Source organism: Physeter macrocephalus, chromosome 2 (genome assembly GCF_002837175.3).
Source record: "Physeter macrocephalus isolate SW-GA chromosome 2, ASM283717v5, whole genome shotgun sequence".
NCBI classification, from domain to species: Eukaryota; Metazoa; Chordata; class Mammalia; order Artiodactyla; family Physeteridae; genus Physeter; species Physeter macrocephalus.
This window is the reverse complement of record NC_041215.1, coordinates 67,869,846-67,999,134: the sequence shown is the minus strand read 5'-3', so window position 1 is coordinate 67,999,134 and position 129,289 is coordinate 67,869,846. Positions and strand designations below refer to the sequence as shown.

The window sequence follows — 129,289 nt, the reverse complement described above, 5'->3', positions numbered from 1 at the left end:
ATGTGGTACATATATACAGTGGAATATTACTCAGCCATAAAAAGGAAAGAAATTGGGTCATTTGTAGAGACGTGGATGGATCTAGAGACTGTCATACATAGTGAAGTAAGTCAGAAAGGGAAAAACAAATATCGTATATTAACGCATATATGTGGAAACTAGAAAAATGGTACAGATGAACTGGTTTGCAGGGCAGAAATTGAGACACAGATGCAGAGAACAAACGTATGGATGCCAAGCGGGGAAAGCGGCGGGGGGTGGGTGGTGGTGGGATGAATTAGGAGATTGGGATTGACAGGTATACACTGATGCGTATAAAATTGATGACTAATAATAACCTTCTGTATAAAAAATAAATAAAATAAAATTCAAAAAAATAAAGTAAAAGAAAAGAGTAGCTATATTCTGCTGAGTAATTGCCACCTTCATGTTGGAACCAGTGCAACTATAGAGCCTGCATTCTCAATGAGGGCAATATTGCCCCCTAGGGAGTGGTTCTTGGGGGCAAAAAAATTATTTTCTGATGTATAAAGCACAGATTTATATAGAACATATAATACATAAACAGACATACAGTATATCTGTGGTATTTGAGTTGAATGTGGGTGTTGGTTAGGAAAAAAATATCTAACTAGAAGTGAGGGTGGGGGAACGTAGAGAATAAGGAAATAAAACATTTGAGAAACAAGCTGTAGAGCCTAGGTAAATACTTTTACCTAAAACTGTGCTTTTCAGCCAGGGAGTTAAATAGCATTGGACCATCCCTCTTGGACTGCATTTACCTTGTAATATCTGGCTTTTCAAAGTTCTCCCTAGTTGGTTTAGTTTCTGTTTGAAATACTACAACTACTGTCCCTTCTATTAAAGCACAAGGAATATCACCATAATAAAGGTCTCGGTGTACACCCATAGCAAACACTCCCATGTAATATCACTAAAAAGATCCAATTCCCATGTAGTCCTTCTTTTCCATCCTATATCGCCTTTAAGAAGAGAAAATCAAGCCCCAGTAAACAGATGCTAGTCCAAAAAGTATACTATGAGAGTAGTCAAGTTTTACTCCACCATCTTGTCAAGAAAAAGGAGAATCCTACATAAATAATTTTAAGCTGTATGTTTAATCTGCTAAAATTACAATACAAAGTTTGGACTATTCTAAATAAATAAGAAATGACTGTACACTTTAAAATGGTTAAGATATTAATTTCTTTAAATTTATTTATTTATTTATTTATTTTTGGCTGCATTGGGTCTTCGTTGCTGCACTCAGGCTTTCTCTAGTTGTGGTGAGCGGGGGCTATTCTTTGTTGCGGTGCGCGGGCTTCTCATTTTGGTGGCCTCTCTTGTTGCCGAGTGCAGGCTCTAGGCGTGCAGTCTTCAGTAGTTGTGGCACACGGGCTCAGTAGTTGTGGTTTGCAGGTCCTAGAGCGCAGGCTCAGCAGTTGTTGTGCACGGGCTTAGTTGCTCCGAGACATGTGGGATCTTCCCCGACCAGGGCTCGAAACTGTGTTCCCTGCATTGGCAGGTGTATTCTTAACCACTGCGCCACCAGGGAAGTCCCAAGATGGTAAATTTTATAGTATGTATATTTTACCACAGTTTTAGAAAATGACAGCCTTATTTTTCACTCTAGTCCAATGCCAAGCATGAACCTTTTTCCCCCTTATTATTGTTCTTAATAAAACAGCATCCAGTAAATCTGAAGGCCCTTCCACATATAATTTTCTGATTCTGTGATCTACCACTCAAAAGAGAATAGGTCGTCCCCCCCATGGAAAATTAGATCTTTAGTTTAGTTAGAGGTCCCTAGCCTTGTTCTACTGGTCCTTGCTCCTTCTTTCCTTAAATTAGAGTAACCACTGTCCAGCCTCTCCACTCCTCCACTACCCCAACCTCATACACATACACCACAACCATCACATCACCTCACATTTACAGCTTGGAAAACACTAAAAAGGAGATGTCATCATAGCCACAGACATTTTGTGAGAATCTGGCTCCAAGGATCTTAAACACATTTTCTCATAAAGTCATACAATTATTTCTTAAGTCAGGAGCTAATATAAGTAAATCAAGTAAATCACTGAAATTTTAAAAAACCCACAGACTAGCCAAAGGACGCTAATCAAAGAAGAGCACAAAAGTCTCGTCTCTCTTTGGCTAATCTCTGTTCTAATAGGTAGCAAGAGAACTTTATTGGGTATTGAGTGTAAGAAGAACTCTTACTTGGTATTACTGATCACTGGGGCAAGGAAAACACCCCAAACTACAGCTGGAAAACAGTTTTTAGAGATCTGTATGTAAACAAATACAAACCAACATGATTTAAATTCTTCTATGACAAGCTCCACACAGAGAAGCACCTGCCCAATTAATTTTGCAACATCAAGTTGATGATTCTCATACTATTTCTAGTTCGTCCATTTCTCAGCTATCCAGCCTATGCTAGTGCCTGCTTCTTATATCTAAAGTTCAAGTCTGATTGTGTTCCTTTCTCTGGAAAAATTTTTAAGTGGTTCCCTAGTACATACTGAATACTGAATTTAAGACTGAAGAATATGTCCAAGACCAACCCTATTTCCTGGTGAAACTAAGCTAATAGATTTTCCCTAAAGATCTCCAGCTTTGTCACTCAGGCTTCGTGTAGCTATTCCTTTGGTCTGAAATTTCTTCTTTCCATATGTCTAAATCCATAGAATTACCTGTCTGTCATGTGGTAGAAATTAATTTTGTTGTAAATAACACAAGCAGAATAATCTTGCAAACTCTGGTTGGTAGGGAAAGCAGAAAATGGAATGGAAACAGACTGGGTTATTTTTGAAGGTAATCTGAAAGAAGTGACTTTTGATCTGGACTCCAAAGGACATGCTAAAAAAGTCATTTCCACACAGGTGGGCAGATTTCCCTGATTAGGTGGAGAGCAAGGAGGGCGCTGAGCAAAAGAATAAATACCTTTGTACTTCCTTTACTTATCCTGCAGAGCTGAGGGCAAAGAGTAAGATCTGATCAGCTTCCTCCCAACCCCCCAGCCCTGCCATCCTCCCTCTCTCCTTTCTTTCCACACGCGGCGAGATCCCATTTTCCCCTCGCTTCCAGTTCCAGCAGACAAGAATGAAAAGATCTTATGTTATTTTTTCATTTGATTTAATTTTTGCATTTATTCCACCAACACTTATTGACTGCTGATGTGTTCCAGGCATTTTACTAGGCACTAGAGAGAGAAGGATGGAAGAGAAAGATAAAAGAATAAATGGAACATCTCCAATCTATATGAGGAGACAATTTAGCAAATAATTTGTACTCTCATGGTGTTGGGCCGTTTATTTGGTTCTATTTCATTTGGACCCTCTTATCCATCTTTCACCCTTATCTTCCCTGCCCAGTGCCTTAGGAAGCTGACCCCTGCAGGTAACATCCTCTATCATGCAGGCTCCTTTGCCCTCTGCTTTTAGCTGGGTTCCACCAAAGGAAGCCACCAGCAAGATATTGACAAGACTAGGAGGAAGAGAGAAGAGTATTTATTCCACCTGCTTTTTATCTGCTTTGCTCTGCAATCTGAGCAGTGAGAGGCCCGCGTACCACAAAAAAAAAAAAAAAAAAAAAAAAAAAAAAAAAAAAAAATCCCATGAGCAGTGAACTTAAACTCCATGGTGTTTCTCCCATTGTTCGGTGTCTCTCCCTCAACACACACCTATAGCTTCATAAGAGTTCACCACAGCCAGGCAACAGAGGAGGGAAAAGGCAGCCTTATGCAAAATAAGCTGGCACCAGTCAAAAGTGATGGCTGCTACCTTACAGCCCCCCTCAGGGATGTTCTGAAATCTAGTAGAAACAGAAATCATCCTGACACACAGAACTTGGAGTAGTACATCTGTTTTCCATTTTTCATGAAACGAGAGATGGCCTAATATAGGATTTACACTGACTCATAGGTGGCGGTTAATGTGTTGGCCAGCTGGTACCTTAGGGACTTGAAGAAAACAATATTGAAAGACTAGTGACAAAGAGGTCGGGGCGGTGGGGGGTGGATTTAGGAAAGAATCTCTTGAAGTTGGCAGTTGTGTTTTGTGGAATACTTTCCAGAGAACAAGATGATCTGCCCCCATGGATGTCAGCCAACTTCCCCCAGCTTCCTGGGGGCTTGCTGAAAGTATGGTGTCAAGGTGCAGGTATGGAGGTCAAGCATGCACTCAACTGTACTGACTTGCCTCCTGCATTTTGCTGAGTGTACAAACTGGTGAAAGCAGAGACCAACACTGAGCCCCCAATATGGCACCATTCCCTGTTGTCCTTGTCAGACGGCCTCTCTTCCCAGCTCACAGGCTACAGTAACACTATTGACACACCTCCCCAGCAGCTGTAAGAGGGAGGAGGAAATGGATTTGAGAAATACTTGTGAAGGCAGAAATGAGAGGAATTGATAGCCACGTGAATGTAGCAGGAGAGTGGAGAAGAGAAACTGAGACGACTCAAGCCTTTAGTTTTTGTAGCTGGTGAATGGGGTCACTTTTTTTTTTCTGAGCTGTGTTTTTATTTTTATTCTATTATTTTTTTAACATCTTTATTGGAGTATAATTGCTTTACAATGGTGTGCTAGTTTCTGCTTTATAACAAAGTGAATCAGCTATACATATACATACATCCCCATATAATGAAGACAGAGATGATCAGAGAAGGGGTGAGGCTGATGGAAAGGAGAAAGAGTTCAGTTCCAGCCTCTGGAGCTCGGTGTGAATAAGGGTATGTGTCATAAGCAACTAGTAGCCAGAAGGGAAAAGATCCCTGAGCTCAGAAGCAACATCTGGGTTGGAGATAAAGGATGGAAACTGGAATTTATTCATAGTCATGTGTTAATGCTGCATAGGACTTTGCATTTTTAATCTTTTACCTCTAACTTTGGACAGAGAGGTTTTGCAGCTGAGTGAGCAAACTGAAGAGGCCTCCCGGACCAGGGCGCGAACCCGGTTCCCCTGCATCGGCAGGCGGACGCGCAACCACTGCGCCACCAGGGAAGCCCAACTTTTTTTTTTCTTGAGGACCATCCAAAACTGTTTACCATCACCTGGAAGGATCAGCAGTATATTTTTACCATCTTACTTCAGGGCTATGCTCTCTATCATAATGTAATCTCCTGGGACCTTGATCATCTTGAAACCCCATAGAACATCACATGGGGCCATTACATTGGTGATATTATGCTAACTGGACCTCGGGAACAGTAAGTAGCAAGTTCCTTATATACTTTAGCAAGACAAATATGACCCCAGAATAGAGGATAAGTCCCATGAAAGTTTTTGCAAAGTTTCAAGGGATTCAGCAGTCTAGAACATGTCAGGATATCCCCCTTAAAATGAAAGATAAGTCACTACAACTTGTACGCCCACCACAAAGAGGAACAATGTTTACCAGAACTCTTTGGATTTTGGAGATACCACATACCACAACTGGATGTGTTTCTCCAACCTATCTGCTCAGTAGCACCTAAGGATGTGTATTTTTAATGGAACCTGTAGCAAGAGAGGGATCCCTAAGTCTAGGCTATAGTGCAAGCTTCCCTGATATTGAATCTTAATGACCTAGCAGACAATAGTTATTAGAAGTGCCTATGGTAGCCAAAACCTCTGGTGAGCCCCAATAGGAGAATCACAGAGGATCTGCTTAGGCTTTTTAGAACAAAGTCATGCCCTTTGCCAATTTGTCGGTTATCTATTGATGTATAATGAGGTATCCCCAAACTTTGGGACCCATCTTAGATGCAAGCTACAACAGTCAATGACTATTCACTATATGAAAACCAGCTCCTCTCTTTCTATAGGGCCCTGATAGACAAAAGCATGATCATGGAACCCTTAGTATATTAGTATGCTAGGGCCACCATAACAAAGTACTGCAGACAGGATGGTTTAAACAACAGCATTTTATTGTCTGACAGTTGTGGAAGCTAGAAGACCGAAATCAAGGGATCAGCAGGGTTGGTTCCTTCTGAGGCCTCTGAGGGAAGGATCTGTTCCAGGTCTCTCTCCTTGGCTTGTAGATCATTGTTTTCTTCCTGTTTCTCTTCATATCATCTTCTCTGTTTTCCAATTTTCTCTTTTCTCTTTTTATAAGGATACCACTCATATTAGGTTCCACCCTAATGACTTCTTTTTAACCTGATGATTTCTACAAAGACCCTATCTCCAAATAGGTCACTTGCTGAAACACTGGAGATTAGGACTCCAACATATCTTTTTCAGAGGGGACACAAACTCAACTCATAACTATACAATCTGAGCTATGATAATGAACTGGTTGTTACCTGATCTACCAAATGATAAAGTTGGGCATGTTCAGCCATGTCCCATGATTAAGTGAAAATGGTATCTATGAGACACAGCAGATGAGCACAAGTGGTCCAGATGGCATAAGAAAATCACAGACTTAAAGAACAAACTTATGGTTATCAGAGGGGAAGGGTGGGGGGAAGGGATAGTTAGGAAGTTTGGGATTGACATGTACACACTGCTAAAAAAAAAAAAAAAAAAAAAAACAAAAAAAAAAAAATCCCATGAGCAGTGAACTTAAACTCCATGGTGTTTCTCCCATTGTTCGGTGTCTCTCCCTCAACACACACCTATAGCTTCATAAGAGTTCGCCACAGCCAGGCAACAGAGGAGGGAAAAGGCAGCCTTATGCAAAGTAAGCTGGCACCAGTCAAAAGTGATGGCTGCTACCTTACAGCCCCCCTCAGGGATGTTCTGAAATCTAGTAGAAACAGAAATCATCCTGACACACAGAACTTGGAGTAGTACATCTGTTTTCCATTTTTCATGAAACGAGAGATGGCCTAATATAGGATTTACACTGACTCATAGGTGGCGGTTAATGTGTTGGCCAGCTGGTACCTTAGGGACTTGAAGAAAACAATATTGAAAGACTAGTGACAAAGAGGTCGGGGCGGTGGGGGGTGGATTTAGGAAAGAATCTCTTGAAGTTGGCAGTTGTGTTTTGTGGAATACTTTCCAGAGAACAAGATGATCTGCCCCCATGGATGTCAGCCAACTTCCCCCAGCTTCCTGGGGGCTTGCTGAAAGTATGGTGTCAAGGTGCAGGTATGGAGGTCAAGCATGCACTCAACTGTACTGACTTGCCTCCTGCATTTTGCTGAGTGTACAAACTGGTGAAAGCAGAGACCAACACTGAGCCCCCAATATGGCACCATTCCCTGTTGTCCTTGTCAGACGGCCTCTCTTCCCAGCTCACAGGCTACAGTAACACTATTGACACACCTCCCCAGCAGCTGTAAGAGGGAGGAGGAAATGGATTTGAGAAATACTTGTGAAGGCAGAAATGAGAGGAATTGATAGCCACGTGAATGTAGCAGGAGAGTGGAGAAGAGAAACTGAGACGACTCAAGCCTTTAGTTTTTGTAGCTGGTGAATGGGGTCACTTTTTTTTTTCTGAGCTGTGTTTTTATTTTTATTCTATTATTTTTTTAACATCTTTATTGGAGTATAATTGCTTTACAATGGTGTGCTAGTTTCTGCTTTATAACAAAGTGAATCAGCTATACATATACATACATCCCCATATAATGAAGACAGAGATGATCAGAGAAGGGGTGAGGCTGATGGAAAGGAGAAAGAGTTCAGTTCCAGCCTCTGGAGCTCGGTGTGAATAAGGGTATGTGTCATAAGCAACTAGTAGCCAGAAGGGAAAAGATCCCTGAGCTCAGAAGCAACATCTGGGTTGGAGATAAAGGATGGAAACTGGAATTTATTCATAATCATGTGTTAATGCTGCATAGGACTTTGCATTTTTAATCTTTTACCTCTAACTTTGGACAGAGAGGTTTTGCAGCTGAGTGAGCAAACTGAAGAGGCCTTTTAGGGAGTAGGGGTACTTAATCCACAAGAGAGGAAGTAAGCATAGAGGAAGAACCTAACTGCAAAAGTTCACCTGTGTATTTCAGACTGAAAGTGCCAAGTGCACATGTATCATCTATCTTGTCCCACTTCTTTATCTCCAGCATCTAGATGAGACTCTGGCACTTTGCATCCACTCAAATATTTGTGGAATGGGTGAAATAAATAGGAGGATGTGGGGATGAGTGAATGAAGAAAAAAAGGAATGAGTGAAGGAAACTACAGGGCATCCTGGAGGAAGGGAGGAAGAAGCCACACCTGACCTTTTACCTTTTTCCAAATCCTCTTTGCAAGACTGCAAGATGAAAGGTCCTGTGGAGTAGTGGTTAAGAACATGGACTCTGATTTCAGGCTCCACGACTTCCTAGCTGCCTTGACTTGGCCAAGTGACTTAACCTCCTGTGCCTAGGCTTCCTCCCTGTAAAATAAACACATAAAGGCTTAGAGCAGCTCCTGGGAAAAAGTTAGTTCCACCTAAGTGTTTAGTGTTATTATTTTTGGCATCTTGATGAGAAGGTAAGCCTGCAAGACAAGTCAGAAATCCCCTGTGGAGAATGAATCCAGACAGCCTCTAAGTGCCATCCACAAGTGAACAATCACTTTTTCTCTCTCTTGGCCTTCCAGAAGCTTTAAACACCCCAGAACTCCCCAACATACCATTCACTGGCAAAAGACAGAGGCCTGGGTTTTAGCTTCAGCTGCCAGCAGTGAGCTGTGTGTTTGCAGAACCCCGTGCCCTCTCTGGGCTAGGTCCCCTTGCCTGCCCACGCGAGGTTGCGGGAACTGAGCGCAGAGGTCCCTTTGAGTTAAGGCCGACCATGGTCTCCCGCCGGGCTGCAGCCTCAGGGCTCGGCATCGGATGCCAGGCGCTGGTTAGACGCTGCTCGGGCGGTCACACCCCTCCTGCGCGCCCAGCAGACGCCCCGTGCTCAGCGCGCCCGTGGGGAGGTGCCTCTCGGGCGCTCCCCGGCCGGGACGCCACTGCCGGGGCCCGGCGGGACTTCGCTCGCAGTCTGCCCGCGGCCCTTTATACCCAGCCGGACCGGCGCTCACTAATGTTTAACTCGGGGTTGAAACTTGGGAGCGCCGAGTGACTGCGCGCCCGGGGCTGCGGAGCTGCACGCGCGTCCGGGAGGCTCGCCTGACTTCTGCCTGCGCTCCCGCTCCGAAAGCTTAGCTCCGAGGAGACGCCGACCATGAAGGTGAGGGAGTAGCTGGCCTCCCCCGCACCGCCCCCAGAGCCCCAGGGGCGAGTTGTAGGTGCCTTTTCACCAAACTCTCCCCAGATTGCCCCCAAAGCTTGCGGATCGAAACCAGGAGCTCTCATTAGGCGGAAGCTTCAGGGCCACGCTCTGACAGGTGAAGGGACGCCCCAGGGCTCTCGCCTGGCTCTCGGACCCGCGGGCTTTCTGCTAGAACCCAGGCACCGAGCCTTGGAGAACCTGGAGGGCCACCCGCAAAACGCACGCCTGAACCCTCACTTGGCTTCTGAGTTGTAGGCCTAGAGAAGCAAACAATTAAAGTGTTCAGGGGCCAAAAGTTCAAGGGAGACCGCTCTTGCAACCTCCGACTGGTGCGCTCCAAACCCTCCCAGCCCGCGGTGCCTCTCTCCCAGTGCGCGCCCGTCGGCAAACCCCGCCGCCTCGGGTGCAGCCCAGGCCCCGACACTCTTACCCAGCCTGGGGCCAAGCGGCTGGCTCTAACTGGACGTGATCTGCCCGCCTTGCAGACACCGTGGAAGGTGCTCCTGGGACTGCTGGGGATCGCTGCGCTCGTCACCGTCATCACCGTGCCTGTGGTTCTGCTGAACAAAGGCAGTAAGTTTAAAACATTTGAAAAAGATAAGACAGTTGGAGACCGGGATCAGGTTCTATTTTACCACACCAAGGAGACCTAGGGATTTTGCTGGGGACTGGGTGGGATTGGTGTGCCAGGTCGTCGCTGAGGCTTCGCTGGCGTGGTTGCTGCTTCTTGTGTAGCCGCTAGATTCACTTCGTTGGTCTCCAGTGTTTAGGCTTCGAGAGCCTTGCACCTGCCACGTCTTGTGTATGGCAAATACATACTTCCTGAAAATAAGGGGAAGTTTTAAGATTTCTTTATGTTAAATTTGAATTTAGTACCTTTTGAATGTAAATTTTTAAAAAAGCAACTTTCGTGGTTGTGATTTTCAAAGGAAAAGAGGCAGCGTTCAAAGATCCCAGACAGCAGTAAGAATGTCATAAGGGGAGGGAAAAAAATAAGAAAGCAAGTCCCCAAATACAGTTTTGAGAAAAGACAGTGCTTGGGGAGCCCAGGGGGTTTTCCTTCAGGGATGATGGAAATCCATCAGTTGGAGAGTTGGGATGCAGGAAAATAACAATTTGACCACTTATAGAAGTAAGTATTTCAGAGTTAAATCATAAAGCTGTTATCCATGGTAATATTCAGAGGAGGTGGGATCAGTGACGTTTGGTGGATTCTTTCATTTAAATCCACCTTGGTTTCTTTTAGCTTGCCTCACTGTTCCCGTTTAGTCCTAGCTCTTAATATAAAACATTCATATAATGAAATACACACTATTGGATGCAAACAAGTGAGAATAACTAGTTTGGGTCTCCACTGGCCCTACTTTCCTTTTAAATAGTAACTTTCATGTAAGTATCCACATTCTAGTCAGCCAACTGAGGTGTTTTCTCTGATGGTCTAGTCAACCAGGAAATGTGTAAACAGTGCTTATATCCTGAGGGGTCTTATCTAGATTTCAGTTGACCATTCAGAATTACTTTGTAGAACCATCAAAAATCATGTTTGGCCGGCAATTTCAGGGCCAGGGCAAAGGTGCCAAAGGTTAAATAACTGAGTGTGTTGACCTATTGATAATGATTTTCAATTACTTAAGAAAGCCATGGTTACCACCATTTTAGACCATTAAATGGCAGGCATCTGTCCACTTTTTTGACTCTTTGTTGTGAATTGTTAAAATATAACTGCTTTCATAAAGTGGTACTTTGTATATTTAAACAACCACACACACAAAGCCTTCCTGTGGGAAAAGCACGGGTCACCCATACAATCAGTAAATATTCACATGACCTACATTATGTTCTAGGAACTGTGCTAGTTGCTGCAAATCCAAAGATTAAATTTTATAAATAAAAAGATCCCCAACCTCAGGAAGTTTATAATCTAGTGGGAAACAGATATGCAAACAAATCAAAGTAACCTGGATAGTCCATTCATCTCTAATATATTGCTGAGGCACCCAGGCATCCTTGGAAGAATGGGTAAAACTGTAATTATCAGAACTTCCCTTCCGGAAAGTTGAAAGGAACACTAAACTTTGATAAATAAACCACTTAAGACGGCAATGAAATGGCTTAGGGGCCTGAGTCATCTATCTGCCTTCCATGGGGTTTGGTTAAGTTAACTACAGGGATTTTGTTTTGCTGGGGGGCGGGGCATACAGACTGGGGAGGGGCTATCTTACCATTTCCCTTAAACCATACTTAGTCTCTTCTCCAAATAAAATTTGAACAAAGATTTCAAGGACATTTCTCTTGACAGGGACTTCCAGAGAGGTTCAGATGTCTAGGTCCAACTATTATTATGATTCAGTGAGAAAATTTAGGGAGGCTTAAGCAAACTTTCTCAGGGGTTAAAAGGATCACTTCTGGGAAAGTGTGGGAAGACTTCTCACAGAGATTTTTTTTTGTGGGGAGGCCTGAAGAGTTAGTATCAGTTCCTGGAGACAAGTTTTTCCAGAAAACATGAATGACTTGTGAGTCATCATAGAGACACAAGATCACATCCTCTATCTGGGAACATAAGAGGACTCCTAGCAAGAGAGAAGTGTGGGCAGCAGGGCTTTAACCTGTAGATGATGGAGAATTCTAGCATGCCTGAACTGTGGTGCATGACAGTGGGAAGGTGGGCTGACATGGGGCAAGGCTGGAGAGGAAGCAAGGGAAGTATCCCAGGACACTGATGGCGCAGAGCAGAATTTGGAAGCTACAGAGCTACTCAGAAATGTGAATGATTAGACTTTCGTAATTGTAAACAAAGGGAGTAAGGGGGTAGGGTGGCTAAGAATGCCTCTTGGACTACTGGGTGGAGATGTGGTTTCACTGTGTGCTTTATTTAAACTTACACAATAAGTTATTTCTCTTCTTGCATTTCTTAATAGGAATGTATGTATATTTGAGGAGAAAAGGGAAATTATCTTGTTTCAACTCCAGCCTTATCATAAGGAACAAAGATAAAAGCTCAGGAATGCAGTATTTTTGCTAACTCAGGAATACCATTCCTGGGCTGTGCCACAATGAGGGACAGTCTTTTTACAAAGGATCCAGAGTCATCACCCAAGAAGTGTCCTTCATATTGTCAATCTAGATTTTCAAGTCAAACAAAACCAGAAAGGAAGAGAAGAAGGGAGGTGGGAGAGAGGAAATATAAATGGAAAGGAAAGGAAAGGGGAAAAAAAAAAAGAAGAGAAAGAAGGAAGGAGGAAAGGAAGAAAGATTTTGATAGAACAACAAAACAAAGTCCTAGATTATGTGGAAAGCAAAGAAATAAAGAGCCAAGAAAAAAAGAGGAAGAAATGAGCAAACCCAGGTTCATCCCCTGAGAGGTTGGTTTAAAGGTTAAGTGTTTCCATATGAAAAGCTGACTTTAGCAGAACTCTGGACACACCCAGAGCAGAGAGAGAGAGACCGAGACAGAGAGAGAGACCGAGACAGAGAGAGAGATGGAGGTGTAAGCTTAATACTGTTAATGAATTGTTTTAGAATAAAAAATCCTCGAGGTCAGGAATTATGCATTTCACAAAGCAAAATTAAAAGTTCATCTCCTTCTGTATATATAGTAAAGGATTGTATTTTGTTTTAAATCCCTCAAGTATCCTAGTAGAGAAGGATATTGCATATTTGGACATTCAGTTTCTCAGAGAATCAGCAATAAAATGTATAAAAATAATTTACTCACATTGGAATTGTAGAAATCTTCCTGGCCTAGAGGCAATAAAACCTTCTCACTCAGCATTTGTGATCCCTTTAATTCCCTCTTTACATTATATTATAGGCTGAGTTTTTTAAATAACTGTCAAATAGTTTCATTATTGAGTTTTGTCATTTGTCAGAGAGTTTTCTTATTGGGTTTTGTACGGGATAGAGACATTTCTGTTCTTCTTGTGTTCCTTCCACTGCTGTAGCAGTAAATTTCCTCAATACCTTCTTTCAGCGCATAGGAAATTTGACTGCTCAGCCATCCACCAGTAATAAAAGAAAACCCAAATGTGAAGGAGACAGGAATAATCAGAGAAAGAAAAGATAACATCTATGAAATTTGCCTGAGGAAGTCCAGGATCTATTCCAGGTTTAAAAGCACAGAAATGAGCCTGAATGAAAGCTTTGTATATTTCAGAGGACAGGTTCTAAACAGAGAGCCCTGTAAAAGCTCGAGTTGACTCCAGCTCACTCAGTTATCAAGCTTTGTCAAGTGCTCCTGAGGTCAGTGGGTTGGTCTTTTTCAGGCCAGCTATTTTGGCTTTTGGTGCCCCAGCTATAGCATATGCCTTAAATTTCTCTATCATAGACATCTTGCCGCTCATCTTAAAAGGGATCAGAGAGAAAAAGGGAAGACTATTTGCCCAACTGATGCTTAGAGAAAAATGACATCAAGAGACTGGCTAGAGCTGGATCAGTGTACTTGAAATTTTAAAACTTAACAAAGTGCTGAGCCTAAGGAATGTAACTGTAAGTACCTGCAGGACCCCTTTCCTTGTGGAAGAGAAGGCACAAAGATGTAATAATAACCAACATGGATTCACTCTGTGCCAGGTATTGGGCTGAGGGCTTTCAATACACTTCTCATTTGATCCTTATAACAACCCTTTGAGATAGGTTATTATCTCCACTTTTACAGATGATTTACAGAAACCTTGAGAGGGTGCTTTAGTTATTTATTACTGCATAATGAATTGTTCTCAAACTTAAAACAACAAATATTTGTTATCTCACAGTCTCTATGGGTCAGGAATTTGTCAGAGGCTTAGCTGGCTGTTTCTGGCTGAAGGTCCCTCATGCTGCTGCAGTCAAGATATCTTCTGAAGGCTTGACTAGGGCTGGGGGATCCCCTTCCAAGCTCTCTCACGTGGCTGTTAGCCAGAGGCCTCAGTTCCCCATAAAGGATGGGTTTTTCCAAAGGGTGCCAGGGCAGCTGTCTTCCCTTAGAATGAAGGATATAAGAGAGCAACTGAGTAGGAAGCCTCAGAGCTTTTTTGACCTAGCCTCAGAGGTGATGTGCCATCACTTCTGTTGTATTCTATTAGTCACACAAAACAACCCTGATACAAAGTGAGAGGGCATTACACAAGGGCATGAATATTGGGGTGGAGATCATTGGGGCCATCTTGGAGGCTGGCTACCAAAGTTAAAGAACTTGCTCGAAGTTCCACAGAGTTGGCGTTCACGCTCAGGCACCGTGCATTTAGAGCTGGTACTTTGTGATCAAGTATAAAGTTAATGTGGCCATATTAGCATAAATGTTACAACTTCCTATTTATATGACTGTATTTAATTTCATGACTGCTAATCCCTGGATGCCAGTGTTCTGGGGAAAAGTGCCTGCTGCTGTCTCTGTTCCTACACAGAGCTGTAGAGGAGCAACAACTTCCAGCCCAGGACTGACATCTCACTCTTTTGACTGGTCTTATTAAGTGTTTTCAGTGGTAGTAGTAGGTCCAGATTTAGTACTTGCACTGGATTACACTTGTTTTGTTTCCAATGTATGCTGTGTTATTTCATCTGATCTTCACAAAACAATCCACATCAGAGGAGGTATTCATTTCCTGACTTGTTACACTTAAGAAACTGAGGTATAAAAGTTTAGTGCTTTGTGAGGAAGTACTAGAACTTGGGAATTCAAATCTTGTAACTTCTAGCCTTCCCTGAGTCTGCTGGTTTCCATGAATAACTGTTTTAGAGAAATGCTTTGGTGGAAACTTTTGTAACTTAAAGATTAATCACTGCTTTATGGCTTGATGCTAACCCTTGCATTATTGTAAATCAATTATCTTGTAAATATTTTCACCTTTAGTCTTCACAGGTCCATTATGACTTCCCAAAGAGGGCGTGTCTCTCAGAGAGCAAACTGAAACCACAAAATTAGCACTTCTGTGTTAGCTGTTTTATTTTTGCAGTTTTGTATGGTACTTCAAAATTATAACTTCCTAGGAAATTTCTTCAAACTTTATGATAAACCATTTGCTTTCATTAACTGTGCACATTAATGAGCACATTTCTTCATTGTTTGGTCCACTGGGGAAGCAAGTAGACCCATGAGCTTAGGTCACTTGTTTCAGCATCTAAGGCCCAGGAAGCCGAGGTAATTTAAGGCAGAGCCAAAGCCAGCAGGGACTTTGTTCCTGGCAACCGGAGGGCCAAGGTGGCTTAGGATGTGCAACAGAGAAAGAAGGGCAAGGGGGGTGAATATTAAGTGGGTAACACCACCCACCCCTTCCCTGACTTAACTGTGGGTCCCCCCAAACTGGTTGGGTGGCCCCTGCATCCTTAACATCATCTCTGTGGGGCTGGGATGGCTCCCATTTCCCTATTATTTTCATTTATTCTTTTATTCCAGGCAGAAAACTTGTTGTATGAGATTTAAAACCTCTGAAGGGCTAAGGTCCTATATTGGCCAGAGGCGATATTTGTGAACTCTCCTGTGTGCACTGAATGCTTACTGCATGGCAGCTGTTGTTGCGGGTACAAGGGATGATTCTCTAAACAGTAGAGGCAAAGAGCCTGCACCCATGGGCCTTTAGGGTTATGGGGCAGGCAGATAGTAGGCAAGCTGAGTACTGTCTGAGTACTTTCAGACAGTGATACAGGCTAGGACAAAAATAAAGTGTGGTCAAGAGGATGGAGGGACACAAGAAGGAGTTTCTCTTTTTCAAGCATGAGTGTGGCATGATCTTGTTTCTCTTTCTAAAATGCCTCTGACTCTGGTATAGATAATGGTGGATGGTGGGAAGTGGATTATCCAGGTGAGAGATGATGCCAGCTTGGACAGGGTGGTAGCACCGGAAGGAGGAGAGACAAGGATGAATCCTTGAACAGTCACTGGCTAACCCAAGTGGAGACCTTTTTTCTTGCCCTCATGGCTCTATCCTTCCCAGAAGAGCTAATCTGCATTGGTCCCTCCAGTTTCCTCATCCTACTGGATACACTTCCTCTTTCCAAGGCAGGTCTCGGGAGGGCCTTCTACATAACGCACCCAGCATGTCAGCAGAAGGTAATTCTCTAATTCAGCAAATATTTTTTGAACATTTTCTACGTTAGGCACTTTGTTGGTCCCTGGAAATATAAAAATAATAGACAAGGCCCTTGCCCTCAAATAATTCTTAATCTTAAAGGAAACATAAACATTAACTATAATAAAAAGGGCTAAGTGTCCTCCTAGTAAATGATCAAAGTGCTGTGGAAGCTCTAAAGAGTTGAACATGGTAAATGCTGCCCAGGGAAGTTCCTATATGGAAATCAACCAGGCTTAAAGGGTTAATAATTAACGGGCCTGAATACAACCTTTTCGATCTTGGAGCCATCAGACTGGCTCCCAGGCATGCAGTTCACCTACGTGTTTATCCCTCAACAGTTTACAGCCCCGACCCCCGATTCTGTATGCAGTTTATGTCAGAGAGAACACTATTGGCTGCACGTAACAGAATACCTGGCCCAAAGTTGTTTAAACTATAGACTCTTATTGTTAGCATCTTTCGTAACTGGAAGTGCAGAGGTAGGGCAGTTCTAGAGTTTGTTAACGCAGTGGTCCCACAGCTTCCTCCAGGGCCCAGGGTCTCTACGTCTTTCAGCTCTGCTGGTCTCGCACTCTTACTTTCGTTCTCAAGCTTGTCCTCTCAGGTCGAGCATGGCTGCTGCTGCAATGCGTCATTTGTCACACAGCCATTTCACAAGGTAGGGAGGATGCTCTTCCTCATTCATAGTCTGTTCTATCAGGGAGGAAAACTACTTCCACAAGTTCCCTGGCCCAAGGCGGACTTTCCCTCATGTCTCCTTGGCCATATTTGTGTCATTTATCCATTCTAAACCCATCTCTGGCAAGGGGAAAGGATTCCCAAGCTTGGACTAGATTAACCAGGACTCACCTTTCTGGGACCAGGAGGGAGCTCCTTCCTCAGCCCTTGGAAGGGGAAACGGAATTACCTAAGTTGAACTGGGGATTCTAAAAGGAAGAAATGGGAGGTCTATGTAAGTGCATCAGATATTTTATGATTGCTTATTTTTCATTACACTGGAAAAATTTAATTTACTAGCAAAAGAAAATAGATGTCAAGCCAGCTCTGATCTCCAAAGAATCCAATCATACAACTCTCTCCCTCTCTTCTCACTTTCCTTCCTAACCAAACGAGTTTATTGTAAAGCAGGGTGTTTTGATGCTGCCTTTTTGATCCTGAAGGCATTTTTGAGCCCAGCACTTGCTTTCTGTTGTTATCCAAAATGATTGAGAATAGGGAAGAATTGAGTTTGCAACATTTAAGATACAAATCTGAGAAAATGGAGCAGGTCAGAAACATCTGAGGGAAACTACTCTCAATTTTCTCATAAAAAGCACATATAAACTGTTGTATTTTATCCAATTCATAATGGGGAAATGTGGCAGAAACAGTTAACATAAAACAAAACAGTCAACATAAAGAAGTTTCAAAATACATGGTAAAAGTTAGACCTGTAAAAGTTGACCCAGAAAAGTAGCATTTGAAATAATCTACATGGTAATGATTTCATTAAGATGAAAATGGTTTGACTGGGCTGAAAAGAAAATCCAGAACTCCAAAAAAATCAAGCAGCCCCTTCGTACTAGCTGGAGATCCCCACACCCCGACCCCTACCCCGTGCTCCCCCGCTGCTCCCTCGCCTACTCACGTGTCTCTGCTCCCCAGGCCTCCAGCACCTCCCCACGGTCATTCTCAGCTGACAGCCAACCTTGCTTTCTATTTTAAGGAGAAAACTAAGGCTATTAGAAGAGAAGGTCCTCAATTCCCACCAGCCCCCTCTCAGCACCTGCCCAAGGCCAAACCCTTCTTTGTACACTGACCTCATCCCCTTTCACTTACTAAGAGATGTGGCTGCAGCTAGTTCCTCTGCCCACTGCACTGTCATTTTCCCCTCTCTATATAAATGTGCTGTAAATCTCTCACATCCTGAAAGAAAGGGGGGGGGAAGGAGGGAGGGAGGAAGGGAGGGAGGGAGGGAAGGAGGGAACGAGGGAGGGAGGGGGGAAGGAGGGAGGGAGGGAAGGAGGGAGGGAGGAAGGGAGGGAGGGGGGAAGGAGGGAGGGAGGGAAGGAGGGAGGGAGGGAGAGAGGAAGATCCTTTCTGTACCCCACATCCCTGCCCCCCTCCCAGTCCCTTTCCCTGCTCCCTTTACCAAAAAACTCCTGGAAGAGTTTTCTATTTTCTTTGTCTGCTGTTCCTCTCCCGCTCCCTCTGGAACTCACTGGCATGAGGCTTATCCTCACCCGTCACTAGAATGTTTGGCTCTGCTCGCGTCAAAATCCCTAACTTCTGTGTTGCTGAGTCCAGGGCTCAGTTCTCCCTCTGAATCTCCCATTCCCTGTCAGTTGATCATGCTTCTTCTCCCCCTTCTCTGGGTTTCCACTCTCTCTTAGTTTTCCTCCTGCACTTGCACATGCTCCCTCCCATTCTCCTTAGGGGCTCCTCCTCCTGTCTGACTTTTCTTTTTAACATCTTTATTAGGGTAAAATTACTTTACAATGGTGTGTTAGTTTCTGCTGTATAACCAAGTGAATCAGCTATATGTATACAAATATGCTCATACTGTATAACAAAGTGAATCAGCTATACATATACATATATCCCCATATCTCCTCCCTCTTGAGTATCCCTCCCACCCTCCCTATCTCACCCCTCTAGGTGGACACAAAGCACGGAGCTGATCTTCCTGTGCTATGCGGCTGCTTCCCACTAGCTATCTATTTTACATTTGGTAGTGTATATAAGTCCATGCCATTCTCTCACTTCATCCCAGCTTACCCTTCCCCCTCCCAGTGTCATGTCTGACTTCTAACCTTGGACTCCAAGGCTTCATCCTGGAACCTCTTCCTTCTTTCCCCCAGGTGATCTCATCTACTCCCATGGCCTTAAACACCATCTATAACCTGACAACAACACGCAAATTTATATCTCCAGACCAGACCTCTTTCCTGAACTCTACATGCATATGTGTGCATCTATTAAGTGGACATCTCCATTTTGATGCTATTAGCATCTCAAAGTAACATCTCCCTAAACTTTTTAATCCCCTCAAACTTATTCCTCCCTTAATACATCTGGTCTCAGCAAATAGCAATTCATCTGTTTTTCAGTTACTGAGGCCAAAATTCATGCAGTTCTCAACTCCTCTCCCTTGTTCACACTCAACATCCTATCGGTCAGCAAATCCTTTCACTTCTGCCTTCATGTTCTTTCAGAATTTGGCCGTATCTCAGCACCTCCACTACTACCACCCTAGTCCAAAACACCATCACCTTTCACCTGAAATATGCAAAAATCCCCCTATTTCTCTTCTTACTCCCTGCAGTGTATTCTCAACACAGCTGGCAAGATGACTCTGATAGGCAGAATTCTAAACTGATTCCCCAGATTTCCTCCCTGCCCCGTGTGCTAATCTCTGCCTAATCTCTGAGATTGTGAATATAATGGATTTTATCTTGGTGGTTAGGTGATGTTATATGATGGCATAATCAGCTTTAAGAAAGGGAGATGACCTGGGTGAGCCTGATCTAATCACATGAGCCCTTAAAAAGCAGAGATTCTCTAGCACTTAACTGTGACACTTAACCTCCTAACATAAGGCATTATTTATTTACTGTTTGCTCCTATGTCTCCCCCCATTAGAATGTAAGCTTCATGAGGGCAAGAATTTTTTATGTTTTGTTCACTCATATCTCTAGTGCTCAGAACATTGAAGAACAGAGTGGGTGCTTTCCTAGGGCTGTTGTAACAAATACCATACAGTGAGTGGCTTAAAACAGCAAACATTTATTCTTCCACAGTTATGAAGCCCAGAAGTCCAAAATCAAGGTGTCGTCAGGGCCACGCTCCCTCTGAAGGCTCCAGGGAAGAATGCTTCTTTGCCTCTTCCAGCTTCTGGTGGTTACTGGCAACCACCTTGACTTGTAGCTGTATGACTCCAAATTCTCCTTTCGTTGTCACATGGCCTTCTTCCCTTTCTGTCTCCACATGGTCCTCTTCATTTTCCAAGTCAGCAAAAGCATGTCTTTGCATGGCCTTCTTATAAGGCCACTCCCTAATCCCGTATGACCTCATCTTAACTAATTACATCTACAAAACCCCTATTTGCAAATAAGGTCACTTTCTGAGGTTCCCAGTGGACATGAATTTTGGGGGGTGAGGAAACTATTCAACCCAGTACAACTTGACAAACATTTGGTGAATTAAAGAAATTATCTTAGAGCTCATGTAAAAACATATTTTTGATGAACATTTTTTAATGTTACTTTAATTCTGATTAAAATTCTTATATTCCTAAATATGGGGTCAAGTCATCCACTACTAGATCACACATACCTATTCGTATAGTGCCAGCAGCTGCTTGATAAAATAAATTCATCCTTTCAGCTTACTTATAGACCAGTGAAGACATGACTGTTCAGATTAAATATTTAACTAATGATAGAAGATTACTTGATTAATTGGCAAACTATATGTTATAGAAAATAAACATTGAAGAAGATGATGTTGTAGCAAAGTGTAGTGTACGGAGTGAGGGGTAGTTCCAGAGGCATGAGGAGGGACCATGAAAAACTGAAGGCCACAGATGCGGATTGTTTATTTGAGAAGTAGGCTGATAAATACAAGAAGAGAGATAGGAAGAAGGCTGCCAGAGCCCACAGGGTCAGTAAGTATTTGTTTGATATGGGTACACCCTGTGCATGCTTATGGAGAGGGCAGAAGTAAGCAGTGAAAACAGAATGAAGATACTGAGGGACAAGAGATGAAACAGAGCCCCTAAGAAATCAAGAGGACCAGGATCTGAGGCCCGGGGCAGGTCCACTTCTGCCTCTGAGTGCTGAGGAAAGGGTTAAAGAGTGGAGGAAGGGACAGACAGAAGTGGAAAGCAGAGTAACAAACAAGCCCCTGTGGTGGCTCTAAAGGAGGAATCACTGAATGTTTTCAATGGACAAGTTCCCACTCTTTTGAAAATGTGTACTGCAGGGCCTGAGTTATTCAAGATTTGTTATGTTTAAGATCTAGGAAACATGAAAAAAAAAGGGTGGGGGGGAGAATAGAAACCTATTATAAAGCTTGCATGGCTACTTTTTATGAGTGTAGGGAAAAGATGATGAGAGTTACCAGTTGTACCATGGAAGAGAGGAGGGTAGTACAACCTTCTTTCCAGAAGTCACAGAGTTGCCATCCTTAATAACACTCCAGAGAGAAAATTCTAGGGTTTTCAGAAAGAATTGATGCCCCTCTGACTTCGGAGCACTAGAACAAATTATGTTCTAATGTAACCTACCAACTGTCCCAGGTCCAAATGATACTACCAAGCTGCCTGTTTAGATTATTTGCAAAGCTTGAATCCAGACACTTCCATAAAGTCTAATCCATCTATGCTAACTACAAAAACTGCCAACAAGTATTTACCATGTACCTCACTCTGCTGCATACTTAGGTTGTTTAGAGCAGTGGTTATAACCACAGCCTTCAGAACCCTATTGCCTAGGGCTTACTAGTCATGAGACTTGAGTCTAGTTACTATCTGCACCTCAGTTTCCTTATCTGTAAAATTGGGATGAAAATAAGTTAATAAGTGTACAATGCCTAGAATAGCCCAGCACATTGGAAGGTCTCTATAAGTATCTGTAATGATTACTCTTTATATATTTTTAACTTAAAAAATTTTTTTAACAGTCCCAGAGACAGGCATTATGATAATACTTGTCTCACACTCCTGAAAGTTTTGCTGGGTGAATGCTGGAGAGGGCAATTTCTATGGTAGTTTTGTTTTCCAGTGATCATTTTCCTCACCTCCTGGCAGACAAACAGTTGTCACAGAGAGTAGCCTTGTTGATCATGCCTGTAAATCTTTCTGGAAAGTTCTTCAGTGACTTGGTATTAGAGCTTTCAGCTTCCCCAAATGCTGATGTTCTCTAATCAGTTTTCTTTCCAAACTAATCATTTCTAGCTTGCACTGTGACCTCCCAGTGATGTCTCACTACAACTACTACTGCTAAAAACCAGCCCTTTGCTAAAATAGTTGCTTGTTTCACGGGCCTGTGGGTCATTTATTTATACAGTTAAGACGTTTCCACATTTCAGCTGTTTCTCATCCCCTTGGATTACACTGGCTTAATGTCAGTCGACATAGTGGGGTGTAAAAAGCCTTGTCAATATTAATTATGGCCACAGTTATCCAGTCCTGATTATTCCCAGAAGAGTCCTAACAAGGGGTGAGGGAATAACTATAATCAGAATTAAAAAATTCCATTTCAAAAAGGAATAAAGCCATCCTAATGCCCTGTTTAGTGCTGGCTTCCTGTGTGTGCTGAACCTCCTGGCTCTTCACTGGGACGAGGGCAGGGTGAACTGGGCAGGGTAAACTGGATTTAGTTCAGGCAGTCCCTTTGGCCTTGCATTTCTTCACCAGTGGCTATAGACATCATCTTGACCTGAAGTTTGAGACGTGAATATTCTGCCCACTTTCACTTCTCTGCCGTATGTATTGGAATCTTATGTTGATATTCATATTGTTTCAAGGCAGTTAGAATTTCAGTCTCAGCATCTGTCTTTCAAACTGTTTTTTTTTTTTTTTCGTGTTGCTGACCATTCTGAGGAATGTCTAGATAGGGTCGTCAAGCTACAGTCAGGGCTGGCTGCTTAATTTTGTAAATTAAGTTTTATTCGGAATACAGCCTTTTCTATTCATTTAGATGTTGTCTGTGGCTGTTTTCAGGCTACAGTGGCCGACTTGAGGAGTTGCAAAGCCTAAAATATTTACCATCTGGCCCTATAAGAAAAAGTTTGCCAACCCCAGGTCTAGATATTGTAATCTTACAGCCAGAAGAGACCTTCTTATTTTATAGGTAAGTTGTGTAAATCCGCACAGAGATGTGATGAACACTGAAATCGCACTAGATGTTTCAGCAGAGAAATTTGATATAAAAATTGGTTACACAAATTAAAGAGCAAAAGAAAAAATTGTGAGGTGAGTGAGAGACAGAAGCTGTAGGAAGAAGCTCTCTCTAGGGCTTGGGAAAAAGAAGAAGAGGGACATAGAAGTTCTGGGCTCTTAGTTCCAGGGTGTGTGAGGCGTGCAGCTGAGAGGCAGGATGCGACAGGTTCAGGTATAAAAAGAGAAGCAGGAGGCTGGGACAGGTGCTCCTTCGGGGCACCTGCTGACAGGACCAGCAAGATAAAGGGAGTCTCTCCTGCTCTCCTACTGACTCCACTCCTTCTCTGTGTTTCCCTAATGGCAGGACCTAACAGGAAGCCTACCGATGAAGGGGTCTGGGAAACACAGCTGTAGACCCCCTTTGAGCAAAGGATAGAAGTGTGTGTTTGAGCTGATAGACAATAGGTAAATGACGGTCACAGGCTTAGAGAAGTGAGAATGCCTGGTGACAGCGAGTGGAAGGCTGGAGCCTGAGGCTCCTGTCCTCGCTCTATTTAGACCCAGCTGGCCCAGTGCACTGCTTTCCTACTTACCAGTCTCTTGGAGTTCACGATGCTCATATTTAGAGCTGTGTTCCTGTGTTTGTGCTCTCCTGTTTATGTTGTCTGGCTTTTATCTTTTCATTTGACAAATATTTATGAAGTGCCTTCTACGGCCAGGCATCATCTAGGCCGTGCTGAGATAACTAGCAAACAAAACGTAACAAAACACAATCAGTGCCCTCCTGGAGCCCACAGACAGTCAAGAGAGGCAGACGATAAACAAGTAAAAACTAGAGTACGTTAGATGGCATCACTGCCGAGGAAAAAAAATTCAAGCCAGGAAGGGCGATACAAAGAGAATTTCTTAACCATGGGGTTGTAAATGTTAGTCCAGGAAAGGAAGGTGACATTTAAATAAAGACCTAAAGGAGGTAGGGAACAAGCTTTGGGCACATCTGAGGGGAAGAATATTCCAGGCAGAGGGTGTAGCAAATTCAAAGTCTCTGAGGCAGAAGTGGGCCCAGTGTGTCTGAGAAAGAGTGGGGAGGCCAGAGCAGATGGGAAAAGAGGAGAAGGAGGGCGGAGACCAGAGTCACGACACGGACAGCCCCTCATTGTCTCCTTTTTTTCCAAATTTTTGCTATTCTGAAAAATGTGCATGGTACCAGTTGGTTGGCCTTTCAGAGTAGACCTTTGAAAATGCAGCGATTACATCCCTAACAAAAGTTTGCTCATCTGACACTCTGATCTTAGAGTAAATGCTTAGAGTACACAGCCCAAGGTTCAAGGGCTCCAGCTCAATGGCAATGCATTTATCAGATGCACTTGATGTCCCTGGGATGTTTCTCTTATTGAGAAGGGAAATCCGGTGATAGTGATTATATTTTAATGCCTCCTGTGTATAGTAATCAGAGAAGTATCACTTTTCACAATTCCTCTAATTCCTCTCGAGTCCAACATTTTCCCTCCATGTGAACGCTGTGGATGGTATTAAACTTGTCAAAGGAGGAAGTGATGCTCATCAGTACTTAGCAAATGATTCAATTGTACTTATCCTAGATGCTTTCTCAACGTGATGCTCTTATGCTTTCTTGTCAGGATCGTTTGGGATTTGAACACAGTGCAAGTTAATTAGCTATATTTTATTGCAGTGAATTTCCTAATCTCAGCAGCACTGCTAGGTACTCCAAGGGAGAGACTCTTTCATCTTTGTATCCTGATTGCTTAGCACATGCTTGGAACAGAATAATAATAAATAGTGTAACCTATCTGGAGGGCTTCCTAAATTTTAAATCCTGAGCTAAGAACTTTGCATACATTATCTCATTTCATCATGGCAGATCCCTAGGGCCTAGATAGTGCTATTATTATCATTTTATAGATTACAAAGTTGAGGTTTTGAAAGATTCAGTAACTTTCCTAAGGCTCCTTTGTAAGAATTAGGCCTGGGTTCAAATTCAGGTCCTCTGATTTCAAAGCCACCAGGGACCCAACCCCTTATTGGTATTTGTTGAATCATTGGTAATGGGTGGCAGCCCACGTGTACTGCTGGAGAATAAAGGATGTGAGCAACTTTCCAGTCAATTTCTTCTTCTGCCTTCTTGATTTTTCTTCCTCTGTCCCAATGTCAAGGCTGCTATTTTGCTAGAGCAAATTCTGAAGTAACACTCATTTTATTTCCTTAACATCAATATAAAATGTTAACTGATTACCATATGGAACACAAGAACTCTATGATCAGATATCTATTCCCCATGTTTAACAACTTTATGAGTTTATGAGCTGTAAAGAGCACTTTTCCTTTTAAAATGGCATTTCATTAGCCATTTATTTACCAAAACAGTTTATCTTTCTGAGGTAGAAATATTTTATATCACAGTTTCATACAGACCGGAAAAGGTTATTATTAATGAATATAAAAAAATTCAAAATATCCTGTAATCATAAAATAACCATTGGTTAAAGCAAGACTATTCTGTGGAACGACACCACTCTCTTACTTAGATCTCACCATTCTGGAACTCCTTTTATTCGGAAATGATTTTGATCCTACAACCAGTACTCATTAAGATACCATACACTTTGATGAGAAATTATTATTAAGTTGAACCATTTTAAAAGCTGTTATTCTGCCATTTATGGCTGATAAAAATGGCATTTTCGTATGGTTCAACCTAATAGTTGGTCTCACCAAAACAGTAAAGTATAAAGTTGTTAACCGTTTTTTGATTTTTAAATTCAAGGAGACATGAATCTAGGAGTTTCTGTGTAAACTGATGGGTAACATACGATTAACTGCTCTGCTTGGCTAGCATAATGCTTTAAACTGATAAGTCAAATAAACGATATGTCCCAGGCCCACCAGGAAGACCACACTAGCAGCCAGAGACCTTCATCTGTTGTTGCACGGGTGCCCTGTCAGGGAGCAACCAGACAAGGAAAGAGAAATGTGGGCGTGTCCTCTGGTGTTTGACAGAATAGGTTGTAACTTGGCAGCAAACTATGAACTTGCTAAAGGTCAAAACTTGGACTTGGCGTTCATGTCTCACAGAACTTGCTTATCTAGATGTTTCGAAAGAGTCTTCCAGTTTGCACTGCTTATCAAATGGCAAGGCAAAAAACAAGGAACATTTGTTGCTCTGCTTGTTCCAGTTTTGCAGTGGTGTTTGGGGTCTGGGGAGCCAGGATAGGGAACCCGGCTTGAAGGTTGTTGTAAAGGAGCTGAGAGAGGGTCACACAAGCCAAGGGTGGCCCGGGCCTTGCACCCATGTCCTGGGCCGTAGCAAGAACGCGGCCTGGCATCAGTATTGCTATCTGAACATCAGCAGTTGGATTGAAATCACGATGAGCCCATCATAAGTGGAAGGGAGTCTGAATCTGGCAGAGATGATGGGTTTAGAAAAGCTGAGGCCTGATGAGAGGACGAGCCCAGGGACATCTGAGGCGAAGCGGCAGGAGAGGTAAGTGCCCAGCAAGGAAGAGCAGCATGCAGGGCAGCAGGTGACATCACAGGGGATTTTTGTCTCAGTTATTTTATTATTCCAGATTGAAGTGTGTTGTCCTATAAAACCTGGGCAAATACCCCCATGTGAGATAACACTGTATCTGATCTATATTGTAGGTATTCAGTTCATTCTCACAAAATCAAGAGTCAGTGATAGACGCTTTATGTTGATATGTCTGTCTTATTATAGATATGTATGTCTTAGTATGTGTGGACTGCTGTTATAAAGATAGCAGAGATTGGGTGACTTAAACAACAAACGTTTATTTCTCACAGTTCTGGAAGCTAGGAAGTCCAAGATCAAGATGCCAGCAGGTTCGGTGTTTAGTGTCTGGTGAGGACCCGTTTCCTGTGTCCTCACATAGCAGAAGGGGTGGGAGAGCTTTCTGGAGTCACTTTCTAAAGGGAACTAATCCCATTCATGAGGATTAGTACTCATGATCTAATTACCTACCAAGGGCTCCCCCTCCTAATACCATCATATGGCGGTTACGATTTCAACATGTGAATTTTGAGGGGATACAGACATTCAGTTGGTTGTAATATGCGTGTGTGTGTGTGTATAAATTGATCTACTTCTATTTACAGATCTATCTAAACATCTACATCAGCAGATAATATTAGGATTGTGAATGTCTCTTACCACTGATACCTTGATTTGTACTAATTTGGGGATGTGTTTTATGTTCATTTTAGACTAATAGCTCTTGATAGCAGGGTATTTATCCTCAACAATAATACTCACTTTATAACTATTTTTATGTAATAGGATGATTGGATGAATACAAACAATTGAGAGTGTTTAATGAACAAATCCAGATTTGTAATTTTGTAGTCCAACATGAGTTTCAAATATTATTTTCTGTAGCACAAGGCTTTACTTCTTATTTAAAGGTTAAACTCAAGGACTGGCTTTACTCACTCGCTCTATTTTTGCTAACAAACACAAATATCTTATTAACTTTCAGGGGAGAAATGCAGGATTGAATTGAAAAACAAAAGTTTTTAAAAGAATATTTTACTTAACAAACTAGGCTTAAACAAAATCAATAAAATAATAAACTAAAGGGTAGCGATTTTATCTATCGAAGCTGAAGGTTTTATAGGCAGAAACAAGACTATGTTATCAGATCAAATCCAAAGAAATAAAATCTTAAGAACATTTTTTGAAAGAGCATTTCCTGTACGAGATCTACTTCTCCACAGGCTGTAAAAAATTAACACGAGAAGATACTGCTGGCTTTGAAATCCCCTAAAAGAACTGCAGTTATAGGAATGTTATGGTAGTGGCTGATTTTGTGAGTGTATGTTTACACGTACGTGGAAAATGTAGAGAGTTTGGAAAAAGACTTGAGGGTATTTGTCATCAGTGGAGGCTCCGGGATTGAGGAAGAGGAATCACACTGGCTTGACTGTGCTTATAGGATGATACCCTACTCCAATCAACAAAAACTTTTTTTGTGTGTCTCTTTTATGCCATACAACTGTGCTAGATGCTAAGGTTGATGAAAAACAAAAACGAAAACCCCAAACCAACGAACAAAAACCCAAAGCCCTGTCTTCAAAAGAATACATGGTCTAGCTGAGTAGATCACACAGGCAGGCATGGAAAAATAGTTATCAACACAAGTTAGTAAGTGACAGGAGCCCAATGAGTAGCATGGGGGCAAAAGTCAGAGGCCGAATTGAAGTCTTCATGACACAGGTGGGAAATGGAGGAGGGAGGCTTGTGACAGATGAGGAAGCAGTTGAGGACATGCCAGGAAGTGGCTTAGGACAAGGAGTAGAGTCAGACAAGCCTAAGAAGATTTGCTGGGTTCAGTAGGCAGATCAGTGTGACTAGGTTAGAAGGTTCTTGCAGGGAGAGAGTGAAAGTAAGCCTGGAAAGAGTCTCACATCAGACTGTGGAGGCTGCAATTGCCAGGCTAAGCAGTCTGAATCTCCCTGTAGACAGTAGGGACTCATTGGAAGCTTTTGAGGAAGAGATCACCAGAATGAAAGTGGCATTTTAGAAAGATCATTCCAGTGATAGTGCAGGGCAGGAATTGGATTGGGAGAACCTGATGGCAGGGATACCTGGAGAAGAGATTTCGCAGGAAGAGTCAATAGGGTTGATTGGTTGTAGGAGATGGTAAAAAAGAGGGAGACATCAAAATGATCTTCAGCCTTTGAATTGGCATCTTCAGTAACAGAATAGAAAACCACACAAATTTCCTATGGAAATCTAGTTTTGGAAGGAAGACAATTATTTTAGACAGGGTATGTAAAGGGTTAGAGTGGGGCAAGTCAACTAAGAAGGCTGAACACAGCACTGGAAATGTAAGCGTGGGTGCGGTAGGCTAAGGTAGTGAGAGCAGATATTGTCATTCGTCTAAATGGTGAGTATGCCTGAAGCCCAGGAACTCACGTACTCTGGAGTTCCCTGGAAGGAAAACTGTAGAGAGAGAGGAACAGAAAGCTGAAGACTAATAGCAAAGCATTTCTGCCTTACAGGTCAGTGGAGAAAAATAGAGTCAAAGTAGGAGGTGGAAAAATAATGGTCAGAGAGTTAGGAGAAGGACTGAGGCTGTCACAGAATCCAAGGGAAAGGTTTCATGTAAACTTTAATCAAATTCAAGGAAAAGTGATGATAGAAACGAAGATCTCTGAACTGGGTGATCAGCATATCTTAAAGGTCTTTGCGGAGCAAGAGGGCTTAGAAGTGGACCTCAGGGCCTCACGAAACGATAATCTAGCCTTGTGCCATCCACGGCATGACTGCATTGACTGGGAAGGTGCCCATTCAAATTGAGGTATACTGTAATCATCAATTACATATCAGATTTTAAAGACAGTTGGAAAAGAAGTAATGTGAAAGATCTATTAATAACATATAAAAACTGACAACACACTGAAATGATAAAATATTTGATATACTGGCTAAATAAAATATGCAATTAGAATTAATTTCACCTTAAAAAATTTTAAATATGGCTACTAGAAAGTGTACTCACACTGTTTCCCTTGGACATTGTTGATCTAGACCTTCGAAATGAAGCTCACTAATATAGCACCGTGAAAAACACTCTCGCATCCACATTAACAGCTAAATGCATTTTTACCCTTTTTCTCAGTCCGAACTCTTTCAAAATGTGTTTTGCATTTTGTCAGTGTATTTCTGTATTTTGTGACGAGAGTATGTTGTAGATATCCTTTTTTTTTTTTTTTAATGAGAAAAAGGTTATCCCGTCTTACTGAACATTTGGCTCTTTTTTCCAACCAGCAGATGATGCTACAGCTGATAGTCGCAGAACCTACACTCTAACCGATTATTTAAAAAATACTTTTAGAGTGAAGTTCTACAACTTGCGATGGGTTTCAGGTAAGGATTTTTGGTGGAGAGGGGCTGAGTTTTATGGTTATTTTCATTCTGGTTAGGTTGTGGGGCACTTTTATGGCACTGAGAAAATATTCTTATTTTTTTTTAACCGTATGGGGAAGTATTTTTTTTCTACTTAAGGGTGGAAAGGGAGATAAGACAGAAAGAAACTTGAGTATTTCTTTGATATGTACTATAAAAAGTTAAATGTGAATTGAACCCTTTACAATAATGATGGAAAAATGAAGGCATACTAGTGTAATTTTCATCAGTTCATGTTTTTCCAACTTAGAAATGCCTTTTTAATACTTGTGTGAATTTGTCTTAAATTTTTATTGCATGGTTTTTTAGCTTATGAAGATGTTTAAAAGCAACTTGAAATACTGATCTGGTCGTTTTCTCTCTTTAGATCATGAATATCTCTACAAACAAGAGAATAATATCTTGCTATTCAATGCTGAATATGGAAACAGCTCCATGTTCTTGGAGAACAGTACATGTGTATGTTTAATCACATAATTAATTCATGCTTTAAGGGAATTCTGGGGATTTTCTTTTTCATAACCTTTCAAATCATGAGTACTATCATTTCTCATCCTGTTGGACTCTCTCTGCAGCATATGGCACAGTGGATCTTTCTCTTCTTCTTGGAACGCTCCCTGCCTTGGCTACTTTTTAGTCTCCTTTGACGATTCCTCCTCCTCTGTTCATACTCTTACGTGTAAGTGTTCCGCAGGGCCGTGTCTTCACTGCTACCCTCCCTCCTCACTTTGCATGCTCTCCTTCAGCGAATTCCATGCACTTGCACAGCACAGGTGCTTCTCAAATACATGCCTGTAACACTAACCTCCTCCCAAGATCTAGACCTCTGTTTCCAGCAGCTTGCTGGTTCTGGCACATGGATGGCCTGCAATCATTTTAAACTCAGTGTCCCAAGCTAGACTAGTTATTTCCCCTTCCCTCTCCTAGCAAACGGAAGGCATACTAGTCCTCTTCCTGAGTTCCCAATCTTGGCAAATAGCTCCCTCTTCAAAGTCACTTAAGCTAGAAACCTCAGAATCCTTGATTCCTCTGTCATTCCCCTTATTTAGCTACTCAGCAAACCCTATCAGTCCTCCCTTGCAACGTCAAGTGTCTCTCAGATTTCCATTTCCACGGTATCGTCCTGGTTTGAAGCCTTGATTAATCTTGTGAGAGTATTCTAACGAGTGTCCCTCTCTCCATTCTGTAAATCAGACCACGGCATTGCCCAAGTCCAGGGCTAATGTAACCCCTCCCCTCTCGTCTCATCTCAGCCACTGGGTCACCAGAGCATCTTTGTAAAAGCCAGAGAAGATTCTATCACATCCATGTGCAAAAAGTAGTTCATAGGTCCACTTCTTATAGCTAGGCCTTGGCTATTTTTCTAATTTGATGTCTTCTCCTTGTCTGACACACCCTATACTGTATTCAGGTTACAGCTAACCTTTAGGCAGTCTCTAAATATGCATGCCCTTTCTGCGTCTGGGTTTTTACTCCTGCTGTTTCCCCTACTGAGGAAGTTGTCTCTCTGTTCCTGATCCCCACCCACATAGCCATCTTTCCTTCATTAAAATAAATCCTTCCCTCCCTGATTCTCTAACCCTGATCACCACCCACCTTGCCTCATGGTCATTTGTGTGTGAGGGAGTGTGCCCCCTCTTCTAGACCGGAACCTCTCAAGCTACCAGCCAGAAGTCTAGAACCGTACCCTCTACACAGTAAGTGCTCAATAACGGCAGTTAAATGGAATCGTTCAATTGTTCTTTTTTCTACTTGATTGACAGGATGAATTTGGATATTCTATAAATGATTATTCAGTATCTCCCGATAGACAGTATATTCTCCTCGAATACAACTATGCGAAGGTAAAAGAAACGCTTTTTTACTGTGACGTTTAAAGAATCCTATGAGTATGTTATTTTATAACTGATTTCAAGTCTGTGACTATTTAGGATTGATACCTAAGTAAAACAGTAGGAGCTAAAAACTCATTAATTCGGTATCAAAAGGAGAAATGGTCATTCTCATTCATAAAAGATAAGTCTAACGAATGTTTTAAAAGAAATTCATTTTCAGGGTTTTCAAATACTAAAAAGCTAAAGTAATATTATACATAGATACTAAAAACATAAGTTCATAAAATAGAACTTATAATTTAAAAGTATGTGTACATGTCTGACTTGTACATCCAGTAATAGAACCCTTTATTTCCTTTGTCTCAGTTCGACATATATTAAAACTCTCAAGTATTTGCTTTAAAAATAGTTAAACTTCTCATACTCTAGAAGAGACTCTGCACGGTGACTCAGACCACCTCCCAGCCCCCAGGTCCCACCATATACAAACCGTTCCAAAGGGGCAGCCTCAGCACCGGTCATCAGTGCCCTGCAGGGAGCACTCCGCTTCCTCCAGTTGCCCAGCCCAACATCAAATTCTCACACATTGAGGAAAGATTACAGCCTAATCACACATCCTTCTCATGTTTAGGGTGGCTGCCGATCGCCAGTGACTTTAACTGCAGCTTTTTGATTATTCATGGATTTGACAACGGTTGTTGAGTATAGGAAGTTTTGAGACATACAGGAAAGATTAAAAACCTGTAGAGAGATTCTGCTTGAAAACAAAATACAAAGCTGGGGATCCCTACCTCTGCCTTTTTTCTCTAGAATAAATAGTAAATACTGAGTGACCTTATCCCACACACCAGCGCTGCTGTATTCAGGCCATGCCGACCATCCCGTACTCCGTTTCCCATTTTGGGATGGTGACTCCTGCTCATAATATTTGCCCTGATTCATTGTGCTGGGCTCCATTTCCTGGACATGAAGCCTTGCTGACTACGTTTTGCTAAACCAATCCACCAGGAAGGAATCAGAAGCCTAAGCCAACTTTAACACATCTGTTCCCAATTAATGAATTAGTGTTTGTTTAATTCAGTGGTTCTTATTGCTGTCTACAGATTAAAATCACTTAAGGAGCTTTTAAAAATTCCTAGTGACCAGGTCCAATCCCCAGATCAATAAATTGAAGTCTCTGGGGTGAAGCTGTCATCAGTTTTTTTTTTTTTTTTTTTTTTTTTAACATGTAGAGTATTTTAATGAGCAGCCAGGGTTGAGAACCACAGATTAACAATTTCCCATGTTAAATACAAACATATAAAGACTATGAGGTTAAGGTAGAAACAGCAAGGTAAATACCGGCTCAATTGACTATGTAGCCAAGTTCAACAAGTGCCATATGATGTGTACTAACGGATGTATTTCACTGGTAGACCTTAGCTGGACAACCATCATTGGTAATTTGTATTTGTTGTATCACTGGAGTTTCCATGTGCATTTAACTGCTTCTGCTGTTTTCATTCTGTCCCCTTCATCCTGCCATTCTGCCCTTCTGAACCCACCTCCCACCTCCCTCTCTGCACTCACCATGCGTAGCTAGTGCTGCCCATCCCTGCCTCCTCCTTAGGATCAATCACCTGGGGAAGTTTTTTTAAAATACAGATGCCTACTGCTCACCAACTAACTCAGCACAGCTATGGATGGGGCCCAGGAGTGGGTAGTTTTAAGGACTCCCAAGTGATTCAGTGACCCAAAGTTAAGAACCTTTAAGTGCAAAGCTCTTCATTTTTCTCAAGCATCACTTTCATTCCCATCTAAGGGCCAAAGCATTTGCTATTGCTTCATCCTGGCACCTTCTTCCCCTGCTCATCATATACTCTCCGTTTTTAGTAATTCAGGTCCAGGCTTTGTTGATGCTACTCTGTTCCCCCACCATTCACTCTCTATCACGTTAGCTTGCTTTCTTCATACATTTTATTGCCGAGCATTAAATCAAAAGATTACTGAAATAGAGAACTCTATATTCTATTTTACTTCCCGGAGTATCCAGTAGAATTTTCTATACAGCGTAAATGTGTTGACTAATCAACTCTCAAGAAACACATCAAGAACAAAGAAAAGTCTACTTCTATTCCATTTCCCTGGAGGTCTACTTCCAGTGTTCTTTAGATCCTACTGCATGGTTTCTCCATGACTGAGCTAGTGCATTCAGAAAGATCAATTCTTAATTTTAAGATATAGCTACAAAAAAAGGTGAGTCAGTGAACAAAAACATAAATAATTTCTAAAAAATTAATTAATTTAAAAAAAGAAAACATAAATAAGTAAGTACCATACAGCCTAGTATGGATGTTCTCATAGCATCTCGCCTCATTGCTTAATGCTGTACAGATAATAATAGTTGCATCGTCTGTGACTTGTTGACAATGTCCAGGAGTCCTGCTAAATACTTCACATTCATTCTCACGCTCCTGAGATTGCTTCTGTCACTATCCTCACTTTCCTAAAGAGAAAATTGAAGTCTAGAAAGAAACTTGCCTGATATTACATATTGGAGACTTGCCTTCGTCCATTTGGGTTCCTATAAACATCACGGACTGGGTGGCTTAACAACAGAAATTTATTTCTCAGAGTTCTGGAGGCTGAGAAGTCCAAGATCAAGGTGCCAGCAGATTCAGTGTCTGTCGAGGTCTCACTTCTTGGATCATAGTTGGCCATCTTCTCCGTGTGTCCTCACATGGTAGAAGGGTCAAGGGATTTCTCTGGAGTCTCATTTATAAGGAAACTAATCCCATTCATGAGAGATTTCCCCCTCGTGACTTAGTCACCCCCCCAGGGATCCCATCTCCAGAATACCATCACGTTGGGGGTTAGGATTTCAACCTATGAATTGAGGGTAAGGGGGGAATACAAATATTCAGTCTATAGCAAGACTTGAATCCAGGTTTGAAGACTCCAAAGTTTGTGCTCTTAAACATGATCTTGCCTATCTTCGTGCTTGAACCTCTTTCTGCTATGATGCTTTTTTGCCCTTCTCTGTGTGGCAGTCCTCTGCCACTGAGACTCAGTCCAAGAATCACCTTTTCCATAAGCCTCTCTCCCTCCCCAATTCCTAATTTATGACTCCTGCCTTTCCCCACCCACCTCCATTGCATGCTCTGCGATTCTATTCTTGTAGTTTATGTCTCCATATCCCCCATTCAACTATGAGCTCCTCAAAAAGAGGGAGCCTGTCTTATCCAGTAATGCCTAATCAAGAGGATAGGTGCCAATGTTTATAGCCTAAATAGACTGATGAGTCTGTTTCAGAAGACGAAGTGAATATACAAACATCTTGGATTTCCCTTTACAACCCATGATAGATCTGTCACCCTGAAATGATCTCAAAACTTCTTAAATCTCTTAATATTTTTAGCCTGTACCACAACTTTTGGCTCTAGCGAGTATTATACTCAGAGGTTTTCCAGAAACAAGCATGGAGTGTGTCAGAATAATCCAGGATTCAAAAAAGAATGTATGACTTGCAAAAAAGAGGAGACAATAAATATTTGTTGACATGAGAGGACAGGAGGGTGATAAATGATAAGTGGGAAATACTTTTCAAGATTAGGGACCTGACGTGTCTCAGCTCTGCTAATACAGCTGGGGGGCTTGGGCTACCTATTTCATCCATTTCAGCCTCATAGGTAAACTTTGATTATTTTAGTTTGGTCTGTTTCTTGAATACATACTATGTGGCTTGTGCTAGACCAGACTCCGGGTATTTAAAGATGAATAAGATACAATTTCTTACCTCTAGGAGTATGATAGGGAAGACAGACATACAGACAAGTAATTTTGAAAAAAAAATCTTTAATTTATATATGTATCCACATATAAACATAATATTTCATAAATGCACATCTGTGATCATATATTTTAAAAATCTTCAGTCTTATTTCTTTACCATTTTTTCTTGACTCCCTACTCCTCACCCCTCTGCCTTTTCCCCAGGTATCCCATGTTGAGAATCTATTGTATACCCCTCCATATTTTATATTTGTTTCTTTATTCATATAATTCTAGGAAGATAGAGATTCTTTTTAGTTACTGTTTATTTTATAAAAATAGAATCCTATTTTCCATACTTTTCTGTAAATTGCATTTCTCACTCAGTGGTACCATGTGGAACTTCTTCCAAGTCATCTGCTATGGCTCTAGCTCATTTATTTTTGAATTAATAGACTTTATTTTTTAGAGCAGCTTTAGGTTTACAGAAAATGAGTGGAAAGTACAGGGGGTTCCCATATACTTCCTCACCACCCCCCCACCTCACATCCACCCCTGTTATTTTCCCTATTATTAACATTTTGCATTAGTGTAGTACATTTGTTACAATTGATGAGCCAATATTGACACATTATTATAACTAAAGTTCATAGTTTACATTAGGGTTCACTCTCTGTGTTGTACATTTTATGGGTTTTGACAAATGTAGAGTGTATAATGACTTTTATCTGTCATCATAGTATCATACAGAATATTTTCACTTTTCCTAAAAATCCCCTGTGCTCCACCTAGTCATGCGTCCTTTCACCCGAACCCCTAGCAACAACTGATCTTTATTCTGTCTGTAATTTTGTCTTATCCGGAATGTCATGTAGTTGGAATCATACAGTATGTAGCCTTTTCAGATTGGCTTCTCTCACTTAGCAATATGCATTTAAGTTTCCTCTATTTGTTTTCATGGCTTGGTAGGTCATTTCTTTTTATCACTGAATAATATTCCATAGTCTGCCTGGACCATGGTTTGTTTATACATTCACCTGTTGAAGGACATCTTGGTTATGTCCAAGTTTTGGCAAACATGAATGAAGCTGCTGTAAACATTTGTGTGTAGGTTCTTTGTGTGGGTATAAGTTTTCAGCTCATTTGGATAAATGACAAGGAGTTTGCTGGTAAAATTATTTGAGCTGGGAGTTTTCTTTGTACAGAGGTTATTTATGGATTCAGTTGTTTATTAGATGTAAAACTATTCAGATTCACTCTTTCGTCTCACGTTTGATAACTTGCTTTTCAAGGAATTTGTCCGTTTTTCTAACTTTTAAAATTTATAGGTAAAAAACATTTAAAATAAGGTCTTATAATCTCTTAGTGTCTGTAGTGCCCATTGTGGTATCCCATTTTTCATTTCTGATATTATTCATTCATACTCTTTTTCTTACTCTGTGTTAGTAATTTTATTAGTCTTTTCAAAGAACCAGTTTTTAGCTTTGTTGGATTTTTCTCTGTTGTATTTTTTCTATTTGATTACTGCTTTTACCTTTATTACTTCTTTTCTTCTAATTTCTTTGGATTTGGTTTGCTTTTCATTTTTTAGATTCTTGAGATGGTTGTTTAAAATATTGATGGTATATGTATTTCAATTTTAAAACATATTGCCAGGTGGCTTTCAAAAACTCTGTAACACTTTATATTTTCATGATCAATGTAGGAAAGTAAACATCTCTCCCCATCACTACCAGCAATAGAATTAGAGATCTTTAAGGTATTTTGCCAATAAGATGGTTGAAAAGGGAAAATTTGCATTTTCTTAAACAGGTGAACTTAACATTACTGTGGTAAGTGCTAGGAATAATGTTTGCCACAGGAAGTGGCACCTCAGCCCACTGTGGTCCTGGGAAGTCTCCTTTGCAGAGGTGAGGCCAGGGAAAAGTCCAGAGGAGTTTGTACTAGATGATTTCTGAGATATTTTCTAATTCCAAAATTTTAAGAATCTAGATAGGGAATTATAAGATATAAAATTTGAGAATTATACAATGTTATACGGCTTTATCTCTCAGCTGGGGTCCTATAGCAAGTGGTCAAACTACCAAGATTCACAGAAGCCTGAAATGTTTGGTTTTTTTGCAGCAATGGAGGCATTCCTACACAGCTTCGTATGACATTTATGACTTAAATAAAAGGTCAGTGACTTCCTCCCAAAATCTGTTATGCTTTTCTAGTATAATAATAATTTAAAAAGAAAAGAAATTCCACTGTGATTTATTCACTTGGAAATGTTTCTCTTTATCTTTTTCCAGGCAGCTAATTACAGAAGAGAGAATCCCAAACAACACACAGTGCATCACATGGTCACCAGTGGGTCATAAATTGGTTAGTGAGTCTCTCCCCTTGTCAGAAAAATAATGGCTCAAATCTCTCATATGCAGAAGTTGCTAACCATGATACAGAGCAGATACTTAGGAAGCCAGTACATCACTATCAAATAGAGTTTTATTGCCTAAAATAATAATTTATTAGTCTAACAGAGTAAATACAATTCCTGAAAGTTTCTGAACTACTGTTAGGGAATTGTTTATTTACTGGGAAAATGTTCATTAAACTCTTAAATTCTAATTCTGTTGCACTTTGGGTTTTGTTTTGTTTTTTTTGAGGCATTCCTGCTTTCTGATAGTTCTGTGACTTTCTCTATGTCACTATAGATATACCTTCATGTGCTATAGTCTTAGGAGAGAGAATGTCAGAAGTCCAGCAGAATCTAAACAGGAAGACAGACTGTTTATCTGTAGTTGACTTCACCCTCTGGGCATGCAGCTGCCCTACATCTACTCACCTTCCCTGGAGAGAAATGCATAGCACACATCATGCTATAGAAGTGGTCAGTCTTCCCAGGCTTCGCATACACTTTAGTATCCAAATTGTGTGGTTGTGAGTTGCTTCTTGGGCTTCTATATCTATACTTATAATTTAAGAATGTGAGGGGAAGGAGTAAATGACTCTTCCTCCTGCTCAATGGAATAAGCTTAGGTAATCATTACACGTGCATAACAATATTTTTTGAGGATAAAATAATTGATAAGGAGGGGTGGGATAGGGAGGGTGGGAGGGAGGGAGACGCAAGAGGGAGGAGATATGGGAACATATGTATATGTATAACTGATTCACTTTGTTGTAAAGCAGAAACTAACACACCATTGTAAAGCAATTATACTCCAATAAAGATGTTAAAAAAATAATTGATAAGTTTTTTAAGTTCCAGGATAAAATATATTATGTATCAATCTTTTTTTCCAATCTTTCTAGGCGTACGTTTGGAAAAATGATATTTATGTCAAAAATGAACCAAATTTGCCAAGTCAGAGGATCACATGGACTGGGAAGGAAGATGTAATCTATAATGGAATAACTGACTGGGTTTATGAAGGTAGAGACATTAAAGCTTTTTCAAATCAGAAAATCTGTACGTTTTCAAAAACAGGTAAAATGGGGGGAAATTCAATGGCATTCAAAATAAGTTGCATTTTAAAAATGTCATCAGGGCTTCCCTGGTGGCGCGGTGGTTGAGAGTCCGCCTGCCGATGCAGGGGACACGGGTTCGTGCCCCGGTCCGGGAAGATCCCACATGCCGCGGAGCGGCTGGGCCCCTGAGCCATGGCCGCTGAGCCTGCGCGTCTGGAGCCTGCGCTCCGCAACGGGAGGGGCCACAGCAGTGAGAGGCCCGCGTACGGCACAAAAAAAAAAAAAAATGTCATCAAATCTCCTTTAGCACTCATAACACTAGGTATCTCATAGACCAAGAATCTCTTCACAGTGGCTACTGCTGCTACATCCTCACTGTCTCTTCAATGCTCCTATTGTCTTTGCTCTACTGCTACAAAAGGGCCTTTCTGTGTAGGTAGCTTTTCTGCTTTACTGGGGCATAAAAGCCTCCAGATTGATATCACATGTTTCTCGAACCGGGCCTACCTAACCCAGAAGTTACTAAAGAAAACGAAATACTCCCAGAACATTCCAAAAGATGACAAAATATTGTCTGGAGATTGGGGAGTCAAGGGTAAGAAAATGCCTTTTTTTATAGAGGATATGCGTTCATTGGAACTTGAACAAATTAGCATTTCCTGTTTCTAAAGGAGAAAAAAATAATTAGAAAGACTTAGGAAAATATGGGTTCAAAAACCAGAACTGAAAAAGTTTAAAAGAATGATTCTCTCTTTAAGGATAAAGAGTTTTAGAAAATATTAGGAAAACATTATTCATGTCTATAGTTGCCAAGGTAGAAAGCATTTCGAGGCTATTCCAAACCCTTCATAAGATTGCCTCATGCTTATTAAAGACTCATCCTTATTTTATCCTGTTATTTCTTCATACTTAAAAAAAAAAGTTTTTCTTCATGACTTAATTTTGGTTCTTACTAGTTCAAATCGAGTTCAGTTAAGTGGATAACATTATAAGAACAACAGGAAACACTTTAAAAGAAAGATAAATTCCCGTGGCCCAGAAACAAGTGTTGATTAAAACTTACAAAGAAATTTACTATCACCTGTCACTTAGATATTGAAAAACATCTTTAACACTTGTTGGACAGCACAACACAACCTCCAGGACCCCCAACGTGAGCTGGATAAAGCCTCTTCCCAAAGCTGTGACTGACCCTTCCTTGGAACAGCTGGACAGCCCTAAGATAAAAACACTCCGACACTAAGGTTCTTTCTAAGGTAGATAATAGCTGGAGTGATCTCATTTTGCCTGTTCATGACTAAGCCATTCACAAGCAGAAGAATGGCTTCACAGTTCCAATGTGGGCCTGTCTCTAAAAACGGGACTTTAGTCCCTACAGGGAAATTCCTACAATTGGTTTTGTACATTTACAAATGCTCCATACTTAGAAAAGGGCACACCTGCTTCTCCATATATCCAATCACCTTCCTTTTGGAGCCACCCTCTCCACTGTAGCAATGAAGACCTGTTGGGATCAAAAGAGAGTACATTTTGAGAATCTGTAGGTTCATAAGTAAATGGACAAACAAAGCTGCAAGGTCTAAACAGGGCTATGTGCCACACTGGGGAGGGACACTCACAGAGGAGCCTATATTCTGGGACTTGGGCCGCCACCCCACCGTGGGTGCCCAAATAGCTTTCTCTCTCAATTTCTCTGTTTTCACTTTATTTTATGATTTTCTAATTGGTTATTATTTTACTTTAGTTAATAAGTGTTTTCTTTTTCAAAAAAAAAAGGCTAATACTTTATCTCCTAGGATGAAGTTAATTACGTTACAGTCACTTTTGAGTATGAATGTAGTTTACCTAACCCAGAGCTGAAAATGAGAATTTTAGTGAGATGAGAGGGGATAGAGAAGGAAATAATTTAGGGAGATGGAGCACTCCTTACTCCCCTGAGGCAGTAATGTTGACAGTGGTGGGGGGGTTGTGATTAATTCAGTGCAATTCACATTGAGTTCAACCACCTACAAGGTGCTGTGCCAGGTGCTGGGGACACAGAGACAAATGCTACCCAACTGTTGCTCTCAGGGAATTCAGCCCAGAGAGGCACAAAGAAGCCAACAGAAACTGTCATGGAGTGAATTAAGTATCCTATTAGAGGGAGGAAACTAGGTCCCAGGGGTACCTAAGGAAATTCAGAGTGAGTGGCAGGATGGGAGTTATCACAGGATGGTGGTGGGAGTGCCATAGACAGCCGTCGTGCTCATAGCCAACTTCAGGAAGGGCTGGATGTCTTTTCCTTCTTTCTTTGTTCTTCTTTCTCCTTACCCATGATCCCTTCATTCTTAGGACTTTGAATTTGACCAGAGTAGTTTTATAATAATGGTTTTGACACATCATTGTTATGGAAAAATGTGTTCAGTATTCTAGTAAGGCAGAAAGAGAAAGACAAATACCATATGCTATCACTTATATGTGAAATCTAAAATATGACACAAAGGAACTTAGCTACGAAACATAAACAGACTCACAGACACAGAGAACAGACTTGTGGTCACCAAGGTTGGGGGGTGGGGGAGGGATGGATTGGGAGTTTGGGGTTAGCAGATACAAACTATTATAAATAGAATGGATAAACAACAAGGTCTTACTGTATAGCACAGGGAATTATATTCAATATCTTATGATAAACCATAATGGAAATGAAAATTAAATAAATAGATAGGTAGATAGATAAAGTGTTCAGTATTCTAAATAACTACTAATCCAAAACATAGACTCCTACCTGCCACCTGTACTTAAAAGTGATTTTACAAATCCTTACCTTGCTGTCATTGTATTCATTTTATGTAATTGCATCTTGATCTTAGATTAGAACCAATGGGTAGAAGCTATAAGGAATAAGACATGAACTCAGTATATGACGAAGTTCTTAGTGAGAAACCCCCTTGGCTTAGAATCACAAGGCCTGCCTTCTTGTCTCTGTCAATTCACTCTATCTCTCTAAACCTTCATTATCCTCTCTGTAAAACAGCCTATGAATAGACTCACCCAGGGTTCAATTAGATAAGTGTTTTGTAAATTCTAAATTGCTGCATAAATGTAACTCAGTGATATAAGTATAAAGCAGTCAAAGGGGGAGCAGGCTGCCTGATCAAGTAGGAGGTTTTCTGTTACTTGAAGTGCTGAAATAGGCAGGAAGGAACAGTAGAAGATGGACTCCAACCAGACAAATCTGGATTCATTCTTGATTTTAGCAACTATTGGTCATGTGCTCCTGAGTAAATTTCTTACTCTCTTTAAGCCTGCCTGCCCCTTTGCTCATCTGCACAAGGAGTTATTGTGAGGATTAACCGAGGTAATAGATGTCAGTTACTTATTAGTGTGTGGTCAGCAGGCATTAAATGGCAGCTGCTCATCATTATAATTATTATATTTTATTATTATTGTTATTTTTATTACTGTTACTCCTACTACCATTACCATTGTCATAATTGAAAACAAGCATTTGGAAGAAACTTGTCAAGAAGCCATAAGAATCAGAAAAGTGATTGGGATAAATGATTTCCTAACTCTAATATTCAAGTTTTTATGCTTTTGCTTTTACCTTTCCTCTTGCAGCACAACATGAAATGTGTGGATTAACTCTGTAAAGGACTAGGAGGCTCCATCAAGTCTACTTGAATCCTCTATTCCCAGTTGGTAAAAGAGGTTTTGGCATTTTAAGAGGCAGAGATTGGAAGTCCCCTGAGTAGACTCCATAATAAACATAGGAAGGAGCTACCTTTGCCAGAAATTGAGAACAAGTGCAACATTGTTCAAGAAAGGAAAACCTTTCCTTTCATTTTGCTTCCATCTTACCGTCTTCCCTCACCCATCAGCTGATAGACCAGAGGAGGGTGTTAATCCAAGGGAGTCTTCAGTTTCTAGACTAGGCAAAGGAGGTGCTTCTTGGTAGGGGTCTCATGGAGCTCCCTTCCATTCTAAATCCATCATTCTCACGCCTTTTGTGCCAAGAGTAGTAAACTCTGGGCACCATATTGGTTTGATAGCCTGGAGCCACACACCACCCACCAGTACCCTGCGGGCTCAGTACAAACTGAGCCCACTTGGGGAGCGTATGCTGGCATGTTGACTGTTTGAAAATTAGAAAGGAGAATCAGACCCTTGTGTGAAATTTACTTTTAGTATGTTTTGCGGCATAAATTTAGAGGATTATAAGATAAAGAAAAAAATGTAGAGTTTATATTAAATATTGTGTGCTAAAATATTCAAAAATGGTCCAACGGGTTACTTATTTTTACAATCCAGCTCTATCCTTGAAGATTTTATTTTTATTCGTTTGTATTACTCTGATTTTGGAAGCCCAGCAAATGCAAAGTGGTTCATTAGTTGAACTCTACTGTAATTACTAAAGCTAATGAGAACAATATTTTGAATGCCAAAGCCAATTTATCAGCTACTTCTTGTAACAGAACAATTTCTGTCTTTTTTCAGAGGAAGTCTTCAGTACTTACTCCGCTCTGTGGTGGTCTCCAAACGGCACTTTTTTAGCATATGCCCAATTTAACGACACACAAGTCCCCCTGATTGAATACTCCTTCTACTCTGATGAGTCACTGCAGTACCCAAAGACCATGCAGATTCCTTATCCAAAGGTCTGTGCTCCGTTCATATAGTGGTTCCGTGATTTGATGGGAAGAGAATGGTTTCATTTAATCCTTCCCTGCTAATGAAAATATTGTCAGTCTCTCTTCAACAGCTTGTGTGATTACTCTTGCTGAAGTCAACAGCATGTGGCAATTTTAAAGTATTTTTATTATCCCAGGAAAGAGTGTGATTTAAGGTTTTGTAATTTCTCCAAAAACTTTGAAGAATGACAAGCCGAAAAAGATGGGGAAAATGCTTTTGAAAGAAGTAGGGGGAATGAAAATGTTTGAAAGGAGGAAAAGAGAGGCTGTGATTGAATCACAAGCTCATCTCATTTGTAGAAGTTGGATTGTGCCCTAGATAAAGTTGAAGAGCGGGGTTATATATCAGGTTGTATTACTAACAAACAGATACATGACGAGTTTTAGTAGTTCTATTATAGATTTGGCACTAATGTAAATTTCACCCGTCCTACATTTGGAATAATAGTGTCATGTCTTGGTTTTCAAGACTGTTTCCCCCTCTGGTGTGCATGTTTATGAAAACTGAAGAGCCTTATTAAGCAGTATAAGCCAAGGAAGAGGGAAGTTTAGGAAGGAACCAGGATTCTTCACTTCACTAGTGTCATAATAACAATGGCCACAGTATCATCTATAGGAAAATCTAATAGGAAAGTGTTTTTGCTGTAAGCAATCTGGGAAAAGAGATTTTTATTTTTACCGACTCCCTCAATTTGCTTTATGAAGAGCTGCCATTTTAGGGAGACAGAGGAAGTTAAAAGAAAAAAAAATCAGAGACTAAATATGGAGATGTATTTTCAGTGGAATGTTATTTTTTGAAGAGTGCAACTGGCAAAGAAATACCATAGAGTGTTCTCACTAAAAATATCATATTATTTCTAACTAATTTGTCAATTGAAAATCTATGTGTATATATAAAACGATTTTATAGATTTCTGTCATAATATTGATTGTAAAACTCCAAAGTACTGAACCTGAATTTGGAGTGGAAGTGATGGCTTCCTAATTAGCATTTTGGCTCTAGGCTCAGGTAAACTAATTTTCCTGGGGGATTGTGTCTTTGGCTGAACCCAGGGTATTCTTCCTAGTGGTCAGCCATCAGTCTTCTTGTCTTCGGGAGTCAGGGTATATTTACAAATTAAAAGAATTGATTTTAAAAAGTTTATCCTTTTTTGCTCAAAGTGCATAAATTATGAGCATTCATTACTTAAACGGGAGTCATATATGTATTTCTGTCTGAACATGAGAAGGTTGCATTTCATGACTCTCCCTTATGTTCATTTTGTCTGTATTAAATTGTTTGAAAGTGTCTGATTGTTTATCATTTTATGGCCATAATGCAGACATTTTTGTACAGTTTTAAACTTGTGTGATGATGTTATGTATATATCTTTTGTCAATACCAATTCTGTGATTGCTTTTTCCTAGGCAGGAGCTGTGAACCCAACTGTAAATTTCTTTGTTGTAAATACCACCACTCTCAGCCCAGACATCAATGCAACTTCCCAACAAATCGTTCCTCCTGCTTCTGTGTTAATAGGGTAAGACTCTTGACCCAAATGCTTGTGTTGTAAACAGTTCCACAGCTCCCAGGGAGAACACTTTCAAAATGAATGGCAGAATCAATGGCAGTATCTCATGGTGTCACCTGGCCCGGCCCGTCATTCATTCTTCCATTCAACCACTCTATTGGGCTGCAGTTGCCCAACTTTAAGACCAAAGAAGGAACACAGAGTAAGCAACAAAGACATCAGTGGTTTAATGGGTGCGGGAGCTTACACATCTGAAGCAAGGTCCTGGAGCGACACCGCACAGCGTGCTGCTGTGGACAGTGGGTAGGACATGGCAGCAGGCTTCGCTCCCAGGGGGAAGAGGAGATTGCCAGTTACAGGGAGGATTACATCAGGTTGGCTCATTATTTACCAAGGAAACCTGCGGAGAGGCACGCCCCTCACCTCCCCTTTGTTAAGAATAGTCACTGGCTGGAGCCTGGGGCGAGTTTGTAGGAGGGTTACTCAGGGAAGTAGGTGTTAGGTGGAGCAGGCACTGGTCGAGCAGGCGATGTACAGAGAGCAAGAGAACAGCCATCTTGGGTGGCCTGACCATACACACTCTTTGCTGAGTTCCAACTTCATGCCTTCATGCCAGGCGTGCTTCCAGGGGTGAGGTTGCAGAATGAATAGAGCAGCCAGAGCCTCTGGTGTCATGGAGCCTCCACTCAAGTAGGGGAGGTGGACAACAAACAGGTAAACATATAAAGTTATGTGAAATGTTGTGAAGACAATCAAAGGAGGGCAGCCGTGATGCTGATGGTTGGGGGGAGGCCAGGGAAGGTCTCTCTAATAAGAGGCCTGTGAGCAGTGATGTGAAGGAAGAGGGGGAGATCTAGCCACATGGAGAGCTGGGGGAGCAGTATCCGGGCAGAGGAAGAGCAGGTGCAAAGCCCCTGCAGAGGGAGAGTGCTTGGTGCAGTAGAGGCCCTGCAAGGAGGCCACTGAGTCTGGAGCATCTGAGTGGAGAGGGGAGTGATGGGAGGAAGGTCAGATCACACGGGGGTTTGCAGGGCCTGGTAAGACCTAGAGTAATTCAGGGAAACCGTGGATTAATTTTAGGCACCCCCGCGACACCGATGTGCCTCCAAATGTCATTTGCTTGAATGATCCTTGGTGGTTTGAAACTCTCAGCCTCTCCTTTATTTTCCTGTAAACACCAAACTGCATGAAACTTTTGGCCATCAGGTTGCTCTCTCTTGTTTTCCATTACTTATGTTGGTTTTATCATTGCTTCTAAATAATGACTAGCATCTATTGAGCACTCTCTGTGTGCCAGACACAGGGCATCACATGCTTTATCTTATTAGTCTTTAAGTAACTCTTTCCAGCAACTATTATTATATGACTCTTTTACAGATAAGAAAATGAGGCCTAGAGGTTAAGAAAATGACCCAGTAGGGGGCTGTATTCAAATCTTTCTGACTTGAAAGAAGGAGCTTGTAAGCACTCTTCTTCGAGGTACCTCTCTCTCCCTCTGTGTGAATTCAGCTGGTGCCCTCAGATGCCTGAAGTTATCATCAGAGCCATATGGAAGCATTTTCCTTCTCAGGGTTGCATTTACTACATCAGGCATGCTGGAGGCTTTGCTCTGTGGTTATTAATTCATTTACTTGCTTAGACATATCTATATTAACCTGTTTATTCTGAGGGAAAATTAATTCTCAGTCAACTAAAAAGTATTTTTTTAGGTTCTAAAATCTGCTCTTTGGTCCCGTCCAGCCATCTCTTCCATCAGCATTGATTAAGCACCCACTATTTATACTCACAGATGTCCTGTAGGGCTGAGTCTGCCTTCTGGCACTTAGGATGGGGTGGAGGATATAAAACATGTCAATAAATGACTCCCAAAGTGCCTATGACAGAGGCATAAACAAAAGGCTGGAGGCATTCTGAGGAGGGGGAGATGGGTTTTCCGTGACCCCGGGGATCAGAGAAAGCATCCTGGAGAACGAGTGAATTGGACAGGGCACGGTGGGGAGGAGAAGGACTGGAGTGGATCACCGAGCGTGCACAAGCTCGGGGCTGCCCAGGAAAGAGCAACAGACCCTGCGTGCCCTCTTGGTCTACGCCCAACATCTGTCTGAAGGGAGGATGAGCCGTGAGCTCCCACGCTGAAAGATTTTAGATCTGGAAGGGGCTTTGGACCTTACAAATGTTTTTAAGGAGCGAGAAACCTTTGTGCAAGTGAGATACAACAGAGGTGGGGTGCCAGCAAGCAAACGGCAGGTGGCTGCTCAGGTTATAGGCCCAGCCCCTGTGCCTTCTCCTTCCTCCAGGAGTCTCAGAATCGACAGAACCTACCGGGGTTCCAGAACACACTCAGAACACCTCTGTGAGACACAGATGAGAGATCTGAGGCTCAGAGAGGTAGACCCATTTGCTTAAGATCACACAGCAACTTAGCATGGGAGCTTGGGAATAGGACAGAGGCCCACACTTGCTGGGCCAGAGTAATAGAAGAGTCGAATTAAAATGTATTGGGTGCTTCCTATGTTGGGGACTGTGTCTGGTGCTCTGCTCACGTTGTCTCATTTATTACCCACATGCTGCCTATGGTGTCATTTTCACGGCCATTTCACAGATGAAGAAATGGCATATTTCCCACTTAGAAATCACTTTCCAAGGCACAGTTGTGAATTTCGGAGCTCAGGAAACTTAAGCAGTTTAAGGACTTATTTTTCACCCTATATGAATGAATCCTTAAGTCTTTGTTCTTTGCAGTTCTTTACGCCACACTCACAGTGAGGGTTGCCTTACTCACTGTGGGTATTTTCTGGGGAACGTATTTCACCAAGGAAGCATTTCTGGAAATGCTACAGGAATGTGCTGTGTATGAAACTGCAAAAACCAGGCTTGAGGGCCCCTCTGGAGAAAAATGTTCTAGTACACGGTGGTGCTTCGTTTTCTAGCCTCATGCAGAGATCAGCAGGGCCAAGTTAACGCGGGCAAGTTATGCCTCTTCGGCTGCCCAGCACCTTCTGCTCTGTCTTGTAGTAATTCACTCGCTCCTGGAGCCAGGCCCTCCTCTGCCCGCGCACCCATCACTAATTTTCTCCTTAGGCCTCATCCTTTCATCACAGAGCATCCAGCAGCTGAAATCCTACAGGAAGATGAGCCTCTCCCCACACATGCACACGTTTTCCAAGGGTTGTTTTATGAAAGTGAACTCCAAATAGCCTCCTTCTTTTCTAAAGTGGCCTAGTGGAAAGGGGCAGGTGAGGTGGGAAGAAAGCCCTTTAACATGATTAGTGGGTCTCCTGGTACTAAATAACTTTATCTACTAAAAGCCAAAAATTATGCTTCAGGTTCAGCAATCAGCCATTTAAAAGCAACTTTTCCCCATTTGAAAACATTGAGCGATGGAATTTGGGAAGTCTGCCAGGAAACTCACATGCATCTGGCATCTTCCCTGCCCATTTCTAGATCAAAGGTTCATGAACCTGTATCCTCCACTACCTTTGTCACTCTCCGCAGCCCAAGGTGTACTCTGCACCCTGTGAGGGCTCCATAAAGGTGGTTCACCAGTGGAGCAGGGTGTAAATTTTGAATTCTTATATAAACACGCTTCTCTTCAATCAGTTTCTCTTTAGGATTTGGAATTGAGGGGAGACAGAATGAGAGTGCATAACCCAGCCTGGAGCTGCGATCACACCAGGCCAGGATGTCAGTGAGTCATGAAAAAGATATAAGGAAACCAAGGGCTTAATTGTAGTTTTTACTGGAAGTTTTAAGTCCCCACTTAAGACCAGAAAAATCCAACAAGCAGGAGCATCAAGTATACTTTCCACAACATGCCAATTTTATTCTGTAAAAACAGAGCCGCACATACTGAATAGACTGGTTAGAGTGGTTGGGGGAGGGGTGGAAGAGGAACCAGGGACCGTACGGGCAGCCTGGCCTTCCCTTGAGCCACTGACTGCCTTTCCCAGGTTACACACAGTGATTCAACAAGATCTTCTAACTTCTGGAACAGGATTAGTCCAAGAGGAATACGATTAATTTTAACACTAAAGCAATGAAGTAATTCCTGTACATAAGGAGAGCTCACACCCACGTGGAGTCTGCTCTGGGCCAGGAACTCATCTAAGGGCCGACATAAAGCTCATGACCCCCTTGTGCTGGAGGAATGTTAGAGTTCATGTTTTGCAGACAAGTAAACAGAGGTGTAGAGAGGTTAGGTCACTCGTTCAAGGTCACACACTGGACAGGGTTGGAATCAGGATTCAAAATAAGCAGTTGGCTTCAGATTTCCTGCTCCCTGTCGTTCCCTCTGTAGAACCTCCACCCGTCCCTCTGGTAAACATTGCTGGTTAGCTTCAACCTCTTAATTCTTTTCAGGATAAAACTCCTCCCTCTCTGAAATCTATTTATTCCTCGAGAGTGTATGTAGACGGAATAACTGAATTTTATAAAGCAAATCATATTTGAATGCACTGGGAGAGACTTGTGCTTGAGAGTCATACGACACAGGGTATCCTGTGTCGTATGACACAGGATAGGCAAAGGGTAGGCATGTAATAAAGGTCTGTTGTGTGATATTAATTCCCCTAATTTGTGTAAATGTTTCTTTGGGTATATTAAAGATACTTAAAATAAGGTACCTATTACTACCTGGAAAGAAAACCACTACTAAGAGCAACTGCATACGGTGGAGTGATTAATTCAATGAATCACCCAGGGAAGAGGGCATCCTGCCAACGCTGGCCACAGACTCCATGCTACCCTTTTTTCCCCTAGAGACAGGTACATAAAACAATAAGAACTACTGGGATAGAACAGGGCTTAGCACCCCTGGGCCTGCCGGCCAAATCCTGCCCCCACCCGTTTTTAGATGGTCCCCCAGGTAAGAACGGTTTTTACTTTTGTGAATGGTTGGGGAGAAAAATCATTAGAAGAATAATGCTGCATGACAGGTGAAATTTACATGAACTTCAGATCTCAGCATCTCGTTGGCACGCAGCCATACTCATACATTACGCACCGTCTCTGGCTGCTTTGGTGCTGCCAAGGCAGAGTCAAGTAGCTGTGACAGAGAGAATGTAGTCCACAAAGCTGGAACTATTTACTGGCGGGCCCTTTTCTGAAAAATTGTTCTAACCCCAGGTCTAGAGAGTTCATTTCAAAAACTTTTGTTTTCTATGTTGCGTTTCATTCTTCCATTCCCTTTGCAAGTATTTATCCCCTACCCTCCCGGAAGACTGGTTTGCCTTTCCATTTTCTCACTTAACGCCTCTGCCCCGGGCTCAGTACCGGGCAGTTAGACTAGATGAGGCGCCCTTGCTCCTGGGCCGGTGAAGCAGCATTCACCCTCTCAGACTCCGCAGCCTGGCGGTTCGTGATAAGCGCCATGAGACCCGTGATAGCGGTGTAGAAGCAGGGGGTCTTCAAGAAAGCCTCACGGGTGGGGGATATTTGAGTAAATCCTGAAGAAGTTAAAGCATGACAGTCATTTCAGACCGAAGGGCAGGCTGACAAAGGGAGGCATGTGGCAGACCTCATAGGGTGTTCAGGGGACACCAGTCGTACAGACTGGACAGTGTACAGTTCTTAATAAGCAAGAGGAAGGACTGAAATGGAGAGGAGTCCCTGTTTGTGTGAAGGTGGTGCTTTGCTGCTCGGTGAGGGGTTCTGGTCTTCTTTCAGTGCCTGCCACCTGCAGCGGAGACAGCCCGGAGGCCCGGGTACCCCTGGGCGTATTAACACAGTGACTGTCCTGCCCCACAAAGGGAGATGGTGAAGTGGTGAGGGGCTTAAAGTGCTTTTTATCCAGCACCTGATCCATCCTAAGCGCTCAACAAATATTTGTTGTTTGATTTAGTGTCTGTGAAGGGAGTGGGAACAGGAAGGGATCTGTGAATTCTGAGGAAGGACAGAGCTACTTAGGTCACGAAGATGGGACAGGACTTCCCCCTCTGTTCAGTGCTGCATTCCACAGAATTTTCGTGAGCACCTGCTTTGTGCCAGGTAGTCTGCTAGGCCCTGGAGATACCCTGTGAACCAGACAGCTGTGGCCCAGCCTCAGAGAGTTTGCAGTCAAGCAAGGAGAGCCTTGACAAGAGGAGGGGTGGGCACAGCCCGTGAAGGAAAGAGCAAAGGAGCATGTTAGTGTGAACGGATATGGCCATAGGGTCAGATGGGAAGGGGTGGAACGAAAAATTTCCTTTGGAATTCTTCTGACCAAAGGGAGCAAGGTTTTGATCACACACTGGACAGGAATGATTTAAGAAGAGTCATACAAAAATTGCACGAGGGTGTGGGGAGCAAATAAAATAAAATAAATTATCCAGAGCAAATATTTAGGGAGGCTAGCAGAAAGGTAAATTAGGAATTCCATGCATCTCACTTATCTCTCAAAGTGTAGTTCCAAACACTGTTAAAGGTTTTTGTTGGAGGAGGCTGTACTGCTCAAGATATCTCTATTTATATAAATTTATGTTAAAATACCAAAAGTTTCCTTAATTTCTTCACACGATTTATATTTTGACACTTGAGAAAAGATTTGTAGGATATAATTATTTGGTTTTCAAACTTTGCAGAGATGAGTCCATTTTTTTCCCCTTTGAAAATGAAGTTGAGAAAAGGGTCAACTGTAGTTTCTCCCTAGTAGGAAGAATGTTTTAGAGAAACCTATCAAATTACCAGAAAAGAATAAAATCTCAACCAGTGTCCCTGGGTTCCCTGTAATGGTCCCTCCAGACAGCAGAAAAGAGATGGGAAAATATCACCCTTGACACCCTGGCACCACCAAAGGCCAGTTGTGGACTTGCAAAGTCCTGAGCCATGGTGTGAGGCATGTATGTTACACCTCTGTGGGATGTTAGCTCTTCCTGTCAGATATATTTGCATTTCCATTCAAAATTAAATTACACTTTAAGCTTTAAGAAAGGGTAAAATTTAACACTAGGGTGTTAAATGGCTTCAACAACTATTTAAAATTGTATTCCTATTAAGACTGATTTCATTGAGCAGAATGTCTATTTGTACCAAGGTCTGGAAATAGTTATTTTCCTTCTCCCCTCCCTCCCTTCTCTCCTTCCCTCCCCTCCCTCCATCCCTCCATCCTTCCTTCCCTCCCTCCTTTCAGGGATTACTACTTGTGTGATGTGACATGGGTAACCGAAGAAAGGATTTCTTTGCAGTGGATCCGGAGGATTCAGAACTATTCAATCATGGATATCTGTGACTACGATGAGTCCACCGGAAGATGGATTTCCTCAGTGGTAAAGTTGAATCAGGATGTTCTGCTTCCAAAGCTACATGTGATCTGAGGGCTCTACGAAAACAGGGAGAGTGTTATCAGGAAATACAGCTTGAGTTTCTGTTCTTTCTCTGTGTCTGACCCTGAGGCAGTGAGTAAGTCTTGACTGACTTTTAGATAATTTGATATTACCCGGTGGTACTTCTATAGCTCAGCTGCTCTCACTAGTCATACTGTTTTAGTTACGGAGACTATCACTTGGGAAAAGGGTGGTGGTGATTGGAAAGCCAGAAAATAGAATTTGATGTCAAAATTCACAAAGTCCAAGAAAGCCAGGGGCTGCAAGGTCAAGGAAGCATGTTTCAGGAGATGGGAGTATACGTGAAGCAAAACAAATATCAAAAGGCCACAAATCTATTACCACACTGTGACTATCTTTCAGCAGTAAACAGCTTTAGAAAGTAAAGAGATAACTTCCATGCTGAGAGGGTGGTAACATTAAGGCAAAGCCAAGTGTTGATCCAACCTTGAAGTTCTGGGGGCGTTTCCAGCCCAGAGATCTCAAGGTATAGGCCACGGATCAAAATTAAAGCCCCATTGGGACCAACAACCTCAGGAGGGGTAGAGCCTGGGGGAGGCTTGCTGGCATAAGTCAAGGACAGCTCTACAAGCCCTTTTCCGGTAATGGGCTCTGTGCCCACACACCTCTTCTCCCTGCTCCACCCTGGTTGGGCACATGGCAGAATCTTGCCTCAGAAATCCTGCCCCCCACCGCCTGCCCCTGTATCTTGATGCACTCATTCATTACTTATATAGCAATCATCGAATACCTATTTTGTTCCAAGTTCTGTGCATAGCTCTGGAGGGAAAAAAAAAAATTAGGCAGCATGCCTGTCCCTAAAATGTTTATTTTCTAGTAGGGAAGACTGTTATGAAAATCAATAATAATAGTTACCATTTCTTGAACACTCACAGTAGCCTGACACTGTGGAGATAGGCTCAGTAAGGTTAAGGAGCTTGCTTAGGTCACAATGACAGCCAGAATCCAAACTAAAAAACCAAGCTCTTTGCTTCCTGCCAATTAAATCATCTCAATATCAGAGTAATGTGCTCTAAAAGTGTATAATCAAGGTACAAAGGAAATGTAGGGCAAAAGAAGATAATCAACCTGCCTGGGGGTAGGCAGAAGGGGATGGGAGATGACATGAAGGAGACTAGAGCAGCCTGGGGTAAGTTGTCATATTCGGGGCAGCATGAAGGCATGTGGACCTTATGAGCAGAGGCTGTGCAAAGGCATCTGGGGTGAAGAGCTTGGAGCCTGCAGGGTCTGGGGGTACACAGGACTAGGGGTTGAGGCAGAGGCACGATGATGAGATCTGAGGTTTGAGATATATGCTAAGGCTCAGGCACCATTCTGAGGAGTTTGACCTTACCTTGTAAGACACTCAGAGCTATTTCAAGGTTTTAAGTAGGAAAGAATTATAATGAGATAGAACTATCTGTTGCCTGATGAGGTCAGCTGTGGGTTGAGCAGGGTGGAGGGCAGACTGGAAGGAGAGCAGAGCAGCGTGGTCTCCAACAAGGAGGTCAGGGCATTGGACCTGGGAAAGCCGACAGGACACAGACTAAGGCAATAATGGCGGAGAAGAACAAGAGAAGTCAAAGAACTAGAAGACAGGGTCTGAGGGGGTTACTGTGAGAAGAGCAGGAGTGTGGAGTGATTCCCAGGTCTCTGGCTTGGGTGAATGGTGCCACTAACCCAGAGAAGAACAAAGGAGTAAGAACAAGCTGGTGGGGATAAGGGAAAGATACTTCTGTACTTGCTGAATTGAAAATGTGGAGGAGCTTGCAGGATGGCTTACGAGTTACACGTCCAGGACAGAGCTCTAGGCAAGAGAGGTAAATGTTCTAATGTAGCTAGGTAAAAGGTACTATCATAAATACAAATATGTGAATGGGGATAGCTTTCCTTTATTTTATTACAAGTACAATCTTGCGTATATTGCCACAAATTGCAGCTAAAGAGTAGAATTCATATCTCACTTCTCTCTGTATTTTTCCCTCCCTAGGGACGGCAACACATTGAAATGAGTACCACTGGTTGGGTTGGAAGAGTAAGTTGTAAGAGTTATGGGGTTTTCTGTCGTATGGATCAGATACTCAGAGCTATTTAATATGCAGATATACCAAACGAGGCCTCTATGTTATTTGCTATTAATAGAGACAGCAGTTGACCTTTTTTCATGTAATATTTTAATGCCCCCTGTAGAGATGTCTTTTTATAGAGAATATACAACGTGCTTGGTTGGAAAAAGTAAAAGGACAAGTGAAAATTCAAGAGAAGAGCAGATAAAACAAAAGACATATTCTAGGCAAATTCTAGCTCCTGGAAAGTTAAAAAGCAACCGTTGCCGAAAGGCAGCCAAGATACCAATTGTCCTCCTTGACCTCACGTTCGAAGTTAGGCGCTTCGGCGGCAGAAAACATGGTTTCCGCCCTCAGCCTCTGCACAAACGCAGGGGACAGGACTACCCCCCCCCCGCAGGGACGCAGTGGCACTCACACCACACCCGCTGTGCACCTCTCTTTGGAGGACTCATACACACGTGGGTTCACACTTTACTATACCCTGGATGCAGAACTTTCTCCAAGGAAGCACGTGACCCTCCGTGACTTCCCATGCCTCACGCTACACCTTGTGCAGACTTATACCAGCCACGTTGCTGCAAGCCCGTGGAGCGAAGCAAACCGACGAATGGCACTGCAGCCATCATGGCACCTCGTGTGAAAGAGGAAGAATGAATCACCCCTAATTTGTATGACCACTTCTATTAAGCCCCTTTAATAGGGAAACAAAGTGACATAAAAAACGTAAGGATTTCTCATCTCCCAGAACACAGAGGTGCAGCCCCCTGGTCCAGAAATGTGACCCCTTCCAGCTGGGCTCAGAGCCCCCTAGCATTCACACGTCCTTTTTGTTCAGGCATTCATTGGGCAGAGGGGAGAGGTTTGCCAACATGAAAAGTGGTTTCCTCCATGGCAAGAGACATGCTACACTTCCTCACGACTCTTTGAAAAAAATATGTTTTTTCCTCTCTGTATTTAACCAGACAGATGCCACTTTTCACACATTTCTACTAGGCACAACTCCATCCAGGGGAAACAGGGAAATGTATTAAAAAGATAAGGCTGTGAACACAGGTCTAGAGAGGGGAATGTGTTTCCGAGCTCTGTAATGAGAACACCAAGTGTACTGCACGCCTCGGCTTGCTCCATAAATGCATTCGTTTTGAATCACTAAATAGAAGAGGGAAGCATTTTTCTTCCTTCCCAAAATGGGAGCTGATGAGCGAGGAAACAGCGAGAGTGAAGTGAACCAACAGTTTTAAAAGACCATCTCCTACCTGCTCTCAAATGTAGTAAGGAAATCGAAGTCGTAAAGAGATATATTCCTTTCAGGCTGGGATAGATCCTCTTCTGCTTAAACGACATTATGTTCTGAGAACTATCTTTTATCGAACTGTAAAAAATGGAAATTTTGTTCTATATTTCCATACAACTATTTTTTTTGGGTAAATTGTTGATCCTATTTAGCAAAATGGAAAGGCTTATAATAGAGATGATAACTATATGAATGTTTCCGTATGAAATATACGACAGACATTCCTTATGGTATCTAGTCCAGAAATGATTAAAGAGTTTCTAAGTCTGACTTTCAAAAAAATTATGTATAAGAAACAGGGGGGAGGGGGAAATCCCTCAAATTACAAACCACCTCCAACTAGAAACAGTCGAAAATAATATTAGTCTGTTTCAAGAAAGCACACTGTGACATCGAGGAAATTGACTTCTTAGAACTGAAAGGCTAATGCTAATTTTCTCACACATATCAAGACACCATAGCGTTATCCTCCATAGACAGAAGATGCCTAAGGGTAACAATAACCACTGCTATGTGTTGAGTGTCGTGTGTAAGCCTCTTCATGTTTATTCTTTCATTTACTCCCCACCAAAAATTCCCTAGGAGTTAGATCTTTTGTCTGCATTTTCTAGGAAGAGAATTTTCTGTTGAGACCCTCTGATTGCAATTGGCAAGTAAATGAAATATGGGTTTTGAGCATAGGTATTGGGAGGACTTTCTGAAGGTAAAATTGTACTGAGATGAGGCTAATGTACTTTAACATGTTTCGTGTTTCCTATTATTTTCTAGTTTAGGCCTGCAGAACCTCATTTTACCTCTGACGGGAATAACTTCTACAAGATCATCAGCAACGAAGAGGGCTACAAACACATTTGTCACTTCCAAACAGATGAGAGAGTGAGTATTTTTAAATAATTTATTTCGGGTTGATCTCCTGTTTTTGAAACTAACTTGAAGTGGAAATCATTTGGTAAAGTCGATCACTATGTACCAATAATCAGACTAATTCAAATACCCCAGTGGTATCTGAAGTAAGGTAGGATGGGGAAAAGAACCGAGATTATCCCAATTCCTGATGTAAATGATTTAATCCTCCCCTTAACTTTGATCAGAGAGAGAGTCTAATAAACCTCTTTTTTTAAAAAAATCCCATCAGAATTGCACATTTATTACAAAAGGAGCCTGGGAGGTCATTGGGATAGAAGCTCTTACCAGTGATTACCTGTAAGTATTCTAATAATCAGTAGTATATCAATATATTTGTCATAATCATGCCTTTCGTTGCCCAGAAATAAGGAAAAATCTTCTACAAATAAAGAGTAGTCTATTTGGAATGTGTTCAGGACTTTTTTCTTTTTAACATACGGAAGCCTTAATGATTTTCACATATGCTCGGCAGACTTGATACCATGCCACCAAGCAGCTCTACCTCTTGCTCTTACCTGCTTTGCATTAGAAGAGCTGGAGCCTCTTTTTCTTAAACGTCTTGGAACACTGAACTAGCGTTCAGGGGCATTTTGTTAAATTTCAACTGATACTGGATTTTTGGAAGGCTTGGAGAGGCTATTGTATTTGTCCGTGTCTCGGCCTTACTCTTCCGCGAATGGAAAGCTTTTCAGAGGCTGTCAACTCCCACGCATGAATTGATGGGATAGGGAGTGTTGTTTTTCATTAGAATCTTAGGCACTTTTTAGAATTCTTTATTGGTTTCACCACGGAGGAGTTTCACCATTGCTCAAAGCAGTTTTGTTTTGTTTTTTTTTGTTTTGCATCGGCAGGCGGACGCGCAACCACTGCGCCACCAGGGAAGCCCTTCAAAGCAGTTTTTGAAGGTCCTTTTTAGAAGTGGCTCTGCCACTCTTAGGAGGATGGGGCTCCTGCCGCCGAGTGGTTTGTGTTATGAAACAGAAAATATGGAAAACAGTGTAGATAAAGGGGGTGTCAACTTTAGACTAGTTGTACAGTCATATTATTCTGAAAGAAGACTTTCTTTGAGTTTTTCCTTGTCACTCTAATTAAGGGAGTAGTCCCCATATTCAGATATTTTAGTCTGTTAAGAAAAGAATCCCCTATTTAGAGATGATGGGGGATAAATGGTTTCTGAGGATGAGGGGGCAGGAAAGAATGATAAAAGAAGGGCAAGCACTAATGCACATGCACTTGTGTGAACACTAGTGCTTGGTGTTGAGTTAAATGGAGTGTACTTGACTTTTTCTTAAAAACAGAATTAATATATTTCATTTGTTTTCTTCCCAGATACTACATTAGTAATGAACATAAAGGAATGCCAGGTGGAAGAAATCTTTATAAGTAAGAGTTTTATCGAGTTCTTGACTTGACCTTTTAGCTAATGAGCAATTTCTGGCTCTTGTGTTTTTTTATTTTTATTTTTTGCCTAGTCCTAATATATTAAATTGGAACTACTATCAAATGCTTTTATTCCTCGATAAACCAACCTACATGTCAACAAAAGAGCATGACTTTATTAGATGCTTTGTGATATTTCCAGACAACGGGAGGTTTGAGGTTATTATGAATGAATTCATGCATTTTTTTTCACATTTTAAAAGTTTCTGAGTATTGCTTTGGCATTCTGATATCTTTGAAACTAGAATACGGCATTATTCAATTCCTTCTTTCATTTTTCCTTTCATCAAGTACTTAACTTCCACCATTGGTTTTACAGAATCCAACTTAATTACCACACAAAAGTGACGTGCCTTAGTTGTGAGCTGAATCCAGAAAGGTGTCAGTACTACTCTGTATCATTTAGTAAAGAGGCGAAGTACTATCAGCTGAGATGTTCTGGTAAGTATGAACGAAGGACAGGGAGGGAGAGCAGGGGGTACCCCCAAAATCCCTCTCGAGTAGCTCCCTGCATCCCCTACCCTCTCTGGACAACCTTCTTACCACCCTCCTGGTTCAGTGTCTCCATCCCTGAAGCCTTCCTTTCAGTGCCCAGTTTCTGCCCTGCTCAGTTCTCTCCTATTGAATCTGAGTTCTTGAGATCATATAAGTCCTGTTCCCTTCACTCATGTATAAGTAAGTGGTGAGCTAACCATCTCTCCTTCCCCTTCTAACCAAGAGGCTTGCTTTAGACTGAAAGCACATCCCAGAGCTTATGTATGACAGAGGCACTTCATCCTTATACACATACATGTTGTGCATTTTTAAACACAAATTATAATTTTATGCACTTGCCCCTTGAAATGAGAAAAATGTATGTAGGTGGTGCCTGTGACTCAACTTGCTCACAGCTTCATCTTCTGTTGCTATTGTTATGATTGTTTTCTTTATTATAAGTGAAGAAATCTGGACAAGGAGAGACAATGTGATTTCACAGCTCACACAGCTAATAAGAGGCCCAATGGGATTCAAACACAGGCCTCTGCTATTAACACTAAGCTAGATTACTTCTCAAAATGAGAGAAAAAGTCTGGATATTCTGAAAAAGAACCGTGAATCGCCAAAAAGAGGTCTCCAAACCATTTATCTGAACCTTTTTTTTTACTGGCACATTTTCTTTAATATCATATTTTCTTTGTATTTCTTTACTATGGCTGTTTCCAGTCACCATTTCTTGGGCACCTGTTTTATATATACTAGGCACTGTGCTCAAGTTTTATATTCATGATCTTGTTGATCCTTGAAAAAGAAAACTCTATAATGCAGATATTATTATCCTCATTTTACATGTGAGGAGATTGAAGCATAGATATGCTGTCTTACGTCACAAAGCAGGAAAGCCAGGAATTCAAACCCACGTCCCTATAATGCCTCCACTGTGGTTCTGATCAAATGTAAAAATTAATATCATGATCCAAATGTATCAAAATTAAATAGCTCACGAGATAGCTTTTTCTATACATTACCTTCCACTCTGCAACTACCACAGTTGGGATAAATAGTGAAGATCTGAGTGTGTGAGAAAAAACACTTTTTGCATGCCAGGAAGGAACTGCTTATCCAAGTCAGGCACAGTGCAGATGTGCCGCCTGGGCCAGGACTCCGCAGTGGGGGCAGCAGTGGAGGGAAATCTGCCCTTTGGGGGCCGGGGAACCTGGCTCTGGAGCTCCACCCTAAGGGGGCGGGGCCTGAGAGAGGTTGTGGTACTCGCTGGACCTCGGTGTTAGAGTTGGGAAGGATAGCGGCTCTCGTTGGTCTGGATGGCTTAGCCCACAGATGAGGAAATTGGACTCAGGCATAGTAATGTGCGCAAGGCGCCCAGCAGGGTCAGAGGTGCATTTTCTGTTTCATTCTCCAGAGCCCTGTGCCTCTCCGGTAATACTTCTTACACTCAAATTGCGTTCATTTTAAGGAAAAGGAAAATCAGCTAACACTTAGTAAGCTTCTTATCCACTGTGATATTCATTCTATCAAAGCTAAATGGTGTCAAAATTATATCAAAGTTAAATGGTAACAAACGCTATTTTTGAAAAGTATGTTATCTTCTTTAAAAAAAAAACAAAACTCTAAAATATATTTTTCCCTGATTATGTTAACAGGCCCTGGTCTGCCCCTCTATACTCTGCATAGCAACAGCAATGATAAAGGTACTTTCTCATATTTCACCCTCGTTTGCTTTTCAGGAAAGTGTGTGTGAATAGAAGCAACATGTACTTAGCACAATGGGATTTTCTTTGGCTTTAGAGTGTCTTAATAATGACTTGAACACTAGGTTTATAACCTGAAGTACGTGTAGTCCCATCAGTGAATCGCCCACTTGTTTGTTATTGCTTTGCACAATCCAGATTCTTCACGTTGTAACAAATGACTGCTGTCTCAATTATTTGTTTAGAACTGAGAGTCCTGGAAGACAATTCAGCTTTGGATAAAATGCTGCAGGATGTCCAGATGCCCTCAAAAAAACTGGACTTCATTTATTTGCACAAAACAAGTAAGTTAAATTTCTGTTGGAACATAACTTTTCATGGAAACACCTGTAAAAATATAACTAAATATAAGTTTATCTGACAATATGTATTTTATACGTAAATCTAACGTAAGGTTATTTTTCCATGAAATGTTCTGTCACAAGAACCACTAATTTTACTTTTTTTTAAATTAAAAAATACAGTACCATTCGATGTAACATATATTATTTTAAGAGGAAAATATTTGGAGAAAATGCATTATTGCTAGTTCAGTCTCATTCCATTAGTAACTCTATTCTACTATTAAGTATTAATTGTGTTTTTAACTTAATGATATCCTAATATATTTTACCTTTAACCCAAACAGATTTAAAATAACTTGTATAAAAAAAATAGGGTTGGCTATAAAATGTTGAAACTTCAGTCTCAGGACAGAAGTCTTGAATTTTTCCTAACCTCCTCCCGGTGATAGGCCCTGGCCTGGTGGCCTGATCATGGATTATGTTCAAGGACGACTAAGAATAAGGGGCTTCTTTGAGTAGGAAATCTTGTAATTTTGTTGTTGTCATTTTTATTTGTTTGCTTGTCTTTTCTCTTAAGGGCTAACAACTCATAGGGGAGGGGGAATCCATCAAGACTGATTTATTTGAGATTCTTTTTAAAATATAGGATAATAATGGAAGAAACTCAGGTCATCCAATTTTAAATGGCAGGAAAAGTACGGAGAGTAGAGGGTACTTTGGAAGAAGAGCTTAGAGCAGTGCTACTGAAACTGCAGGTGCTTATGGATCACCTGGGACCTAATTAACATGCATGTTTGGAGCCAGCAAGTCAGGGTAGGCCCAGGATTCTAAGTTTGTAATAAGCTCCTATGTGATGCCAGTGCTGCTGGACCTTGAATCTGGCTTGACTGGCAAGCGCTTAGAGTTCTGGAGGGAGTCCTGGAGAGCTATCTGGTACAGAAGGTGTTGAATATTAAGATGTGACATTTTAAATATTAGGATGTGACACCCCCCACCAAAGGAGAGACTCTGCATCTTCCAAAAGATAGGAAGTAAAATACTTCCAATCAACTAGTGCTGATTCAAACAAAGGGGAGATCAAGTGTTGACTTTGGCATATTTATTAAAAACATCATTATCAACTGATTGACATTCTACTCAAATATAATAAAGATTAAAACTTTTGTTCTCATAAGCACATTTAATTAGAAGGCATAAAATAACCAGAAAAATACAAATTGAAGAAAAATCTATCTACATAAAGATTTTACTCTTAAACTTTTATTTTTTCCTCAACTAAAATAATTATAATAAACAAAAAACAAAAGAAAGATAAACATAAGGAAGAACAGCTCTAGAGATAAGGATTTTTTTCCGTACAGGTTAAATCTACTGAAGGTGGAAATAATCTTATTAAAATATGAAACAACTCTCTCTCTTTCTCTACCTCTCGCTCTATTATTTTTTTTTTTAAAGATTAGTCTAACTAATTAGCCTGAATTTGGGAGCAAAGGTAACCGATTTATTATTTAGGAACAAATTTTATTAAATTGATGTTAAATCAAGCACAGAGAATTAAACAGACCTGCACAAGATCGTACAGAACAGTTTGCCCCACATAAACCTGATTTCATTCTGTGAAACACAGAGCTGAAAATGGGAACTCAGCTTTACGGTCTGGGATGGCAATAAGAATAACAAAAATGTTATTAAATCAGAATTTTAAGATAGAGTTAAGGCCAACTAAAAATCCTAAACATCTTCAAAGAAATTCAAGAAGAGGAAAACATTTTGGAGGAAAACTTAGAACATAAGCCATAAACAAACTAGATAAGTAGATCAGATGCCAAAGAACAGAATCATAAAAACAAAACATCAGCAATTCTAAGATGCCCTTTTATTTTACAAGGCACCAATGTATTTAATAGATCCATTAGAAACAACTTTATTGTTTTAACCTTAAACTAGTATTTTAACCTGAAAGAGAATATTTTTATATCTGAAAAAACATGCTGAATCAAATTGGTTTTCTTTTTCTATTCTAATTTAACAAACTGCTAAACTCTACATGCTACTTATCACTGACAAAGATAAGGAACCGAAATCATGTGCTAATAAGTGTTCTTAATTCACTAATTAACCTTTCTGTTTGTTTAGAATTCTGGTATCAGATGATCTTGCCTCCTCATTTTGATAAATCCAAGAAATATCCTCTGCTAATAGATGTGTAAGTATTCAAGATAAGGGAATAATTTAGAAGTTAACCATTGTACATCTTTTGCCCGGTGAAGCTTACTGAAAAATACAGCCAAATGCATCCTTTCTCTCTTCCTGAATCATTGTAGAGCAGTTTTAATATTTCTTCTTCCATTCTGCAATTGCAAATCCAAACCTGTGTTTTCTACCATCTTTCTAATGGAGAAGGTAGACACTCTTCTTCTATCATAATGGCATACGGAGTTTGTTTTGATTTTTTCCCCCCCTGAACTCCAAGGGGATTCCAAAGAGATTCTCAAGTCCCCATGTTCATCCTTACCTCACGGACATTTTAACAAGCAATAGATGGGTATTAACAGTCTTCACAGTTTCCTTATCTCCAAATTTGCCCAAACATCTCCCATTGCTAGCCTTTAATTCATTCCAATGTCAGGTTTCTCTTTCTTTAGTTCCTGAAAATATGCCTGGTATTTTCCATTCCCTTTTTTGGTGAAGAGAAGATGTGATACAGGAAAGTATTCATTGTAATTCACACTTCTCCAAGTCCTAGAGAAGGTTCTGAAATCACAAGTCTTTGAGCAGTAAATAAGAGCTCATGTGAGGTCTAAATATGGCATCTTTGTAAAATATTTTTGATAATTACGAGGAACATATTTTACTTCAATCTTTCCAAAATTGCCCTGACCTCACACATAATGCCACAGTGCCACTCTTCCTGTCCCAACTTGCCTCATTTCCTTTATTCAAAACAAAACAATCCAATAAAAGTGCTGGGTGCCTGCTGCATGCCAGGTAATTTGCCTTATTTTGTCCACACAGCAAGCCGATGTGGTAAGTTCTGTTGGGCCCATTATACAGAAAGGAAAACTGAAAACTCAGGGATACTTTCCTGTTGCTACTAGCAAAAAAAAAAAAAAAAAAGAAGGGATACAGATACTAGCATCAGACACGGCCTTGTTCCGCTGTGTTTACAGTTCCATGTAAACCAAACATAAAAGCTCAAAAAAAGAGAAAGAGGTATTTTAAACTTCCAGATATGCTATTTGATTCTCATTACACCTAATTTAGTCAAATATTGACTACAGTAGCACTCACTTGCTTTGGGCGGGACCCCGGCAGTGGCGGGCTGCATGAGCTCCCGGGAGGGGCGGTGTGGAGAGTGACCTGTGCTCGCACACAGGTCTCTTGGTGGCGGCAGCAGCAACCCTAGTGTCCCACGCCCGTCTCTGCTGTCCGCGCCGACAGCCGCGGCTCGCGCCCGTTTCTGGAGCTCCTTTACGTGGTGCCCTTAATCCCCTCTCCTCGCGCACCAGGAAGCAAAGAGGGAAGAAAAGGTCTCTTGCCTCTTTGGCAGCTCCAGACTTCTCCCGGACTCCCTCCCGGCTAGCCGTGGCGCCCTAGCCCCTTCAGGCTGTTTTCACTCTGCCAACTCCAGACCTTTCCCTGGGATCCAACTGAAGCCCGAGGCTCAGCTCCCAGCCCCCGCCCGCCCCGGCGGGTGAGCCGACAAGCCTCTCGGGCTGGTGAGTGCTGGTCGGCACGGATCCTCTGTGCGGGAATCTCTCCGCTTTGCCCTCCGCACCCCGCTGCTGCGCTCTCCTCCGAGGCTCCGGAGCTTCCCCCTCCGCCACCCACAGTCTCCGCCCGCGAAGGGGCTTCTAGGGTGTGGGAACCTTTCCTCCTTCACGGCTCCCTCCCACTGGTGCAGGTCCCGTCCCTATTCTTTGTCTCTGTTTATTCTTTTTTCTTTTGCCTACCCAGGTACGTGGGGGGTTTCTTGCCTTTTGTGAGGTCTGAGGTCTTCTGCCAGCGTTCGGTGGGTGTTCTATAGGAGAAGTTCCACGTGTAGCTGTATTTCTGATGTATCTGTGAGGAGGAAGGTGATCTCCGCGTCTTACTCTTCCGCCATCTTGCCTGCTCTCCTGTTTTTTTTTTTTTTTGTTGTTGTTGTTTTTTTGTGATATGCGGGCCTCCCTCTGTTGTGGCCTCTCCCGTTGCGGAGCACAGGCTCCGGACGCGCAGGCTCAGCGGCCATGGCTCACGGGCCCAGCCGCTCCGCGGCATGCGGGATCCTCCCAGACCGGGGCGCGAAACCGATTCTCCTGCATCGGCAGGCGGACGCGCAACCACTGCGCCACCAGGGAAGCCCTTCAAAGCAGTTTTTGAAGGTCCTTTTTAGAAGTGGCTCTGCCACTCTTAGGAGGATGGGGCTCCTGCCGCCGAGTGGTTTGTGTTATGAAACAGAAAATATGGAAAACAGTGTAGATAAAGGGGGTGTCAACTTTAGACTAGTTGTACAGTCATATTATTCTGAAAGAAGACTTTCTTTGAGTTTTTCCTTGTCACTCTAATTAAGGGAGTAGTCCCCATATTCAGATATTTTAGTCTGTTAAGAAAAGAATCCCCTATTTAGAGATGATGGGGGATAAATGGTTTCTGAGGATGAGGGGGCAGGAAAGAATGATAAAAGAAGGGCAAGCACTAATGCACATGCACTTGTGTGAACACTAGTGCTTGGTGTTGAGTTAAATGGAGTGTACTTGACTTTTTCTTAAAAACAGAATTAATATATTTCATTTGTTTTCTTCCCAGATACTACATTAGTAATGAACATAAAGGAATGCCAGGTGGAAGAAATCTTTATAAGTAAGAGTTTTATCGAGTTCTTGACTTGACCTTTTAGCTAATGAGCAATTTCTGGCTCTTGTGTTTTTTTATTTTTATTTTTTGCCTAGTCCTAATATATTAAATTGGAACTACTATCGAATGCTTTTATTCCTCGATAAACCAACCTACATGTCAACAAAAGAGCATGACTTTATTAGATGCTTTGTGATATTTCCAGACAACGGGAGGTTTGAGGTTATTATGAATGAATTCATGCATTTTTTTTCACATTTTAAAAGTTTCTGAGTATTGCTTTGGCATTCTGATATCTTTGAAACTAGAATACGGCATTATTCAATTCCTTCTTTCATTTTTCCTTTCATCAAGTACTTAACTTCCACCATTGGTTTTACAGAATCCAACTTAATTACCACACAAAAGTGACGTGCCTTAGTTGTGAGCTGAATCCAGAAAGGTGTCAGTACTACTCTGTATCATTTAGTAAAGAGGCGAAGTACTATCAGCTGAGATGTTCTGGTAAGTATGAACGAAGGACAGGGAGGGAGAGCAGGGGGTACCCCCAAAATCCCTCTCGAGTAGCTCCCTGCATCCCCTACCCTCTCTGGACAACCTTCTTACCACCCTCCTGGTTCAGTGTCTCCATCCCTGAAGCCTTCCTTTCAGTGCCCAGTTTCTGCCCTGCTCAGTTCTCTCCTATTGAATCTGAGTTCTTGAGATCATATAAGTCCTGTTCCCTTCACTCATGTATAAGTGGTGAGCTAACCATCTCTCCTTCCCCTTCTAACCAAGAGGCTTGCTTTAGACTGAAAGCACATCCCAGAGCTTATGTATGACAGAGGCACTTCATCCTTATACACATACATGTTGTGCATTTTTAAACACAAATTATAATTTTATGCACTTGCCCCTTGAAATGAGAAAAATGTATGTAGGTGGTGCCTGTGACTCAACTTGCTCACAGCTTCATCTTCTGTTGCTATTGTTATGATTGTTTTCTTTATTATAAGTGAAGAAATCTGGACAAGGAGAGACAATGTGATTTCACAGCTCACACAGCTAATAAGAGGCCCAATGGGATTCAAACACAGGCCTCTGCTATTAACACTAAGCTAGATTACTTCTCAAAATGAGAGAAAAAGTCTGGATATTCTGAAAAAGAACCGTGAATCGCCAAAAAGAGGTCTCCAAACCATTTATCTGAACCTTTTTTTTTACTGGCACATTTTCTTTAATATCATATTTTCTTTGTATTTCTTTACTATGGCTGTTTCCAGTCACCATTTCTTGGGCACCTGTTTTATATATACTAGGCACTGTGCTCAAGTTTTATATTCATGATCTTGTTGATCCTTGAAAAAGAAAACTCTATAATGCAGATATTATTATCCTCATTTTACATGTGAGGAGATTGAAGCATAGATATGCTGTCTTACGTCACAAAGCAGGAAAGCCAGGAATTCAAACCCACGTCCCTATAATGCCTCCACTGTGGTTCTGATCAAATGTAAAAATTAATATCATGATCCAAATGTATCAAAATTAAATAGCTCACGAGATAGCTTTTTCTATACATTACCTTCCACTCTGCAACTACCACAGTTGGGATAAATAGTGAAGATCTGAGTGTGTGAGAAAAAACACTTTTTGCATGCCAGGAAGGAACTGCTTATCCAAGTCAGGCACAGTGCAGATGTGCCGCCTGGGCCAGGACTCCGCAGTGGGGGCAGCAGTGGAGGGAAATCTGCCCTTTGGGGGCCGGGGAACCTGGCTCTGGAGCTCCACCCTAAGGGGGCGGGGCCTGAGAGAGGTTGTGGTACTCGCTGGACCTCGGTGTTAGAGTTGGGAAGGATAGCGGCTCTCGTTGGTCTGGATGGCTTAGCCCACAGATGAGGAAATTGGACTCAGGCATAGTAATGTGCGCAAGGCGCCCAGCAGGGTCAGAGGTGCATTTTCTGTTTCATTCTCCAGAGCCCTGTGCCTCTCCGGTAATACTTCTTACACTCAAATTGCGTTCATTTTAAGGAAAAGGAAAATCAGCTAACACTTAGTAAGCTTCTTATCCACTGTGATATTCATTCTATCAAAGCTAAATGGTGTCAAAATTATATCAAAGTTAAATGGTAACAAACGCTATTTTTGAAAAGTATGTTATCTTCTTTAAAAAAAAAACAAAACTCTAAAATATATTTTTCCCTGATTATGTTAACAGGCCCTGGTCTGCCCCTCTATACTCTGCATAGCAACAGCAATGATAAAGGTACTTTCTCATATTTCACCCTCGTTTGCTTTTCAGGAAAGTGTGTGTGAATAGAAGCAACATGTACTTAGCACAATGGGATTTTCTTTGGCTTTAGAGTGTCTTAATAATGACTTGAACACTAGGTTTATAACCTGAAGTACGTGTAGTCCCATCAGTGAATCGCCCACTTGTTTGTTATTGCTTTGCACAATCCAGATTCTTCACGTTGTAACAAATGACTGCTGTCTCAATTATTTGTTTAGAACTGAGAGTCCTGGAAGACAATTCAGCTTTGGATAAAATGCTGCAGGATGTCCAGATGCCCTCAAAAAAACTGGACTTCATTTATTTGCACAAAACAAGTAAGTTAAATTTCTGTTGGAACATAACTTTTCATGGAAACACCTGTAAAAATATAACTAAATATAAGTTTATCTGACAATATGTATTTTATACGTAAGTCTAACATAAGGTTATTTTTCCATGAAATGTTCTGTCACAAGAACCACTAATTTTACTTTTTTTTAAATTAAAAAATACAGTACCATTCGATGTAACATATATTATTTTAAGAGGAAAATATTTGGAGAAAATGCATTATTGCTAGTTCAGTCTCATTCCATTAGTAACTCTATTCTACTATTAAGTATTAATTGTGTTTTTAACTTAATGATATCCTAATATATTTTACCTTTAACCCAAACAGATTTAAAATAACTTGTATAAAAAAAATAGGGTTGGCTATAAAATGTTGAAACTTCAGTCTCAGGACAGAAGTCTTGAATTTTTCCTAACCTCCTCCCCGTGATAGGCCCTGGCCTGGTGGCCTGATCATGGATTATGTTCAAGGACGACTAAGAATAAGGGGCTTCTTTGAGTAGGAAATCTTGTAATTTTGTTGTTGTCATTTTTATTTGTTTGCTTGTCTTTTCTCTTAAGGGCTAACAACTCATAGGGGAGGGGGAATCCATCAAGACTGATTTATTTGAGATTCTTTTTAAAATATAGGATAATAATGGAAGAAACTCAGGTCATCCAATTTTAAATGGCAGGAAAAGTACGGAGAGTAGAGGGTACTTTGGAAGAAGAGCTTAGAGCAGTGCTACTGAAACTGCAGGTGCTTATGGATCACCTGGGACCTAATTAACATGCATGTTTGGAGCCAGCAAGTCAGGGTAGGCCCAGGATTCTAAGTTTGTAATAAGCTCCTATGTGATGCCAGTGCTGCTGGACCTTGAATCTGGCTTGACTGGCAAGCGCTTAGAGTTCTGGAGGGAGTCCTGGAGAGCTATCTGGTACAGAAGGTGTTGAATATTAAGATGTGACATTTTAAATATTAGGATGTGACACCCCCCACCAAAGGAGAGACTCTGCATCTTCCAAAAGATAGGAAGTAAAATACTTCCAATCAACTAGTGCTGATTCAAACAAAGGGGAGATCAAGTGTTGACTTTGGCATATTTATTAAAAACATCATTATCAACTGATTGACATTCTACTCAAATATAATAAAGATTAAAACTTTTGTTCTCATAAGCACATTTAATTAGAAGGCATAAAATAACCAGAAAAATACAAATTGAAGAAAAATCTATCTACATAAAGATTTTACTCTTAAACTTTTATTTTTTCCTCAACTAAAATAATTATAATAAACAAAAAACAAAAGAAAGATAAACATAAGGAAGAACAGCTCTAGAGATAAGGATTTTTTTCCGTACAGGTTAAATCTACTGAAGGTGGAAATAATCTTATTAAAATATGAAACAACTCTCTCTCTTTCTCTACCTCTCGCTCTATTATTTTTTTTTTTAAAGATTAGTCTAACTAATTAGCCTGAATTTGGGAGCAAAGGTAACCGATTTATTATTTAGGAACAAATTTTATTAAATTGATGTTAAATCAAGCACAGAGAATTAAACAGACCTGCACAAGATCGTACAGAACAGTTTGCCCCACATAAACCTGATTTCATTCTGTGAAACACAGAGCTGAAAATGGGAACTCAGCTTTACGGTCTGGGATGGCAATAAGAATAACAAAAATGTTATTAAATCAGAATTTTAAGATAGAGTTAAGGCCAACTAAAAATCCTAAACATCTTCAAAGAAATTCAAGAAGAGGAAAACATTTTGGAGGAAAACTTAGAACATAAGCCATAAACAAACTAGATAAGTAGATCAGATGCCAAAGAACAGAATCATAAAAACAAAACATCAGCAATTCTAAGATGCCCTTTTATTTTACAAGGCACCAATGTATTTAATAGATCCATTAGAAACAACTTTATTGTTTTAACCTTAAACTAGTATTTTAACCTGAAAGAGAATATTTTTATATCTGAAAAAACATGCTGAATCAAATTGGTTTTCTTTTTCTATTCTAATTTAACAAACTGCTACACTCTACATGCTACTTATCACTGACAAAGATAAGGAACCGAAATCATGTGCTAATAAGTGTTCTTAATTCACTAATTAACCTTTCTGTTTGTTTAGAATTCTGGTATCAGATGATCTTGCCTCCTCATTTTGATAAATCCAAGAAATATCCTCTGCTAATAGATGTGTAAGTATTCAAGATAAGGGAATAATTTAGAAGTTAACCATTGTACATCTTTTGCCCGGTGAAGCTTACTGAAAAATACAGCCAAATGCATCCTTTCTCTCTTCCTGAATCATTGTAGAGCAGTTTTAATATTTCTTCTTCCATTCTGCAATTGCAAATCCAAACCTGTGTTTTCTACCATCTTTCTAATGGAGAAGGTAGACACTCTTCTTCTATCATAATGGCATACGGAGTTTGTTTTGATTTTTTCCCCCCCTGAACTCCAAGGGGATTCCAAAGAGATTCTCAAGTCCCCATGTTCATCCTTACCTCACGGACATTTTAACAAGCAATAGATGGGTATTAACAGTCTTCACAGTTTCCTTATCTCCAAATTTGCCCAAACATCTCCCATTGCTAGCCTTTAATTCATTCCAATGTCAGGTTTCTCTTTCTTTAGTTCCTGAAAATATGCCTGGTATTTTCCATTCCCTTTTTTGGTGAAGAGAAGATGTGATACAGGAAAGTATTCATTGTAATTCACACTTCTCCAAGTCCTAGAGAAGGTTCTGAAATCACAAGTCTTTGAGCAGTAAATAAGAGCTCATGTGAGGTCTAAATATGGCATCTTTGTAAAATATTTTTGATAATTACGAGGAACATATTTTACTTCAATCTTTCCAAAATTGCCCTGACCTCACACATAATGCCACAGTGCCACTCTTCCTGTCCCAACTTGCCTCATTTCCTTTATTCAAAACAAAACAATCCAATAAAAGTGCTGGGTGCCTGCTGCATGCCAGGTAATTTGCCTTATTTTGTCCACACAGCAAGCCGATGTGGTAAGTTCTGTTGGGCCCATTATACAGAAAGGAAAACTGAAAACTCAGGGATACTTTCCTGTTGCTACTAGCAAAAAAAAAAAAAAAAAAAAGAAGGGATACAGATACTAGCATCAGACACGGCCTTGTTCCGCTGTGTTTACGGTTCCATGTAAACCAAACATAAAAGCTCAAAAAAAGAGAAAGAGGTATTTTAAACTTCCAGATATGCTATTTGATTCTCATTACACCTAATTTAGTCAAATATTGACTACAGTAGCACTCACTTGCTTTGGGCCTTAGCCCCAATACTAAACAACAAGGATCCTTTACCTTTAAAAAAGAGTGATATTTTGACACAAGCGTTTGTTAAAAAAAAAAAGTGATATTTTTATATTTTGGGCTCCCCAGTAAGTAATGACTAGATCTCCCCTTCATTAGCAAACTTAAAAAAATATGGTAAATTTGGTGCCCATTCTTTTCAGTGACTTTCCTCTTCATTTTCATGTATGTCTAAATCTTTGTTTTCTGTTTTTATAAATGACGTTGTTTAATCTTACAGGGTTAGGTAACTTGATACATAGTTAATATTAAGGGAAGCTATTAGTCTACCAAATATAAGACCATTGAAAGGACCAAGGCATTTCGCATGCTAAAAAATGTTTACTTGCCCAAGAAATTCCTGAATGCCTTCTTCTTTTTAAAGTTAGAGTGTTGCAAAATCTAGTGTAAAATTAAAGTCATATAATATTTTGTTTAAAACTAAAGTTCTTTTGACTGCCATCCCTAAGGAAAGGGAGGAAAATGTTATTAGCAAAGTGGTCCAAGCAGGACTTGTCCAGTCCTGTGGAGGGGAGAGTGAGTGGATGAATAGGAGAGACGGGCTGGGGAGGGAAGACTTATTGGAGAAGATCTGGGTCCAGGAGTCCTGTCGATGGTGCAAAGAAGACGTATTCACATGAGATCCAATGAGCTGTAGGGAGTGTCTCTTGATTAACACATGGAAATGAGAGGGCTTGATGGAGATTGTACACACAGCTGTGTATGGATAAATTATAGCCTATATGAAGAAGGCAGCTACGAGGGATTTAAACTTGTTAATAAATAGAATGCCAAACAGTATACCCATCTTGCAATATAGTCTATTTCTTTCTCCTCTGAAGTTTGAAGGAATGGTGTTCATTCTTACTTTGGCCCATTCCACAGTGCCTTGTGGAGCCTTAGTGAGCAGCACTGGTGCTGGGCACTGAGGCGCATGCAGTGCATACCCGACAGCAGTCAAAGTCCTTAAGGAAGTTCCAACCAAGGAAACTTGTAGTCTAGGAATGTTTGTAAGCTCAGTCAGAAAGCTATATTCAAAGCTGTATTTATTGTCATCCTCATTGTTTTCTCATAACACAACTCCCCTACCCCAATTATTAGAATATTTACTTCTTTGATCTCCAAGATATATACGACTTAGAAACGGTTGGCCTGTGAAGTCTGTGTTTGATAACAGTTTTCAAAGATAAAACTGATGGGCCTCTTTGGAGGAAACACACAGCCATTATAGTCATGTTGCCAAGTTTTAGAGGACCCATTGTGGACAGCCCCGGTGGCTGGCACGATTTCAGGCTCATGAACAGGAAGACGTACACTTCCTGTCCACAGGGGATAGAAATGCAAACACTCCTCATTTGATTCAGGAAAACCACAAAGGCTAACAGTTTGGGATTTTTCACAGATATGCAGGCCCCTGTAGTCAAAAAGCAGATGCTGTCTTCAGACTCAACTGGGCCACTTACCTTGCGAGCACAGAAAACATTATAGTAGCTAGCTTTGATGGCAGAGGAAGTGGTTACCAAGGAGATAAGATCATGCACGCAGTCCACAGAAGACTGGGAACATTTGAAGTTGAAGATCAAATTGAAGCAACCAGGTGAGTGACTAGGAGATGAATTCAAAGGTCATTTGATTTCTTTCTCCCTCCATTTATATTTTAAAGTTGTGAAGTGTGAAGAATTTAAAGTGTCCTGGGATGAATCTTTCATTCTTGGGCTGGATTTTTAGTGAAGATATTATGTTTAGACTTCGAAAGAGAGTTGACATATGTGCTACCACCTTCTAGGAATTGGGACTCAGAATTCATCAAACACATGGACAAACTGAGGGATAAATATACCCCTGAGTAAACATCTAACTAAACAAGCAAGCCAACCCTGTAGTCAAGGATAAGTAGAGGAGTTCGGTGTACATTTACCTTGGAGGAGGGTGACAGCTATGAAGTCCTAGGAGTGGCTTCTACATTCTGCTGAGTGAGGGTTACCCCCTCAATTTGGGAAAATTGTGGAACACGACCATTGTCACTCACAATTATAAGGGCTTCATTAAGGATGAATGACATCAGTTATGAGACTATAAATAGATGTGATATGGCTTAAGAAAGATTTTAGTCATGAATGATGGTTACCCTGGAATGCACATGTAACATGCAGTGTTTTACTTGCATTCTCATTGAAGCTGCACAGCAACCCTGAGAGGTGGGTGTTCATACCTTACACTTCAGGTAAAGAAATGGAGGCTCTTAGGTTAGGTAATTTGCCAAGACCGGTCAGGATTTGAAACTAGGTCTCCCTCCAACTTACATTCAATTGCGTTCAACTGGTAAATGGGAAATGTAGTCTTTGAGTTTCTATAACCAACTGCATAGATGTCTGGAAAGCAAAGTAAGTTAGTGATTTTAAATAACGTTGTGAAACCATAAACTAGAAAGTGGAGAAAAATTGTGAATGATTAAATGGACGGAGGAAAATGCCTTTAAAAAAAGGAACAACCAAAGAGGAGAGAAGATGACAATTTATTAAGTATCCCTAAGTCTGTTACATCAAAGTTAATGATTAGCTATTATCCTTGAAAGTAAAATAAAAATGGTTAGATAAGAGAGAGGATAAATTGGTTCAGGAGTGAGGCTTGGATATTTTACAAACACATTTTTATTTATCCAGATTGGTCCTCTGTGAGAGAGGGCAAGTCTAAAATGATAGAATTGTGTTATCCACAATCTACAACTCCATTTAAAAAGTAATGAGTAGCTGCTTTTCAGCAACTAAAAGGAACTATACACAACAACACAGATGAATCTCGCAGACTGTTGAGTGAAAGAAGCCAGGAACAAAAGTGTATATCCTGCATGACCCAATTTATATTGGTACAAATTCAGGTGAAATTTTTATGGAATCCAATAAAAGGAAGACATTTCTTTTTTTCTTTTTTCAAAGAGAGAAATGACACAGAGGCTTCTGGGTGATAGTAATGCCCTATATTTTGGTTCAAGGTATGCTCACTCTGTAAAGGTTTACCAGCTTGTACAGGCATGATTTGGTGCACATTTCTGTACATATGTGTTCTAAGTTTAAAAAGTTTGCGTGGAGAGGATAATGAGTTGAAAACTATTTACATTAAATTTTTTCTAATATTGCTTAACTCAGGGCAGTCTAAGACATATATCATCAATTGAAAACAAAGATTTTTAATGTCACATATAAGTCAATGCAAGGGTCCCCTTCCTCCCTGGACACTACAAAGTTAAGGGCCCCATTTGCTAGATTTTTTTTTAAAGTAAACAAATTGCCTTTAGATGTAAGGCTAAGATTAAGAAATAGACGCAAAGAACCTTTTTCTCCTTTCTTTACCTGGATTCCAATCCTGAACACAATTTAGTGACAAAAAGACTTCTTAATCCATCAAGGAAAAATTGCTTCTTATTTAATAGTGCTGAGCTAACTAATCAACACCCATCATAAGAGGGGATATATTTAGAGAATGGTGTTTAAGATCTCAGGTAGGGGGCCTAGAGACATTTCTAAGCCCTACCCAGATGTTCTACACACCTCTATACTTCTCCATTGCAGGGCCAGCCTCTCTCAAACTGTAAAACATCTGGAGAGATTTAAATTCAATTATGTAAAGAAAAGTGCATCTGGGCTGCAAATTTTTATATAAAGCTGTGAAAAAAAACAGCCAGGATTTGTTTTCTGTGAAACACACACACACACACACACACACACATTTTTTTATGGACTCCAACACAAGTAAATCTTGTTCATCTGGCTCTTAAGTTAAAAATGATAGACATCGATCTCAGGTGTTTATTTGATTGCTGGCAGCAATTAATCTTTGTTTCTAATAGAATGAAATAGAGAACAAATGGCAGCGTTTCTCACATTTGTGCAGTTATCTTAGTTTTCTATACACAGTGTGATACTAATTCGTGGACTTGTTCCATGTATTTTAGACAATTTTCAAAAATGGGATTTGTGGATGACAAACGGATTGCAATTTGGGGCTGGGTGAGTAGTTTGGCTGATGACTCTGTATGCCTTCCTTAGTGAATATAACCCAGAGCAGGATAATTTACTTTTGTTTGTACATATTTGGAGGTGAAAATCATGTCAATCATTTCAATCTAAGAAGGTCCAATGTCTTAGATTTCTGGGCGATGAGTCCCCCCAGACTTACACTTTTGTTTATTACAATGGGATTGGGAGGTGAGGAAGGGAGAAAAAGAGGAAAGAAGAGAAAGAGGGATAAAGGGAAAGAAGGATAGAAGGAGAGAGGGAAGGAGGGAGACTTTTTCTCATGGGTCCAAGTCAGTAAAGATTTAGTGTTTATTGCTTTTTTGGTTTTGGGCGGGTTTTTTTTTGGTTTTGGTTTTGGTTTGCTTTTTGTCTTCAATTAGTACTACCCAGCAAATTTTCAATACTTTCCCCCTTACACCTACCAAGAAGAGGGACCAAGGCTCTGAAGGTGTAATCTTTAGATACTACCCAACTAAGGCCAATTTAAACCTTCTCTACCATGCTTTCTATCTCAAAAGAGGCGCAGTATATAAAGATGTGAGAAATGTGGAAACTGCGACTTGCTTACCATATGTCCTTAATTCCTTTACCTCCATAAAAATAACTGTTTCCATTTCTTAGTCATATGGAGGGTATGTAACCTCAATGGTCCTGGGAGCAGGAAGTGGCGTGTTCAAGTGTGGAATAGCCGTGGCGCCCGTGTCAAAGTGGGAGTACTATGGTAAGTGATCACTCCCAGGTACAGAGTTACTGAGTGTGAACCTTCACATTCCAATGACAAAACCATTCCTTTCTGAGTTTCAGTGTTTCTACAGTGAATAAACTGATTCATCTTAGAAGTACTTTATGGATACCTGTAATGAAACAGTCTCACTTATTCTGCCATTGTGAAATGTTAGATGGTAGTAAATGCTATCTACACGTTTAGTTACCAACCAATTCTGTTTTCTAAATGTCTTATCAACAAATTTAGTTTTCCACATTTTAAAACATCCCCAGTGCTACAATTCTTTAGATAAACCCTTCCTTCTTTTTCTTCTAACTTGAGTTTGAAGCTTCACATATTAGAACAATAAGAGAAGTATGTATCTCCTTCCCTTCAGATAAAAGTCAAATATAAGTAGTACTTTGGGTGGAAAGAAGAGACTAGGGCAGGGGAATTCCTGGGGGTTTTGTTTCCACTGTCTCTGAGTAGGTGAAAGCCACTCTAGAACATCCTGTTCACTGCTGAGAAAGTATTGTTCTATCATACGCATGTAAGGTATAATTCCCAAGTGGGAGTGGGTAAGCAGTGAAACACTAGGTAGGGGGGAAGAGCCAGAGGTGGTGAGAAGATGAATTATTTTCCTGTATCTCTTCCTACCCCATCTCAAGTCCTTTATTCAGTATAAGGATAGAATCATTCATAATGAATATGCTCATTAAATATTTAATGTCCTAATATATCGTAGTACCAGTCCTGTGGAAAACTCTTCTTTAAAGCCTCTCCAAGTTAAGAGAAGCCAATGTGTAAAAGAGACAACACTGTCTTTTAGTTTCAAAAAAATTGGAGAACATAGTTAGGATTGATCCTCACACAATAGATTTGCTTTCATGTAATACTTTCCTGCTTAATATTAATTGTTCTATTGGAAGGCTTGTTTTTGGAGACCTCTGGTGGTCAATAAAATAGAAACAATCTTTGTGAGTTTGGAACTACATAATGGTAAGAAGAGAACTTTATTAAACGTATATGGACCAACCTAACACTTGGGAAATTTCTAGAATTCTTATATATGTGCAAATTTGAACAATATTACTCGAAAATCAAATTGAAGGAGTACATTAGTGGTATTGCAAGACGTACTTCTAAAAGTTTACAACCACAACACTAAGCATTTTTTAAATAGTATTTTTAAAATTTGAGACCTTCTTACACATGTAAACCTGGTTAGCATAATAAGAAAGGGGTATTATGTTCTAGGACAAGAGGAATTGTAGCTGTTTGGGGAAATTTTTATTTTGCCCTTAAAAGCTATTCCCTCCCACCCCCCTCCATTAAATGTATAACCTAAGTTATTCATATTTAAATGTTAAAAGATGAGCATTTTAGGAAAATCTTATATTTTAAAAGTGTACTTTAAGATATATATTTTATATATTAGTGTCCTCTAGATATGTAAAATTGCTTGTAGTCTGTATTTACTTTAATCAAAATGATAAAATATTGCTGTTACTCATTTTGGAGGAAAATATTTTGACTTCCATAGGAAAAGTATGAGCAGTACACATGGAACAACTAACATTAGTTTATCAATGTAGTTTTTAATCTCCAATGCCAGTCATTCACAAAGGGTTAGGATGTTGTTTAAGCTTGTTATTTTGATGATATATTCTTCTAAATAATTAATTAAATCAATATTGAAATACCGGTACAATTATAGTGAAATTCAAGCCATTAACCTATATAGCACAATGGAAACATATTATACTTATTTATTTACTGTAACCTGGTCATGTTTCAAAAACAGTTATTTCAGATTTTTAAAGTTATATTGGAATTCAGCCACAGTAAATTTTCTCACTGATATTTTAGGAAATACATATATACATATATATATATATATACACACACATACATTTGATAGATGATTTAATTTTTTTTAATTAGGTCAAAAATATGTTTAAATATCCAAAATAACCAAACCAACAATGCATATGTTTTTCTGCCATATCTATAGATAAAACAGCTTATGTCACTTCAGCACAGATACTAAAGTAATCTGTTCCTCAATACTCAATAGTTATAACATCAGAATTGAGGAATCTCCACAAAATGAGAGAAAACAGATGTTTAATTTGCATTATGATGGAGTAGCTGAGCCGTTATAGGGTTTTACAGCAAATAAATGATAACTGAATTCTTTCCTTTCGATCTGTCTCCCCCCACCAGAAAAAATATATGATTTAAGTAAGCAACTAGTAATTGAAAATTATGAGGAGTTTCCAGTAGGAAAGAGAGTATCCTAAAGTAGAGCATATAGTGACTGATATCAGGACCAAGAAATTCACGTCAATTGAGACATTATGTGACTTGCTAATCAAGATCTTTGAGAGGGTCAGAAGATAATATAGAGTCCTTATCACTTGCCATTTGACTTTTCTGCAGGCGGATTGTTGATTGGGTTTTAGATCACCTGGTTTGATATCCCTCTGCTTTCACAGGAAGGGCTAAAGGGAATGGGCTATAGGGCTGAGTACGGAAAGGCAGGAGTCTGGCTGCTTTCAAAAGCCAAGTAGAGATGATCTGGAGGAGATACTTCTGAGGGTAACACTATAGACCTTTGCATAAGTAAAGACTATGAAAGCATATAAAGTAACCCCCAAAAAAGGGAAAAAAGATTTTATTGTATGAATTAAGTTTTTTTCTTTTCTCCATCACAGATTCAGTGTACACAGAACGTTACATGGGTCTTCCAACTCCAGAAGACAACCTTGACCATTACAGGGTAAGAGATGGTGAACTAGATCCATTTTATAACCTATTTATAAGTGGTATAAGAACATTTTTAAGTGTATCTATTCCAGAAAATATATATTTTTTATTTCCAGTGAAATTCTTGTTAAAAAGAAATAACACAGGTGGTTTAGAGATACTCCAATAGCTTCCCGTACTATATTCTGCATAATTACAGCCTTTATTGTATGCTATATAGGTCACAATATGCGTTCATTTGGAAATACAAAGCAACACCAGATAATTACTTTAATTATAAAAATTTCATTTCAGAAAACATGTCAAATTCAACGTATTCCTTTAGAGCCCAGAAGACTCTCTAAACCTTTAACTACATATTAAAATTTCTTATGGTATTATCATAATTAAGTTGTATGTACAAGCCTATAATTTTCTTATTCATAGCCAAACATGTACAGTTTTTTTCACACAAGATTTGAGTAAAGCAGGTGAGGTGTAGGTACAGGAGGGTAATACTCTGAAAAGCCCTTGAAGCCACATTACTGAATAGCATCCACAGGCTGGTTGCCTGATGGAAGAGCCAGTGGGCAGGTTGCTGTGCAGGTGGGCTATAGCATCTGAAATATGGTCTGGGAGTAGCCATCATTGGCAGCCCCCTTGTGCTAGTGTGGGTGCCACAGCAAAGCCAGGGCCCTCTCTTTGGTGGCAGCCCGCTGCAGCTGGAAGTGTCAGCCAAAGTACTAGGGACCCTTCCAGCACATTGCCCCCCAACCAGAAAAAAAAACAACTTTCCTGATTCTTTCATGTAAATTGAAAACCCTGAAACTTACAGATGACAAGGTCAATCATCTGATGTTTACATTCTCCGGAGGATATTCAAAACTCCTCCCAGGATAAAAAGAAAACAATAACCCATACCATTTAAGACCACAATTTCTCCTCATCTGTGCCCACAGCTCTCAATGCTTGGGCTTCCTATTCTTACATCGCTCTGAGCCATATTTGTACATTTTTGTAAGATGTCATCATTATTATGGGTTCTGAAGCCATTTGATCAAAGCACAAGAAAATGCAAATAAAATTTCTAATTTTGCAAGATATGTACAGTTTAGTTTTACCTCTTCCTTTCAGTTTTATTTAGCAAGGCTTGTGGGGGAGGGGCGGGGAGGTGTATGCGTGTGTTTGTGCCTGTGTGTGTGTTTTCATCTCTGTTTTTCAGTCAAGATAGAAAAGTAACAACCTGTAAAGTGTGATGTACCAATCATCTTCCACTACAAAGCAGTCCTGTAATCAGGTTGTCCTTATTTCTGCTGAGTGTCCCACATGATACTTTGGACTCAGTTTTTCCCATTCTTTCTCCTCCATATCCAATAAGCTGCTTTAGACATCCTTTCCCTGCTCCATAACCACATTGCTGCTGTCACATGACTACCTCCTTTTACAACAGTAACCCCATGGGTCCCCCCTTAGCTTATCTTTCTGCACTCCAGCCTGTACCACACAGAGGTGTGAGGTTAACCCTCACCCATAACACTTTCATGGACTTTTCCTGTGCACTCAACTAGTCCAGCCCTCATTCTTTAACCAGGTGTTCAACACCTTTCTTAGAATGGCCCAGTCTACCTGGAATGTTCACTGTTCTCTGAATATTTCTGGGCCTTTCCCTTTTGTGCCTTTGTCCTCTGTTCCTCGACCTGGATGTCATTCCCCCTCTGTCTTCATCCACTAGGAAACTTGTCCTGCTCGCCCAGAGGACAGCATTCTCTCTTGACTCCCATGACATTTTCCATGCATATCTTTAATCCTCAATTTATCCATCTTGGACCCATAGTTAGTTTGTACTCCTTTTTCCCCTCTGCAGTATTATTAGTCATTCAAGGCTTTGCTCAACATTGTATTCTTTGGATCACCCAGTATGAAATAGAAACCTTAAAACCTTTTTTGATTTAATTTTAAAACTTTTTGAAGGGAAACATTGTTATAAAAATTATATGTCTCCATCATTTCTCTCATTTTACAGCTGGAATTTTCTTGCTAGTGACCCAACCAGGATCCCTCCTGTGGTGTGCCATCTTTGGGGCATGGCTAAAGGGTGTTCTCAAATATCCTAAAGTACTAAAAACTCCCAAAACATCAGAGGTGTACTGCCTGGGACCCTCATCCTGACTCTAGAACCTGGTGGACGATGAGTCAAAAGTTCATTTTAAAAATCCCATTTTGGGGCTTCCCTGGTGGCGCAGTGGTTGAGAGTCCGCCTGCCGATGCAGGGGACACGGGTTCGTGCCCCGGTCCGGGAAGATCCCACATGCCGCGGAGCGGCTGGGCCCGTGAGCCATGGCCGCTGAGCCTGCGCGTCCGGAGCCTGTGCTCCGCAACGGGAGAGGCCACAACAGTGAGAGGGCCGCGTACCGCAAAAATAAATAAATAAATAAATAAATAAATAAATAAATCCCATTTTGAAAGTCTTTGAACCTAGAAACACAGGGTCAAGTCTAAACCTTGACATCCGAGGAAGTCCCTGGCACCTACCCTACTGCACTTCAAGAACATCAGCCAACAGGGTGTTTCCTCTTCAACCAGCCCTCCCCCTAGAGGATAATTAGTTTTAATCTGCCATGTCAACCTGTATCTTTCTCCAGGTTCTCCCATAGGCTCCTCCTTCCCACACCCATCCCCCTCTTCTCCAACTCTACCCCCCACTGAGGTGGCCATTTTCATCTCTCCCCTTAGATGTTCTCTGCATGAGGTAGTCATGTAAATAGAAGTCACTTCCTCCTACCGATGGCAATACACGAACACTGGGAGCACAAAGTCACTGTCTCACTTCACTGCACAGATGGCACCCGAGGACTGTTTAATCCTTCCACGCCAGGAGTCGGGTTTTCTTGGCACAAAATTCATTGCTGGCAATGGACACATTAAAACTGCCAGTACCAGAGAGCTAAAGGTTCCCAATGTGTTACTCAGAGGAATTATTTGGGTGGGCGACAGTTAAGGTGGGTAGGAGAAAGTGAGGCAAATGCATTCACTGTATTGTTTCCGCCCTGTAAGTTGCATCCTCAGAAAGTGGAGAACTGAATCTAAGTACCTATATTTGGTGCACAGCAGGCTTTAGAATAAAGCTGCCTTCCTTTGTTTTTTAAATGAGCCTGTGCTTTTGTCTCTGGCAAGAATACATTCAAAGATTCTATTTTCCTCCAAGGCCCCAGCTGCCCCTCTGGACCCCTGTCTTCTTTTACTTCTCTTTCCCAGGTTGCTTTTATTTCCTCCCTTTCTCTCTCCTTCTCTCCCTCCCTCCTTCTGCTCTCTTGGAAAAGACAAAAGAGACAATTCCTTACTGGCTTTCGCTGCTCTGTGCAGTTCCGTAGGTCAGGAGGAAATAGTTTGAAAATGAGTCCCAGGTAGTCTAGACTATTGACTTTCTTTAGCACATCCAGGATAGGAATGATCGAAGTGTGTAATAAGCAAGGTCCTGTGATCGTTGTACACCTTTTCAGCTATAGAATCATTATCAGTAGTCAGAATTACAGCCTTTGCAAGAGAATGTAATGTTTAATAAAATTCAAATGAGGAGAGGATTCATTTTTAAGTCATTGATGACCCAGATTTGAAAGAATTTAGACAAGCACACCAAGAGAAGCACATTTTGTGAAATAAAGGTCCTACTTACTATTTAGGAAAGGAAGTTGAAGGGAACCATTTATATATGCAAATGGAACAGGCAGGGATGTCATGTATAGTTGTTCAGCTTGTACACTGTTGGAATCTAGTCTATGCTTCATTCTCTAAGGCGTGCACCTCTGGGGCTGGATCCAACCGGAGGGAGTACCTTTTCTTATTCTCACAAAGCTGCCATATAAATTAGGAGACCCTGGGACTAAGGCTTGGACCCAATGCAATGACACAAATGGTGAGTCCATAAGACTCCTTTTGTAGATAGTCACCTACCCACTGCCGAGTGGCAGGGCAGGAGCACGTTTAAAGGCTACCAGGGACTCAAAGAGGAAGGAAGCTGTTCATCTCCCTGAAACTCCAAGAAGCTGGTCCCAGAAGCTCTAAGTAGGCAGGCAGAGTGGAGGGATGACAGTGTAGCTAATAAGCAGTATAAGCAGACTCACTGCCGTGAGTCTCAGTCCGAGTCTCAGTCCACAGCCGACAGAAATGGTGACAGATTTGAGCAAAAGAATCAGATAGACAATGAGACAACCCTCACCCCCAATAGCGATAAGCAGATAGCAACCGTGGTCCCACCTTGAGGAGTGGGTTCCTGACTAACATTGATGAATGGTCTCTCTATGGTCAATCACAGGTCTTTTAGTCAAACCTGTAAAAAAAAATATTCACACCTGGTAGACTTTCATTCACCCATTCAAGGTGCCTGGTGTTTTAGTTGTTCAGAAGTTGATTACCTTGTTGGTGAGACAAAACATACAGGCAAAATTTTTGAAGAGAAATAAAAGAGAGTAGTAATAGGGTTTCCCTGGTGGCGCAGTGGTTGAGAATCTGCCTGCCAATGCAGGGGACACGGATTCGAGCCCTGGTCTGGGAAGATCCCACATGCCGTGGAGCAACTAGGCCCGTGAGCCACGGCCGCTGAGCATGCGCGTCCGGAGCCTGTGCTCCGCAACAAGAGAGGCTGCGATAGTGAGAGGCCCGTGCACCGCGATGAAGAGTGGCCCCCTCTCGCCACAACTAGAGAAAGCCCTCGCACAGAAACGAAGACCCAACACAGCCAAAAAAAGTAAATAATAAATAAATTTTTTAAAAAAAGAGAGTAGTAATAAAGCATGAACTTGAACGTGACAAAGTGCCCAGTATGTATGGAAAACACTAGTAGTTCCAAATTGTGACTCTGGAGCCCCAGGAATTCTGTGCCTTCTGAGCATGTAGGGAGGGAAGGGAAGTGGCTGAGAAGTTAGGGTTTCACCTCCCCCAACTCCTCTCAACCGAGGGGGGGGGGCGTCTGGTTTCATTTATTTCATTCATTTTTAAAATTCACTTAATAAGTGCTTGCTTCTATGGCCAGACACTGTTCTAAGCTCTTTCCATGGGTTATTAGGTTCAGTTCTCCCTCAGATTCTCTGAGATAAGTGCTCTAATTATCTCCATTTTATTGACCTAGAAACGGAAGCACAAAAAGTTATATAAGATGTAGCTACTGAGGGGTAAGAAAGGGAGAGGGCACTTATCTGGAGCCAGTTAAGGAAGACTTCTGGGAGATGCAGCGGAATAGCGTAGGTGCTCTCCACAGGCTGCCAGAGGGGCCGACAAGGCAGAGGAGCACAGTAGACCCACGAGTGGCAGCAAGCAGAGCTGGTTTTCTGGGGATCTGTGAAGCAGGTTGGATGAACTGAGGGATAACACAGAGCAGGGATGTGGGAGGAGCAGGCCAAATGGTGGCTAATAAGGCAGGATGGGAGACCAGGGAGGGAATGGACTTACAGAGAGCAGCATCAGATCAAGGGCAAGAGAAACGGGGCCCAAGTCCTGAGCCTTGTTGCCAAGAGAAGAGGGCAGCCTGGAACACACAGAAGGGACTGATTTAACTTGTAGAGGAGATTTATTTTGCATTTTGCTCAGAATTTGATAGGCTTTTGGCAAGTGTACGAAACAGTCATAGATTTGGCAGTCTTCTGCTAGCAGATTTGAAATGTTCAATCCTTAAGAACTGCTGCATCGTTAGGTTATGCAAAACAGGGTGCAATTTTGTAAATATGCCATCTTGTACTGATTTGACATTTGTTCTATTATCCTAGAATATGCCAAAGGGAGAGAGACCTTCAGATTTAAGCCAAACCTTAACTTGTTTGTTGAGTGCTGATAAAATGTTGACTGCTGTGTGATCTTTAAAGAAGCCAGTGTTGCTGGGTGAGGCCTGAGGTAGGGCCCCCTGTAGGCGGATGGGAGCTCTTTCCTTGGCATCTCACCGGTACAGTTGTTTGATGGATATGGACAAGTAAAACATCTGATGTGGTGGGTTGAATTAATTTTCCCTTAAAAATGTTCTGTGGCCTCTGTTGTGGCATTAATGGTGCTTCCCCAAACAGCCTCACCTAATATTATTTATGAGGCTTTGGTCACAAGTGGGAGAATGCACAGAGCAAAGTCAGTACACTCGGGGTACTGTCTCACTGAAGTAATAGGGTGTCCATGACACCTGTGGCTGTTTGCTTTTTCTACCAGAGCTTGGAAATGACAATGCGGTGTTTGGCTGTGAAGTGAAGGGACACTAGAATTTGATGTCAAGAGGCATGGGCTTTTGAGTCTGACCTGTGCTAAAACTCTGTTTCCACCACCTATTAGCTAGGAGAGGTTACTAAACCTCTCTGAACCTCCGTTTCCTCATCTGAATAATGGGGAGAATCAGAGCTACCTCATGGGGTTATTGAAAGGATTAAACGAGACACCTATGCCTGCCATGAAATAAGCTTACAAAAACATGGAGGCTGCCACCATTATTCTCAGGAAGCAAATTGTCCGTATGGTTCCTGGATGGTGCAAGGGGTAGCTTAAAAATTGTCAGACCTTCTGTTTCTCACAGTACTTCCCCACTCTTACCAGCTCTCTCTTTTATTTCAAAAATACAAAGATTTATTTGCTGGAAGGTAACTGAGGAACCAGCATGATCCAACGAGCAGCTACAGATGGTTCTTCTTGGGGCTTGAAGGAAAAGCTCCTCGCAGAGATGCTGTGGATCATCACTGCCACTGGACCAATCCTTCCCACTTCACTTTGCCAGGCTGTTGCTGGCAGCGGGGCTCTCCGGAAGTTTCTAGCCTCGGGAGGGTGCCAACTGCACCACCATTGCATCCTTGCCCATTTATCACTCTAAACTTCCTTTTTAGGAGCTGGTGACAGACTATTCGGCTTCTAACTTAGTCATCCATTTCCTTTTTTATTTCTGTTTCCATCGATAGGCAAATGGGGATTATCCTGTTTTGGTGGGTTGAAATAGCACAATTGAATTATTTCTGGTCATTAATTCTCCCTTAACTTAGTGCGTGCATTTCTTTCACTGACTTTGGCTGCCTTTCACGGGTTAAAGTGTGCCATACAGCGGACTGTCAAGAGTCTCTCTCGATTGAGAAGCCAGGATGCTCAGTCTAGTAGGGAATGATTGGTGGTTCCAGAGGCAAGGTGACACAGCTGCATCTTTCCAGGAGGGCATAATGTTCTCAGGAGCCTGGGAGCCTTGAAATGGGTGTGTGCCTGAGGCTGCCTGGCTCCCGTGCACTGAGAGGTCCCTCCTGACGCAACTCCCAGCGAGCAGGGGGCATGTGCATTGGAAATGACACGCTTATCTTGTGGTTGCAGGGGAAGCTTTTGTTTTATTTTTCCCTTGCTGCATTAAAGTATTTGTCTTTCTTTCTTTGTAGTGTAATATTGTTAATGTAAAACAATTTGCATCATGACACTTTTATCACAGTTTTCGTCTTTTTCTCAGTATGTTGCATTTCTCACCATGTCTAGTTCATCACAGCTACAGTGTGTACATCACAACATTTATCTTAGGCTCAGGGTTTTACTTGTTTATAAAAATTGTCTTCTTTCAGCCTGTATTCACTCCATTTAAGAAAAAAAAGGCAGCCAGAAACTGTTTTGGTCCAAACTCCAGTAGTTATCACATTCCTTGCTAACTGTCCTGCGTATTTATATGTCTCCTAACTATTACTCTATGTTTCGGTGACATTTCTCAGTCTCGTGGCTCAGGGAGGTTGTGGAGCAGCTTTTGCTGTGCACTCTGCCACGCAAGGAAGGCCCGAGAGGCTTTTGGAGGGGAGGGGAGGTGACACACCTGGATATTTGGGCCACGTCTAGGTGCTAAAGTTGACTACCTTTGGCAAGCGAAGAGCTGGGTTTCTTGTGGGGAGAAACAAGGTGGAGGAGACAGCCGTGTAGCCGCAGAAAGGATGGTGCAGGAGGACTCGGATGAGGGCGCCGGGTCTGGGGCTCAGCCTGGCAGTGTTCACTGTTGGTGGGCCAGCCCCAGTCTCTGCTGTCGCCAGCTTTGAATCCTACACTGGCCTTTTGGGAGATTGATTTTGACCCTTTCCTCTCTCCAGGGCAGGACATCGCTCAGGGTTCTGTTGCTTCATTAGGCTCTGCGTCAACCACACAGTCCAAAACGCCTCACAAGTCTCGAAGGTCTGTGCGAGCCAGCTCTCTTCCAATGAATTCACTCTAAGAAGGCATGAGAACGCAGGGGGCAAAGAACACCCAGTGTGTTTGTGTACTGCAAATCCCAGAACAGTTCAGTAACAATTTCTTTCTCCCTGTATCTTTGCTGGAAGACCACATCATGAGCAGCTTGGAATTTTAGTGGAGACTCAGTGCAGCATAGGAGGTAAAAGAGGTTCTGCCATCAGACTTTGTGTCCAGCTCCGACTTCTCCCTGAAGTAACCTGGCGTACTTTATTGTCTCCGTGTAGAAGTGGGATTGCTATAGACCCATCTTGCAGGAATGTCATGAGGATTAAATAGAACAGTGCTTTTATAAATCCTTTAAGATGCTTAGCAGAGTGACTGGCACAGAGTACACAATAAGTATCAGCGCTTATTACTAATGGCATGGTGTATGGATTGAAAGTGGGCAAAACATATCTTGGTAAATTTCAGAGTGAGAATATTTTATTCCACCTCCCCTAGCTGTTCCCACTTGCCTCTGCAAAACTAGGACCGAATATAGTGAAGAGTACAATATAAGTGCCTACATTTCTTTTGTTTATTCCTTTAATTGATATTTAGCTTTCTATTAAATGCTCAGGATAGAGTAATGAACAATATAAATTCCTCTTCTCATGGATCTTATTGTTTAGTTGGTCATATGACAAATAAATATTGATCGACTTGAAAAAATGAATGGATGGAAGAATGAATGGAGTATAATGTTGGGATGGATGGATGGATGGATGGATGGATGGATGGATGGATTCATCTGGGACATCTCACCAGATGACACGTTTCTTAAAGTAAAATAGAAGTGCGACTTTTAGTGAGTCCTAGGTGTTTATTCTGAAAGTTCGTGGGTAAATTCTCAATTTGGGTCAGAAATGCCATATGGTCAGGACAAGTGGGACCCAGCCTGCACAGGAGTGGGAGGGCCTTTGCTCTAAGCTTTCCAGGAGAAGATCACCTTGATAGCCTCAGTCAACACAAATATGTTGGGTGACTTTGTCCTGAAAGTTGTAGACAGAATGTCTTTTTTCCAGAAACACTGTGTCACACCATCCTCACATCGCCATAATTTTTTTTTTGACAGCCTCACCCGTTTTCTCTATCGCCATAATTTAACCTTAAAAAAAGCCATGTCTCTTGATTTCTATTTCAGTGAGAGCAAGAGGAGTTAATCTTCCTCCCATTTCAAAGAAAACAACACTCAGAAGCATGTCTCTAGGTGCACAGCTCTCTGATATTGAAGCTGGGGCTAGAATGCAAACATTTGGACCTTAGCCCCATCCCCTTCCAGCCAGACCTTCAGGATTCCCATCAAAATATTAAGCTGATGTTAGCTACAAAGATGTCTGTCAAACACAAACCTTGCCTCTCATAAAGTTGACTTTGATTCACCAAGATGCTGCAGGATGAGCTGGCTGATTTTAAACCCATAGGGAGGCTATTGGCCCTTCCTCTGCCCAACAATAGAAGCAGAGTCCGGCTCACCCCTTCCCAAAGTTGCTACAATGTCTGTGACATTCTTACCTTCATCCCAACTCTGCAAACATCTCCAAATTAAGATCAGATGACTAGTTCTATACTTTCAAAGCTTTTCCACCAAAGACTCCACCCTCATTCTAGAAGTCCTACCTGTCCAAGGTCATGAAACAGCCTTCAGAAAGCTGACCTCCCAGTTTTTTCTCCTAATTCCCTGGCTTGATCCAAAAGCAGCACTTTCCCCAGTGCAGAATGAGGCAGACAACAAACACCCACTGATTTTCTAAGGCCATACTTGATCTTTTTCACCCCTTTCCCCTCCCATATGTTACACTTGCCTAGGTTTTAAACATCTGTTCCAAAAAAGGTAATACTTGCTTCTCATTCAGAGCCTAGCAATGTGGACCAAAGTTCATATGACATATTGCAGAGTATGTTTAGTTGCAAATGCTATGTACAGGCTCTTTGAAATGTAGCATGTATGGCACCATGTGACACATGGTTGCCATGGCAATACACTTTTTGGCTGAACTACAGCATAAGCCCATGGAACATACATTGCTAATATGAGACTCTGCCCTGTGCTAATGCATAGGACACAGCCAATCTGGGATCTGGGACTCAAGGGGTTTCACATGCAGCCTGGGGGGCAGATGCCCTCTTCTGCATGTGCAGGGAAGATGTGGCATCCTTCCTTTCCGGTCCTGTCTCACAGGGACAGGGCATGCTGTACATTCTGCCATGCATGGAGACAGCATTTGCTTGAATATCGGTTTGCTATATTTTGTATCAAAGGGGGCCCCAGCTGAAAACATTTTATTTTGTAAACTGAAGTGAAAAATCAGTTTATGGCAGATCTTTTTTTGAATAATGACATTCTTTTTCCCAATTCCAGAATTCAACAGTCATGAGCAGAGCTGAAAATTTTAAACAAGTTGAGTACCTCCTTATTCATGGAACAGCAGATGGTGAGTTTCAGTTAATTAGACTTTTTAGTATCACAGACAGGTTTGCAATTTCACTACTGACAAAACAAAAGCATGAGGGGCAAGACTGTTACATTTACTTCAATAAAACAGTGTTGCTTTCCACAACTCACTTGTCTTGGCCTAAATGGGATGCTGAATCCTAGAACTTCAAACCGTCCCTTTCTTCTTGTGCCTTTCCCACCCTTCCTACCAGAAAAGTGGAGCAGGCTTTTAGTTACTTTATGTTTCCTTTCTCTCCCTGCAGATAACGTTCACTTTCAGCAGTCAGCTCAGATCTCCAAAGCCCTGGTGGATGCTGGAGTGGATTTCCAATCAATGGTATAGCAAAACTTCCTGCAAGGGGAGGGAACTTCCTGGTGGGGTCTGGTTCCCTGCTTGGAACTACGTCTCCGGGGACAGAAGCAAAAAGAGTCTTATTTTTCCAATGAGAAGTTGAAGAAGTGATATCCTTGAGTCATAAAGAGAGTCATGTTCAATATCATACAGTTGGGGGTTGAGAAGCACAATATTGCATATCCTGAGAGGGTCAAAACCCTAGTCCTGTGATTGTCCCGTCTCTCCCTATTTTGATTAAAAAGTAATCACTTACCCAGTGAACGTGTGGCAGAGTAATTCTAAAGTGAAATCAGCATGATAATAGCTCAGGTCAAATATGCAAATCCATCTCTAGTATGTGTTACTAGCCCTTCTAACAACAGTGGGGTATCGGTAATCAGTGCGCTTCAGTTTTTGCAACTTCCATGTTATCTTTTGTTGAACACCACAGGTTATAAACAATTAGGCTGGTTTTATAAAGTCGGAAATGGCTAGAGCTGTTGTTGCCTGTTCAGAGGATGTTTCTAGGTATTAAGTCAAATTCATTTTACGCACTAGACCTTTTCAGATTGAGAAGAAAAAAAGATTATATATATGTGTGTGTGTGTTGCACTAAATATTTTTGTGTTAAGTCCTTTCTTTTCTGTATTAGTTTAAAAAGCCTGCTTTCCCTCACTCTCTTTTAACGTACACACTTTGCTCCGTGCTCAGTTCAAACAGAGCCTACTGTATAAAAGTGGGACAGTCATTTGATACCACAAAACCTGGCATATATTTTGGGGGTTAGATTCTTATGAGGTTGAGGTGTATCCTTCCACTGTTGGAAGAAAAGACATGATACTTTAAGCCATTTTTGAAAATTAATTTATGTCTCCATAATATATGTTTGCCTGGCAGTGACTTCCCACTTGTTTCATGTAGTGGGATGAGTTGATAAATTTTTGCCTCAGGTCATCAACTCATCCTACATAAATGTCAGACATGCAGATAAGAGATTCCAGTGAAATTCCAGTGAAAAAGTGTTTGCAAATAATACATTTGACGTTTGACTTCATATGTTATGCTAAACATATGTATGGAATATCGAAATAGATTTTTTTCTAGTGCCTTAGTGATATATATTAGGAAAAATTGCTTTCTAAAAACTCATTTATTTTAATAGTTTATCTTACTGCAGTGTAGGAGAAATTTAACAGTTGATAACACTTAATTAAAGTGGGCTTTACAGGATAAACATTCCCTCCTATGCATGATGTGTTTCTAAGTGTCCTTCGAGTCAAATTTGAAAATGGACTTGGATATTTTAATTATACATATCCTTAAAGCACTATGCAGTGAAGTCAAATTCACAGTGAGTTGTCTCAGCACCTGCAAAGGACGATCAGAGACTCCTGCAGGACAGAACTACATGCCCTGGAAAAGCTCTGGGAGGAAATGAGAAACCCTCTTTGATCACATTTCAGTTTATAAACTGATTGAAGAATTAAAACATCCTGTGTTATTCCATGTTTGCTCATGAGAACTCACTTGGGTTAAAAAAAAAAAAAAAAGACAACTGACTTCCTAATTCTGTCCTTTCTTTTTCTCTCCAGTGGTATACAGATGAAGACCATGGGATCGCCAGCAGCACAGCACACCAACACATATACACCCACATGAGCCACTTCCTAAAGCAATGCTTCTCTCTACCTTAGCACCTTAGAACAGCATGCCATTTAAAGCTTCTGAAAAGCCACTTTTGCTCTCATTATCTCAAAACTGCACCATCAAGATGATGCTGTTAAAAAAGTACACTCAAATCAAGAAACGTAAGGTTACCTTTGTTCCCAAATTTCATATCTATAACCCGAAGTAGGGACTTCTGTCTTTGCAACAGATTATTACCTTACGGAAGTTTGAATTATTCAGTTTGGTTTTGTTTATTATTTAAAATCACTTCCATATCAGTTAGTGAAACAACAAATAAGAATTGTTTTTATGGGAGCTTTGCAGAGGTTCCCTGGGCAGCATTTTTTTCTAACTGGACTAGACTTGTTCTCTTCTTGGAAGGAATGGCAGGATGTGGGCCGTGATATCACTGAGGCAGGGGTAAGAAAAGAGGGGGTAGGGAGAGAAGCTGGCAGGGCGAGGCTGTGAACCCCAGTCCAAGCCTGCTGACCCGACCAGGCTGCTATCGGCTCCTCGAAGAGCTGTTCACAGCCAGACTGGCACAGTTTTCTGAGAAAGACTATTCAAACAGTCTCAGGAAATCATATATGCAAAAGCACTGACTTCTGAATAAAACCACAGCAGTTGAATAGACTCCAAAGAAATGAGAGAGAAACTGCCAACAATGCAGGGCCCCCAGGTGCCAGTTATGGCTATAGGTGCTACAAAAACACAGCAAGGGTGATGGGAAAGCATTGTAAATGTGCTTTAAAAATACTGATGTTTCCTAGTGAGAGAGGCAGCTTGGAACGGAGATGTGAACACATCAGCTTGCCCTGTTAAGAGATGAAAATATTTGTATTGCAAATCCTAACTTGAAGGAGTCTTTGCATCAGTTTTTCTAATTTCATTTCTTTGAGCATCTAATTAAAAGAATATTTTAACTTCCTTGGACTTGTTTTTAAAAATTGAAAATTAGCTACAAATGTGTGTAATATGATTCCCACTCTACATATGGTGGAATTTCTCCTGGTCAGTAATAAATGTGCCTTCATTTTTTCAGAGGTAATGAGTTCTGTGTCTTGAATCAGACCTAAACTGCATTGGCATATGGACACGCTTACTCAGAAAGGCTCTTGTTTATTTTGCTTGTTATCCCAAACTGCCTCGTAAACATGGAGAGGGTTCAGTTTTTGTAAGAAATAGATACATAGAAATGTGTTAAATTAAGCAATTCATAGCGATTTTATCTAATACATATACAATTACTGTTATCATACATATATATAAGCTTTTGAAAAATCAACTCAAAATAGTTTTGGTTATTTATATAATACATACTATATCATTTTATTCCGGGGAACTACGATGAGTCTCATAATATCAGATAATCTCGACAGTATCATCTTGGTAGCCCATATGGCTCAGTAGAAGTTAAAAAAAAAAAAAAGTCAACAACTTAAGTGTTTCATTATTTTTGGTTGACATAACTATATTAATGAAACCATGCATTTAAGATGCTGAGATAACTGAGGACACATAATATTTTTGTTCAATTATTTGCAAAATGGCCTTAGTTTTAAAAATTGATTTTATGAACTCAAACATAGTTTCAAACGTAGCTGGAAAAAGTTGTCCCAGACAGAATGAGTTACAGCATAAAAATCTAAAAATGGAAGAATTGGAAAAAATCTATCAATTCAACATGAGACTGGTGAGTCATGCATAGGAATGAACAGAAGATTGTGAAATTGTTTCAACTGTATTTTCAGCGCATGGCATTGAGTAATTAAGTCTCAAAATATCATTCATTCATTGGAACCATAAGCCTTAATTAAGCCTCAAATAGCATTCATTCATTGGAACCATAAGCCAACCTTCAAACCCTATAGGGCTCTTGTCATAATTCTAATAATAGAGTGCAATCATTGTAAGTAGCTGGACCAATCTTTGCGGAGTTCTATATCCAGAAACACTAATCATAGGTCATATGTTCACATCCTGGATTGAATTAGTAATCATAAAGCAAATTAAGTAAAAATTCTCCTTTTATCTTAATTGAAACCAGACATTGTGCAATATCAGGTATTGTTCAGATATTAATAAGACAATTTTACAACAGTAGATGTACAATATCAGATACTATACAGATATTAAGAGGTTATATAATATCTGATATTGTACAACTATTGTACAATGTCAAAACTGTATGAATTTATTGTTTCTTTAGTTTCAAAACGTGCCCAATGTTTTCTCTGAGCCCAGAGGTAATAAAAAAACCCCAGCACGTATTTTTCACATAATGAGGGTTGCAAATGGTGATGATGTGACTGAAGTTAAAGTAAATTTCATCTGACCCTCATAGGACAAGTTTTACTCTCCAGTAAGAGTTTTAAATTAGTTTATTGAGGAAGGAAGTTAAATTGACAAATAAATTCGAGATAGACTTAGTCTGAGGGTAGGTTTGAAACACACAGGAACTAGTCATACCAGTAAGATGTGCAGACTTGCCTGCCTTTGACTGTCACAGCCTCACCAGGCACCTGGATGCTAAGATCCTTTCGTAAACAACCTGTTAGAGTGCACGGGTGCCCAGGAACACACGTGGCAAAGGAAGGGAGAAATTGTCACTTCCCTTCTATGGATACAGTGTTTCTTTTTAAAGTTTTGATCAAGATTTTTAGAAAATCACTTTATAGATTATTTTCGAACTTTTTAAAATTGGAAATCTTGCCAGAAATGATTACATACCTCCATGCTTTCTTAAATAACCGGCATAGACCATAATTCAATGCATCGTGATGACTCAAGGCCACCACAATGAAGATCAATGAACACATCAGGCTGTATGTCATTCTGAGTGTTTTATATTCACAGGTGGTCACTGAGGCTAGTAGTTTCACCACTTGGCATTTGTTGCTTTTGCTCTAAGTTGATGTGAGAATTCCAATGTATAAAACTATTAGATTTGTACAATATTTAAGATTCAATAAGCTCTAAATGAAAAACAATACCAAAACAGAAGAATGGGTTTTTTTCAGAGTAAAGTAAGAGAATTTTGTTCTTCCAACTTTGTGACAGCAGTGTCCGAGAACAGTATTACATACGTCCTGAGAGATCTGGAGTGTGTATTCAAGATGTCTGAGGGACACGGATGGTTGAGAATGAGAGATGAATGTGGGTAATAAAGCATAACGTCACTACCCTTAAGAAAAGCTCAGAGCATGGGATTAATAAGACCAATGTCATGCTCAGTAGAAATGTATCATCTCTCTGAATGTCACCTTTCTGTGACATATTAACATTTAAACTCAAGGCTTTGAATTAATAAAAAGAAAGATAATTTTCTTACTGCCAAATTGAGAAGGGTGTCTTTTCTGGAATTGAACTCCAGCAAACTCAGTCAAAATTCTTATTCTAAATAATCTTTCATCTGAGCAGTCACCCCAAGTTTGTCAGATTATTTAAAATGCATGTATGGTGAAAAGTGTGACCCATCAAACAACGAAAACTCTAATTGTTCCAATTAGTTTCTCCTATCCAAAGTCATGATATTTGTGACTTGTGAGCAAAAATAGTATTTCATTGAGTAGGTTTGGTTTCTAGTGTTAATCACAGAAGGATGAGTGACAAAGAAAATGTAACAAACTGAGAAGAAATATTACTCAACCCAATTCTGGTTGCATGAGCCAGAATGACTGCCTGGTTAAGAAGGAAGGCGGCCACATCTTGCCTCCTGCTGGACAGTAAGTGCACTCCAGCCGAGGCTAGGCGGACGTGAGTTAGAATCTCAGCATCGACACTCACAGTGAGGAACATTTTAAAAAACATTGCTTAGCCTCTTTGAACCCCAGTTACTTAATTGGAAAGAGATACCAAAATACCTACCTCCCATACCTGTTGCATTGCTGTGGAGGTTTATACACCATGCCTGGTTTGATGATTCCATGGGTCGCACCAGTTCTCCCCCTGGGCGTCTTGTGTCCGCAGGTTTGGGGCATATGAAGGTGCTCTGTAAGCTTTTGCTTTTGTTCCAATGCTGCCGTGTCAGTGAGAATCCTTTCTGGATCCTTAATGATTCTTAATAAACTGAGAGGTCACATCTTCGATATATTTTACTTACGATTCTGTCTACAGCCTTTGCTGGCTGAATAAACAGCAAAGCACAGAAAGAACTGGGCTCCGGAGAGTTACAAAGAAGGGATGAAACACTATTCTTACCTTTAAGGAGCTTATAAACAAATGGAAGAAATCTGTGACTCTACACACGCTTGAAGGTAAAAGTACCTGGATCTAAAGCTAAGTCTATGGATGGATGACATAAGTGGTATGAAGAGGTGAGCAGGCGGAGGGTGGTTTCTGGACTCATATGAGCCAGCCATTGGCTGAATTTTGTACTACGCTTAGATTTCTTTAATTGTCTCAGGATTACTGCTGATACCATGTTTTTCTGAACATTTTTGAAAAATACAACCCAAAACATTATATAAAGGAATGCTCTATGTGAAAGGATTTATCATAAAGTTCTTGTGCCTGTAGTTACTTATTAAGTACCTACAGAATATGCTTGAGCCTGTTTTGTTTCAATCATAATAAAAGTTTATAGACCACTCAATGAGAGTTTGGTTTGAGTCTCTGAGAGTCATCCTGAGTACAGGATCCCTAAGGAAATAATTTCACTTTTCCCCCACTATGTTTTCTACCGTGCTGCCAGACTAATCTTTCCCAAAATGCATGCCTCTCCATTACTCAAAACTCTTAGTGGATAAAGTTGAACTATCCTAACATAAAATTTAACATCATTTATAATGTCTCCAACTTGTATTCCTACCTTTTCATACAGGTCCTGACCACACTCCTAACACCCCACCATATTGGGCTGTCTGCTGGATTTCAAATATGTCATACATCACATATGTCAGGCTCCTGTTATACCACATATATTTACTTTCTATTTTATTTTCCCAATACTGACATGTTTGAGATCTTTGCAGTTCTTGGAGTAGGTTTCCTTCCCCACATCCATCCTAATTCATACGCTACCTCTTATATAACATTTTCTTCAAACTTAGCCCTACTCAAAATTCCATCCTTGAGTTATTCACTTTCATCATACAACCAACTCAGTACACATCACTTTATGTTACAGGTATGTGTCTACCCTGCCCTTAGAAGCGAGGCTCACAGTCCTATTTTCAAAGTTCCAGCACAAAAAGTAGTGGCCATTACACCAATAGAAACTGTAATGAAGTGACAGCTGTGTCCGTGAGCTACAGTTTTCTAAGGAAAACACCGAAAGAGCTCTCTAAAAGTATTACAAGTAATCCTTGCATATTGGGCTTCTCCAAGGGGACTGATTACAAGCAGACTTTCAAAGTAGATAGAGAATCATCATATTACCCAGATTACTCTCATAAAAATTTCAAATGGTTGTAATCTCATTTCATTGTATGAATATACAAGAGAGATATATTGGAAAATTTGGAGAGCAATATTGCAATGATAGTAAAATAGTCCCACACCTAGAAGCAAAGAGGCTGAAGTTCAATAGAAACAGAGATAGATCAGTGTAGGTTAAAAAAATAATGAGTCACACTTTTAACAGCCCAGAAAAATCCTAAAAGATTTAGGGATTGTATTGAAATACAAGTTGGTAGTGAATCACCTGTGGAGAGTTTCTATAAGGCTAAACTACACCAAGGAGATACTCAAATTATATTTAGGAGAAACTTCCCAATATTGAAGGCTGTTAAGTGAAAGCAATTACAAAGTAAACTCATGAGCCAAGAGAAAAATACTAACCAGTACATTACAGTTCTGAATGCAGTTACCTCCATAACATATTGCTACATGGCTACAAAAGAATATTGGTCCCATCTGATCTACTGTAACAAACAGAGAGGAGACAAATTTTAGAAAATGCTTTTCCCAAGAGGGGTAAAAACTGAAGCCTAAGGAGTTCTAATAATGGGAAATCCTACTAAGGATCTTAGAAGCTTTTACTAGTCATGGGTACAATGTCATTTGTATCTAAGTCACTGCTCTCCAGGAAAATGAAGAGGTACATCCTAATATAGCTCTCATCATAGTTTGTTCATAAAGTTCAAATTGTTTGAATACCCTTGAAACGTCGACATCACCAAGTTTGCTTAACATCAGGGGTGTGTCTAAATTTAAATATTACGTTCAATCAAAATGTTCTACATTGATAAGGAAAGAAAGACAAAACGCTTTGCATCACAATTTAAAATTTGCAAGGAAATTAGTTAGGATAAATATTTATTTCCACATAACATTTCTTAGTTGTGAAAAACACAATATCCTAGTCACATTTACACATTACTTAAACTTTGCAATAAATTACATTCAAGATATTCAGTAATTTTGACCAGGAATCTGAAATTAGGAGGAAATATATAACACTACATTTTTCTTATATTTTATATGATTTCAAAATATTAAGATTAACATAGGGATAGCATTAAAATTCACACAAGAACAAAATGACTATAAAAATACTCAGAAATACAGAATTTCATTGGATATGAGTGCTTATTCAAATAGGTGATCATGTGAAGGTTTTAATTCACTGTGATCATTTTAAACAGAACAATTATTAATATATTAAAACACTAGGAGGCTGCTTTTGGGACTGACTGGCATGTACAGCTAGTCTAAATCATAAAACAATGGGAATGGTTACATGTAGCATCTGTATTATAAAATACACAAAGGCAATGCATTTGGAATGTAAAGTTTCTGTATTTTTCCTTGGCATTTATAAACACAGACTTTATTAACTACAAACTCTTCTTATATTTTTTAGGCTTATGTTCCATAAACGAAATGGCTCCTTGAAAGACTGTGAGGGGAATTTTACAGAAGGCATCAAAATGTTGAACCCAGAGGAGGCTTTGTTGTTTATTTCCTTCAGAAGCTTAATCACAAGAGGATTTTTTTTTCCACTTTTCATGTACCCTTATACTCAGAATATTAATTCATAGTTTGGAAAAGCCATAGGGCTCTGAATTATTGTAAAACTGGACACTGAAGATTAAAAGGTTGATGATCATTGGTAATTCTTAGGAAACAAGAGCACTATGAGATTTCGTCTTTATTAATTCACATTCATTTGAAGTGAAATAAAATACTGTATTTTTAGAATGCTCAAAAATTCTTAACTTTCCTTCCTCTTGTATAAACTTAGTAAAGATGGATTATTTCATATAGACTGAAATATCTACAGAAGCTTCTCAAACAGAATCTGAAATTTTCATTTAAAAGATTATTTTTCTACAGCATGCATTTAATTAAAACGTGGGAAAGAGCTCTGCAGAAGAAAAAATGACAATGGGAGACCTATCAGTCTAACATTAGAACATGATTCAGAAGCAGCATTAAGCAGTCCACGACCTTTAGCAGTGGAATAACTGTACAGGAGTGGAATTTCATGTACAATAACTCACCATGTGGCATTCCACAAGTATGTATATAATAGGTTTATTTGGAAAACACTTGTTGTCAATGGGAGGTAAATTTAACAGCATATTTCTGATAAAGATTTATACTGAAAATCTCACAAAACCTACAAAGTTTTTCTAAAGCATTTCATACAAGCCTAGTATTTGATCATGTAATCACAACCTGAATATTAAGCAAATACTACTTGACTCTTTGCATTAGTATCTGATTCGTTTAAACAAGTTGTGAATAGGTTTCCATACATATTTTTCAAAATGACTTTAAGTTTTAGTTACATATAAATTCTTAAGTATTAAATGTATCATATTAAATCAAGGAAATGCATAAATACAATTATTAAAAAATGCTCTCAAACTAAGTTTTCGATTTGGGTCTTTTGAAATAAGTCACTAATGCTAAGCTATAAAAAATAAAAAGAAGTAAGACTACCTTTCAAAATTCTTCTAAATGAAATTATCAGGTATCTTCAGGTCCCTAAGTAGGAAAATACAAACTAGGTAATATGACTTATCTCTTTAAGAAAGCTATTGCTCTCGTAAAACTGACTATGAGAATCTAGTGTTTACAAATGTCTAAAATACAGCAAGGAACACAGAGATTCTTGCATTAGCTATTGTATATGCTCACAAGGGTGTCTCACTGTTCAGAAGTTTAAACACAGAAATGAAACGAGTATTGCACTACTTACAGTATGAAGGTGGATTTGGGATGAAAGACAGAATTTATAATACATGATCAAAGCAGTTTTATGAATAACTGTGGCACTCCTCTCATATATATGTAAAAAATAAATTGAAGATCAAGTCATAGACAAGTCTCCCTGTCAACACCTTTCCCTGAGTCAGCTTTCTTCTCTTTTCGGCTTTCAGTGCTACAGGGGAAAAAGGAGAAATGTATTATTTCAATCCAGCATGGCTACTGGGAGGTCTGCTGGTTCAGACACAAAACCCATCAACCCCAAAGCACCACAAGGGCCCTTAGGCATTGCTCTTTCATGCTGCGAAGCATAGATAGATAGCAACAATTAAAATCCTCTGCACTCAGTGAGACAGAAACCAAGAACTGCAGAAAAAGGGAAATTCAAAAAACAAACACTAAAAAACAAAAACCAGACATTTTAAAAACAGTACCCAAAGCATGCAAGATTAATACCATGGTCCTCATTTGTGCATATGAATCACTGATGATTGTTGAAAATGCCAGTCATGCCCCTGTCTTAAGATAGCACTGACACTATGAATGACATAAACCAGATGTCACAGTAGGTATTTCTGGGCCCTGCTGCAAGTGGTGCATCCTTTGTGCACAGACTGGATTCTGATCTTTGGTGAGAAGTGCGTTGTCGTCCAGAGGACAGACACGCCTCTGCTGGTCGGGAGGACCCGGTCACCCCGCACACTGCCCTCCAAACACCTGTGCTGTCTCTTCACAGACAAACCCTCCTCCTGTCCATCAGAGGAAGCATGTTTCACCTCACTCCTTCCAGAATAAACTCATTCCCAAGTGGTTTCTGTTTAAACTGTTCTCCAATTAACTTTATCAATGGGTGAACTGGTAATGTGACTCAATCATTTTTTAAAAAATATTTTTCCTATGTTCACTTTTCCTACTCGCAAGTTGACAATTTTCACGCGAAATTCAAATAATGCACTGACACGCATGAAGCTCACACCAAGAGTACATGCATGCTCCCGAGGGGCAGCTCTGCTCCCTCCCGGCCACGTCTGGCACAGGCCAAGCCGAACGCTGAGGCCCCTCCCGGGCCCCTCCTGCTGCTGACTCGGGGGCGATCCACACCCGGCCGCTGGGGCCCTGAGCTGCAAGAACCCACACATTTTTACTGTTAACTTTGGCTCTTAATATAACTATGAAATAGTTGATGGTGGGGAAACCCTTGGTTTTATATAACTCTTCTCCAAATAAGAAAGGGACAGTTAAAGCCCCCTTTTTCCTACTGGGCCTCCGGTGCAGCTTTCGTAGTGGTCAATAACTTAGACACATTCTAAGAGTGTGTTTTTTAAATTGTTTTTCCTCCAATTCAAGCTAGAAACAGCCCTTCTCAGTTGTCACCACCACCCGGCGCCATCAGGTAAGAAGTGCCGGAGCTTCTGCCATCTCTGGCGCGCCGCCAGCGCTGAGAGCTGGTGTGAGCGGGTGTCGACGGCACCCGGGTTTGTGCCTGCCACACTTCTCAGCACACAGTACTTACGGGTCAGAGCAAAGCGACTTTTCCTCTTTTCTGTTCTCCTTCCATGAGAAGAGATGACAGTGTGCACATGATGTGTTGAGAGGCTTAATTGTATTTTTAACTCCTCTATCTGCATGACTCACTTTCTTCTACTTTAAGTTCCTTTCAGATGACAAGTGCCTGCTACGCTACTTTCCAAATTAACTTTTCCCTGGGTGCTACCTGGCTCCCAGTGTCTTCTGCCCAACAAAGCCAATGAGAAAAGGCAGCGGGGGCAGGTGGAGGAAGCCCTGCGCTTGGAGTCGGAAGATGACATTCAGTTTCAGGAAGCTAAGAGTGAGCTGTGTGACACTGGACTAGTTGTTTAATTTCTCTGGGACTTGGTTTCCTCATCTGTACATTAGTGTTGGACTAAATGGCCTCTAAATTTTCTTGTAGCTTGAATGCCAGAATTCTGAGGCCGGTAGTCTCAATTCCAATGAGCTCTAACTTTTGAAAGATAGAAAAGCGCATTCTATCTGTAGGAAACTGTGGGGACGGAGACATACTGGTCTCTACACATTCACAGTTCCTGTGTGCACAATGCTCCATAACCTTTCGATAAGTGAGCAAATTCCCAGTGGCACTATTAGCCGCCAGGCAGTGAAAAAAAAGCGATTCAGAAAGTCAATATCATTCACAGACATGCTTCCTCCCGATGTTCTGCTTTGGTCATACTGGTTGTTTGGTTACAAAACAATAACCAATTAAATGATTGGGCTTTTTTCCCCCCTCTTTAAAACCAGTGGTTCTGGTATCAGATCAGATTGCAGCAATGAAGCAGAAATTTTATAACCAGCTCAAGACTTCTATGAAAAAATATTATTGACTTGAATCTTCTTAGTGCATGGCTATTACTCACTTTATTCCCTGATACATTCATTTTCAGGATGCCAATCAATTCTCAACTTCCATTGTAATCAATAAATTATATCAATATATATTTATTAAATGTATATCATATCTATTACATGCTACTACAATCAACACATATTGTATATCTAATATATACCAGGTACTTTGTAAGGACCAAGGGACACAAGATGGATGAGACAAAACATAAGGAAGTAATATTTCAAGAGAGGGCAAAATGTGACCCACTACCTTCATGCTGCCAGGCACTCTATGAAACTTATTTGTCAATGACACCATAGTAGTTGATATACACAACATTTACCAAGCAGTCATGAGAGGGCTGAGGCCTAGGAAATTAGAGCAAAGAAGCATCCAGCATGGAAGGGGGCGGGGGTGTGGGGACAGGAGAGCAGGGGCAGTGTCCCTAGACCCTAGCCTCTGCCACCAAGGCAAAGCCAAGTGCTGCCAGGTTACCTGCCCAAGAAATGCTGGTCTTGGGTGTCAGCGTATCACAGCAGTTGCTTGCCTATTCTGATGCGATGTGGTTTTTAATGTGACCTATTTCTGTCAATGCATTTAAATAAGCTGTGGAGGAGCTTGTCCCATGCATGTATAGTGCTGTTGAACTAGGATCAAATTAGACATCCTGCAGATGTGGTAGAACCTGCAGTCAGTTCTTAGATCCTTCTTTCAGTTAAGCTGGGTAAATTTTTTTGGACAACATAAAGCGAATGAAATAATGGAGAAAATATAACTGCTATTCCAAATTCCACTCAGAAAAGGTATCTAGGCTTCTCTGATAGGCATTAGGGCCTATAGTGGGGGACAGAATGAAAACACCTAGGGGTGGGGTGTCAGAGACTTCTGGGAAGCCAGCTGAGGTCTCGAGAGAGAGACCCTGAGAACCTGGTCTTTAGGGCGTTTTTTGCCAATGGACACGCTAGCAGGTATAGCATTTTTACAGTTCCTGGTCATCACACTTCAATGCCTTCAACAGATACCAAGAGAAAGTGGTGGCTTGGGGAGAGTATTGCTGTTGTTAGTATTGGTGGTTTTAGGATTTCTGGAAGCCACACTCTTTCTGCCAGTTTCCTCTGTTATGAAGAAGAAAGACATTAATAACTAACCGAGAGATATTTTTCACGTGGAAAGCTACAGATTTTATCACATTTAAAAGTAAAGAAAACTGGGTAAACTTTCATTCCACAATAGTTTTGAATCTCATGTTAGTGGGAACATAGGTTCAAAGAATAAGAAAAAAGTGGTTATTTGAAAATATAAAGGGTGATCTATTTAAAATTGAATCTGCTTTTAGGCACACTACATTGTTCACTAGAATTAGTCTACTGTGAGAAGTAATCTGACACATATTTTAAACAATTGAGTTTTTCTGGTGAAAAGCATCACTTGACTTATTTACTTTAAGGAGTACCTAAAATATCATGACATAAAACTGTTGCTTGAACCAAAGAAAAATAGAGAAAGAGTTTTCACTATGGATCTGTAGAGTACAGGAAGAAAAGCAATCTCTAAGTCTGATTGTCTCAAATTCTTCACATATTCCCATGGCTGGCATTTTGTTTTGAGCTCGTAAACCTGGAGTTCACATTTTTAAAAATCAGAGAAATGCCATATTTTTAATGAGAAAGGGTCCACAAGCATATATTTCAATAGGTTTGAGAAACTGCCCTTCTCATGACTGATTTTCTTCCAAGACGTCTAGCAAATCAGAACTACTGTGAGGATGACTCTATCAGACTGTGGCAGGGATATTTGGGAAAAGAAGATAAAGCATGTTTTAGAATAAAATATTACTTCTGCTTGAGCCAAGCAAAGAAATACATGAAGATTTTAAAGCCTTGTTAAAAGACAGAAAATATCAACCAAAAGTCTTTGAGAGAGCCTGTTGAGTAACTTACATTAACCTCCTTTTGGAGCAAGTGGTGGAGGTATTCAAAGGAGAGAAAGAGAGGGAGAGGGGGAGAAGGGGGAGAAGGAGAGAAAGAGAGCGAGAACATGAAGTAATCCCCCAGCTTTATGGGGTGAAGACTCCTAGACTCTGCATATCCAATGCTGGTGTTGTTTATGCTGTTTAAGATAGATATGACACTGAAGCAGCATGCCATTTTGGGGTGACAAAAACCATCAATAAGAGATATCCTCTAAGTCTAATGTCACCTCTTTTTCTAACCCATGTTTCCAGATAGTTCTCATGAAGATAAAGCTTGCAGTTTTGGAAGCATGGTGGTGCGTAAATGGAAGTTCCCAGCTTTGCAATTCCTTAATTCAAGGGATAAATTTTCTTTTTCAAATATAGAAATTTGATGTTATTATTAAATACAGTTCTAAGAGCTTTGTTGATTTATATATGATGCATCGGTATAAGTCATGTGGGGAAAAAAGTTTACTCAAGTTTCAAACCCTCTTAAAGAGCTGAGTGGTTATAGGAACACCGTAAACACTCAATGTGACACTGGATCTAAACCCAAGACTCTCCACGCCTTTTGCCTCCCCAAAACTCACACAAAGAACATAGGCTGACCAGGTTTCTAGAAGACACCATTTAACAAAAGGAAATGCAACCAAGGAATAGGTTTGAGGGAAAGGGTCTTACCTTTGGGGAATCAGCTTCTAGAGTGATTAGGAAGGGGAGCTTATGACAAAAATGTAATATAAAAATTAAGTAGAAAAAGTTAATTTAAGGTCATGAAAATAAAGGAAATTAATAATTAAACACCGTCCCAAATCCCTCAATCACTCTTTAATAAGAAGAAATATTAGCATAATACAGAGATTTTTCTTCAGATCAACATCTAAGAAGACTGGATGGTTTGAACTCTTATTTATAAATTCTGGAAAATGCAGTTGGAAATCCTGTGATGACTCTTGATATTTAAGGACACACTCTTCCCACCTCATGCATTTAAAACTATCATCACAACTGCAGGAGTTGTTTGTAATGTTTGCATACAGAGAAGTAAAAATGGATAAAACTTTCTGGAACTGAAAGTTTTGGGCTAAAAAGGTTAGGGAAGGTTTTTCAGGGAGTTGGAATAAGGGACTGGAAATAATCTAAATACAAAATTACCATTGCATGTGCCATATGGGTTTTAAAAAGGACAACAGGAGAATGAAAAACGTGGTCAGACATCTAAGGGGGTCCTGAGAAGTGGGTGATGAGGGAATACACTAAAATCCTACTGCAAAAGAGTAGGCCAAAATGAATGTCCAAAAATGTCCTGCATTGGGACTCATTTATAGCACCATTTCTCCCCACTGTCATAGTTTTGGAGTGAGCTTTTAATTTGAAAGGGAGATGTTGAAAACATACCAACAAATGTGATAATTGCGATTTCTATCCACTTTTTAAAAGAATTTTCTGAAAGATTTTAGATCTAAGTTCAATGGAAACCAATGCTATCCTTTTAACGGATTCATGTCATTAAATGACTGGGATCATTATAAATTCACATTATTTTAGAATTCAAACCTTTTAGAAGGAAAGCTTGACTCCTTATCTTTTGAGTTATCGGCAGTAATCAGAAGGTTCCTCCACAAGGCAGTCTTTGACATTTCATCAGAAATATTGATCACAGATGGATCATCTCTAGATAGGAGTTTATCCAAAATGAAATAATAAACATTAAATAAGAAACTGCAGTTATCTAGCGATAGACACTAAATATAGGACAGTCTTATGCCTCTGTACAGTATTTTTGATAATTAAAAATTAAGTATTAAATAGTTCTCTCCCAAAAAACTATGAAGAATAAAAATCTAAATGAAAGATTCTAGTTATATAGAAACCGGTCTGGGGTACAGTTTTCCTAATCCATTTCAAATGACAGAGTTTAGGTTCTGTATGTTCATTGCTGGGCCTCTTGCCTCTACATTCATAGCCCCGCAGAGCTCTTCACCCCTCCGCTCAGACTCGACAGTGGCTCCCACCAACTCAAAGTAAAAGCCCAGTGGATGGGCTGTAAGGCCCTGTCCCTACCCTTACCCTCTAACTTCACCTTCTGCTATTACACCCCTGGCTCCTTCCTCTCCAGCCACAATGCAATGGCCTCCTGACTGTCCTGGGACACTACAGGCTTTCTGCTCCCTCAGGGCCTTGTACATGCTCTTCTCTCTGCCTATAACATTCCTTTACATGGTATAACCCTTTCCTTCCTTAGTTCAAACGTCACCTGCTCAGATAGGCCTTTGCTGACTGCTCCATTTAAAATGTCTGTTTCTATCGCCTCATAGCAACCTCATCCCTCTTTTTTGCTTTATGCTTTTGTTGCACTTTTCACCGTTTAAAATACTGTACTACATGACTTGTTCATTTGTTTATTTCCTGTCTCCCCCCACCTCTACTCTACTTGAATATAAGCTTCATGAGAACAAGGATTCTTGCCCATTGGTCCACTGCTGTTCCCCCACGACCTCGACAGAGCCTGGCACTTGGTATCCACTCAATAAATATTCATTGAATAAATGAAGGCTGCCTGTGTACTTGACAGAGGTTTTTCCAAATGACTGGGGGAGCCTGTAATATCAGGGCCTGTACTATGCTGCATGCATTTTTTACATTTTAAAACTGCACCAATTATAGGTGCCATTTAGAACTCTCTAAAACATTCTCAGGGCTAGAAAGGCAACCAAATATCAACAGAGATAAAACACAGGCCAAGTCAAAGAAAGTTTCATTGGGTGAGAAATCAGCGCTCTTCTTACCACACGTAAAAAAGATTCTCTGCTGTGGAAAAAGTCATGTTCTACAGAAATTCTAAGCTGACCTCACATGCCCCTCATTGTGGACATTCACAAGAGGGCAACAAATTCAATTTTTAAGAGGAACACTGAGAGTCTGGAGCAAAACAGGTCTCACAGGCTCCTTCCTTGCCCCGTCTGGACATGTGTTCTTTAAGACCTCTAATTCATCCAGCTCTTGGTAACTCAAAGCATGAGATCAACTAGTTTCCAAAAGACCGTCATGTAGAATATAAGTTTTTCATGATATTACGTGAAAAAGAGTCTTGTGAGCAAAAGAGTTTAGAAAATGCTGGATGCAACAAAGTTAAACTTTTTTTTTTTTAATGCCAGTACTAGAGTCTTTAATATGCCAATGTGCATTGTGAATCTCTAAATTAAAATGTGGTATGGAACATTTTTCAGAATAATTAAACCACAAAATCCTTTTAAGAGGGGTACCGCAAGAGACTAGGTAGATTTCTATAGAATACAGTTGGGAATACGTTGATTCAACTAAACAAACAACAGGATTTTAAAATTTAAATATTGTAAAAAAAAAAAAAAAAACCAAAAAAAGAGACTAGGTAGATTTCTATAGAATACAGTTGGGAATACGTTGATTCAACTAAACAAACAACAGGATTTTAAAATTTAAATATTGTAAAAAAAAAAAAAAAACCAAGAAAGAGAGAGAGAGAAAGGAAAAATGCCTTCTAGACTTGTGCTCACTCTTAAGTGGTAGATGCTAATTATATTTTTTAAATCTAGGGAATATGGTCTTACAGTCAGACCCTGAAGATCCACTCCTATTTTTTTAACACTATGAAAAATCTCCTCCTCAGACAAACGTCTTCTATGCTTTTTTACTGGTATGGCCCTATATTATCCTTAAGCACTTTGAGATCATATATATAATTTTTTGCCAAATACTTTCAAAAGTTGTATTATAACTTAGAGGAGTCTGCTTTTTTTCTTTTTTTGCTCTGTCTTTGTGCATAAAGAAGATTAGCACAATCTTCTTTATGGAGAGTTACATAAATATTTCCTAAAACGACTGGTATAACTGAATCCTTCAATTCAGGAAATGGCTTATTTCTTTGGAAGTGTCTTTTTGAAGGGGTAAATGCTGTTTTTCCCAGAGTTCAAACATTTGCATGTGATGAATTTAGTAAATACCTAGCTCATTTATCCCAGAATTGAACCTTGACCTGTCTTGAGAGAGCTTTCATATTCATTATAAAATAGGAGAAGACTTCAGACAACAGCTCCCTGCTTCGCTTCATTTTAAGCAACTTGGCTATAGTCAGCATCTAGTGGCAGATCTTAGTACTGGGACAGGGTAATCTAACACCTAGTTTCAGTTCTTTCTACTCTAACACAACGTCAACAAACCTCTATAGTAATCCACACATACGAAATTCTTAAGTAGAGTGTATAACAACACATTCCATTACTCATATTGGTGTGTTTTTACATTTATATCTTACCTATAGTGCCCTTCCAATGGGAGTTGTACTGTGCCCTCATCTTCCATAGCTAGCATACTTTGTTCTTCCTGGCAAGATAAATGTAAAATATACAAAGTGAACCTGATGAGTCTCCACTTTACATTAAAGAAGAAACAAAGATGAATGTTTCACTATCTCATTAACCTCAGAACCTTCCACTTTGTTTGCATTTATTAATGTTGGCACAGGTCTTTTCAATAAAGCATCAGCTACCAAGAACATAAGTAATTAACGAGTCTTATACCACAAAGTAATTTAAATGCTAACAATAACCTCCTTCATGTCACTCAATGTAAAACATGGTTATTTTCCAGGAAGATTTTTTTTTAAATAATCTAAATTTTACGAGGACAAACATATGGGTAATGTAATCATTTTCACTGTTGAAATTACATTCCTAGAATGCTCTGCTAGAAAGGAATGAGAGATGTATTTAGGGCAATGGTTTTCAAACTTTAGTTTACATCAGAATCACCCGGAGGAGTTATTAGAAATACAGATTACTGGGCTGCACCTCCAGAGTCTGATTCAGCCGGTTTGGAGCAGGGCCCAAGTAACACATCTAACAAGTTTCCAGGTGATGCTGATTATGCTGGTCTGAAGACAATACTTTGAGACTTGGAAATAGACAGTAGAAGATATCTTCCTCTATGGACCAAAACACAGGAGTGCTTTCCACTTAGACCAATCATAAGCTTTTGTTTTAGGCCTCAGATTGCTTCTTACAATGACAATATTCCACCCTCCCCCAAAGGATGGTAATGCTTCATACATTCATTTCTTCATATATAATGTTTTAAAAGTATATCTTTGGGATGAAGATAATCTTATGTAGCACTGAAATGTCCTGGTTTAGTTTTCAATAATGTTATAATTAACCTTTTTCCATGTACCAAAAAATAAACATAGTTATCTCCAGATTATAGCTCCTATTTAATGCATTTATTTTCAAGTGGGTCAATTAGGAATGTTCAAGTTTAAAGAACTATTTGAGACCGTTTAAAAATGTTAGAATTATTGGCTCTAATTCCAGAACTGGAATTTTAAGTTGTGTAGAGATGAAGAGCTAGGTGACTTTCCTGACCAAATGGGAACTGAAGACAGAAAACAGGGAAGGCCCTGGAGCCTCATTGCTTTCCCTCTTTCAGTAGCTTAGCAGTAGCTTGGCTGGTCTAAATCAGGTTCCAGAAACACATGGCCTTTGGCTGATGTCATTATTCCTGGCATGCAAGACTGTTCCTAGGGTCCTCAACTTGCATGCTGCCTAGTCTAAAGAACGATTGCCATATTTCTTGTTACTTAAAGAAACAGTGTTTTCTACAGTCTCTTCAGCTAACCTATGAATATATAACGTAATGTGTGGGCAGGTCTCGTTTTTACTCTTGAAGTGCTCTCCCTACACATCCGACCTGTGAGTAAGGCAGGCTCCCCTCTGCTGGGACCTTAGCCATGCTGCATACAGAATATCTATGCTCAGCCTATGCTGTGAATAATGGAGAGGCCAGGGGACTGTATGAGATCTGCTACTTCTCTGCTTATAAACTACACCCCCCCGCCCAAACACAATGTTATAGTTATACTCTGCGGTACTACGGGCATGTGTCTGTTACCCCTTTGCATTACAGGAATTCATTCTATTCTCTTTCCCTGTTACTTTTCAAGGAAAATTTTTCTTTTAAGACCTCTCAGATGTACATTATTTCTTATGTATTATGCCTATCCCCCATGTTATTTGGAGATACCATTAGTACTAATTCATGGTGAGTAGACAGTATCATTGGTTTGAAATTACACATTTAAGCATTTGAGCAGAGCTAATCTGTAGTCTAAAATGATGCATCCCTTGCAAATGGGTTAGTCTCTATATATGGAAATAATACATGTGCCATATTAATTTATATGCACATCATTGAGGCCACGGGCAGAACATATGTATCCTTTCAGGAAGAAAAGGTTATCTTAATGCACATGGAGGAACATAAAGAGAAAATATTCAGCAACCCCAAACGCTATTTAAGTAAAACCAAATACAAACAAAATGTAATTCTTTCCTTGGTTGTCCACTGAAAGGTAAGCTTGGTATGTAGTATCTTTTCTGACCAACTTGGAATAAAATGTCAAGAAGTCAGGTAGAAAAGGTTTAATAAAGAGTAAAATTCAAAAAAAGCTGAAGAGAAGAACGGTGCCATCAGTGCTTAGGTTACCTGGCAGCAGAAAACTAAGGCTCAAGATTCAATCTAACAGCAAAAAATTGGACCAAAGCTTTGGGAACAATTTTGGTTTTTTCCTCAGATGATTTTCCACTTTTCTCTCAAATTGCTTTCAATAATTATTTTGCACTCTGTGGCTTGTTAGCATGTGTGGGCTTTATACTAGTCATAATTCTATCCAAACAAAAACTCATCACCTCTAAAGATAGCATTTCCAAGCCATGCTTATCTGAAGAGAAGGGTGGCAGAGCAGCCGCTGCCTTCAGTGCCAGAAGGAAGCTGGGTGGGCCCCAGAGCTCGGGGATAGAGGGCCGGCTGCATCCTAGGCAGCACTGTGAGGAAGCCAAAAATTGAGACTTTCTGGGGAGGAGCAGTCAAACCAGGCACCAGCCGTCATGACAATCACAACCTAGTTTATCTCAATCATACAGGAAAAGAGAGAGAAAGCAAAAAGCTTACTGGGTATCCTTCACTTTATAAGTCTGAAGTATCCTAAAATGAGTTCCATTCAGCATTTCATTTACACAGTGTCCATCAAAAAATATGCTGAGCTCTACAACATGGAGTTTTTTTTTTTTGTTTTTTTTTTTTTTTTTGTGGTACGCGGGCCTCTCACTGCCGTGGCCTCTCCCGTTGAGGAGCACAGGCTCCGGACGCGCAGGCTCAGCGGCCATGGCTCATGGGCCCAGCCGCTCCGCGGCATGTGGGATCTTCCCGGACCGGGGCACGAACCCGTGTCCCCTGCATCGGCAGGCGGACTCTCAACCACCGCGCCACCAGGGAAGCCCCAACATGGAGATTTTACAAAGGATGATGATCAAAGTTTACCCAAGAGCACCTGAGGGGTTTTGCCAATTTGACTAGAGGAATGTTCATATTCTGATTTGAACACCATCTTTTAATTAAGATAGCCAAAGCATTGTTCAGATACTAAATAAGTGAAGGGCAGTTAATGCTATATCCAGTAAAAGGCAGAAAAATAGAGGCTTAAAAACAAATCTATTCAATAGCACTCAAATATTTACTGAGTATGTATTATGTGCTAGGCACACAGTGAACAAAAAGAATAATCCAGGAGCTATTCATGAATCCATTTAGCAAATACGTATTAAGCATGATTTTCAAGACAGGTAATCTGCTAGGTACTGGGTATACAACAATGAAAAGAAAGCCATGAACCCTACTCTCAGAGGATGAGAAGGATCACTGTAAAAAGTATAGGACCAGAGGCAGTGGTATCTGGGCCAGTCTTATCTGATCAGTTTGGTAATAGAAAGGAAGAAATTTAGGTGGGAAGAAACAATATGGGTCAAGGATAAAAGGTAGGAATAGATAGGACATGTTTGCACGACAATGAACAACTAGCCTGGCTGGGGCCAAAGGCCTGTGCTGAGTAAAAAGGAAAATAAAATCAGGGTTAAATCGTGGTGTGTTTTGATGAATAAGATCTAATATATAAAATTACATCATGAATCTGAATTATAGTTTGTGATACTGTAAAAAATATAATTCATATATTATGATACCTAACAAATGCTCTACCTGGTGAAATAGGTAACATCTGTTACTGTATCCATTTCTCATGTAAAGTCTGTATCTATGTAGGAGCCCTCAAATAGCTCAAAGTACAAACAACAGCAGCACAGAGCCAATGTTCATAAAGATGTCTATCGTATTAGAGAGAGAAAACATTCAGCAGTTTTAGAATTCATAGATCTTAAAAAATGGAAGGGACTTCAGAAATCAAGTTTAACCCCTTTATTTTACCCAAGAAGACAACAGGGCCTACAGAACCTAAGTAGTGTTTGATCATTTCCTTCCCCAGTTACTAATAGAATAGATAATGCTACAAGAATCACACACACACACACACACACACACACACACACACACACACACACACATACACACATATACATACACACTTATAATAATTTGTAAACCATAAAATGTTATATTTATAAGAGGTATTCCTTAAAATTTCTAATATGTAGAAGAGCCAATACATACAACAACTCACTTTAACAATGAAAACTGAAAAGAAAAAATGGGGAGGAGGAGTAGTCTATACAGAATTCATATAGATGGATGCAACATGTTTTTTCATCAGAATATTTGATTCAGTTTCTCTAATTGACTTATCTACATTATTATAAAATACAATAATTCTTGGATTTAGAAGACTATATTCTGGTGATGTAAAGTCTGTGGGTTTAGGAAAGGTCTTGCCTTAAATTTTAGCACACATCAGAATCACCTGGAGGTCTGTTAACAGAATCTGGCCCTATCTCCAGAGTTTTGACTCAGTAGGTTTAGAATTGATTGTAACAAGTTGACAGGTGTTGGCTGATACAGCAGAGGTCATGGGACTACACTTTGAAAACCACTGCTTGAGGAAGAAGAATATGCTTGCCTTGCTCTAAGATTCAATTAGAAATAATATTTGCCTGTGCAATAATTAGGACATGCTTCCCAAATCCACAACCAATTCTGATCTTTCTGAGCAGCAAGACATGCTCTCTAATTTGTTTAATTGCACTCGTTTTTAGATTGCTTTTCCATCTTCTTGGCCTTGCTCATGAGACTGCTTCATACAGATCACAAGTCCCACTTGCCCCCCCTCCTTTTTTCCCTATAGCATATATGTTAGAGTGAACCTCCCACAAACCAAGAGGTGTCAATATCATGATCACTGCACAGAGTTGAATTTCCAGGATTTATCTAACGTTAACCTCCTTCTCCCTCACCGAGGAGCAAACATTCTGCTGGGGCTCACTGCTTTAACAGCAGCCCTTTTGTCAAGTGTGTACAATGTCCTAGAGAATACTGAAGTAGGAAGGAAAGCATGTTGGTACTCTGAGCACATTTGGACATCCAGAATTTGATTCTGCAGTCTTCCCTTTACACAGAGCAATGTGCAAAATGTCAGGGTTCCAATATTCATTTCTATCCTGATTATAATCCTTTCTTTCTAAAAACCGAAGCATATGCATATGCATATGCATGAAGTACATGAAAATTTGGAACAGAAGCTCTGCGACCTTGGACTGGCCTGTGTAGCTATTTATTCTGCTTAACTCATTATTGAATTTTAAGGTCAAACTAATGTTTTCTCAGTGCCATAAGACCAGAAGTGGGCTACTGATAGTAAAACCTTGGATGATAAAGGTACAAGCTTGTAACTATCATCAAAAGGACAAGAGGTGAGCCTATTTTAAATTCAAGTCTCAGGGAGCTGAGACATTTCTGCTCTTTACCATCTTTCCAGATCACAATCAAAGTTACGCAATTAATTTGAGTAATTGCAGAAATGCAACATTTTTTGGAGAACTTATTCATTTACCACGTTAATGTACAATCTCTTGGAAGACTGGGCCTTGGTATAAGATGCCAAGTAAGAAGATCACATGCTTCAGTGAAGTCCATAGCCTCAAGCAAATGGAATACCGAGATCTGGGTGACCAAGTAGAAATTCAACCAGAATTCAAGTTTTAGTGTAATCCTTCTTAAATCTTCCTATTCTCTATACTGATCATATTCTTTTAATACTAATTCCAAGTTAGAAAGTTAACATCTTTAACTTCTCTCTCTCCACTTGTCAGATGGAGAATTATCTTTCTTTGCACTGGTCAGAACTATATTTTAATGTTCAATTATGGATTATTTCTTGACTGTATTATTTGTTTACTTGTTTCTTTCCATGTACTGAGGATCACATTAAAGTATCATCGTATTAATCTATTTGAGAATTTAAAGGTCTGTAAACCTGCCTGATTAATGTATTACAAGGCATTTTCCCTTACTTTTTCTCATACTCCGAACCGAAGGATACAGCTGTAACTTTGCCTCAATAAATCTTTAATCTCTTTTTGAATCCTTTTAGAAAACTTGAGTTCTAGGAATTTTAGTAATATTTAATTACTTCTAAAATCTTTATATAATCAGAAAACAGTCAACACCCCATTGGCATACAATGGGTTTATAATATAAAAAGGTTAGAAACTCATTACATAGCATCTCTGCCTATCTGAAGTTAATAAATTCCAAAATGGACATATGGCACACAAACATATAAGTACCATACATATGTAGCTATGTGAATGGTTCTGGGCAATGGAAACGGCAGATTCTAATACATTTATGATTACTGTCAAATTTGTTCTCTCCTATTTCACAGACATATAAAGGAAGAATCTGAAATTTTCTTTGAATGAAAAAAGGGAAGAATATTAAGCATAATATATTATATATACATATTATTTTTCTTTTTACAAAGTTTTAGAAGGGCAAGAATGTTCCATGGTACAGATATGGCCTAAGGAGAATGCTGTAAAAGGAATGATTGTATGCCTGGAGCTGTTGCTAGCTTATTCCTACAGAAGTAGTCGAGACATTTGACAGGAAGCCAAAGCAGGAAAATAAAGCAAAATTACATTTGTAAGTTACTGCATCAGAATACTTAACATTCTCATTATCAGAAAGACTAAGCAGAAGCTTGTGGTCAATGAGTTTTGTATTCAAAGTTGTCTTCCTTGGAATTTAAACCTTCTTAGAAATTGTTTTCAACCTGAATAAATTTTAATTATGTCAAGCACGGATACTTTAAGGCTTTAGTGTTTCTATATTCTTGTGTCTATTTATTTACATTTATTTTATACCAAATTCTGTCATATTCTTCTTGAACAGTACCTGAGGATGAGAGCAAACATTTACTAAAGCCCTAAAAACAAACAAATTATCCAAATATCCTAGTTAAAACACTATTAAAAAAAACCTCTCATACTTAAATGAGAATATATCAACTTGGAAAAATAGTTAAAGCACTATTTTTAAAAAATTCTCATACTTAAGAATATATCAAACTTACAAAAATAAAGAAATATGATAATTTTATAATGACATTTTTAACATTATATAAGTATTGCTAGAAGTATGATACTAAGTATGACTTCTACAACATTTGGGAAAATTGAAATAGTCATATAGAATTAAGATACATCATTACAATCAATCTCTAAATGTGGAATCTGTCGTCAGTAATAGGACAACATGGAAAAGTGAAGAAATGCCAGACAGTCACATATTATGTAGACTTATCTGTAATCTATTAGACTCTGTGGCCTAATCTGGACTCATCTAATGGCTAAGTAAAACCTAAGACCATTGAAATGTTTGCAAACAAATTCCCCAAAAGAAAGAGGAATATACCTATGGTTTGAGAAAATACACCACAGGTAGGAAACTGAATACATGTACTGACTGCCGTATAGGAGAAGAAAAAATGGAAAGAATAATGCGTAAGTCTCACCAAGTATTTTCTTTCATATTCATTTCCAGTTACATGAAAATTTTATTCTTATATTTTACAATCTATGGACCCGATCATTCTGCTAAATGATGAACTTCTCATTTTTTTCATTTTTACTCTTTGTAGTTTTTACATACTTTAAAAATATTATGATTACTAGCCTTCAAAATAGACCCAGGCTTATACACGAATTTAAATAAGTCATAAAACTTAAAACCAATTGTTTTAACATATGAAACAGAATAGGATAAATCAGCAGTCTGTGAAAGTAATTAAATACCCAAAGTTTCTCTAACAACATTTACTCAAACTTAAGGCACTTTGAAAGCAAATCAGACCAATGTGTTTTCCTCTTAAGCATTTCATCTATTTCAAGAATAACTAATTTTATCTTTTAATTAGAATTAGAATCTTTTTATTAAAATTTTGTTCCCTTGGAAAATACCAACAGTAATAATGTCTTTTTTTTTTCTTCTCACATATTCAACCCAAAAGCAATCATTGCATGACTATAATTTGGAAACATTTAAGCATCAGTAAGTTTCTGAAATCCTGAAGGGAGGAATCAGAAAAATAAACTTTGCAGTATAAGGATAGTGAAGGACAAAGTATTTGCATATTTCATTGGTTTACTCATGTAAGATATGTTCTCTCTCTGTTCAAGTTCCAGCTTCATGATTTTAAACATCAATCTTCCAAAATAGTCCACCTGTGTTTGTTAGTAGTCACTATCTAAAGCTAAACACAAAAATTTAGCTTTGCAAAGAGCTATTACTGTGCAAGTGTTCCTTTTTCTTTTCTTTATAAGATACTGACTTTGCTCTGACTTACTTCTTTTTCAGCATCTTCTAGTTTCTTTTTCTTACTCTCAGGCATTAAATCATCCAACCAGCTGAGTTCCCGTTTGGTAAACAGAAAGTCCATCAACTTTCTTACAAATACCAGAGCTAACACCTGAAGTAAATAATAAAACAGTTTAAAACAGGGAAAAAATATAAATGGGAGGTTTAGATTTGTTTGTTTTTTGGTACAAACAAGTCAACTTCAATTAGGGCTGACATTAAAGTGAAATCTGAAGATATGTGCATATAAAAGATATTGAGTGTACTTTTGCTTCCTTCACTTCCTTTTCTTACCACATCTCCAGAATAATGGCTATTATTTTACCCATTATACGAGTCAGTTAAAGAAGCAATGAAAAAAACTATATATTTGTTTCCTTAAATACACATAGTTAATAGTTTACATTATTTTAAATGAACATTAAACCATTATTACCTATGCTGAGGATATTTTAAATTACTTATAGTAATTCAAATTCACTTTATTTTTGAAGTATTTGAAACTGGTTTAAAATAGTTAATAAAATTTGATTTTATATACTCCAATAAAGATGTTAAAAAATTTAATTTAAAAAATCCCCTTACATTTTCAAATTTGCTAGTATATCTTTAAAGTTAAATTTTGAAAGTCTACGTTTTCCACCCAACTTCAATTAATTCAAACTACTGCTAATATTCAGAATGACAGAGATGAAGCTAGTATGAATCACTGAAATTCATATATAATCTGAAACCCAATCTTAGTTACTAGTTTTAGTGGCCACAGTTTATACCAAGATTTCCAAAAATTGTTCAAAATTATTCTATTGATCCAGTTCATGGATTTTCAATGAGAGCAGAAAATCAGAGGAGGAGAAAAAGAGTTGAGTTAGAAGTTTCATACCATCATGGGAAAGACAATAGCAGCTCTTGAAACTTTTATTATCCACAAAAGGCCAAGGCAACTCATCTGAATAACTGTGAAGAGATGGACTTTTCGAAGTGGTACATGCCTTAGATATATAAAATCTGGTTGATGTTTTGCAGGCATCCAGAAGAGCTTTATTCTATCGAAGAACTAGAAGATAAACAGACTAAATTGCTTTTTACAGACAGCAATAGAAGTAGGACAAGTAAATGTATAATATGGCCCAATATATGGCAGATCACACTTAAGTTGACATCAGGACAATACTATTGTTAAGCGTACACTCTGAAATAATACAATTTCAGTTTTATAATATCCCACATTTTCTTGAATATGGACACAGGTTATAATTTAAAAGAGTTTAATAACATTAAAGCCAATGCTAAATGTTGCTCCCTCAGAGAGTATAGCCTTGAAAGAAAACATTATCATCATCTTCTTCATCATCACATCACAATTTCTTCTTTTATCTGCCCCTCAAGCACTAGGGTTTCCTGGACTCTTCTTTCCTGAATAGCTCATCCGTTCCCATTGTTTCAACTTTCACATACTTGCTAAAGACTCTCAGACCTCAGCTCTACTTCACATCTGTCTGTCTTGAGCTCTAGACCCATACCCAGCTGCTGAGTAGGATGTTTTGACTTCCTTAGTTTGACTCTGCTGTTTTGACCTTGCCACTTTGATATCCAACAAGGTTTTGGTGCTGTTTCTAAAAATACAAACATCTTGGCCATAAAGATTTAACCTAGATGAATTATTGTAAATAAAGTATTTTTCAGAGCAAATATTAACTGTTTAATTTCTTGATCAAATGTGATCTTCAATCACATTTTACTTATTAACAAACTGTACCACATGTTAGCTTTATTTTATGTGGATCATTTTGTTTAATTTTTCTCAGGCCAAATTTTGCAGTTTTCAATATTTCCAACAAGAAGCGATGATTTAGAAAATGACAGTTTCAATCACTGTCAGTTCTATATCATACTATTTCTACAGGAATATCTCCTATGCATTTTAAGAGTAATATTAGATTTAGTCCTTAGCTACTTTATATAAGAAAATTGTAAGCAATTCTCATCAAATATTCCAAAATTACTCTCATATGCTAAGGAACAAACGCCCATGAAGTCAAGTAAGTGTTAGTGGCAAAACATCATGTTTGTCCAATAAAGATGTTTAAAAAAAAAAAATCATGTTTTACCAAAGCCTCCTCATATCCCAAATTCAACATAAACCCATCTTTCCTTCTGTGTGCCCTGTCTTACAGTGCAGCATGACCTTCCCTCAGGCATCTAAACCAGAATCATACATAGTTTAGCCCATCCACTGTTCATTTATTTTTTCATACTCATTTATACATTCCAAAAAATTTGTTGAAAACCTTCTATGCAGAGTACTAAGTGCTGAATTAGTTTCTGGTTTATCCCTCTCTATATTGTCCACAAATATTTCACTGGGTCTTTTTATTTCTACCTCCTACATATCTCTTAAAATTACATGTCATTAAATAAATAAAACTCTGCGCAGTGGAGGTGGCAATAGGGAAGAAATAAAGTAAAATCCTTGGGATTATAACCGAATGTTTCAATTTCTATAGAACTAATTTTTCCCAGCCACCATTTCTCCATTTGTGAAGTTATGTTATTGCATAAGTGTACTTCAGTGTGTGAGTGCTTCACTTGTTATTGCTTAAATGGCACATTTGCTTTACTTTGGATTCCTGAAGTGGTGGAGTGAATATAAATGTGGTTATATATCAGAGTACAGAAACAGCATTCATGAGAACACTAATCTGTTTTTTCCGCCATGTTGCACAGTGAGAAGCCTAGATAAGTTTCTTAATATTACCGAACAGGTAACATATAGAGCCCTCCAACAAACAGGGTAACAAATTGACATGCTTCTTGAACTGTTGATATTCAGCACATTTTAAATTATTATTACTCAAGTAATGATAATCATGCTAAATGTATTCTGATTTTTGCATTTGCCTTTAATCTTGTCCTAATATCAGTATCCCGTTTCCCAACCAGTTAAAACCCCAAAATACCAAATAGAAATTTCAACTCCCTGAGTTTTGGGCTCGCTTAAATTTTCACTAACTCTGTTTCTCAGTGTGAAACCCTATTTGCTGTTTCAGTGGTGCTATGTAGAACTCATTATACTTTTCTCATGGGCCTTTGATAATGTTTTCCTCAATTTTCATTTGAAAGATTCACACCCCAAATAATTCCAAAATTTGACATTCTTGTTTAGTTCCAAACCTCATGGGTATAAAATCATGTGAGTGGAATTAGGGGGAAAAACCTGTTGCAGCCTATCAAAATGATTTTACTTTGTTTCTTAAACTTCTGCTTCTGTATTGATGTGAGCCCGAGGCCTAATAATAAATACGTTTCACTTACGGTTGAAATTAGTACTCATGGAACCTCTGCCAAAGGCAAAAATACCCCCCAAAAATCCAGCAAAACAAATAAACAAAACCTTTTCAATACTCTTTCCCATCTGCCTTACCAAACCAATTCTTTTAAAATATACTTTTCATACATGAAGTTATAGCTGAGCAAATTAAATGTAGTTTGAGTAAAATTAAATGCATAACACTTCTCAACCATCTCCTCTCCCAAGTTAATTTTACCCAGTGGCAGGATGAACAGAGTCATGCTATCTACTTTGGGTGTTCAGCGATCTTACAGTAACTTCATATTAAAGTTTTGCCTCGGTTCTGACATTCAGTGGTATCCTAAGGCTGAAGAGGTTTTCCTTCTCCCAAAGGCAGAAGCTGGTTAGTTGTTTATTCAGGAAAAGAGCTCCTGCGCTGCCTGTCCCTCAGTGTTGAGAGTTTAGCTAAGCTATTCCATAGTGCTGCTGCCTCATCATCCATTTTTTTTTTTTTTTTTTTTTTTTTTTTTTTGTGGTATGCGGGCCTCCCTCTGCTGCGGCCTCTTCCCGTTGCGGAGCACAGGCTCCGGAGGCGCAGGCTCAGCGGCCACGGCTCACGGGCCCAGCCGCTCCGCGGCACATGGGATCCTCCCGGACCGGGGCGCGAACCCGGTTCCCCTGCATCGGCAGGCGGACGCGCAACCACTGCGCCACCAGGGAAGCCCTCCATTTTGTTTGATCAAGCAGCCTGAGGTGATCTTAAACTACCCTAACCCCCCATGCAAGTGTACGCCTTAGGCAGCTGCCTGTAGAGTCGCAAATAGATATAAGCTCCTGATGTAGCTTCTCCAACGGCCCTTGTGATCAGCAACCTCCCCTGCCTCTCACTGCCTTCTCCTTATACACCCCTTAGATAAGACTCCCACAAAGCTTACCAAAACCCTGCTCTTTTGATTTGAAGAGTCCAATTCGGCCTTAGCCCAGGAACCCCAAAGCACTCCACCCACTGACCCTAATAAAAGCATGTGCCCCAGGTCCTGTCTCTCTCTGTCTTCACTTTGTCTGGACCTCCCCATGCGGCCCCTCAAGGCCAGGTACTTCCTGTGTAGACCTGTGAGTGATAAACTTCTCTATTTCAGTTTCTCTTGTGGTCTGTTGTTGAACCGCAGTTCACCATCCAGCACCCTGTCCTCCACTTAAAAAGTGTTAATTTGACAAATTCATAGCACTTATTCAGATGACTTTTCCTCTGTAGGTCTCTGAATGGCAGTGAGTCTGGCTTGTCAAAGAAAACATGGTACTTTATATTGACTTTTAGCCAGCTAAAACAAACTATACTTTACAATAAATAATCCTCAAAAGTAGTCTCTTTTTCAAGAAAATTTAAGTGTTTTGGAACAATAATGTTGTTATAAAACAAGGTTATTCAAAGGCAAATTTAAGTCGAAACCTGTGTTAGTTCCCTAGTGCTGCTGTGACACATTACAACTCGGTGGCTTAAACAATAGAAATTTATTTTCTCACAGTGTGGAGGCCAGAATTCCAAAATCAGAGTGTTGGTGGGCCATGCTCCCTCTGAAGGCAGTAGGGAAGAAAATTTCCTTGCCTCTTCCAGCTTCTGTTGGTTCCTGATGTACCTTGGCTTGTGGTGGCAAAATTCCAATCTCTGCCTCCACCTTTATGTGGCTTTCTTCCCTATGTGTCTCTGTGCCCTCTCCTCTTCTTATAAGGACCCCAGTCATTGGATTTACGGTTCACCCTAAATCCAGGGTGAGCTCATTTTGAAATCCATAACTAACTACATCTGCAAAGACTCTATTTCCAAATAAGGTCACATTCTGTGATTCCAGGTGGATATGAATGGGGGGAAGAGGCACTATTCAACCCACTACAGTAACATAGCAGGAATAATTTGTCAACAGCTTCTGTAAAAATTTAGAATAATCTTGTAGTACTTTTGAAATGCGTCCACAAATTCTTTGGTATTATTCTCTTCAAGAGATGGACTCTAATTTCCCTCCCTGTGCGTGCAAGCTGGACACAATGACTTGCTTCTAACAAATAGAAGAAAAGTGGAAGCGACCGTGCGTGACTTTGGAGATTGTCAACAGGCACAGTGACTTTGCCTTCATTTTCTCTCGTATTGTTCACTGGGATAGAAGTTAGCTTCTCTAGTGTGAGAACATTTAAGTGTCTGATGGAGAGGCCTCCTACCAATAGCCAAAGAGGAACTAATGTCTCTTGCCCTCAGCTATATGGTAAGCCATCTTGGACATACACCTTCTAGTCCTATTCAAGCCTTCAAATGACTACAGCTCTCGTCCACATCTTGATAGCAACCACATGAGACATCTTGAGCCAGAATCACCCAGCTAATAAGTTCCCAAATTCATGACCCACAGAAACTGTGAGATAATAAATGTTTACTGTATTAAGCCACTAAGTTTCATAGCAATTTGTAATGTAGCAATGGGAAATTAATACAAAAACTATATTTATTTAACCAATGCTTAAACAATTAATAAGGTTTTCCTTATTAATTTACAAAATAATTCTATAAAGACAATTGTAATAACAACAGGAAAACAAACATAAAAGGAAAAAAAATCACCCAGGATCTCATTACCTTAATAAATTGTCTTTATTTCTCTACCTTCCTTCTTAATCCACCCACACTCACAGTTTTATAAACCCATCGTAGCTACAACTCGTTTTTCCACTTTTTCACTTTGCATTTCACTTTGTCATAAGCATTTTTACTGTTATTTTTATAGTCATCATATTTATCAATTTTAAATTAATGTACCTTAGATAGCTTAATTATTTTACTGCTGTTGAATAATTGGGTTGTTTCCAATATTTTGATAATATGTGTTACAAGGAACATCTTTGTGCAAAATTTTTTTTCTGTCTTCATAGATAGACGTCCACATACATGATCACAGTATCAAAGATCAAAAGTATTTGGATATATTTTTAAATGTATTGCTGTCTTTTTCTAAAAGGATTATAAAGTCTAAACCTTTTACAGTTTTAATATACTCAGAGTAAACAAAAGTACCCTCAGATTATGAACCAGTTTGAAGAAATTTAATTGTAGTCTGAAAGCTGCTCCTCAGATAATGGCATTTTTTTAGCTACCACATGACTTAGCATCAACAGACTTTAAGATAAGTCATCACAGATGTGCTTGTATTACTGTAATTTACCTGAATTCCTTTTAGCGATGAAGCACCCATATAAAGGAACACTCCATATAGCACTGGCATAGGAATAAACTGTAAAAGAACAATTAGAAAAAAGGCACAAGTTATTTTCAAATATAATGTGGTCAACATATTCTGCACTTCCAAAGAAAAACACACACAAAAAAAATAAATACTTTAGAAGCAGTATAGGGCAGAGCCAGAAGACATGGGTTAAAATCCCAGCTCTAAGCACTTTTTAGCTGCATAACCTTAGGTAAGTTACCTAAGCTCTCTGTGCCTTAGTTTCCCAATATCTAAAAAGGGATAATAATAGGTCTGTTATAAGTATTTAATAGGTCAAAACCAATAAAAACACATATGATACGCAATAAACAATAAATATTAACTATTATTATTATGCTGCTTTAGGGAAATTTGAATTTTGTTTCACAATGGTAAGATATTTAGATTAAAGGTGAAGAATGGAGCTAACATTTAGACATTGTTCCTACATTATACCAGATACTTGTAAACATGTGGATCGTTCAATTTTTCTCTTTTTATTGGAATACCTCAGCATCATTTTTTTCTCTGTAATTATTTATATAACATAGAAATTAGTTCTTGCAAATTGTGTAAATTATTAAATAAAGGTAAACTTGTATAAATTAGTAAATAACTCAATTTGAATTTTCAAATTATGGACAACTAAAATGAGTTATAATTTAAAATACAATTAACACACCTCTGAAGTACCTGTCAAAATTATACGACAAAACAATTACTCTTTAATGCTCTTTAAAATGGATTCAACTATTTTATTTTATTTTATTTATTTATTTTTTTAAGGATAGAAGTGAGACATACTTTATTTCATAAATTGAGATTAATTTTATACACAGAAAAATAGCTGTTAGTAAAATTATGATGGGGTTTAATAAACCCAAATACATTCAGAAAGTTCAGGATTCAACTACTTGAAACATAAAAAAATAAGTATGTATAATAATGATGTTCATGTAGTAGTTTTATGAAACATTTAAAATACAAAACTGCATATGTGGCCGTGACCAAGACATTGCTTATCTCTGCACCTCCACCTTATATTAAGTAATATTAATTACAAATATATCTGTCCACTGACAAGAAAATAGAAACTTTATTTTGTGTAGGCCTACAGTAAACTCAGGTCACAGGTCAGTCAGAGATGAGTGACTCTTTCCCATAACCTGATTTTCATTTCAAAATTACAATAATAATTTCCACATCAAATTTTACTCTGCCAGATTAAAGTTTTTATGTATTTAAGGATTCTAAAATATAGCACATAATTTCCCTTGTTAAGAAGCTATATAAACATGGTAAAAAAATTCATCACTTTCATCACATGCCATACAGTATTTACAAATTGATGGCTTAGATTCAAATGAAATTTCTTAAACAATAATAAATATATTCTGCCTTCTCGCAAATTCATAAAGGCAGATTTCATTACCTTCAGAATACTGGTCATAAAGACTGATGAACCCATAAGAATAAAAATCATAAGCCCAGTAACCCTTTGCTCCCGAATGCCAAGAAATTTGGGTTGTTCTCCTGGAGCTGAACATTCTGATTCCAGTTTTAGGCTGTTGACATGAGTGATGGAGAGGACAGTGGCAGCCACAAACCACGGCAGGCCCATGATGGAGCACACACCAAGCATGACAGCCACCATTAATAGATCCAGATGGTACCCACAACCTTTCTGTTAAGAGAAAGAAAAGAGGATTCTCATACTACCTGAATTTGGCATAGAGACCAATGACACCACCACCATGGAATAGTAAAGAATAGAAAAGAGATACTATCTTGAATCTTGTATAACTGATTCTAAAATGCAAAATAAATTTAAAAGATAACAGTCTCAAAATACATAATCCACTTAAAGAAAAGTTGCAGGTGTTCCTACTGCAATTATGATTATAGTGGCTTCTACATATTTTAGTAGGTTTAATGTAAGTCTGGCTTAATGGTACATTAGTTTCCATTCTATTTCTATTGAATAGGTAAAGTCATTATCAAATACAGTCACTTCACTTTGGTTCCTTAAATGGGCAGGTTCATTTGCAATTCATATGTCTAGTCTTTCATCATTAATTCATACGAAAAATATTGAGCACCAATTATATACCAGGCATCAGGCTGAGAAACAAAGTATGGGCTGTGTCCACAGCAGAGCTAAGAATGGCCTGGTTATGACTAGAAACCACTTCCTGACAATACCCAAGAAGCCTTTCTGCTAAGATCTCCTAAAGAAAAAACTCTTCTTAAACCCTCAGTTTCCAATTGCCCTGTTTTGCCTCAATGGCTGACTTTTAGTTGGAAAAATAATATCATAGAACCTAAACTTCCATATATACTCGTCTTTATCTTAATATATTACTACTGCATCTTGTTCTCATCTGTTTCAGTTTCAGCACTGGAAAAATCTGGCCTCTCCTTAAAGTGATCCTTAAAGTGATCGTTTTTGTGTTTTCTATCTCCTCTATGATCCTCCTGTGCTATCACTGGCCTCCGGATGTTGCACACTTCGGAGCTTTCTTGAACAAAGCAGGAAATGTAAATGAGGAAAAATGGGTGCAAGGGACATGTGGAGGTGTGGGGACCTGGAGACTGCTCCGTAGGGGAGGGTGATTAGCTAAGAGTTCTCTGAGGAGACAAATTGACCAATGGGGAAGAACCGAGTTACCCTCTTCCTCCATCCGCCATAGGAAATTGACAGGGTAAAGCCTCAGAGGCAGCAAATGCTACTTTACATTCCAGCTCTTAATGATTACTTCATGAGAGGTAGTGTAATAAAGTGCTTAAGGGTATAAGTTCTGGAGACAGGTGGCCTGGAATCAAATGCTGGCTCAACCAGTGATCTTGGGCAAATCATTTAACTTCTTGTGCTTCTGTTTCCCTATCTGAAAAATGGTGATGATAACAGGAGACATCTTGCTGGGTTGTTGTGAGAATTGAATAATTTGCAAATGATTTTGCACATCATTTAGAACAATGTCTGATATATTAGTAAGTACCCAGTAAATGTTAGGGGCTATTATATTCTAGCAGTTAAACAATACATTTTTCTTTTGTACTCACTTGTTTCAAGGATCCTCAGTAAAAATATATAAATGTTTCTTAAGGGCAGGTAAACTTGTCATACAATTTCTCAGTATATCTCAGTTTTTAGTGCAATCATTGACATACAATAAGCAATCAAAAAGTTACGGATTGACTTTTTTTAAAAGGAAATATGCATTATTGAAACAGTTTTTAGAATCAAACAGGTATAATTTTAAAATAAATATAGCTGTTAAATTTATTATTATGAACACGAGCAAAAATTACCAATTATTCTAGAGGAATAACTTTGGCTTTTCTTACAGGCAGTTTTACCAAGCTGCAAGCAGTTTCTAGTTAATCTGAAAGCTATTATAGCCTGGAGGGTGAAACATACTGAGTATTTGATGTGTATCTGTCATGGCAGTGTTTTCTTTCTGCTATTTTATTTTGTTGTTTTATTAAGAAAATCACCCTTAAAATCGGTTGTACTTCCTTCCCTTTCTGCTTATCCCTGCCAAATTATAGAAGTGTAGGAGATGACAGCGAGGAGAAAATGAGAGATACCACATAAGGACCTTTTCCTCCTGCCTTGTCACCAATTCCGTGGCACCCCTCCTTGGGTCAGCTTAGCTGGGGCAATGCTCCAGTTCACCCAAATGCCTAAACTCAATTTCCCTTGTGAATATGACTCTAGAAACTTTTTTTGCTAGTAACTCAGGAGAGGTTTTCATTCTTAAGAGATGGAGGGTGGGAAGAGAAACACCCTGGTGTCAGCATGACCAAAAAGTGTAACTAGCTTCACTAGGGCCATACTCTGGTCCCCTGGTCCTTTTGCAGAACATTTTGGAAAATGTAGTTGCATAGAACTCAAATTTTAGTCCCATTAAAGGACCACAACTTAACCAGTTAGAGGAGTGTTTTGTCCTAGGAACTCTGGAGTGTGAAGAATATAGAACAGCGAAGGACCTGACCCTTAAGCCTCCACCGCTGAGGCAATACAATGTGAATGGTGCCCCCTGGGCAGTTTTGCAAAGTTGTGGTACTGCTAAGAGAGAATGGAAGAGGTGCTAGTAGCTGAGAGGTAAACAATAGAGGAGGGCAAAGGACATGGGGCCTTGAGAGTCAGGCTTGTGCCTTTAGCACAATCTGGACTCTCCCAGGGTCCATGTTCCCTATGGCTTAATAATATGAGGAAGGCCTTCTTCATGAGAGCGATTTCCTACAGCTCTTGTCTTAGTGTTTTAAAAATATGATACAAATGTAAACAGTGGGATTCTAGATTGCAGGAAGCAGACAAAATAATGCTTTCCGAGGGAATAATTTCCTTTTTAAACTTAGAAAGCTAGGTTTGTAAAGTCCAAGTAGATAATAAAAACAAAAATACAATTTCCCCCTGATTATGTTATACAACAATGGAAGCATCTTAATTTAATGTGAATCAAAGGAAATAAAGCAGTTCTGGCACTTCCACTAATTAATCATTATCCTTCTTCTTGCCTTTCATTTAAAATGTCTTTAAAAACATGGTCTTTGTAACCATATTATTAGCTGATAGGCATGCCAGCCAAAGGGAAGTATCCCTTTGTCAGAGAGAGAACTGTGCACCTTCTAACATATTTCTGTAGATTTTTTTTCTGAAATAAAGACAGAACCAGCACTTCTATTCTCACATTCATCCATGAATCACGGGAAATGGACATATGGGAGGAAAAGGGAGCATAGCAACAGGTGATGCTGCACCAGACCCCACTAAAACCAACATGCAGCAAGACAAGAGGCCAGCCAAGAGGACCATCTGATACCCAGATGCCACTGCTGAAAAAATTCGTCTCAAAGCTTGGCAGCAATTTCCTGCATCTGTCAAGTTAACCACATAAAAGACTATAGATTGACATGAAGAACCAGGCTGACAAAGAGGGCAAAAAAGAACATATCAAATGCCATAATCATCAAGAGAATGTAGTGCCAAATGAATGTTGCAAATGCATCCATTTACTCAAGTGATCTGGAATTGTATTGCTGTTTATTAAAAATGATGTCAAAAGAAGCCTGAACTGTCTACAGAAACATGCAGAAAAGCCCACGGTTGTATCTTAACAGAAACTTGCTTTTCTGAAATATAATATCTATCTATCCACTTTTAGAGAATGTACTTTTTTTAAAAAGTGGATATTTTTAATGCTTTTCAAAGGGATTCAGTTAACCAATGCTTATTCCACTTCTCTAGGGAAGAAACAAACAAATGAGAAATGCTAGAGAGAGTATGAATTCACATCTATATACAATATAGATGAAATCTGCATTCTCAAGTTTTTACATTTGCAACTTCTGATACTTTTGAGTGACCCAAAGGATCATGAGGTGCAGTGCTAATCTTGCTAATCTTGAAATTCTTCATTCTGAGGGAGGAGTTAGTCACTTAGCCTGTGAGTTGGGGCTAGAGTCTTTAGCTCAACACAGCTTTATTACGTATGCAGTAACACTCACAAAATGATAAAGAGATTTTTAATGGCAGGAAAAAATCCTCTAAAAGAAAACCAACTACTGGATTTGGTAATGGAAGTGAAGAAAAAGTGAAAAGATCTAAAATATAAGTTTGGGAGAGATAAAGAATGAAATGATGAATTTCTAGGTGACTCGGATATGTGATGTAGACTTAGATACATGATGTGGCCTCTACCAGGTGCTTGATACAGAAGCTAGAAATCATCATTCATTAAACTATCTCAGGGAATGCTCCAACCAAGGCAAAAATGGGTTTTCAAGGGAGAAAAGAAAATAAGTAAAAGCTGAAAATGTGGTTAACTTGTGGTCTGGGGATATATTCAAGAAACATGTGTCTTTTTGTGACAATGTGGTTCAAGTTAAAGCCAGAGACTGTGCAAACACTTCAGGGAAGCAACAGGCGGGAGAGCGGCTATGGAACAAACCGTTACTCTGAGTAAAGAACATTCTGAGA

The 129,289-nt window shown here is 39.9% G+C and overlaps 2 protein-coding genes across 3 annotated transcripts in view; one reads left to right on the top strand and one right to left on the bottom strand.

Moving 5' to 3' along the window:
- Window positions 1-8,850: 8,850 nt before the first annotated feature.
- On the top strand, window positions 8,851-92,652 carry DPP4 (dipeptidyl peptidase 4). The gene is made up of 26 exons (XM_007105292.4): window positions 8,851-9,106; window positions 9,634-9,721; window positions 29,865-29,963; window positions 30,370-30,461; window positions 31,766-31,846; window positions 37,712-37,764; window positions 37,882-37,954; window positions 38,885-39,005; window positions 43,520-43,680; window positions 45,121-45,233; window positions 52,330-52,465; window positions 54,513-54,557; window positions 56,654-56,761; window positions 57,021-57,088; window positions 58,121-58,174; window positions 58,551-58,672; window positions 60,370-60,417; window positions 60,663-60,761; window positions 62,898-62,967; window positions 72,916-73,110; window positions 75,466-75,520; window positions 76,151-76,250; window positions 78,953-79,017; window positions 89,533-89,605; window positions 89,871-89,944; window positions 91,534-92,652. The coding sequence occupies exons 1-26, from the start codon at window positions 9,101-9,103 to the stop codon at window positions 91,633-91,635; spliced, it is 2,301 nt and encodes a 766-aa protein (XP_007105354.1). The 5' UTR covers window positions 8,851-9,100; the 3' UTR covers window positions 91,636-92,652.
- Window positions 92,653-99,874: 7,222 nt separating this feature from the next.
- The window catches only part of SLC4A10 (solute carrier family 4 member 10), a 226,922-nt gene continuing 197,507 nt past the window's right edge, over window positions 99,875-129,289 (bottom strand). For both annotated transcript variants that reach the window (XM_024122229.1, XM_024122230.1), the window contains 7 exons: window positions 124,736-124,987; window positions 123,262-123,330; window positions 117,644-117,817; window positions 116,750-116,872; window positions 108,380-108,447; window positions 105,643-105,759; window positions 99,875-99,941 (listed from right to left, as the gene is read on the bottom strand). In XM_024122229.1, coding sequence (XP_023977997.1) covers window positions 99,875-99,941; window positions 105,643-105,759; window positions 108,380-108,447; window positions 116,750-116,872; window positions 117,644-117,817; window positions 123,262-123,330; window positions 124,736-124,987 — 870 coding nt within the window. The remainder of the gene's footprint in view (window positions 99,942-105,642; window positions 105,760-108,379; window positions 108,448-116,749; window positions 116,873-117,643; window positions 117,818-123,261; window positions 123,331-124,735; window positions 124,988-129,289) is intronic.

Coding starts and splice junctions, on each gene's coding strand:
- DPP4 (XM_007105292.4), top strand. Junction 30,462..31,765: donor TCTTGGAGAACAGTACATGT/GTATGTTTAATC, acceptor CTTGATTGACAG/GATGAATTTGGATATTCTAT. Junction 73,111..75,465: donor GATCAAATTGAAGCAACCAG/GTGAGTGACTAG, acceptor CATGTATTTTAG/ACAATTTTCAAAAATGGGAT.